The sequence below is a fragment of the Buteo buteo genome, chromosome 4, assembly GCF_964188355.1.
Source record: "Buteo buteo chromosome 4, bButBut1.hap1.1, whole genome shotgun sequence".
Lineage (NCBI taxonomy): Eukaryota > Metazoa > Chordata > Aves > Accipitriformes > Accipitridae > Buteo > Buteo buteo.
Window position 1 is genome coordinate 12,070,944 of NC_134174.1, and position 144,179 is coordinate 12,215,122.

At 39.2% G+C, this 144,179-nt stretch overlaps 1 protein-coding gene and 1 long non-coding RNA gene across 3 annotated transcripts; one reads left to right on the plus strand and one right to left on the minus strand.

Annotated features, from left to right (window-relative positions):
• Positions 1-50,540: 50,540 nt before the first annotated feature.
• GNAI1 (G protein subunit alpha i1) lies at positions 50,541-87,742 on the minus strand. 2 transcript variants are annotated; one of them, XM_075024751.1, is made up of 9 exons: positions 87,231-87,742; positions 67,098-67,140; positions 66,875-67,016; positions 62,018-62,175; positions 60,079-60,207; positions 53,475-53,604; positions 52,107-52,260; positions 51,002-51,205; positions 50,541-50,889 (listed from the first exon to the last, which is right to left on the minus strand). In XM_075024751.1, exons 1-8 carry the CDS (start codon positions 87,346-87,348, stop codon positions 51,015-51,017), a joined length of 1,065 nt encoding a protein of 354 aa, XP_074880852.1. In that variant the 5' UTR covers positions 87,349-87,742; the 3' UTR covers positions 50,541-50,889; positions 51,002-51,014. The 2 variants fall into 2 exon arrangements, with proteins under 2 accessions (XP_074880852.1, XP_074880851.1); XM_075024750.1 differs by having other exon boundaries at positions 50,541-51,205.
• A 499-nt stretch (positions 87,743-88,241) lies between these two features.
• On the plus strand, positions 88,242-95,579 carry LOC142030534 (uncharacterized). The gene is made up of 4 exons (XR_012650204.1): positions 88,242-91,011; positions 91,119-91,183; positions 91,261-91,327; positions 93,750-95,579. It is a non-coding gene; the product is annotated as an uncharacterized LOC142030534 (long non-coding RNA).
• Positions 95,580-144,179: the final 48,600 nt, after the last annotated feature.

A 144,179-nucleotide genomic window follows, 5' to 3' on the forward strand; every position in this document is an offset into this window, starting at 1 on the left:
TCTGAATTAGTAGATATTTAGGTAGGCCTGAGGTTCACGAATAAGAAGTTGCAGATAGAATGAATGAGCTTATGAAAAGATAAAGTGTAATTTCTCCATTTCATATCATTGCAGTTCCTTTCCTGTGGGTACTCAGATGGCTGTGATTTTTGTACATACTGTTGTTTGAGAAGGCAGTTTTGCTCATACAACTATGAATAATAGCGTTTTAAAAATCTGTTCATTCAGAGAGCATATGCTGTCCAGATACTTTGTCTATGACTCATGAAGAGTACTAAGGACACAACTGAAGATTCCAAGTTAAATACAGAAAAGGTAGAAAGTGACAGAAATAAGGTAAAGACCCAAAGAACCTTAATTCAACTTCTGTATGTGTATGCAATATTAGATAATCTTAAAGATATAATCCTATGGTATTTTTTTACACAGACGTTCCAGATACTCACATTACAAGAGCTCAGAATGCCCTTGTTTTGCTTTATCATAAATTCATTTCTGCTTAGTGGCAATTTTTTCTTTTGCAGGTCAGATTCTTGGTATTTCTGAAATACATTTGCAGAAAACCATACGGAGCAATCCAGAATAATCTGCTGAAGAATTCGTGTCCTCACTTTATAAGTGCCAATGCCCATTTGTCACAACAGTCCCCCAGCTAACCCTGTCTCCCATGGGTTGGCAGAGGTGGACCCGCAGCATCTGCACAGCGTTCAAGAATGAAGGCACAAAACCTTCTCCCTGGCCGCAGCGGGACGGGGGCCAGGCCGGAGCTCCGTGCTTTGGGAGCCCCAGGAGCCAGCACGCAGGACCAGATCTCGCCTGCTTTCTGTAAAGAGTGGGCAAGCTGTTCCTTTTGAGCTTCGGTCACAGGAAGGAGAGTTTTAAACATTTCTTCACGGTATGTAAACAGTGGAACAGAAGCAGTTCTCCACAGCAGAACATGTGATTTCAGTTCAGCGTGAAACTAAATAACTGATTTCCAAAATAACACATCCACTAAGGCTTTTTGATACCAACTAAGGTAATTTTTTACTTGCACGCAGTTAGGATATAAATCCTAGGCCATACAAATGTTTAAAAGTGCTGTCAGCCCAAGGGAGGGCTAGCAAAAGTCTGCTTGGTGACAAGAGATAGACCTTAATCTTCTCAATTTATTTTATAGCTGCCGTTGAAATGTGTAAGACTTTGTTCAGATGCAATAAATGGAAAGCTACAATGCAGGCTTCTGCCATGGTTTCTGAAGATTTACAACAAATGAATCTTTTGCCAAAGGTAATTCTTCTAGAAAAAACCTGGCAGTTTAATGGAGAAAAAAATGATAGACTGCTTATTTTTTATGCTTCAAGAGGTCAAATTTCTGCTGTCATTTGTGTATGTGGGTTGGGGGTGTAGGCAGTTAGTTCTCAGTACCTCCTATTTTATTCATATATGAGATATATAACAAAAAGGGGAAATTTAAGCACTGTGTATTGTATGACTAGTTCAGGAAGAACTTACATTATAAATTATTTTCTTAAAAGAAATTCATTCCTATTTCCATTGTCCACATGAGATGATCTCTGTGCTGAAATAAGGCCAAAACCTGTCCCTTTCCCCTTCCTTTCAGCAAAGCCTGGTGTCAGTTTTACAGCAGAGAAAACGGAGAGAGAAAAGTTAAATGGTTTGCCCAAGGTCACATAAAAGAACTGGTAATGGAATCAGAAATTGAACGCACATTGGCTGATTCCCTGAGAGTTTTAGGTACAAATGTGTCCATTTTTCCTACATTTTACTTTTTCCTCCTCTTTTGTGTCTGACATTTCAGGCAGCTTATTTCTACGGCCTTTCTTTGTTAAACCTCAGAAGATTTACGGAGCCACAATAACAGGACGCACATCATATCAAATATCTGCCAGGTACGAAATAATAGCTGTGCTCACACAGAGCCCAGAGTTAGGCAAGAATAAATGAGCACTATGTCCAATGATTAGCTATTTTCTGTTATTTGATATAACGTATAGTTCAGCTATGTGGCTGATGGCTAATGGCTAACCAAGCCTCAAAACTTTAAATACAATGAATGACAACACAACTTCTTTTTTTTTTTTTTCAGAATCTTTAGTATTTATTAGGGTGGGCTTTTCCCCTCTTGTGGCTTTTCAGCAGACAATCAGCTAACTGGGTTTGTTAGAAGCAGCCAGTCTGAAACAGTTCACGAGCTGCTAAGGATAAAGGAACTGGAAAAGCTCTTAGCTACATGAGGCAAGAAAAAAGATCTCATTTTTAATCTTCTCTTTCTAACCCAGCACGACAGGTAGCACGACAGTGACAGTCTCACTGACCCAGGTGTACAAATGAACGTGACAGCAGAACTCGCTTGTAATTCAGCACGGCAATTAAGGATGCACTTGGCAGCTTTGCTGAATTGGGACTGTTTAGCTGAGGTATTTAAAGTCCTTTGGAGGTGGGCTGCCCAAATTGCCCTGCCTGTTATCAGTGAATGCAATGAACGGGAAAGGGTGAGGTGCATTGGGTGCTCAGCGGGCAGATGCCCCGTGTTGCCCGGTCCAGAGTGGGATGGTCTTCAGCGTGAGACCCCGTCTGAGGACTTGCTGCACCCAGCAGAGAGCGTCTGGCCTCCCAACCTCAGTGGCACGTAGTGGGGGTTCGGAGCCTGATCAGAAGCTCTGCCAAAGCAGGACTCCTGGCAGCTCTCATAGGATTCATAAACTCTGTAGCTTTCCTCAGCCAAAGAGGATCTGGGCACCGTAGGTTTAGTAGGTCTAGTCTAGAAATACAAAACAAAAGCCTCAAAACCAGCATTGAAAACTCATGTGGTATAGGACCGGTTCTGGAGTTATCTTCTGTGCTTTTGATTTGCTCCTTAAAATGAAAAATCCATAATACCAACTAAATGAAGCATTACTTTAGACATTTGTAGGTGTATCACTTTCAACATGCTTAATAAAATAAAGTCTGCTGCACAGACCAAACATTTTTTACAGTTGTTTCAGCATATTATATTCCACCTTGGCATAGCAGGTTTCCCTGAAGACAGAGGTTGGTTTTAGTACTTTGTCTCCACGGGGCAGTGCTACTTTGACTTGTTATTTATGTATAATTACAGTTTGCCTGAATTAGACTGTAATTACAGCCTAAAACCCAGAACTTTGCATCCATTTCAACTTTCTGGAAGTTTTTATTGTTAAGTTTTAGTTTCTCATTTTTTAGGTTCATTTACTCTGTGTAGAAAACCAGATGAACCTTTCTGAAGCTATGTGTGTGATTTAGGTTGTAATGGAAAAATGTCTCAGCTTTATCAGAAGTTTTTCTCAGATCTTACAACAAAACATGGCAAGCTGATTTCTTTGCTGAATTCTTTCCCTCTCTTTTTAAAACATAAATTGTCTTGACTTATTCTAATACAGACAGACAAAGACCTTGTACTTTATATAGGGTGCTTCATCCTTGCAATCTTGGAGCACTTAATAAATAGATAGGAGACGTCAAAAAAGGAAAAGAGTGCTCAAGGGCAGAAGCATCACACCATGGCTCTTATTAAGGTAGTAAACCATCCTTTACTTAAAGTGACCATCCCCTATATCTTTTATTTGTTAATAGGGTTATTGCCTCCTCCAATTTACTTCAGATGTCGTGGGAGCACGAGGAGGGATGAATCAATCAGTAAATCCTTTGCACAGCAGAAGAAAATGGTTTGACTTGACTAATCTGCTTTTCACTATAGAATTCCACCTTGAGAGTCTTTTAACAAAAAAATAACCAGAAACTTCTCTTTCCCCACTAAAAAATGCCACCATCACTCAGCCAAAGTCTACTCTGAGTGGTTTACATTCAAAACGTGCTTTACTGAATAACTCCTCTGCCGAAAAACAAACTCCTTTCATTAAGAGGCATGGTACTCTGCTGTTCACCAGCACACACCCATTAATACAGCTGCAAAGAAATCCTCAAAGATAAGATAATGGAGGAGTGTTGATATGCACTTCGTAATTACCCTCATTGGAACATGATCTAATTTGCAGCATCAGCATCTTCTATTCCTACAAAGCTTCACTGGTTGTTCAGTATCCACGGGTAACTAACACTGTTGCCCATCAAAAATCGACCTATCGAAATCAATATAAAATCTGCTTTTTAAATAAACCACGCTCTTTCTGTTTAAAAAGTGACTGCTTTCCATAAAACTTAAAACCAAATAAGAGGCGGTACTCTTAAAATTCAGAAGTGCTCGTGTGGTGCTTTGTGAGAATGGCAGTTTGGACCGCTCGTCTTTCTGGTGCCAGCAGGGTCAGACCTCTCCTGGTGCAGAAGAGCAGGATGCCAGGAGCTGGAAGCGTTCTGGAAAGGGTTTCATCTCTTATACAAAGCATAGTCATGGGCTGCCTCTAACTCTCAGAGTACCACATGGAATTTTCTAATCAAAGTTTTCCACTTTTTGATCACAATGTTTCGTTACGGCTGCAAGGTCAGTATTCTGTGGAGTTCTCTTTCCTCTCTAGTCACATTTTTTACGGTCAAAAGCAAAGGAAATGGTAGATGGAACTAACCCGAATGTGCTGCTCTTTATCTTCTGTGCTGAATAATTTTATCAGGATCATCAAATTTCCGTGAAACCTGTGTTTATGCTTGCTGTGCTGATATTAACAAAAACACCGCCCACAGACGGACGCGTGGGTAGAGAAAGGAGGTTTCTGACCTGCACGCAGACATTGCTTAGCTCAGAGCAGTGATGTTCTTACTGAGAGCTGATCTCAACCTCTGCCAGATGCGTCATGTACGAGGAGGCCTTCCATGGCTGCTTCTGGGCTGCTCTGGAGGACGGATGCTCTGGCAGGAGAGAGATTTCCACCTCCATTTCAGGGAGCTTTGTGCTCAGCAGCTCCTTTCCGAAGCAGGGGTTGCGGAGCAGCTGCATGTCTCAGGATGGTCGTCCTCATTGTGCCAGATTTACTCTGCTTGCTCGGCCGTGGGACACTTCAAGCCACTTTTTTTTTTTTTTTCCTTGAAAATCATCTAACCGCAAATGTTAAGAAAAGAGGTTTTTAAGTAGTCTGAGCAAATTTACCCTCAAGCCACTGACCTAGCAAGAAAATAAATATTTGTGGCCACGTCTGAAAAATGCGTGACAGTCTCATAATCTGGTTGCCAAGCCTGGATGGCAGCTTTTCAGTGCCTGGCCCCTTTGCTGCCTGTGCTAGCAGCTGATGAGGGTTGTCTCAGAGCAAATATTTGAGGCTTGGCAAGAAAACGCTGCTTTCCCTTCGCTTCCTGGATGGCATGTTTGCTCTGAATGAGTTCTTGGAGCGTCAGGGTAGTACGCAAACATCTTGGGATAAGATCTCATCCAGGATGCAGGATCCAGCAACTACTTCCCTGGGTGGTTAAGAAAGTGGCTGGGTTTTTTTCTGCTAGACAAGTTTATCTAGCTGGTATATCTGGTTACTAATTCTATTGTGAAGATAAACAGAACTGCAGGATATTCTCGTAACTATTAAGTGAGGAACTCAAATATACAAGATAAGATAACAAAGTGAAGGAAAGACAAGGTAAGAATTATAGCAAGGACACAATACTGGGTTTTATTAACAGCAATCTCAATTTAAAAAAAAAAAACAAACAAAAACAAACAAACCATGTGTGGTCCCAAACTCTAAACAGGGGCACTTATCAAAGGCTGTGCAAGGAATCTCGAGTTTATACCAGAGCAATTCAGTTAACAGTCATCAGTGAAATCTAATCAATAACTGCCTTCTGAGTAATGAAGGTTAATGACCTGGTCCACCAACTGCACAGGGTCTAATGTAGCACTATAAGGTTTGGCAAGGGCTGTTGTTCCGTTTGTTGCTTTTTTTAATAACCCCTATAACTTATATATGATGAATATAATTATCTACTCTACTGCATCAAAAGATGTGTCATGATTTACACTGAGGAATTAAACTTAATGAGATTTGCCAGTGGAAAACCTGAACCATCTTTTTAGCACAGTAGAACACATAACTATTTCAATAGTAACACTTGCTATCATCTGCTGCAGGATAGTTTATTCACACACACTTCAGCAATATGAGTGCTAAAAATCACTAGGTGGAAATATAAGATTTGTAAAGAAAATTTGAAAGGTAAGAAAGTTCAAACCCAGGTGGAGGCACTGTCTTGCAAACATCACATTTTCTTAGAGGCCTATTTACAGACCTTACCCCTGGGTGGCACGAAGCAGCTTAGACCCGCTAACAGAAACGGAGCTGCACAAACGGATTTAGGGGAGAAAGGAGAGGTATTGTTCTTTTACTAATAAGAGAACGTCCTGACTAAAACTACCAACTCAGACTTCTGAATTCCACTATACTTTTAAATAAGGGCCTATTTGTTCTGTTGGGGACCCCAGGCTGGGGGTCTCGGGGGGTCTGTGCAGCAGGGTGCTGCCGAGGGCGCCGGCGCAGCTCGGTTGCGCGCCCGGAGAGCTGCAGCGCAGGTATTGCGCCCGAGCCCCGTCTGGCAGCAGGGCTACGAGGACCAGCAGGGCTGACGCCCGGCTCCAGGGCCAGCTGGGGCACGGGAACCCGGGGATGTTTTCCAGGGATGTGACACAGACAGACCCCAACTGCGAAAACTGCCACTGTTTTCAGTTGCCTTGGCTAACCTGTCCTTACAAGGCTGTTACACGCGTTAACAACTTTGCCATCTATATTACCCAAATCGACGAAAGTATCGTAGGGGTCTTACCATGCTGATGGTCTGTTTTCTCATTTCAGGATACAATTAAATTTAGCGCGTGGGACTTAATCACCACAACTCAGCAACTTCAACCTAAATGTGAAAAAGTACCAATGAAGCTCTCAGGTTGGTTAAGACGAAGCTGAAAGCGTTAGGCTTCGGCTCCATCCTGCTCATCTAATCCAAGCAATGATTCCACTCAGATCTGTGGTTCAGTTCAGGAGAAGGAGAAAAAGGAGCTGTGTCTGAAACCCTGCTGGGATGGAGGAGTGTGGGGTTGCAAGTGCTGGAGGTTTGCTTCTAGGGCCTCACTGGAGCAATTGTCTTTTAACACTATATTTCATCACCATCTTCACTTGATATTTGAGGTCTGACCAATACTGAACCCTTCTATTTTACTCAGCAGAGTTAAACTTAACAGGGTGAATTCTAACAGGCCCATTAAAAATAGGAAAAAAAGCAGAACTTGGAAGTCTCATGACCTTAAACCAAATAATCTTATGACATTCAATGCGCCTAGAAAGAATAGTTTGCGGAAACATGTGATTAGGGATAGAACAAAACGAGGAAGAATGGAAAGGAAGAAAGAGAGAGGCGAGCGAGCAGAGAGGCAGAAATTTATTCAGGCGCAGTGGGGAACCCAGACATCAGGACACCTGGGCTGGGACGTGGAGTCTGTGTCCTGCCTGCCTCATTCAGAGGGAAAAATCCCATAACAAAAGAAAGCTTTCCCACCAAACACTAATTAGAAAACATCCTCATATTTCATATAAGTTTGGTCTTTGTTTTCTACAAAGTAAGTTCACTATCAGTAATCTTAAAATGGGGGAAAAAAAGAACAAGGGTTTTTGCTTGTAAAAGTTTCATGGTTTTAATCCAGAGAATTTTATCTTTTTGGCATTTGTGTTAACTATACTGAGTTGAGTTAACTAAGCTAAGAGATGTGAGGGCAACACTCATGTTGAACCACTGCATGTGCTACCATGTGCGAACCAGCAGATTCTGCATTATTTCAGTTAAATTAGCTCTGTTAATTGCAAGGATTCACCTTCCTCAAACAAATTTAGCTCGGAACACTGCCCAGCTTTCAGGCTGTAATTAAGAGCAGGAGCAGCAGGTCTGTGATTTCTAGTTTCACTATAAACAATTTCAGTAATGCCATTTTGAAACAGAAGACAAAGCTACAAAATGTTCTTAATGTGTCATTGCCGGTTTTACTGCTGTCACTCACTGTGGTCTGTGCAGAAAATAACCAAAATTATACTTCTTGGTATCCATGAAAATGATATATATTTCTTCATAACCACAAAAATTGTTTAACATCCAGTGCCTAATTTTATATTTATTCTCTTGTGTTTACTGTAAGTTGTGAAGACCCCTCCCTTCTATAAAGGAAATAATGTTTTTTGCACATAAATCACTAAGTTTGATGCTGATATTGGTTCTTACCCAGCTAACGTCTTCTAAATTTTATAACCCTCCTTTACCTTGCTGCAATGTTTTCTGTTTGTGCTTTCAATAAGGTGAAAGATGTTTCATGTAGGGAATTCATTCCTAGCGAGGTAGGTTTTTCAAGGGACTGATGTAGAGAAACAAACCTCCCAGGCTCAATGCTGACCTTTGGGCTTGCAGCTGTGGAGCCTTGAATTTATCTACTAACAGATGAGGAAAGCAAAGAATTTGAAAGGAAAGCTTTTATTTTCTGTGATGGGGATTCTTGCAAGCGATTGAAGCACTGAGACAATTCCTTGTAAACTGGTACAGCCTTACCGGCAACAAGCATGATATGAACTCAACTCAAGGTAGGCGTGTTATTATTGCTGTGATTTTTAATACTCTGCTAAGCTACCAATGGGCAAAGAGGAAAACCCCATCACAGTGATCTAACAAAATACTAAAATAATCTAAAGCAGAAGCTGAAGGTAGATAAGGAAAGTACAGCATTTTTTCCTGCAGTGCGACTGAGCGCAGCCGGGAGCTTTGGCACGTGCCAGCCACCGCGGGCAGCTGAAGGGCAGCGAGTGCCGAAAGCACCAGGACCGCCACCTCGATGGCTTACAGGCTATGCCGGCCAAAAGGTCCCCAGGCTTTGCTGCAGAAAGTGTCTGTATGTAATTGCTTGAAGAATACATACTGTAAATTCAGTTTCTAAGCACACAGTATGTGAAGCTTTCCTTGAAGCACTGATTATTACTCATAATTCCCATGCAAATCAAGTGTAACATGGAGCCTCTGTTTCCAGTAATACCCATTTAATCATGCCTACCTTTTCCATTTGGCCCATTACACAGCTTTTATTCTTTAGCTGCATAAACTGGGGTAGAAATTTGTTTTCTAAAAGACCTTTTTTCTAAAAAAAGGGTTTGAAGCTTTTTGCAGTTAGTCAGTCCATGATTTTGCTTGTGCTTAAAATCTGACAAGTAGCTTTCCTCCCTGCATTGTTATTTATCTTTGCTTTTGAGGAGACTGACAAGTATATACTGATGGCAGACCTACTTTTAAAAAGCTAAATTATTCCTTTCTTTCCTGTTTCATTTTTTTAAAATTTTGGGAAATCATCTGTCATTCAAAGTTGTTAGAAATGAAACATTCTATCTGAAATTATTTTAGCCTGCTGGTTTAAGAAGAAGATCAAGAAATTAGCTGTATGTAATGAATAAAGGGTATGACCGAAGTCTATTAGGATGAAGTCAGTCTAGGCCAAGTCACTGTCAAAGTGACTTGTAGGCAAGTCTTGGGATTTAAGGCCTGAGTTTTGAAGTCTGTCCATTCAGTTTAATCAATGAAAATTCACTGAAATATGTTGGAGGGGCGGCAATGGAAAGTCTGGCCCATGACTTCTGGATATGTAATTAAAATGAACAACTAGCAGCCAAGAGTAAGGGTTCTGTTGGTACATCTACACTGCCTGGCTGTATGACTGTCAACGCTGCAAAACCTTGACTGAAGGACCACAGGTAACAAGGTTGAAAAAATATTATAGTGACCAGGAAAGGAGGAGGAAGGCAGAGGTAGAAAGCAGGATAATCAAATGTTGCAGAACATTGCTCAGTCATGAGCTCATAGCAATGACCTTTTTCCTGACAGAGAGGAGTAAAGGTTAAGCATCAGCCGTGCCTCAGCCAGCATGGGCTGTTCGGTGTGATGCAGTTGCTAAGCTCTCCACAATAGACATCCAAACATATGCATTTAGAAAGCAACGTGAATCATCCTGGAGTAATGATAACTGCAGAGACATAAGGAATAAAACAAACAGTCAAAACTCAGTGAGGCACTCTTAAACTTCGTTTGGGGGAAAAAAAAAAAAAGTCCACCCTCACGTCTCTAAAAATAGTCACAGAAAAGTACTGCTTCAGATACAGAGAAACACTTGGCTTCCTCAGGCCTGCACAAGAGGATGCCTGCTGACAAAAATCACTCAGGCTGTGAGAGGACAGATACATTCAACTTTGTACATGAAGAATTTCATGGTTGCATTTGTAAAGCTCGTAGCTACTGCAAGCTCTGAAGTCACGCTTTCATCCAGTGGAGCTGGATGGCATCATTTACAGTCCAGGGGAAAAGAGACAGAGAAAACATCTCTCTTTTCACAATGCCTTTTATGTTCAAGCCAGTCTGTGGCTTGAGCTAAATCTGCTGTGAATATTTTGTAGGTTTTTTTCTGGTAAGACAAGCTGGTCTGTGAGAGACCTTGCTGATCAAGAAAACAATACGCTGTTATCTCCCAGCGAGAGTTCAATCAGCTCAGAAATTCACAGCTGGCTTAAAAGGAGGGACATATAAGCAGGAGGTAAAGTTCAGTGCAGCAAAGTGTATTAAGAGGTGAACGGGATGGGATGAAACATAATAGATGAATGAATGACACAGGGAGTTGGAATCTGGTCTGCTAATCACAGCCAAAGCCAGACACCCTGCAGGAGCCAGGGAGGCCAGCTCAGTCCTGCTGTTGGGTTTCACGTTTGTTGTGTGGTGTAGAATCCGCTCCCTGGAAACACTGAAATTCAGGACGTTCTCCAGTCAAGGGGCCTTGGGATTAATGGGTTTGGCCAGGTTTCTCCAGAGTAACTGATATATAAGAAGAGGATGCAAATGGCAAGCCATTTCCATCCCGCTCCCTTACCTGGGTTATCGTGCTGAACAGGAGCTGTTAGAAGCTGTGGAAGTCCTACAGGAAAGCTGAGAAAAAGCCATATCCTATAGCAGAAAGGAAGATGCATTCATAATTTTTGCCACCTTCCTCTCCAGAGAAGCTGGGTGGAACCACAGCCTTCTAAGGTCTAACAAAGGAAAGGTATGGAGGAAAGGTCTTTGAAAAGTGATTTTAAGTAATATCATTAAAAATGCATCTGTTGAAACCAGGGTGCAACATCTGTGGTGAATTTATTTTGCTGAATTTGCCCAATAGGATAATCCTAGTCAAGATAAAACTTCTGAGATGAGTGCCTGAGAATATTTACTTTTTTTTCCCCCAGGGAAAAAAATTAATAGAGTCCTGTAAACCTGTGAAAAATTTACTTTATCAGTAGCTCATCAGGAAAGGAGTAGAGCAGAAAAGTGAAAAGCAAAATGAAAGAAGATGTCAGGCTTTTAGCCCAGATGACCTAGTACTCCTATTAAGTAGTTTCAGTACTGCTCTCGAGGAGTGCCATCCATGGAAGAGGAATTATTACTTCCTTGGCTAAATACAATAGTATAATGAGCATTTTACAGATTAAAGAGAAAGGATCAGAATAAAACACAGAGTTCAGATGTTAGACATGCATTTTTAGGGCTGTGCAGCAGGATGGTGACATTCAGCACTATTCTCTGAGGACATAGACCTCAGAGAAAACAAATAAGTGCATTGAAATGAGTTTGAAGGATGCTAACGGCAGAACTATTTGTTTGTTTGCATACCAAAGTCCAAGGATTTAATCTAATAGTTCCTGCAGGTGGTGTGTAGATCCTGAAGGCATGAGAAAAGACATAAGAGCTGTGGCTCTAAATATAAACAACCCATGCAGATTCAACCTTTCTGCTCACGAGAAAAATTACGGAAAAGTTCCCAAATCCTGAAACTGGTTATAGTGTTTGGGACCATTCTGTCAAACTTGGTGCTGTTTTTATGATTTTATTAGAGTGGAAATACTAACAGAATCACTCAGGATGCCTATGTTTGTGTAAAAAAAGTGCCGCCCTTCATTTCACTTCTCTTAATCATGAGCCTGCACACTGATGAGGCATTAAGCATAGAAAGGCAATTGCACATTCATTCACTACAGCTAAGGAAGCTGGGAATGGTGGCACTCCTATATCCTCAGCAAAAAATGGGCATCTACCCACTTTTGAAAATGTTTGAATTCTGGTGTTTCCTGTACCCAGCTAAATATTTTCATGAAACTTGTGGGAACACCTGAGACACCCACGTTCCTGTTGAATTTGGTTAAAACCAGCAGATCAAAAAATATTTGGGAGAAAGGAAAGGGGGAAAGGCAGATCATACAAACTGAATCATCACACAACATCTACTACTCCAAAAAACTGGTCAAAAAATATAAATCCAGAGTCTTAGTCCTCACCACAAAGCCATTCAGTGTTGACTGCCCTGCTTTCCACTGCCCATTAATACTAAGAACAGGATTTACAATCCTAAGGGGGATTCTTAACATTTCCTAAACTTTGCTACATCTGTCTTCCCCTGTAATGCTGTTTTCCTCAGCTTTCTAACACTTTTTAAATGCTTCCTAATTCCACAGAGCCACTACTGAATAATCCCTCCACTGCTATGCATGGTCTGCTTAGCATCAAGTGGGAAAAAAACAGAATAAGATAAGCAAAGGGAAAAAAGTGAGAAAAGAAAGGAAAATGAGAATGGAAAAAAAGACCGATAAAGGAGAATGGGGTGAAGGTGTGGACAGATGGATTACAGTATTTGGACTGTGTCAGAACTGTCTTAGGCTGTCAGGAAAAAAAAAAAAGATAAAGTTTTCAAGTAATTTCTAAGTATGTGCCCCTGTGAAAGCTGAGAATCAATATGAAAATTCTTAGTGCTTTGTGACTTAGGTCTTGAGTGCTTATTCCTCCTCCAGAGCAACTTCTAGTAGACCATGAGTAAGTGATATACTTCTGTTAAATAAATAGATATTGTGTACCTCTTATTTCTTTGAGAAGTAATAGCAGAAAGTAAGGAGATCAAATGGCTGGGATGCAGACAGAGCAGCTTGGGTTCAAGAGGCAGAACAGAGACTGAATGTCTGGAAATCTCTTTTGGATTGTTGGTTTGCTTACTTTATTAGAGATGTTCTGTGAATTTTTAGCAATTCTTTAGGGACATTGGTTTTAATTGAGATGTTTATAGAATTAAAGAAAACAATACTTTCTACATGTAAAATCTAATTCTATTATAAAATGAGCAAAAGAACATGGTCACATCTCTATTGAACTGCACTGGAGTGTTCTATGTGCAAATTCTCCAGGTTTTCAGAACATGAGATGAAATTCAAAGCAAAGTCTTAGAATGGCCAAGAACCTTGGGTTCTGTTTAGGGTTATCCAACTACACCCCAACTTTAAACCATTAAACCTATCATTCTCCTTTTTATTTTTTTTTCATCTATGTGTCTATATGACCAAAACTGATCTGGCTAAAAATTAACCTAATCAAAAGTAAACTGCAATATACTGAATGCAGGAACCTTGGTACTGTGATAAAGGATTGAGTAAGGAGAGTGTATGGAAGTTGTGGCCAACCTCTAAATGAAACTGAAATCAACTTCGTATGGATTAACTGACAGTGCAGCTAAACCTTCGGGTTATCTATCTACTTCCATCTCGAAACACACAGCCTAACAGCCGAAGCTTGTGCTTTCTCTTTCATAAGCTCCACGTCTTAGCCTCAACTGTCACGTCTAATGGGGAGGAATTGATGATGTTCATTCATATGGTCTGAGGGATCCTATCAGCAAAGAGAGTGATGGATCTGTGCCTACTTTAAAGCCTGATCTCACCTTGTGACTGACATAATTATCCTCTAAACTGAGGTCATCTTAACCCTCTTTGCACATAAGCTTTTAAATGCCATGGACCTGGAACAGCCAAAAAAGGGAAATCAGCTCAGCTTTTAGCATATTTCAGACTAAGAAATATATACATATTTCAATAAGGAATATTCTGTCTACAAAAATGCAATTTTAAGATTTAAGGACAGGTCCAAATAAATAAAAACAGCACACTGAAAATCATCTTTGTGTAACACCACCTCTCAAGTTTCTACATTTTACCATCCCCAGCAATGAAATGTGCACTCAGTTGTTGCAACAAGTACACAGTGAGCTAGCCAGAGACACTGGCATCTTAGAAATATTAAGGTTACCTATCAACAAAGCAGAAGTTGATGGGAAATACATGTTTCATAGATACCAACAACAGTATCTTTGTTCTCTCCTGTGAGAAATATCTCGACTGAAAGAATATGTTTGCAGGTTTGCATTAGTATAACTCTAGTGACTGTGGAAATGCGCAAGTGGCTATTTGGTACCATGCAGAAGGTTTGCTCCTCAGGATAGATGCTGGAGCATCACTAGTGTATCTGGGGCCAGGGGGGGAGTGGGAAGGAGAAGGAGCCTTTAGAGCCCACTTGGTCAATGCTGTAGATTTTTTCCTCACTGTAGGAACCAGGAAAAGAATGAGGTGCCCATCTAGAATCTAAATATGATCTTGAGTATAATTTTCACTGAAAACTGTATCATATTCCAACAGCTACGTATCTTTAACCAACAATAATATAGTATACTCAAGGCAACTCATGGATCTATAACAGTTTATGTCTGGTAAAACATTAACTTTTAAGTTTCAGACCTCATTCTTGTGGATATCTACGTATCACTGTGACACTGCATTCTCAAACATTAATTATTCTGGTCTTGTCATTTTTATAGCACATGCACCAATTATTTACACATTTTACATGTTGGTTGCACAGTGGAGGCTAGAGATTTTGTAGAGGAGAATAGAGACACCTTTCTTTGATTTTTTTTTTCTGTATTTAAATAGTGAAATATATAAATGCAAAAAGAATTGAGTCCTACTCCAGCTTCCAACTGCAAACATTAAACTCATTGCATTGTTTCTCTTTACTCAGAATTTGGTTTATATGTACTGGTTTATTTTTCCAGGCCTATTTTAAAAAAGAAAAAAATAGCTGAACCGTGATGAAAACTGGGAAGTTTGTTGGCATTGAGAACTGCTGTTTACCAAGAAGAATAACTATGGGCCTCATGGGACTTCAAAACCAGTCAGCTACATTACAGAAAAGAAGGTCCCATGCAAATATTTCCCATATAGGAATCTCTTCAGAAGCAAATTAGAATCAACGCAAAGCTTTGAGATTTCCTCCTCTTTTAACTGTGGGATCGGAGTTTGTCATGAAGCATTAACACTAAGCAGGGAATAATGAAGCAGCCTGGTTCCTGCAGGGTCAGGGAGGGTTCACCCCAGCCAGTGGTTTCAGCTGGTGTCACCCCCATCCCGGAGGAAGAAGGAGCTGCCCGTGAAGACAGTCACTTTGGAAAAAAAATCTGGAATTGCACTAAATGCAGGCAATTCCTGTTACATGTACCAAGTGCCTCACCACATGTAGCATGAGCAGTGTGATGATGGTCTAGTTACTGCATCATTTGTTGCTTTTAATTAACATGCTTGTATTTTTTACCAGCATGGGAGGAAGAAAAGAGAGCAGGAAAGGGCAAGAATCTGCAAATGGCAACCTCAGTTTTATTTGCCAGCATCTTCCTGATTTGGTTTGATGGCTTTGGCTTTGTGCCACGTGTTGGCCAACTGTCAGGGCTTTGGACATCCACTGAAACAGAAATTTAGATGGTAATTGTGATTAATGTGAAAATGTATCTAGCTAACAATGATACAGGCCAGACCCTGCAGCCATGACTGTTCTATGTAAAAATTGCCTGTAACACTGGCAGAAATCCTAAATAAAGAGTCAGGTTTTACCATCCTGAAATCAATGGGACAGAAGTGATGCATTTTTGGAACAATAAAATAGAAAAAGTTGGGGGGGAGGGGAAACACAACAACAAATAATTCCCTAATATCTTTGCGGCCATTAATGAATGATCGATAGCAGATGTGCTGATACTCACATCATTAAATAGGTTCCAGAAGTTAGTGAGAACACAGATTACTTCAGTTAGTAAATAATTGCTGAGCTGTGGTGCACCATGTTTCCTCCCTTTAACTTCTACTCATTTCAAGTACCTTGTTTTAAAATCAATATACAGCAATCTGTTTCATGTTTCACCGTGCTTGTGATACTTGTTTACTGCTATTGAGTTACTTAATGCTCCTAATTCTGTCCTTGATGCCACTGTGTAAATGATCCCTGCCTAGCAACACTAAAAATGTGACATAAAGCCATAAAAATAATGAAGCCTGGATGACTTTAGTTTATTATTAGAGGACGGTTGGTTGTTGGGAGGGGTTCCCTCCCTCAGAGCAAGAAACACGAGTGGCGTGGAGGAGTGTAACGGCAGCAGATCCTGCAGTGTGGCGTCTGCTCCGAGGTGCCGTAGGTGAGCTCCATCTTAGCATCGTGTTCGTGCTGCTGTGAACACACATAAATGTCCCGTACGGTCTCCAGCTTAGGCACCCTTCTGTTCACACCAGAAACTTTTAGCTCCTAATACAAAACCTTGTGAGTCAAGCTGCAGAACCTCAGTGTGCTCAGTGTCCAGTGGCACTAACAGTTTTCAAGAGAAAGAAACCCAGAAACACCATCCCTGTTTGCTGCACAGAAGCCAATAGCTCAGTGGCAGTGCTGCTAGTTGATTATAAATATTGGAAGTTGAAGATGTTTTCTGGAGGCAAACATATTTTGAGGGCTTTTAGGCCTACATTCATTTCCAAATTCAGGATAAAAGAAACAGGACTGGTGTAGCGATTAATTATTTAAGTTGATCGTACATGAAATTTCTCATCAGGTTATTTTTGAACATAAATGTAACAGTTTTAAAAGTCTGATTTACAAAAAAAAGGTTCAATAATGTCTAGTTCAGAAAGCTTACCTTATTTTACATTTATACTGAATGTAAAATTCAGATATCGAACATAGTAATTTTTTTATATTCCACTTATTCACAAGCGCTTTTAAATTAGCATTAAAAATAAATTATCCATTTCCATTTTGCTTCCCAACAACCACCTGAAGATGACACATAGGGTGAAAGGAACTTCTCAATAATTACCAAATAATTTATGACCAAATAAATTTGTAGACAGCACCAATTTAATAACCAACCAAGAGGTGACAGTACAGAAAGATTTGTGGAGGTAACCTCATACATGAGAGTGGCCAATGACATATTAAATTAAAGATGTCTCTCTTATGGAAGCCAACTAAAAGCCTAAGAAAAGGATTTATTAACTCATTTGTCATTAAACCCAGCATTTTCTTAATATGCTAGAATTACTGGAAAGTTCATAAAGCCCAACATGAAAGGGGTCAAAGTATTCCAGTCTTGTAAGCGAGGTTACAGCCATCCTCCTCTTTTTGCAGACAGATGCCCTAAGAATTACATTTCCTATGATCCCTTCTGCTGTCTCAGCCTTACAAACACTTATAAATTACAGCAAAAATACTATTGAAATGACTGCAGAATTTATCACCAGCGCAACAGCAGTATTTGTCATTACAAGAAGACAGACATATACATTCCCAAATTGTGAGTAACTTGGGAATACGAGCAGTCTGACACAGCTTCCATTACAGTGACTGGCAACAGCTTTCATAACTAACTACATGGGGGAAAAAAATAAGCTGTCTGATGAGCTGATATAGTATTTGACAATATTTCTATTTTTAGGTTGACATAAAAATGTCAGTAAAGTTCAAGGACAAAGTGATCTTGCTATAGAAGACCATAACTCTTACTGATCTTGATAAGAGTTGTGTTGGCTTACACTAAAATTCAGACTGGCATAAACTGTGCATTTCCAGATTTCTCCTTTGTAAAATTATTGCATATTTCATTATCTCAGCATATGCATTATTGCTATAATTTTTATTGAAACCTATTATCCTACAGTAGATCCTTATTTGCAAAAATGGACAATTGATTTGAGCGAGTGTGTTTGTACATGTGATGGTCTTTAGGTCTGCCCCATGGAACAAATAGAAGCACCGTCTGGAAATGCCCTTGACAGATGCCTGGCCCCTTTTTTTTTAGCATTTCCAGGAACTGCCTTGAAGTAAGATGATCAGCTTGTGCACATCCCTATTTGAAACTTTCTTTCTCTCATACTTTAGGAAGGCTGGATAGCCATAGGGTCACAGAGGTGGGAATTTGAAGTGCTGGATGTGGTTGGAAGCCCTGAAGAAAGCAGAGGGCACGGTTCGAGGAGAGGAATTGAGGAATTGCTGCTGTGCTGCCTCCGGATGGTGCATTTTGAGTCTGACACCTCGGAGGGTGAGCTTCTGTGAGGGTACGATCCCTTCCTTGTCAGTCTGAAACTCATGCATTGTAGCGTGACCTAAAGCCAACTGGAACTAGAGACTTTAAAGTAGGTCCATTTTTGAAATGTAAGGGCATATCATACAATTTTAACCAAATTTCCTTTGTTTCATATATAAACAACAGCTGCTAAACAAACAGAGCCTTCTAAGAACTATTTGTTTCCAAGTCCCTCAGTTTAGAATTAATTTTTCTGGGAAATAGTTATAATGTCACAGCCAATACATTTTTGCCCCATGATACTCATTTTGCAAAATGAAAACCAACAGTTACAGCTTTAAGAGGCAATGAGCACAGCAACTACTTAACAATTTGTTCTTGGCAGGATCTGACCATGTCCCAATACCCTACAGACTAATGTTTTTATAAAGGAAAAATGCAGTATTCAGCAGGGAAAGAGATTATTGCTGGCTGGAGTGCAAAGCAGAACATTGCCTCCTCTGTTCACTTCTAGCACAGTATCTCTCCTCGAAACTGGCTACCCCACCTCCTCAAGAAACCTGCGTCGCAGGCACCCCTTCGAACAGCAGCTAGCCCAGTCGCTATCTTGGAAAACACCTTGTGGGAGGGATTTACCTGCAAACTATATTACAGGCGCTCTGTGCAGGACAGAGGAGGATGCACATCTTCGCCTTCTATCAGCTCAGCTCCCTCAACTATTACTTCAGGACTTTGACCCTTTCCACGTGCTGGATGTCAGAGCCAAAGCAAGCATGTATGAGTAAGGTTTTCACGCTCTGCCAAATCCGACGATGTTCTTTTCTCCATGGGAAGAATGATAGCAATTCACAGAACAGACAAATGAAGGGACTTAATAAGGCAAACCCTGGATGTGGTCCCACGTGTCTGTGCTGCTGGACAGTCCGTGTCAGTGGCTTTCCAACGTGCCTCCTCCCCAGCTGGGTCACCGCTCCGGCGGCGAGGCCCGATGCAAATCCCATTACGTGTCAGGAGGATGTATGAAGGGTGAGGGACTCCGTCTCTGCACTGAAGCAGGGGGAATGCCAGAAATTCATCAGGTCTGCTCCGCCGCAGTGCAGTGCAGGCTGTGGACCACAAGCAGTCCTCTTATAACTTTGCAGATTACCTTGATCCAGGGTCATAGTGTGGGATCCGTTATTCAAGATAGTAAGCAATAAAATAGTAGGTTAAAAAAAAAAAGAAAAAAAAAAAATCTCATTCCACATATAGTACCGTACAGCATCACCTTCTGCTGCAGTGCTGCCCCGGCAGATAATGTTGAGCCTACGGCTCCGTCTGGGGAAATTAAATCAATTTATTCATCAATACACAGTGGGTTTTTTGTCAAAGGTTAAGAATTTGTTACAAATTTTTCATTAGTTCACATTTATACAGAGAGAAAGAGGAAAAGATCCTTTTCCAGCTGTACTTCAACTACATAGAAACTAAAGACATTTTAATATGTTTCTGGATTTATTTACACTTTAAACTTCACCCAGAATGACGTTTCCATGACCCTGCTGCTTCAGCCGTCCCTAGACTGATGCACCACAGAACACTAACCCCTGCGATGGAAATGCTAGTTTCATGGAGATGAACCAAAGCAGCGTTAGCCCTCTGTTGATCAGATAACCAAAGAGAAGTATTTTGAGGCAGAGTTATGTAGATGGATAAAGTGCCAAGTAGGGAATACACAGAAAGATCTGGAAGTGTTTAGATTAGGACAGATTGACTTTGTCTGCAGGATAGGGTAAAGTAATTACAGCCGAGGTTTTAAATCTGTTCACACCAAGTAGGGTATTTACTGTTGTTCACAGGAAAATCAAATTGGACCTTGGACACGCTGACGGTAAGAGCGACAAGGGACAGGTATGTCTGTGAGCTGCCCATTTAACATACAGAGACTTGCCACATCAGTATCAAAACTGCCTTTTCTTTCAAACTATGGGGTTGTCTCTGCTTAATATGCTTGATATTGATAAAACGGTTACCACTCATACACACTTGAAATACCTACAGGAACGGCATCAGGAATAAAATCCACCAAGAATACAGCTAAGGCTAGTTAACCGTGAAGGTTATTGCCCTCTCAGAGTGAGAAATATCTGACAGTAGCTTCAAAAGAATTTTCTTTTTTTTCTTTTTTTTAATATTAAACATGAACACAGCAGTACCAAAACTATGTTAAATGGAAATCACTTTAAAAACAGCAGCACTCCTATTTTTAAACAGGGATTTATGAGACCTTTGTCTATGCTGTGCAAGAAAGGACTGTTAGGATGGCAAGGCTGGATTTTCAACAGCCTTCAGGCTACAGTCCATGCTGCAGTTTGTGTCCATCGTACCTAGAGGAATTAATAATGAAGCAGAGGGCCGCGGTTGCCCTTAGGCATTCCAGGAAATGTGTTCCGGAGCAGCATTTGCATTGAAGCTCTCAATATATTTTGGACGTACTTCATTTTTATGGTCCATGCCAGAGTGCCAGCAATGCCTCTTCTTACTTCATTTTGGGGCAGTCATTCCCTATGAAAGGTGTCAGCAAGGCATAATTCTGCATAGCAGAATGGTGTCTTTTCTAGGGCCACCTAGATCTTCTCTGATTTCTGACATTTTCCACTTTTAATAATGCCAGAAATTCCCTAAAAGACTTAGTTAAAGGGTTTTTGATTTTTCTGGTTCTACAGAGATATTAAAACCCCCATGGCCCTTGCAAAGAATAAGGGAAGATCTGTGCATATCTCTGGTAATGCCACTGAAATCAGTGAAGTTGACCTGTGTTTGTAGACCATGTGTTCCTTTTGTTTTATAGTATTGCTAATTAAAAACCCTTGGCTAAACTTAATGAATCTCTTTCTTAATTCTAGAAATAAAAGACTTAACTGACTCAGGAAGAAATATCATGAAGAATCCTATTTTACAATAGAATCTGTACTGCTTCTTTAATAAGCAAATTTATTGCAGTTCATGGTTTTCATTTCCTCACAAAAACCCCAGCAGAACAGATCTTCTCAATCAAATGCATTATTGGCCCTGCTCCACCTTCCCATTAACTGTGAATCATAAGCTAGCACTGAAAAATAAACTTGATTTACTTTAAGTAGAAAGGGAACAGAAAATAAAAGTAGCTGAAATATTTCAGGTGCTGAAAAAGAAGGCTGCAAAATTGAATTTTAATCCCAAGTAAGTGATCTGGAGCACAGCTAGTGCATGTTTCTAAATACTATGGTGCTTGCTGTGCAAAGCCTTTCTGCTTCTAGTTTAATGCATGTGACAGCTTCGCTGATGGGCCCTCCTAGGTCTCTAATGCTGTGCTTTGGATTTAACGCTCCAGTTTGAAGAAAAATGCCTTCCCTTAAGAGTGTTAATTATAAGGCTCTCGAGAGTTAATTGATTACAACCTCCCATTCTTCATTATCTAAGGCATTACACCTGTAGCTCTAACTGCAGTGTTTATGACTATCCAACAAGTAGCCGCCTGTCCCAAACTCCAGGCAAGCTCTGCCTCTACCAAAAAGGACGAATGTAATGCACTCTAAAACTACCACGAGCAGACAGCTGCCAACCCCTCAATGAGCTGAGGACAAACAGAGCCTGAAGGACAGCAAAGTCCAGCTCGTGGAGAGGAAGGAGGCAAGTTGAAGGGTGCAGCCTTTGAAAGGCGACAGCCAGCCGGGCACACTCACTTCCCTACCAGCGGGGTTAAAGCTGTGATGAAAGGCACCAGGGCATAAGGAAAAGATGAAAACAAGTTTACGCAACATATTCTGGGTGGACGCAGCATGCAACATGCTGAAAAATAGCTTTTTACTAATGAAAATTGAAGAGACATATCTAACAAACCCCTCTGAGGTGCTGGGTGTATCAGCTTGGCCGTGGCACAGGCGTGAAATTTGGTCGAGGGACTTTTTCCATGAAGGAGTGCAGACAACACACTCCCCCTATATAAAGTGTAAATGTAACTTAAAAGATTGCCTCCCTCCCTTTGCTCTACTGACACTGCTACAGCCACTGGACATGCCAGCATAGTAACCATACGGAAACAGGAGAGAAATTAATCTTCCTGAGCCACTTAACGAACATATGCTCGGACAGATAGGCTTCATTTAGGGCTTTGAAGTCCTCAAATGAACACCCAAATCAAAGACAGCTAGTGCAGGCAGAGGAGCAGAAGGGTATTGACTCAGACAAACAGTGCTTGATAAGCAGGGAGCTGAATGCTGCAGCAGCTGTGTTTCAAAATGGGTTTTATCAAAATGTTATAAAATCGGATTCACCCCTGCGCAGGCAGTGCAGGATTACACAAGAGACACACATACTTTTGGGATTAGCTGTTTGAATTAACACAGAGTTTGCTACTTTTGATAAGACCCAATATATGCAGGAAGCAGAAACGATAACATCTCTTGCATCCTCACGAGTTTTAGTAAAGCCTACTGAAGTCAACTGAAAAGAAAGGGGGAGCAAGGTACCTCCGTGACATTTCCCATCCCACAAACTTCAGCTTGCCTCAGCTCTGGCAGAGCTAGCAAAACATGGGCAATAACAACACAGTCTGAACCACTGGGAATTTCCGTGGTTTTCTGGTTCTTACTATTTTGGTCATCCTGTGGCTGTTTTCATGCATCCTTAAAGGTAACATGGAGGTGAAGTCCTGATTACCACTAGCCAACCTTTCATTGACTCAAAAAGGGACAAGTTCCAACCTGAGACAGAAAAACGAGAAAGGTATGAAGGAAAAAGACTTAAATGTAGCAGATAAAAGGGAGAATAATCATGTCCTAATTTTAAGTTGCAGCTTTTGCCACTCCCACTACTCCTGCTTCCTCCCAGTGTTTGTTGAGCAATGCAACTAAACCATACATTTAATTTTATAAAAGTCCCTTCCTTCTGCAGATAGAGTGGCAACTTCTCTATGCAAATTAAGAGCGAACAATTTAAAAGGTACTTTAGCTGGTATTTGTAATAGGAATGTTCATAGGGAAGAAGTAACACAATTTTAAAGGAAGAAATGAGTAACTTGTGGTAGCCTGAGGGCAGGAGGAACTGACATGATGTTATTGCACACTTTATGCCCATGCAATATTAATGCAATTGCCATGACAACTGTGACATCCTCTGAAATTATACACCTTTACAATTATGGAACATCTTCTGAAGGAAAAACACATCTGCAGCTAGCAGGAAGGCTGCTGTAATCTAAAATCTATCTCCTGTTTTTGTAAGTATTCACACATTTCTTCAACAACTTTTTCTTCTAAAGGCTATCATGATATATTAGTTTCTAATTTGTGTCTGACCTAAGCTTAACCATGGCTGTCTTCTTTTTTTCCATAGTGAAAACCAAATATATGCTTGACAGTTTTTGTTTGAAGGCGACTAGTCATACAAGAAAAAATGAAAAACCTGCACAAAGCAGCTGACCCAAGTCTTATGAAAATTTAAAGGTTCAACATGTCAAAACCAGTCATGGCTACATCCACCAGCCACCTTGCTTAATTAGGAGCTAAGGCAGGATGCATCATTTACATTTCTATAGTGTTAGTACAATGTTTTCAGTGAACAAATAACCTGAATCACATTGGGATAATATGGAAAACTATATAATCTGGGGGCCTGAATAGCAGCCATAAAGTAATTGCTCAGTAAAGTAATATAAAGGCCACCAGACACCGTGTCATGAGAACGTTATCCTTTTCGTAATGTATTCAGAAAAATCAAAATGACATAAGCAGGCTTTAGTAACGATGTCTCACTTCTAGCAAAATGCCTCATGTGGATGACATACACTGCAGTCCTCTTCTTTTTATAGTCTCATTACAATTCCTTTCAAATTGAAACCAGGCTATGGTTCAACTGCCCGTTCTTCCACTCATTTCCATATGAAGTGAAAGCACCCAGTGCCTCAGGTTTATTAGAAAGAAAATGAAGACTCATTAAATAAGAAATAGTGAAGACAAAGTGCTAGGTGTCCTGCCCCCGGCAGAAACTGGGGCGGAGGTTCAAGGTAGCAGCTACTCACTTTGATTGCCCTGTGACTGAGGGAGGACGCACTGGATGGTGTCGGAGGGATATCAGACTCGCTCTGTGCAGCTGCTGAAAGTTCTCATCCAACAAAAATACCTTAAAAGGATTTAAGAGCTTCAATGTCCCTGTTTATCTTCATAAAAAGCTGTAGATACAGAAGAAAATAAGACAAAGAGAGGACTCCTTGATCCATTAACATCAGGTTCAAAAGTCCAAATCCTATCACTGGGTGAGAGACTGGCTTTAGACCTTTCTCTAGTATCTATCTTCACCATGTCCTGGTTGGACACACTCATGGATCTTCAACTTTATTCCCACCTGTTTAGTCTTATAAACGACTCCAGCTTAAACACAGCATATTCAGAATTTACACTGAAATACACTGATGTCAGTCATAAGATATCCACTCTAACACATCGGCAGAATAAACCTGCGCTGGTTTGTCTTCCTTACAGTCCGAGCAGACGGTGGGAGCACGACTCTGGCGGTCGGGGATGCTCTGCCTCCAGAGCCATCTCCAGGCAGAGGAGGAGCAGGGTGCTCTGGTGCCAGCAAGAAGAAGGGTGGCTGGTCCTGACCGAAGCGGTCAGCAGTTAGAAAGCTAGGACACTGATCTCAGTCATGGACACAGCTACTAATAAAAACTATCCAGCATCTCGTTGTTTTACCCAGCTGAAATATTGGCTCCATCATGTGACTGTCTTGTGAACAAAGTTAAAACCATATGAGACAGGCTCTGTGCAACTATGTGACCCCTGTTAGGGGAATATAGAAAATGCTGCCTTTCAATTAATTCCTACTGTCATCGGGCTTATAGCAGATGCGAAATTGGCCCAGTGACACAAGTTCTTGAACATAACTTAAGTCTTTTTCTGACAGTGGCTGACTAATGCAATATGGGGTAAGAGACGCTAAGGAGAGAGAGGGAGTCTTGGAGAGAGACACTATACTGCTCAAACCTCTATATGCTTTGCCACAGTAAGAATAGCACCATAGCATGGGTGATCAAATATGGTCTAAATATAAAGATAGACAACAGTCTTACACTTTCTGATTAAAAAAACCCTGTAAACCAAGCATAACTAAGAAATGTAGAACAGACCAAATGCTTTTTGCTACAACCCTCCCCACCAAAGATTATTTAAAAAAAAACCCAAACCCCAAAAACCACTGAATGTCAAAGCAAACTAAATCTGAAAATCCTTAGTACACATTTTATCCTACACTTTGTTAAATTTTATACATGTGTGTATGCTAAAAGAACCCAGAGAGATTGTATAATGTCTTTCTTCAGAAAATACTACAGTCAGTCAAACATCAGACTTACACAAAGCTCAGTTCCAGTGACACCGTGATTTTATTTATGACATTAACTTCTGTGATTTTGATGGCAGGAATCATTGAGCGAACCACTGTAATAAATATTAGACCATTATTTCATGGCTGTTTCTTGGATATACATTTACGTACCTTCACTAAAATGAAACCACTTCTGAAGCAGAGGAGAACAACCAGGGAAGGTACTTTTAGGGCAAATTTCAGCCAAACCTGTTCAAGCTGGTAGGATCATCTAAGGTGAACATTGCTAAATCTTTACCTCGGTATGGAGCAGATCAGGCTACAGCCCCATCTGAAGGGCTGAGAGATCGTAGCAGCCAACCCCTAACTCACCGCTTCCCAGCAGAGCTCAAACCCCGCTCCTGCAAACCTGACAAACACCAGGCTTCAGTCACGACATCATGCCTCTCCAACTTACAATCCACCCCGGAACTTTTATTATTATCATTATTTGGATTATCACAACACCAAGAAACACCATGAGGAACACTACTTTGAAAACATACAAGATGCACCATAACCTTGAATACAGCCTCAGCACAAAGCAAGGATCAAGAGATTACACAGACACTGGTGTAAAAGAGCAGTGAAACAATATCGGTCAGCACGCCTAGCAAGGATCCCAGCCCACCAGTGGGCTAACTATTATGAATTAAGCCAATGGAACTGTGCTGATTTAGTGAGAAAACATCCTGTCGAGTTTGTATTATACTTAACTGCTGCTTCATATTTAATTATAAAAATCTTAAAGCAACACAAAAGCCTACAGCAACGAAGTCGGCGCCTGCTGTGCACCAGCTGTCTGCAGTGACAGAGCATGATGGATAGCCCCAGCCTTTGGGGGGTCTAAGGACTAAAGCAGTCTCTCAGCAACCAAAAATACTGGCTTCTTCATGCGTTACAATCTTTGTTGCAAGAGTACTTTCCCACTGTGCCCAGTTCCATCATTGGGAAATAATTATTGTCATTGGGACTCATCCTGGTCTCATTTACTTTGGTGGGAGGAAAAACACCATGAGAAAGCAATTATGGGGCTGGAATTTTAATCCCAACGCATCTTTTGGGAAGACTGAAGCACAAACCCCCCTGATCTTTCCAGCGTTGCCCGTTGGATGGGCAGAGCCTGGTACCCCAGCCCAGGGGTTTGCTCTGTCACGGATCCAACGGGGGCGCGTACAAGGGCCAGGTGGTGCAGAGCCCCACTCCCCGGAGCCCAGGCAGTGCTGCGACGTGCGCGTCATGTTCTCGCAACACAGATGCTGAGGAAGCAAACGCATACAGCAAGCAGAAATCCTTCCTTTCAGAAAAAAAAAAAAAAAAAGTACGACAACAACCTGGTGCACAAGCAAGAGCTCACGGTTGGTTGGGGAGAGAGGTTTCTTTGAGGACTCAGATTCACCCCTGGATTTCTGTTTCAGGAGCACAGAAAAAAATCTGGAATGCTATTTTTGTCTCCTGGACAAATTCAGTGAGTCTATTTCAGCAAATTACTGTCATTAAACGCATCTGAAAACAGCTGTAAGTAGGGGAAAAAAACAAAGATAGTCATACACAGAACCACGCTTGCTATGGCAAGACTAATTAATATTTTAGAGGAAGTTCGAAGAAACTTATAATAATGCTAAATTATGAAATAACCAAGTCAGAAGAGATTTTTCTTTCTGCCTTCCGCTGCTGAAGATGAATTCCTGAAACATAAGTCCAAAAGGATGTTCCCTCCCCTCTTCAGTCCCCACCCCCTCCTCAAAAAACGAGGAAAAAAACCCCCAGGCTTCAAGTTTTCTGCACAGAAAGAGACTGAAGGAGGTGAAATTAATAGAAGGGGGTCCAACACAGAATATCACTCATAACTTGTCCATTTTATTTCCAGCCTCCCCTTCAGCTGTTTATCACTTTTTCCATCTGTTTCAAGAGAGGCTCTCTATGATTTTGGAAAATCAGACGTGCTAAAATCATGCTAAAAATATTTCAATTGCAAAATATGATGCTTCATAAAATACCAGAAGGCCAGAAATAATTCACAGGGAAGCTTTCAAAATGCTTCAAGAACACTTTTATATAAAATTGCATGCTGAATCATAAAAAGCCTAGGAAAGAGAGGACTCCCCAAAGACATTTAAAGCTAACTGAAACTTTTTGTACATTAACATTTAGAAATTTGGAGGAAAAGGAGGAAAAACATCAAAGACATTTTAAAATATGCTTTCCTAATACATAGAGGTCCCTGAGTGGATGTTCACATATCCAGTTCATAACTTTTATTTATAAATTTTCAGACAAAAGCGAGAAATTTCACGTAGGTTTTTAAGGAACCTGTAACACTTGCTACCAGAGCAAACACTATAATAACGGGACGTTAGTGCATCACCACTTGTCTGCAGAGCCAGGTAAGATGACTCTGTGCTACTCCAATGCCATAAAAAGTAAAAAGTAAAGCATAAAAAGTAAAGCATATTAACTGAAAACACCTTGAAAGTTGACTTTGCATTTACCCTTGACTGGGAGTGCACACGTGGTTAATCCCATAGGTCAGCTGACAGTGGTAACTTATGTTAGCTAAGCTGCTCCGCTGACTCCATGTGGACATGTGAAAGGCCAGTTTCTATTCTACCTCAGCCAACATCTTGACTCATTGTTATTTTGCAAATATACCCAGTACTTCGGTTCCCGACTAATTCACTAAATCATAATCTCTCTATACGCTTTAGCATGTTAATTCCTTCATGCCTTTGGAGCTGCATTTTTCACCTGAAATGAAGACTGAGATCCAGAAGCAGATTTTAGCTATCAACAGTCGCACGTATTTTGCAGCGTCCTTTCACAAAGCCAGGAAGACGTCTAGTGTTCCTCATCCTGAAGCAGGGCTGTAAGGCAATATTACAAATGATCTTGTAAAACACACTTCAGTGTGCTATGTTTAAAACGCTCCAGATACAGCTTTGATAGATAGTGCAAAACCAAGAAAATCATGTGCCAAGAAAGATTTCTGGCAGGCAAGAAACCAACAGCCATTAAGCCCACTATAGACTGTATTATTTTCAATCATTTATTCATGACTTAGTGACAATACCTTCTCCACTGCCTTTCTTTCACTGCACATTGTTTTAAATAACAACACATAGACAATATTGTACTGCAAGACTCAATATGATAACAGATTTTCAGCCAAATTCTTGGCTTACAGGACCCAATAAATATGCAATTATTTAATGTAACAAGACCAAATTACCTGGCTGAGCACCATGATTCTCCATGTATTCAAAAGACCCACAACGACGAGCATAAAGTTTAAACTTTTAATTTTAATCCCTTGCTACAATATACACCAGTAATTCTGCACAGTTGTATATATCTCCCCAGGAAGCAAGCTGTCAGCATCATGACCGCATTTCAATAGTGTTTCTGAGGTCAAATTGGTTTGAACCAATGAAAACATAACAACTCACTAGCCTTCACTACCTGCCACTTGCGCGTTAGCATCACGGAATGACTTTTTCCTTTCAGCCTCCCTAGTTGGGAAACTCCAAACTTCCCACTTCAAACTTCCTACGTGCAGCCTCTAAATAGTTATTACAATGCCAAGCAAATGCGTGGTGCCAAGAGACTTCTCAGTGTTTGTTTCTGATAACTCTACTGCTGTCCATGCTGTTATTCAGCTAGAGCAGCCGCGCTAGGCTTCTGTAATTCATAATAAATCTTAACAATAACAGGATTGTCTGTGGATAATCATCTGTGAGAACTGCTGACAGAGTGGCAGGAGAAAAGACTCTCCATTATGTTAAATCCAGCTTGGAGGAGCCCCAGAGGAGGGGGAAGTGCAGACTCATGGCCCTGGAAGGCTTTCAAAGCACCCTACCACGCTCCAGGCAACATCCTCCCTCAACTTTCCAAGGGTCTGACATGCCCAGTTAGGGCCACCCAACAGGTCCAAAGGCAGCCTGTTGTCCTCTTACAGCAGCTCTGTTTGTTGGAGACTCTCTACATAATAAAAAGCCCAGAATGGCAGAGAGGGTTGGATTCCACCCCCTAGTCCACCAGAGTCTCCCTTCCACAAACCAGAGGACGAGGGCAGAAAATATTTCCTCTGGAACGTCACCCACATCATGGAGATGGCTTGGGTTATCACAAGAGCCTGCATTGTCCCAGCAGCGTCAAGAGGAACAGCATGGTTAGATCTACAGCACAACCTTTGTTGCTTGTAACTCTCCCACTCTTCTTCAGTGCCATTTCTCTAACTTCCAGCAAAGCAAGCAGCTCCATACTCTACACTATGGCTTTGAAGAATTTTTAAAATAGAAGTTGTTCTACAGGTATGTGGAGTACTCAAAGCAGAAAGGAAGTCTGTCACGAAGAATTACAGCAGATAACAAAAAAAGAGAGCTCAATTTCCTTAGTTTCATTCATTGGTGCAGTTGTGCCATTTTGCTTCTGCCGCATGTTTGTTGTTGCTGTGAAATAGAATATTGATCAGAGAAAGTAGAAAGAAGGCATTCACAAAAGCCTGAAATGTCAAAATTGGTAAGTATGCCAATTTTAGGAAATGTCTGATCTAGAATACTCCAAAGAGCACTTGATCTTTGCTTTTTCCCTCCCTCACCTACAGACATAAGCAACTGCAAATCTAGGTTTGAAGAAACAAGTGATCCATTGCACAAAGAAAAAGATGTTAACTTTAGAAGTCGTTTTATGTCTCTTATTGCTGATTGCCAGGCATGGTAAATATTTGCCTAGAGTATTTACTTTGTTAAAGTATAGGTCCATATTCATTAACATACCCTACCTGCTTTATACTACCCCAAAGATGAAAAGCAGCCATAATCTCTGCTGAAAAAAAACTAATTATGCTTGCTTGGTATGGACAGAATAAAATAAACCAGCAAGAATATACCAGTCAGCGTAGACATAAAAATCTGTCCCCACTGGTAATAGACAATTTGCCTTCCTAAAATGTTAAGCTTTAAATGGAAAATGTGTCTCTTGGCTACTGACGTAATTTCCATCTTCCACATAACATTGAGATATGTCTTAAAAATGGCATATTCTGATAGTAGTTCATGTTTTTCAAAGGTTACTTACATCACATTTCCAAATTTGTGGATGGTTGAGCTTAAACACCAGGGGAACGATTCTTGTAATGGCTTTGTCTGTTCAGTGTCTATTTCTCTCTACTTCCTGAAGGAAATCAAATCATGAAGAATATTTAAGTCCCTAGTCACATATGTGAATGTTTCATAACTGACTTCTGTATTTATTTTCCTAAAAGAAAAAGAATTCATCACCTCTGAATTACTCTGTTTATAAAGTGTTACATCCAAAGCATACAAAAATCAATTCAAGCCATCTGAATAACATTAGTAGGCTTACCATCAGGCCTTAAAGTTATTTATTGGAGAACAAAGGTATCCCTGCGTGCCTGGGATTTTAGATTGAAAGCCATTGAACTTCTCTGTTATGAATAATTTAATGATTTGAGCATTACTTGTTGTACTTTCAACTCCAGATACATGTCAAAGAGGTCTTGGAAGGCCATCTCCTCATTTTATCCTCACCTCTCTTACTGTTACACATTGCATCCCAAAGAGACTGTCAAGTATATATACAGCAAACCGAGGTAATACATGTAAAATCTGTATGTTATGCAGCTGTTTTCTTACAGCTTGTAGCACTTTGCCTGAGCTGTTAATGGAACTGTCTCTCTACTAGCTCAGCCAGATCAAAAAGCATCAGTAGGTACAAGAGCTGTCTACTGGTTGTCTTCCCCTCTCTGGTAGATCATCTCTGTTTTCTCAGGAAATAGAAGATGAAAAGTTCTCAAAACTCTGATTTTATATACACATCTTTAAAAAAAAAAGTAACGCCTCATAGATCTCAGTCATAATTAGCAATGCAATTTTGAGGTTGTTTAGCCAGAATCCCCCTTTACTGAAAGTCTTGCAACATTTTATAAGGTCTTGGGTCTTTTTGTTACTCTCGAGATGCAAAAAAATCGTACTATTCCTCTCCCAACAGATAAGTGGTTTCATATTGCTTTCAAGGCAGTGTTGTCTTAGGAAAGAAACAGAAGACCACCAGCTTGCATTTTTCAAGCAACAGAAATATGTTGTTGGGAACCCTTCTTGCTAGACTTTCGCTGTGATGACTAGTTACATGATTTAGTCATGCAATATCCCCCTTTGGACTCATCTGAAAACAGCAAGATAATATTTTGAGGACAGAATTATAAGCAAATCTACCTGAAAGTAGTAAGGATGCCTGGCAGTGAAGAGCATTTGTATTTACATCACCTTTGAATGTAGCTGAAAGTATTATGCTGCAAAGAGTGTAGAAAGTTTCCAACTCACTTGGAATATTTTTCGCTTTGGGATTATTGGATCCCAAATATTGAGTCAGTCTCAGTAACTTAACTGAAAGCACCCTGTGTTAACAGCATGTGCAACTCAGATCTATCAGCATAAAGGGACCTTCACTGGATACTTGTTATTCCACTGTTTAAGACTTGAACACTGGAACCCTGGGAAATTCTTCATCTCTTCATTCTTGCAGTTTCTAAAAGAGTAAATGTTCATTTGCTTTTGACACTCAGAGTCAATGTAGCTTATTAAACAAGATGAATAGAGTTGGCATCAGACATCCAGAAACTCTTGAGTCCTAGTGTTAGGCAGAACAAAGTCAGAGTTTCACTGCCTACTTTTTTTCCAAGCCAGAAAGGAAATAATATTACATATAATGACAGCTGACCATATTCAACATGACAGGACAGTCATAACTTCATGAACTGCACAAGTATCCAAAACACGAAATACAGATGTAAGCCTTCCTAAAGAGGGGAACTTCAGGTTTTGGCTTTTTGCTCTGCAAATTTGCCATAATCTACAGGATTTTTGTCTTTTGAGTAGGACAGTGACGACCCTTAATGTTTGAACATATTATTTTGCCTATGGACGTTGGATTCGCCCTATGTGGTAGGTACCTATGACACCTATGTGAATGGTATGGGATGCATTGAAACAGAATTCTGAAAGCAGAACAATCTTTCTGATATTAACAGTAGGCTGATGTGTTGCCCCAGTGACTCTTTTCACTCTCTTCTCCTTCAGTTTTCCACTCATACGAAGGCAATAATCGTATTGACTTCTTTTAATAAAGCACTTTGAATGAATATTTTCATATCTATAAATTCTGTAACACTGCACTATGAATAATTTTTGTAATATAAGAATTTTAACAGGTATTTCTTTATAAGGAATTTAAGGATGCCATTCATATGAATCTTGATGAAATGTTTGCACTAAGGTAAAACACTTCACAGAAGTGTTAAAAAGCACAAAGCAAAAGGTGGCTGAAAATTATTATTGCAATGAGGACAATCCCTCCTCTTAGTGCCAAAGTACACATGAACATCAAACTCTTCAAACACTAACAAAAATTTCTATCACTTGAAAAAAGGAAGCAAGAAAAACCATGGGATTCTTCAGCACTGAAATTTAATCACTTCTGTGGTTACACTTCTGTTAGGAGTCTAGCATGCAGCCATTAACACATTTAAAGAGACCTAACCACCCCGCCTCGGGGAAAACAAACAAAAAAACAGCAAAAGTAAGAAAACTCACTGAAATTTGGAATAAAGGTTATAATTGCAAATCTTTCTCCTAACATAAAAATAACATTGGCTGTTAAAGTAACCACTTTAAATAGGCTCATGGGTTACAAGTTTCACTTGAAACCAATACATTTAGCTTGAGCCAAGGCACTTCAAAAGACAAAGTTTTCATCTGCTAAAACCATTATCATTGTTCTCTAAAAAATAGGAGAGTACTTCTAATTGAACAGACCCTGCACTTCCTTTATTGGGACAATAGAGTAATTTTTCTTCTTCTTTCTGTTATTGTTTGTTAGTTTTTGCTATTTTTAAGCAATAAATAAGAATTTTGACAGCCCAAATTAAATGCTAACTTGAGTCACTCACTTTATCAGGTGATTTCATCCCCTACTGGAGAAATGAAGAGAATAAGGACCCGCAAAACCATAGTTTTTTTCGCTGTATTGGCATAAGGAACACAACGTTAAATACATGAGTTTTATCATTGGCTTTATTGCTTAAGGAAAAAGTGTATATGAATATACATACAACAGGTGCCCCAGAACGACCCTGCCTTCCTATTCTGAACTGCAGATTGGCTCAGACAGAGAGCTAACCACAGATCATGGCATTCAAGCAGGATTGTGGAACAAAGAAAATTACTACTTCTGTTCTCAGGACCTAAACCTTGTTTTAGAAAGGTGACATCATTACCAAGCACTAGTAAACTGAAATAAGACTGAGCTGATTTCCTGTCACTTTGCGTACCTCCCTTAAAGATGCATTTTATAGTCTGTATTCACAGCCTTGCAGGAAAAGGATGCTTATTTTTAGCAACATCCTTGAATGTTTCTACCAGTAAGCAGATCTATAATCAAACAGTACAACTGCTAAATCTCACTGATCCAACTGTTTTTTTGTTACTGAAGAACAAAGTTAAATAGACTACAACAGTGGATTTATATAATGCAACCAAGCACCAAAGAACGGAAAGAACAATATAATCATTTTATGTTCATATTTTATTACCATTTTAATTTTTTTAAATGTAAAACAGAAATAAAAATTGAGGTCACAGCTTATTTTTCCAAACAGAATTATTCACATCTACAGTTATAAAAGCATTATGAAGTTCAGATCATGCAACCGAGTCCTGTGGTAGAGATACAGACCAGCTTCAGAAGACTGGACTTCAGAAACCTCCAGCAGCAGGCCTGCCCTTTTCCTCTTCGTCCCATGCCAACAGCATCTGTTCTGCCACATCATCTGCCATAAAATTCCTGACAGGAATTCTGTGGTATTTCACTGGGTTTTAATCCACCCCAGTCAGTTCCAAAACATTTCCTGAATCAAGACAAGGACAGAAGTTGCAGATCCTCAGGTTTGCTATTCTTTGGCATCTCAGAGCACTAGAATCCACAACTCCATGGTAGCTTTCCTTGGATTTGGGAAATCTTAAGTATTCGATATTCTATAACTGCATGGACTCGCTACCCTCGAGGGCACTAAGGCCATAGGGAGAGAAGCCATTAAATACCACATCATTACCCATCCTTCTGCCTCAATCATAAAGAATTCACCGCCAGATCCTTAATGGTAAGACCAAATGCAGAAACTTAGCCCAGCTGTATTGGTTTGCTTTGATTGTACTTGCTTGGGGCAGGAGGAGGTGCCAACACAGGCTGCGTGCTGGAGACATACGGTATGGTTCGAAAGCAAGTAGCTGTTGGCACCTAGGAGATGGACATCACAAAATGCATATCATCCAGTACAGAAGAAGCTCTGATTGCTATTCCACTCCCATTTTCCCCATCCTTCACATTCCACCTTCTTCCACAACACCACTCCAAGCTCCTAAGGCTGCTGACCTGTATTAGGACAGCCTGTCCATAGTACAAGTCCCAAATGTTTACTTCCTCAGGAGAAGGAACATCAGGAGATTTTATTACAGTGCCCACTCCAGGCATTTCTCCACCAGGAAGAACAGCAGATCACATAGTCTCAGATCTGGCTGAGAAGCAGCAAGATCAAGAGCTACTTCCAGCAGTATAGGATGTCTCCCCAAAAGACGATGTGGCTATTGTGATTAATGGTGGAGCAAGTCCTTGCAACAGCGCAAAGGAATCAGTCCAATCCCTCCAGAGCAGACACCAAGGAAAAAACAGGTGTCAACACCTTCCCACAGCAGATCCAGACCAACACTCCCATCCCAACTGCTGTTTCCCACAGTTACAGGTTCTCATCTCTAGGTTACCACCAAAACAGATCGTCCAGACTGAGCACAGGGCACTGGCATCCATTCCCTCTCCACACTGAAGGATGTTTCGCAGTAGTAAGTCATGTCAGTAAAGGCCCTTCTCCAAGAAGTCTTTTTTTTGGTATGATCAAACTGAAGGTTCTTACTAATATCTGTTTTTGAGGTCCCAATAAGCTAAGTACACACACAGGCAACAATGCATGTCTTCAGACTAAAACAATGCCTCACCACAAAAGCATCTGAGAATTTAGCCTCACCTGTTTCCAGGCTGGTGCATACAATTCAGCATGGCTCACCCAGCAGCAGGTTGATCATCAAACCATTGCAAACAAGAGAAGAAGGAACAACAGAAAAACAGATTGCATCATGGGCTGCATTCAGAGGAAGGTCACGGATACCAAGAAAAGAGCATGTTTTGGTCATGTTTTCTAATCTGAGCCTCCAACCCCAGAAGACCCCATGGCAAGATACTTCTCTGGCCCCAGAGGAAGAGCAGGTGTCCAGGAAACAGCTGCCCCGGCAGAGACCAAGTAGGGCTGCCACCACGACAGTTGGCAATCTCTTCCCAGTCTCCTTGCCACACACAGGCTGGCTGGATCCTTACCAAAACTGTAAAAATAAATCTTAAAAAACTGTTTGTTTGTGTTTTGCTGAGAGCCTCTTCTGCTCCTACTCCTCTCCCAAACAGCAAGTTTTTTGCCAAGAAGGCAGCCCACATAGAAGGGCTGATGCAGAAATCGAGGCTGCTAGACAGGAGAGGTATTATGGAGGAACTCTTTAATCTCCATAGATAGAAGGCTGGCAGGAGTAAGGAGGAATGCCCAGAAGCCTGTAGAGGTTTGGTGGTGGCTAAAGAGCAGCTTTCCAGGCCTGTAGAACAGGGGTGACCTTTATGAAGAATAAATGGTCTGAATAAAAAGCAACACACTGCTTATGCCTTGTATTCTATAAGTGTCCTTATAAGCACCCTATACACTACAGGATATTTTGTGCATACAGCATGCTTTCACTAACAGAGAAAAGATTGGTGCATTAGGCAGGGAGACAGAAACAATACAGATGAGCGCAATGTCTCGTTGTGCTAGAAGCGAGGCAGGGACGTTTGGAGAAAGGCAGCCTCGGGCAGGGCTGAGCCTGCTGACCCCTACCAAACAATTTACTGGGGTAAACCACAGCTCTCTGCTCCCTACACAGTGATTTCAAGCACTTTGCACTGCTGGCAGAAAGGCTGTCCCACAGCATCCTCCTCCTGAGTGAGATGACAGAAAGCACACAGCATGTCAACACTGAGGAGTCAGGACCCTCTCAAAGCAAGTGCATGAGCCTCTTGGTTTCCTGGTAGAGCTGAATGGTAACGAAGAGCACGGATTCACACGCTAGTACCCTGGAGGATGAAGTTTTCTTTGAGGAGAAGAAATGCATCTTCAGTGGAAAATGGCTGAGGTATAAAAGCTAATTTGTGACGCAAGCTGTTGCTGCAGAGACTCACAGCAATGATCTTCCACAATGGTTCACAGGGCCTGTAAAGTGACAGAATGATAATTATTAGTTAACACAATCGCAATTGTATTATAAAAGCTGCATACAGGGATGTGTACTCCTTTTCAATTGTTATCCCTGATAACACCACCAGTACTGATTAACTCAGGTAAGTAACCATTATGGACCAAACTACACTGAAAGTGAAAGATGGCATCACAAGCTTAGGCCACAAGCAGACAGTGGTCTGTCTTTGAATCGATTCCTCACTGACCAGGGCAAGTGAAGGATTTCCAAGATCCAGAGGGCAACGGCAATGCTCTCTTCCAGAGGAATGAGTTCCCAGGAGACCGTATGCTCCTTCAGCAGAAATAAGAGCACTGAGCATGGTAACTGTAGACAGGTTGCTACCTGCTTCTACACCAGGGATACACAGTGGCTGAGCATCTGTGCATAGGCTCTGATATAGAGTAAATAGCATAAAGCGTGTCTACATTAGATTTAGTTTTGATCAGGAATGTGCTTCCAAAGCAAATTTCCCAGTCATCATCACCAGTTCCCACTGTGGGCAAGTCCTGCAACATCTGGACCAGGAGTGTACCTACCACCTTCCAGCTGCTAAGGAGCACTTGGTCCAAAAGAGCAGATTAGAACTGGGTTAGAGCAAAATCCCCTGAAACACAGAGAGCTTGGGTGCTGCTTCCTTAGCAAAAGGCACTTCAACAAATCTCCTTCTCATGGTCTGCACTGTCTTGCTAACAGGTACAGCCAAGGTGAGAGTGAAACAAGTGGTCCATGAGCACAGGTAACAGCAGAGCCACATTGTAGGAAAAGCAACAGTTTGTGCTGCAGTTGAACCATGGTACAGCCCAGGCAAGCCACTGCAGAGCACAGCAAAACAGAACAGTATGGTCACAAGCCAGTCTGCAACGCTTGGAAGGACTTAAATGCACTCCCTGATAATGCCTATTAAAGTTAGCATAGACAAAACTTTCCTCAGCTTCCTTCTATATTCAAGGTGTGTTTGTGGTGTTCTGTTTTTCTTTAATGGATATAAAAAGCAAATCAGGCTGGAACAGGTCTGGCAATTTCAGTTTCAGCTACAAACTGGTTTTAGTATCAGTTTTTATGAATCCTTGAAAAGAGGTTCAGTTTTACTTTAATAGGATTGCTGACAGATCATATTGTAAACAGTGTTAGTACATAAGATTTACTATCTTACAAATGGGTTTGAGAAACACACAAAATGTGAAGAGAAGATATGGACTATATTTCCAAGAAGTTAATCCTGCTCTTAAGTCAGCTATTTTTTATGGCAGAGAAAACCATGATAAAACAGACTAATCTAAGATAAGGTTCAGGTAAACATGCTTTCTAAACAGACATAAACATAACTTTACCAAGAAAAAGGCTATATACCTAATTTCTAAAGTAGTGTTTTATCCTGTCTCTTTGGAGAGTTTAGACTACTTTTCTAACCTATGCCTTCAAAGAAAGGCTCAGTACCTTTCCAGGCCATAAGGGTAATTAAGTACTAAATAAATTTTCTGTATTACATTGCTGCAGCCCAGAGAACCAGATCTCAGAAACGGCTGAGGGATAATAGTGCAATTTTGGAGGCATCCTAAAGAGTAAGGCTGAATGTGATTATCTCATATTTACTTGTTCTGCCACAGACTTCACGTGCAACTTAGAGCAAGAAATTTACTATAATGAATTAGGTATGCTAGGAAATGGTCTTTGAGTGGTTCTACTAAGTCAGTTTTGGCCTTTGTTTTCCCATAATAGAGTAATACACCATGTCATTTCCATTAGTGGAAAAGAACTTCTAGCTTGTTCTTACAGAAAATATCTTAAAACACAAGACAGCACATTACAACTTGCAAAGGGTCTGTTTTACATGTACAAGAACCATCCTTGCCTGTACTGAACAAGGTATTGTTTATATACTTGTACACAATAAATAAAAAGCAATTGAACTCAGAATAAAAGTGGGATTTTAAAGTATATAGTAGAACTAAATAGGTTTCATTAAAACATAGTATTAATACAGGAAGTCTTGTTGCAAGTTATTATACGATACTCTTGTTTATGACAGAATTTGGATCCAATTGCATCAGACTAAACAGAGACCATCTTAGATGCCTGCCAGATACCAAATGTCTTGCTAAGTACCACTACTAAACCATTATGCATTCAGACAACATCCATTAAAAGCACTGCCATGTTAGAGGGCGATTGTTCACCTGCCTTACTAGCCTGCATGGGGCTTTGTGGTCATCCCAGGTAAGTCAGCATTATGTTAGCCGGTCATCCTCTAACCTTAGTGGAAGCAGAATTCAGTTGCGTGGGACAGACAACGTTGAACAGAAAACTCCCGTCTATGTTGGCAGCAAAGCAATGAGCAGCACTATCAGGTACATTTTTCTGTTCTATTCTAGTACCAGTAACTTTTGCTAGTGTCTTGAGAGAAATTCCCTACCTCTGATGCTGCTTTTTGACAAATGAAGTGTGGTAAGTGTTCTGATGTTTGTGGGGTTTTTTTCTAAAGAGGATTCATATCCCTCTCAAGACCAGGCTAATCTCTCAAGCTTATTTACTGCAGTAAAATCCTACCTGAGCAGTAAATCACGATGTCATCTGCACATGCTGCAGACTCCTTTGGCTGCAGTTCACTTTGTGGAATGACTTCTTACATGTCCCGATTAACTGTGGGGAATTGAATCTTAGCCATGTCTTACTTCCACGAAATGCTATTCCAGATAGTTCACCTCAAATGATCATCTATGGAAACAAAGCCAAAAGGACTTTGCATTCTTGATTACAGCGGGTAATTAGTCTCAGAAATAAGGCAACTTCCAATTCAGGATGAGTTTGTTCACTCTAAATGGGAAACATTTAGAAAGTCTTGGTTTGGCAGTCCTCTAAATCCTCTTGTACCATCACTGCTTCATCCCTAATTCAGAGTGGTTTCATACTGCCTTGCATCAGACTGTCCAGCTGTGATCACCCCACTAAAACAGCAGCCAGTCAGTTCTCTTTTTCCACCAGCAGGCTAACAGTGACCGAAACCTGCACTTTTAAGAAGTACCAACCCTAATAAAGACACACATGATATAGTTGATAGTCATGCACAAAGCACTTACAAACACAACACAGCAAGTGCTCAGAAACACATGCCTAAACCTTCTTTGATCATACATACAGCGTAGAGTTCAGGAGTTGCATGGAAGACAGCCAGAGGCTGAGTGTATGCCCAGATGATCATCATATGGAGACTTACAGAAGAGAGATCTACCCGTAAGGATTATATATTGCTTTAAAAGAGCTTATTCTTTATCTTTCCATGTTGTGCAGATCTGATAGCCTCTTTCCATCTGCTTCCTCTCCAGAACATTAAAAATAGCATTCACAACAGAGACGTTAGTCTTATTTTTCAGCTATAACAAATCCCACAGCCACTGGCATCCCCAGCTGCTTCCTCTTCCCCAAGATCCATTCACTGCCTTTCCTGTTACCTCCCTCTGCTAATAAAAAATCCCCCTAAATCAATGCACTACTTGGCAAGTGCATTTATTGTAGCCATAGAGGGGGAAAAAACCCCTGTAAATAAGTAGAAAGGTACGCTGGCTCACAGCTTCCCAAAGTCTGTTTCATGAGCCGTGGTGAATGAGTGGTTTGGACAGCTTTAAGAATCGCCATCAAAGGTATTGACAAAAGTGATTTAATAGGAATTTATAAAAGCGTCACTTCACAAAGTTCGATGGCAAGGTTCATTCTGTTACTTTCAAAAATTCCCCTGGAATTCAGTGAAATATTCACATCAAATGTCTCGGCACTTTCTGAATGGGCGAAGGGTTAAGCCTCAAGGAGGGAAGGATATCAGCCCTGGTCCCATCGTCAACTTTCAGCGATGGTCCTCCGATTTTCACAAACTGGAGAGTTTGTGAGCTCTGAGAGGCGTCCCCCTCAGAGGGAGATGCTGGTTGCAGGCTGCTGTGGTCCAGGAGAGCTCAAAGGGCCTCACTTAGGACCAATGCTTATAGGTTTGTGAGATGACTGGCTTTAGTCATCAGCAAATTACTGGAATTCCAGTAGCACTGGTACCATTTTCACATGAGCTACAATTCAGATAAGGGAGGGCCCCAAGGATGGCAGGGATCAACAAAAACCAGATAAGGGATGCTCCAAGGCTGTCAGGAGATGACTAATACTCCTGCTTCCATATCACCGCCTCCGCCAGGCAACAAGAGTCCCTGGTACAGTCAGTGCTGCTCCCCCCCTTAGCCGTGCAGGAGTTCCTGGTACGGACAAGGGACACTTAACCGTCCAACTCATGACACAAATGCTTAAGGCCTAACGGGAGTTCCTGAGATCATAGGGCGGCCCAGGAGGCGGAATGCACCACCACATGAGCTAATGGCCCAATTAGGCTACAGAGAGATTTCAGGCAGCCTACACTAAAAAGTAATTTGAAAAAGCACTCAAACGTTCAAGTGGAGTCCGAAAACAGAAAAAGAAAACATGCATAACATCTCTAAACTGTGGAGGAAACATTTAATCATTGTGTTCCACAATAATTATTGTATCACCAAGACTAAGTACCTGTGGGGTTTTCTTCCTCAATACCTTTAGCATAGCTGTAGTGCTACAGAACATGGAAAAGAGAGCAACAACAAAGAATGAAAAAACCCAAACCTTTAAATTCGACCCATAAAATATTTAAACCCATAATAGGGCAATGAGAATAGAGCTGTAGAAGGATGGTTATTTGAGGCATTTTCCATATATTGCATAAGATCATAGCTCTGGAAGAGAGGTAGAGTTGTGATGGAACACTTTGCAACAAAGACAGCATGAAATTTTTTCAAAGCATTACAAACTACCACGGCTGCAAAACTAACCACCTGCCTCTTGAGCTAAAGAGCCTCCAATGAGCAGCAGCCAGCCAAGATCTAAACCAAAGATCCATTGAGCAAAACTATTCAAATACCACACAGAAGTATTGAGTTCTGTCATTTGGCTCTTACTCCTCCATTATCTACAGTCTTTGGCATTAGAAGCAAATTCATCTCTGTGACTCAAAATACTTTTTGATTATGCTGTTTCATGATTATCATGCCCCACAGCATGCCCTCCGTGTTGTTTGACGGCAATAAAAAAAAACCAACAAAAAACAGATTTTAAAGATTAATACATACAGGATGGTAAATGATGGTAGCTTCTCACCATACGTCTCATGTCATCTATCTTTCAAAGGATTTAGTGCAGAGAGGCAGAATGCAGCACCACTGGGCACCTACTTAGAATACAAATGAAGAGCTGTGCTGATACGATAGCCAAGTACCTTATTTTGGTATAATGAAATTCTATAAACATCAATTTGCTGTGCTTAAAGTACAGAAGCCTGTATAGACCTGTTAACGCCACTGTTTTGCCTTCCAGAACACAGCTTATAATAAATATCTGCCCTAAACATCCAGCTTATATTTCCTGGGCCACCTAAGAACACAGAAGTCCCCTAAGGAGTTAAGTAGTCAAAGACCAATGGCTCCAGGGCAGAATTTTGGTTGACAAAGAGGCAAAGAAATGCTTTAGCAGCAGCCTTTAGTCAAAATCACATCAGGGAGGGACAAATACCTTGCAAGGAAGCTGCATGCCTTCATTCAGAAATTTAAAGTGTTCTGCTGTCCAGTTAAACTCCTGCAGTCATGTTTCATTGATGGCCTTTCTTCAATATGCTAACTGAATTCTTCCAGAATGAACACAGTATTCTGATTTTTGTCTATCTTTCCCTGGTCTAATAACATCATGACTTAAAAGGAAGTCGTCTATTAATGATGGATGACCAGAAAAAGCATGGAGGCAGAAAGAGGTTTTGGTATTTCAGCCTATGATAATGTATTTTTCTGCCTTTCAATCTGCATTTTTTTTTAAAAAAGTGTATTAAATTGTTTAGTAATCTGCAAACCTCTCAAGTAGTAGTTAAGTTTTGGGAATGGAAAATTTTGAAGCTTGTTGAGATGATTCAAACATTTTTCAGTAAAACACTCATTTCGTATTCTTTCCCCATCCATCCTACCAAAAGGAAAATTAAAAAAAATAAAAGGCTTTCCACTTTTAAACCCTTTTCACTTATAAATAGCTTTGCAATTCAAGATACACAAGGAGAAATAGAAACTGATGCAGTAAGGAATTGTAAGAATGCATGGACTAAAACCCATGCATTGTACAGAAAGTCTCAGCAGGTTGAATCCATCCAGCTCCACAAAGAAACAGCTAAAGGACAACTAGATCAGTCTTAAGTGAGCTCTAAGTTTTTCCTGTTTGCTGGTCATTCAAAAAATAATTGATAAATTAATTTCAAACTGAATTAGACATTGTAAACTATTATAAACATGATGGTATGTGCAAAAAAGGTCTACAAGGATGATTTTGTTACCATTCAAAGGCAAAGAGGAGGGACATGGCTCACACAGCATAATACAGCTGGCGAGGGTACTCCTTCAGGATCCAGGCAAATGAGTTCAGCATCTGCTTTGGTTCAGAGCAAGGATCTGAGTAAAGGTCTAACTCTGAGATCTTCTATTGAGCTTATTTATTTTGTACAAGATACACACATTTGTTGCAAAAGAATGAATGATTAGGATTGGTAACTGCGATACATACAGATTCTAGCCCTTGCAGAAATGAGAAGTCAGTATTATGTAAAGTGAAATCAATTTAACAGGACAATGTGAAAATAACTATTTCGGAGTATTTACTAGCCCACTCATCAAGGTACTTTTCTCTGATTTGAGCAGGGCAAATGTATTTCCAGAATCAGACTGAGTTCGAACCTTAGCATCCCAGTTGCCAGCTGAATAAATAGCCTTGCAACTGGAATACGGAAAATACTATTAGTGCCATCATCCTCTTAGTTCTGCATATAATATGACAATGAGAAGTGCTATCTCCAATAACCTGGCATAGATCTACTTCATAAATGAGTTTCTGAAATGCTGACATAACGTGATTATGTGTCTAAGTGTTATTGGAAGAATGCAAGCCTTGGTTACCTAATATGCAATTTTAATTTTGCAAATTATTTCCTTAGTGATCATGTCTTCCTTACTTCTTAGATGTACAAGTTTCATTGTGTTTTAAATAAACTGAACTACATTGCATTTGTCAAAGGCTAAGAAAACATACTCATTACCACATACCAGCTGATAGGCGATCACTTGACAAACTGTTTGAACTCACTTGAGATGCAGAACATTAAAGCGAGGCAAATTATCCCATTTCTAACAGAACTGCTCATCGCTTTCTGAAGTCCTTTTGAAAGTGATGAAAGAGCTAACTCCTTTTACAGCTTTCACTTAAAGTCAGTTTACGTAAACAACCCTCCTACAGCAGTCATCACAGTTTGGCCTCAAAGGACCTTAACACTTGTACTCTGGTAGTTTAGGGTCCTATATCATTGATATTACTATAGTAATTCTTTCCTTGTCGTCAAGGATGTAAACCGTCAATGTACTGGATTAAAAACACTAGAGCTATCAGGAAGCGCTATCAGTTCTTTGCCGCAGTTCCATGGAAAATAAAAATGCTTCATTCTTTCTCTCTTACAGCCTATGGAAGCACTGTATTTCAGCACTGGTCTCAGGAAGGCTCACACAGAGTGCTTTAAGTGCTCTATTAATCTTCCTTTCACAGATTTACTGGGGAAAAAAAAAAATGAAGTGAAATGAATCTCTGCACTTTAATATTTAAAAGACTATAAAACTCATTTAACAGCCTCAGGATTTATCTTTTAGAACATCTTTGAGACTCTACACTAAAAATTCTGGTTTCAAAGAAAAAACTCATTCAAGACTAGCAAACTTACTCTGCAGCTATATTAGCATTTTATTTTTTCTGGCATGGCTTTTAACTAGAGAAAGAGAGATCTTCAAGGGCTGAGAATCTAGATAGGACAAGATTTTTTAAGATTAAGCGTACAATATACTTTCTTCTAGCAGCACCCAAATACATCATCTCTTCTTGTAAAATTGTATTAAACCCTGAGAGCATTCAAATACAAACTTAACAGACATTAGAAGAGCAGCCAGCTCCCTCCCCCTCCATCTCTATTCACTGCTCTGGTCTCTCCTCTCCAGGAGAGTCAGCGTGCCTCTTACCTATTTCTTTTTGCCGAGTAGCTCACAACCCCTGTCCTCAATATTTGTAAAATCAGGCTGCCTGGGCCTTTAATATGCAAACATCTAACAGCCTCACCTGGGAAAGAGGTAGGTAGCTGAGCAACTGCATGTACCTCACTCTACCTCCTGAGAATTAGAGCTCCAGACAACAAAAACATACAAGAACATACCAAAAACCAGCTTTATGCCAAATCACTCTCCCAAAGTCGCTTTCTTCAAGTGTTGGACACAGCTGTGAAGTTCATCATGGAGTATCTTTAAAGCTTTCCCAGAACATCAGTCGCATATGCCTGACTGACTACAAACATCTTGAAAGTGTTCTTTTTGTCTCAGATTATATAGTTTATGACTTTCTTCCATGCCTTAAATAAAGTCAGAAGGCCAAAGACTGAGAATTTTATAAATTAAGTTATAAGTAGAAAAACAAGGCAAACTAATGACATTTAAGCCAAACCAACATAACTTGGCTATGAAAGATACTATAAGCAACTTCAGAATTTGATCAAATGTACTCATCTCCATGTGCAATATCTAACAAATTAGACCTTTTTTTATAATAACATTTCTAGAAGTATGGAGGATTAAAACCATATTTTCATTAAAGATTAAAAATAGTAGAAAGATTGTCATTAGAAACTGGATGTGAAGAACTATCCTTGCTGACTTAGAGGTATCTTAAGACATAATATACAGGACCAAAATCACATCCTGAACACATGTTCAAATATGTTTGGTACAATTAAGTCACTGAATATAATTTGGATATGCCTTTTCTGGTTGTTGTTGTTCAGTTTTATTTCTAAATTATGCAGTTGGTAACTTCTGATTTTTATTTATTTTAATATATCCACCAATAATTATTATTAAAGAAATATAAGTTTTGGCAATTTACACCAGGTGAAAGTTAATACTATTCTCATTGGAAAATTATCTTTGTTTTAATAAGAAAGTTCTCAATGAAAGTTAGACAAAGTATTTTAAGTTTGTGATTAATGGAATCAAAACAGAAATAGCTGCATCTTTGTTTTAATCTACCAAAAAAATCCTGGCACACAGGATAAGTATTAGACTTTTTCCACCAAAACTATGTAACATTCTCAGGATGACTTAGTTTCATAGAATTTTTAGAATAGATTTCATGGGGTTTTTTTATCACTTCATAAGAGTATCACTACATTGGAACAGAGGAAAAGTGAGAATTTGTGACTATACCTCAGCATATTTTTTTCAGAGTAAGACATTATGGTTCCTGAGGTAAATTATCACATCTTTGAATTTACGTGCAAAACTGATGGATTATTCATTTGTTTTAGTTTAGATAACTGCTATTGTATACTGACAAATGGCCAAACCCTTCTGGAAGTATCTTGGTGTCTATTTGAAATGTGTCTCCCACTCAGCCATGTGCATTCTGATTTTGTAGAAACAAGGACACTTACTTGTAAGAGGTATTTGAGATGTGTTCTGTGTCATACTGTAAGGACTTCTGATCAGACTGTGTATCACTCTGGAATTATAAGCTACATAACTGAAAAGCTTTACCTGCTCAAGTTCCTAGTTTCCCAGACTTTTCTTCATGCGTTTCAGTATAAACACACGCAGTTTTAAGTACACTTTATTTATTCTCTAATCAGTCTGCATATTCTTACATTACTGTAATAGTAATAATCTTACATTACATACAGACATCTGTATGTTCTTTATCCGCAAAAGAAATTAAAGATCAGCATATTCCACAGGATTCAAGGTACCTATTCCTTAGAGGTCTACACAATAGCACAACCTGTGAGTGGGAAAGCACAGTGACACCACCTCTTCCCAAACTCTTCTATTAGTGGAAGGACGGAAAAAGAGGGACAATAAAGAAATTAACCAGAAACAGCTAGTTCTGTGAAGCAGCAGTGACTTCCATTGACAATATATTTGGTCTTAAACATCTTTTGTTCCACTGCAGTTAAAGCCAGTCAAATTTCAGATAGCACATTCTGATCAGTACATTCTTGCATATATTTATCTTTCTTCTCTAACAGCTGCTCTGAAATTCCTTTCAGAATTGAAGCATTACACTACAGAAATATAGTTCTACTACAGAACTGTATTTCTACACTGTGGGCTAAACTCCCTTCTTAAAATCCAGGAAGCAGCAGGACCAAAAATGGTATAGGATTACACTGTTCCATATGGATCTCAACCCATTGACTGCACTTTAAAAAATAATCTGAATTATGCCTTAGTTCAATCAAATTACTACTAAAATAAAACTGCTCAGTGACCCTGATCGCTGCTGTGTCACACAACAGTCATAAAGCCTTCCCCCTACCACAAAAAAGAAAAACACATGCAGAGCAAACCAACCAGAAACACCTTGTCTGGAACCATAACCAACTGAAAAGCACTGCTCCTAAATATGCTATGGATAAAAAGCTTGATAAATGCATTTTAACTCAGCCATTTTTCGATACAGCATATTTTAATTACTTGGAAATATAACTGATTGAAATTCTGCTCCTAGCTTCCTCTATGTCAAGGCAGCAAAAACTCCAAGCACTGATATAGCTAATGAGTGGCAATTAAGTTACTCTTTCACCAGTCTCATCTTCCTCATTCAAGTGCACTCTCTTACAGGCTATGAATTATTCGAAGATGAGCTGCTTTCAGCCTCTTGTTCCACCTTCTACACTTTTTTCAAAATTAAATAGTCAAGGATTTGAAGTTTACAACCTTGGCATTACTCTTTGACCCACTGCCTCTTAGTTATTAATATGAAATACAACAACTTCAGGAGACATCCAACGTAGTAGAATAGCCAGTATCTTGGTAGGGTTTCCTTTTTGCTTGATTTGGAACAGAAACTTATCCTTTCATTTTCCCCAATTCCAGATGCATACTAGCCATCATGCTGTTCAACATGCTGCAGATAGATCTTTTTTGCTCCCTAAGGTTTTATGTAGAATTTAAATCATGAAGCTGCTAATTGTGTACATGGAAACAAAAATTGCAATCCAGAAAATAATATGCTGTTCCCATGTTATGATGCTGGGCCCTGTTTTAGTTACTAAGTTACTACATTTAACATCAAACTTCCTCCAAATTCAATAGGTAGCATCATGAAGCCAAATACCCAATTTTCCAAACCACACTTCCTCACAGTTAAGCCCCTTAAAAATAACTACATGTTTAATGATGGCTGCATTTTCCTGAGAGACTTCAACGACAGACAACATGCTCACAAGACCACGGGGGCTGGAGAAGCCTCCATAAGGTTACTATTCCCTACATATACTAAATATAGAATATTTGAAAAAATCTGAAGCAATATCTAAGCTAGCAGAGGGAGCTTCCTTGCGTAAGGCTAGAAAAAGCAGTTTGCCTGGATACTTTGCATGAAGAAATTAGATGAATGGAGAACTGGAAAAGAAACAGAGGCTCAGATTGCTGAGGGACAAGACTGTCTTTCTCAGACAGTGGCGGACCTGCAGGATTTCCTCCATTTTCTGCAGTGCTCTGACTGAGAAGCAGCCTCCTGACAGAACAGAGATGGAGTGAAGCCTTATTACAACTGCAGTGAAAACTGTGTGGCTCCCACCACTATTGCACATAAATCCTCTTGTAGCTTTTTCTAGAGCAGTGGCCTAGGCTGACAACTTTCATCTCAAGACAAAGATTGATCAACCAGTACAGAGCATCTATAAGGAAACACACCTGCTGTCCGCTCATCAAGTCAGAAAAGACAACCTTATTTGCCTCGAGCAGCAAGCAAAGTTATGTAAATACTTCAAAAGCGCCAGTTTTGAAATTCTGAAATTCTCCAATTGAAGGTGTTGGGAACAATGGTAAAGGAAGAATATTTAGGAATTAATCAATAATAAATTTATGCTCATTTTCATTTTACTGTTTCTTGCATAAAGTTTTTTAATTTACTCTTGACTTCATATCTTCTCATTTTTACTACCTAGTTATCTCCATAGGATGGATGCAAAAAGATTTCCATCAGCACATTTAATGAAAAACATGTCTTTCAAGCAAGGCACAAAATTTAGATTTATTAATGTAATTTGATTGATCCCAATTTTTGTTTTACATTAAGTACAAAACCCAACTTGAACATAGGTGTAAATACAATTTCCACAAGGTAGTTCAATGAGATTTAAAATCAGTTATGTATCCAGAACCGTAAAGCACAATTAAAAGCAGCCCAGGATATACAGATTGCTTACCATAACTGCTGAAAGAGCTCATAATGTATGAATATATTTAACAACCTCCAGTAATAAGTTATCTCCTTTCTAACCTTTCATTTGAAACACATTTAGCAATTCTGTACCTAACACAGGAAGCATTAAAGAATAAGAAGTACAGATAAGTTTTACTCAAGCTATCTGAGGCCTAAATGAAACACATACACAATCAAAAATTAAATAACAGAACAATGACTTAAATATTTTGGTTGAACTTTAAGAACATAAATGCTAAGATAATATAGAAAAAAAGCAACAGGTTCAAAGACTTATTTACTTCTCTAAGAACTTATGGTGTACTGTAGCTGCCTGAAATATTTTAACAATTATAGAAAATCATATTTCCAAGTTTGGTACGTTTGTATTTTCTAGATGACGTACATTTAAGACAACCATCCATGAACTTATTTACAAATAGAAGCTTATTTATTTTGAAATCTGTATAAAAAAATCAGTTTTGGCACTACCCATAAGGCAATGGATGATATGTACCTAAGATAGCAAATCACATAATGAAAGCATAACCAGAAGAAAATCATATTCTTTAACTTATTTTTTAAAGAAACTGTGATACTTTAATTATAATTAAAGAGGAAATTAAAGAATCAGCATTTGCAAGTCACTAAAGCACCCTATCCAAAATACTAAAGATTCTTTTTATTTCCAACAGGAAATTACTTTAATCTGTGAAGCTACTGTGCCATGTCTTGTGGGAGAACCTGATATTTCTATGGTTATTAAATTATCAAACTAGTTTTATTATCAGAAAATAGCAAGAAGTTTAAGGAGAACATGATTTTACTTCTTAAGTAAGCAGAAAAAATACTACTCTGAAGTCCAGCCTTTCTTAACGATCTATAAAAAAAACCCCAAAGGTGATTTTGCCATTCACTCCGCTGAGTAAAGACCACAGTTTCAAACTTTTTTTTTATTGATATGAATGGTTTTAACAACTTCCTTTTTGCATTTCCATCAACTTCAATGATAGTTGAACCTTAAAATTCAATTTCTCAGTGTTGCCACATTTGCACTGCAAAGACTGCAAGCCCAGATTTCATAAACTGTGGATTTCATTTAAATTTAAAAAATAATTTTTGCATTTATCTTAAATTTATAAAAAGATTGTTTTTCAAAACTTAAGGCAAAAAACAAGTTTTATTGGTTATGTTTCTTTTAAGTCTGAGCAGGTGTACGAGGCTGTTTAAATATCAAAAAAGCTAATGCCATATACAGTATTACCAACAAAAGAAAAAGGCAGCATGCACCCTTAAGATGAAAAGAAAATTTAATTTTACAAGATGTTTAAATAATCCAAAGGCAAAAAGTGTCTGTCTCCTCTAAGAGTATCTTCATAAAACATGGAAATTTTAGAGGACATTGAGTTACTAAAATATTCTGTTCAACGTTTATACAAATACATTACTACAATTATAAGTTTACATACAATCAACTGACATCTCAGTGTTAACTAATTACTTAAATTTACAAGACAAACATAAATAAAGCTGTTAAAACAGGCAAGTACAGTACTGATCTATCATTCAGCACAATGTATTTTGTATTTCTTTCACCTTGAAAAGAATCAGATTAGAATTGTGCGAAGTCGTTCTCCAAACCTAGAAATAAAATAAAAGAGAATTAAGTATATCTATGTAGGTCTTACACAGCATAGGCATATTCCAAATGCCTAAGTCCTGTTTTCAAGCATGTAATTTACCACTTAACAACCTTTTTTCTGTTCTCAGAAGAGGCCACAGTCTTTAAGGTTATTTTTAATAATGACATCAGTTACAGCATCAAAAACAAACTGCACATTTTTTGTGTCTGTGGCACATGTGAAGTGAGTGTAGATTTCTTTCGTGTCTTTTCTCTTGTTCAGATCTTCAAACTGACATTGAATGTAAGCAGCTGCTTCTTCATAAGTGTTTGATCCTAGAAGGAGAAAATTGCTCAGTAAGGAGGTTTCAAACTGAGAAAGAACAAGATGCATACTATATCTTTGAAGGAAGTGGTTCTTTGGAAATAGTTAACCTAAACGTGAAGACGAGTAATTCCACAGCCATTGCTTTAAGATACCATAAATAAATCTTGAAGGAAACCTTTTGGACACATTTTTAAGAATAAAAGCTAAGGACTCAATTCAATTCCAGCTGCAGGAAGAGTCTTGGCATTTACTTCAAGTGAAAGATGGAGTAAGTCATTAATGACCCACCACTGTTCCCTACATTTTGTTTCCTTCATGCAAGTTACTTGCTTTCAATTTTTATGTTTTAAAAAGTTTGGGCTTTTCCCAAACTCAGAGACATTTGGTGTACATATTTCTCCTAAGCTTTTTACCTCCAACGTGCTACTTTCTGTACAAGGAAGTTATACAGTGAAAATGATACAAAAAAAAGCTAAGACTTGTTAAATGAAATCATCCTCTTTTGCTATGTATTTCCTGAGTAAGCCACCTACTTCTAACATGTATGTACACTCCCTGTTCAAATAAACTCTCATGTATCCTCAGGGATTCCTGCTAGTGAAAAAAATTACATCTAAGTACAAAAACAGCAGGAAATCAGAAAAAAGAATGGGCTGAATAAATTAGGCTTAAAGGAGTTGCAGCAGTAACATGTAAATGCTGTCAGTGGACCAGCATTATTTCACCTGGTTAGAAAGATGAATCTGACTTAGCACTATTTTATTTGTGATCTATAAAAACACCACCACCCCCCATCTTAAACTTTCTTTCATTTAAATATTTTAGATACCTAAACTCCTCATGATTTGCACATCAATAATGAGGTAATTTAACCAAAAATTACTTGACACCTGCAACCCCCTCCAATACCTGCATATTCAGGGTAGCAAATAGTGAGAGGACTCCTTTTGATTTTTTCTTCAAAGAGATCTTTCTTGTTCAGGAAGAGAATAATAGAAGTGTCTGTGAACCATTTATTGTTGCAGATACTGTCAAACAATTTCATGCTTTCATGCATCCGATTCTGTAATTGGAAAAAACACCTTGTATTTTAGCAGACTTCAGTAGTAAAATCAGGATACATGTTTTTGATATAGTTACAAGTTAACCAGATAAGTTACAAAACTAAGTTTCTAGCATACAGAATCACATTTTACCACAGGGAAATACAGAGAAGCCAAGACCACCACAAAGAGCACTTTCATGAGTATGGTTTAAGTAACTACTTCCCCCCCCCCCCCCCCCCATTTCCAGGTTTGAGCTGTTTAATATTTTAGAAATTTTTGGTTGTTTGACATTTTGCAGTACAGATATTCTACAAGAGTTGCTGAGTTACCTGAATTTATCTTATACTGATTAGATCTTCTGGAAATTGAAAATTAAATTTTCCATCTAGCTAAGATTCCAGCATAAGAACAAAAAAAAAAAAAGGTACATAGAACTAGAGAATCAAGGGAGCAGGTTTTTTTCCTCTTGCCCTAATTTTTAACATGTAAGTACTTTGGCCAAGCTCCAGTCATTTAAGTAGCAGGATGTTAGCTATGACCTTCTTTGACTATATTTGACTTGATTGGGTTTTTTTAATTTCTCTTTCCTCCCCCAACTGTATTTTATAAGAAGTTGCAGAACGTGAGGAAAAGTACATAAGTTTGTTAATGAGTCTCACACAATAGATAAGCATCCTTTTAGACCACTCAGTAAAAAGCATGCACTCTGTGCATACTGATATGGGAAGGAGTCACACCATGAAAGAGGAGAAAGGAGTGGAGGGTGTTGGAAGGGAGAAGGAAGAAAAAAACTTTCTGCAACTAAGGAAAGAGATCAGAGAAACACATTTAGAAAGAAACAAAAACTGAAGTCTGAGGAAGGAAAGGAAAACACGTGGTAAAGTAGAAACAGATAAGTCAAGCAATTTCTTATCATATACTTCTAACATCCATAAAGAGACTAAAATGTATATTACTGACAATCTAGCCTCATTAGTTTATGCATCCTTTAAAACATGAAAGAGTGTAGCTGAAAAGAATACTTGTCTCATAGTATTCCTTCTGAGAATATGACAAAATACTTTGAAACTTGAAAGCATTAATTCTATCACCATTTCTCTGAGACCTTTTACACAAACCCCATAAATCTTATAAAGCAGTAATAGTCTAAAAGATGTATTTATAGCTTTCTTTTCAAACTTATTTAGTTCTATCCAACAACTATTCCCTTCTCTAGCATTAAGGTACTTGCCATTTCCTCATCTTCAGCCAAGACCAAATCATAATCACTTAATGCCACACAAAAAATAATTGCTGTAACACCCTCAAAACAATGAATCCACTTCTTCCGCTCTGATCTTTGGCCTCCAACATCAAACATTCTGCAAAACAGAAGTGCAAAGCAGAGAATGAACTTTGGAATTTCTAGCTTTCCGAATGTTAACCAATAAAATCTGAAAGTATCAGCTGTGTAAGTCTGATCAAAAAATTTTCAAAAAGGCATTAAAATCTGCAACATTTATTACTATTTAATGTCTCAGTATATGAAAAAAAACCCAATTTTACTAAATCCTGAAAAGCTTTCCTGTACATTTTACAAAAACTAATTATTTACAATACTATATTTCATTAACAAAGTTAACTGTAATCTATAAAAAGTAAAAATAGTTAGCTTTATTACATGTAAACTAGATGAAAGTGTTATTCAACCTTTAGCCCAAATGAATAAAAAGTCTAAAATAATTAAAAGTATTAATCAACAATGTAAGATTCCTTAAGAGCAGAGTGGTATCTGTTTTAATATTTGGAAATAATGCAATACTATGGAAGTTGGATACAAGTAACACTGACTTTATTAGTGTTGTTTTAGTATTCTGAATATAAATATATACAATCTAACTTTTACTTTTTCAAATTTAATCTGGAATCTCCAAATCCTGGCAGGTTTCAGCTCCTCTCTCTCCTAAACCAAACTGCAACTTGATCTATTTTTCAATTGTCCATGTTTAAATGGGATTTTTTTTTAAGAGATGCTAATATTATTTTCAAAATTCTCTTAAAAGACAAAATAAGCATTACATAATAAGAAACAATTTTCCTCTCTAATAAATGCATTTTTTGAAAATGCAGTTAACTGGGAAAACTGAGCTATAAAGATGAGTCTTGTTTCTTTGGAATTCTTAGCCTAGCAGAAATAGAGCAATAGGAAAAGACCACATTCCAGAACTTAACAGCAGATGATCAACAAATTAGCATGATATGAATGAATTTGCTTTTCTCTGCTATCTAAATGCTTTAAATGGCCATTTACTATTACAGGCTACAGCCACTCTGAAAGACAGAACTTTCATTAGGCTTCATTAAGAACTTCAAGTATTTTGCAAGCCAAATAAATAGCATCCCGATACAATGAACAGTAAATCATGGTGTGGGGGGACAGGACCAACACCAAAAAAAACCCCACAAAAACCCACCCCAGACGGAGTGGTATCCTGAAATTAAGTGACAGATACATCATAGGATCTTCTCAGAGAAAACCCAGACTTTTTTTCCACCTGTCTCTTTCCTATCACAGAAAAAGAATACTGTTGTCTCAAATTTTTGCCATGACTTATGGCTTCAAAACAATGCACGTGTCACGTATTACTTTCCTCACTATGTTAGTCAATATTCTATCATGCACAAATTTAGTTTTTCCTCCTACTTACAAGCAAATGCAATTATTCCTTTTAAAAGAGGCCTGACTTGTCTTCAGGGGTTTTCACAAATAATTTTAAATTTTTCTACATTGTCACAAAAAAAGAGCTTAGAATTCTGTAGATATATAAATGTTCAAATGGGAGTAGGAAGAGAGAAGAGAAAGAACAGAGGACAGACCAGTTCTTACATCACCATCCTCTTTGCTCTAAGTAGCAGAATGGCCAGCTCTACCATGAAAGCCTTATTTGGGTAAAAATGTCATACAAAACGGAAGAGAAATCCAGACTGGAACAACAATTGTTAAGATGCATAGTTAAAATTCTTGTAAAGGTATTCCAGCATGGGCTAAAATAATTCAGAATTATATTAGTAATAAGGCTATCACACTGAGGGCTTTTGATAGACAGTAGGGCATATAGGGTTGAACAACAACAAATCTCATCCTTTATAGACTAGAACAGAATAAAAGACAGGAATTAACTCAGAAACTTAACAACAAAATTGCTCCTTTTATTTTTTTGTGGACACCAGCTTCTAAGGAACATGAGAAATTAAATGCTTTATACTGATGGCAGTACTGTAATATCAAACTGCATGGGTCTCACCTAGTTCAATAATATCTTATGACACTGCTCAATGCAAAAATATTATTAATAAGATGGTAACTGAGAGGTACTAGAAAACATGGCACAACTTCCTGTATTAATAAAAAACTGTAGTAAAAAGTATTCTTTCAAAGAATAGCAAAAATATGTAAAGAAAATAGGTCTGCACAAGAGGCATTGTATAGTTTTGGCTTGTTCAGACTATGTTGCTAGCATGTATCCTGGGAAGGGAGGGAAAATGCAGAAGACAGACAACTTCTAGAACATAGAAGAAATGTAATTTCCAGTCTGTACTCGCAGATACTGATTTTAGCCAGAAACGTTTGGTTCAGTTCAGAATAGCCTCTCTGCCAGTGGTGTATTTCACCAATGATGCTTGTCTCTTTTGGGGGTTGTCTTTCTAACTGTGCACCTAAACTCCCAGTTCTTTATGCAAACCATCTTTTTGCACTTATCTTTGAAATTTTTATATACTAAAATCTAGTACTGGATGAAGTTTTGGCATCACAGTTTCACAGTGAACACCTCAACAGCAAGTAATAAGAACCTGATGGATTGTTTTATGTAATGAAGCTTCTTCTCCATATGGTATCTGTACAGAGAAATACAGGCATACAGAAAAAAACAAACAAACAAAAAATTACTTGGCACACAAAATTCTTAAAAAAAGATAAGGCTGCAAGTATCTTTAAGAAAAATCAGCCATTCTGAACAAAGTGGTCTTAAAGTTCACAAGCTTTCCATCTGCCCTGTTAGAAGTCATACTGAGACCTGTTAGGTCACAGTCCCAAAAGACTGAAACACTCATAGAAGCTGCTTAATCTGCAGATAAATTTTAAAAAGTTTTATAAGAATGATTTACAGATTCAACCTTCCAATATGGGAGACTAACCTGGTTTTGGCTGGGATAGAGTTAGTTTTCTCTCTAGTGGCTGGTATAGTGTTATGTCTTGGATTTAGTATGAGAAGAATGTTGATAACATACTGATGTTTTCAGTTGTTGCTAAGTAGTGTTTATACTAAGTCAAAGATTTTTTCAACTTCTCATGCCCAGCCAGCAAGAAGGCTGGAGGGGCACCAGAAGTTGGGAGGGGACACATCCAGGGCAGCTCACCCAAACTGGCCAAAGGGGTATTCCATACCATGTGACATCATGCCCAGTATGTAAACTGGGGGGAACTGGCCGGGGGGGGGGGTGGGGGGGTGGGGGGGGTGGGAACTGCTCTGGAACTAGCTGGGCATCAGTCAGTGAGTGGTGAGCAATTGCATTGTGCATCACTTGTTTTGTATATTCCAATCCTTTTGTTATTATTCTTGTCATTTTATTATTGTTATTATTATCATTACTAGTTTCTTCCTTTCTGTTCTATTAAACTGTTCTTATCTCAACCCGTTTTACCTTTTTCCTTCCGATTCTCTGCCCCATCCCACTGGGTGGGAAGGGGGAAGCGAGTGAATGGCTGCGTGGTGCTTAGTTGCTGGCTGGGGTTAAACCATGACAGAGGGTGTGCACACAGGGTTGTGTGCAAGCCCATCTTCTAAGCACTTGCCTCAGGTGCTAAAATTCATAGCACCATCCATGGTTTGTCTACTCAGAAGAACCGTATTTTGTTTATGAAAGGTAAGTCAGAGTCTACAATGAACTAAAAAGAAATACAAGGCAATGCTGAAAGAATTGAAGTTTGTAACAGCTGAATCTACCTCCCTTATCTAAAGAATGAAGGAATTAGAGAAATGCTTTAATGACTTTCCATTATTTTAAGAAAACAGACTTCTCCAATGAGATTACAAGGTGACTATGCCACATTAAGACAACTTACTTCATTGAACTAAAAGTAAAGCATTAAAGACACTTCTCCAGTCACCACTCTACTAAGCTGTGTTACTTAGATATATTAAATGGGTAGCTTTCTGAATAGTTTATCTGCAATTGTGCAAATTTAAGGACTTATGCAGAGTGCTTTCATTAGCACAATATGTTTCTGAAAGCTAGCGTTGCCAGATGTGCTATGTTCTGCTTCTTTCAGACTATATAAACAAAGAACGCTATTCCAGTACCCATACAAAATGTGATATGGGCCAAAAGGACACCAGATATTTATTATGATTGCTTTCACTTCTTTTTTAAGGTTACACAAGTTGTTCATTTCAGTCCCCAGCCTTGCGAAAGACTCTAAATTTGACAAATATTTTTTTTGAGGCAGGGTGTTTACAAAAGTATGATACATATATGGGAAGTCTCACATATTACATACTTATTAAAACAGACCTGGATTTTTTATTAGCCCCCTTTCCTGTTTTCTCTGGACTGTAAGATTGCAGAGGGGCAGGTAGATTAAAAAAACCTACCAATTTAATGTTAGTGTACTCTATGACTAGGTAGACTGCACTTGAAGGGATTTAATTACAGTTATTTTTAGAAATCTTCAAGTGACCTGAGTTACTACATTCTTATTAAAAAAAACCACAGTAATAATAAGTAGAGAAGGGAACAAATTAGAAGAAAAACAAAGACCCTTCACTTTCTGATCAAAAACTGTCAGAAACATCATAATCTCTGAAGAGGTCTTCTACTTGGGTATACTATTGTGCAAGTGACAATGCTTGTTGCCCATTTAATGTTGTACGATGGAATAATACCATCTTAAAAACATTTTAAAGATTACTCCTGTTAGAATTTAAAAATGAAAAAAAGATTCCTTAAAAATGTTCTTTACCTTCAGAATATCACCCTATATAAATGCAAGTCAGCTACCTACTCCTACTTAGTTCTCAAATAATTAGTGATGGCTGTACCCATAGGAAGATATTTTGTACTTGTATACCTTAATAACTTAAATTTTAGTCATTACTTCTGTCAATTGTATAATTTTTTTAATTTTTTTTTTTATAATTTTGTACTAAGACCTGAATTTCCATAAGAATTTGTTAAATTATCAGAACATTTCTACAAAATAAGGTGTTCTTTGAAGACAAAAGTAGTAAATCATCAGAGACTCAACTTCTGAAACAGTCTATAGAAACAAGATGAAGAGGACTTGCTATTTGCATTTTAGATTGAATCAATAATCAAAGCTATGCTAAGCACTTTATAGAGAAGGCTGAAATGAGGCTCAACCTCAAAGAATCTAAACACACTGCAAAACAGGAAAGATAATGAAAAAAAATTGAAGTACCCAATATTGCACAGCTAGTCATGTTCATGTAGCCTCATCTTGGTATAATCAAGCCTTTTATGCCTTTAGTTCACCATAAAGGTTCTTTTCAACGTTATGTAAGAATGTACTTCTTCAAGCCCTTCCAATAACTCATTAAGCCTATCTCCTAAGGAACCTAAAAATTAAACACCTGTTCTACAGGTGTTTAAATATACAACATTAGAGCTAAATACTTCCAAAGGCCTGTCAAAGTTACACATTTCACAGAAGTGTAATCATATGGTCCTTGTAACAGTCCTTTTAATCAGTACAGGCTGGAAGTAGCTACCTGCATACAAATTCATTGAGAGTGTAGAAGAATTTAAATCCATCTACAATAGGGAACTGAACAAAAAACATTAGAAAGGGAGTGAGAAAATGCATAGCTCCTCAGAATACTGAAGGCCTCTCTTGAGGCTTGGCTAAGGACTATTCTCCTTAGGTTTGCAAGAGATTCATTCCCATTTACCAGCTATTATTTTATGGATGAATACGAATTTTGTATACTTAAATCCTAAAACAAGGAAACGAAATATATTTCCACAGTACAGATGGCCCTGAAGCATCCATATTACAGTACTTGCTATGCATTTATATGAAAAAAAAATATTTTCCATGAAGATACTAAACAAGTATATCGTATAGACATGCTGACAACAATCTCTGCACAATCTAAATGCAGATGCAATGTGAGTTTTACTGAGCTTTCTTCTCATTCTTCCTGATCAGTAGGAGGTAGAATATTATTACATTTATACTATCCTATGCTTTCATCATGAATGTCTTCAGACATATAACGTTCAGCGTATTAACATTATCTCGTAAATCCTGCACCACAGGAAATGTAAGTCACATTCTTTCATCACTAAATAAAGCGTGAATAAATGTCGTACCTTAAAGTACGACGCATAATTGAATTCAGTTTTTCATGAAAATTGATTTACTCTTTCATACAACACCAGCAAACTTTTATAAGCCTCCAGCTCTCTAACTAAATTTAAAGGGAAGAATCTGATAGAAGAACAGCTATTTAACATGGCAGAAAATGGAATACTTTGAGATTTAACTTACATATAAAATATCTTTACAAAAAGCTTCCAATAAACCCAAAGCATTTATTACTTAATATCTGCATATTTATTCTGAGTTATTACAGGAGTTCCAACAATCCCACATCCCTTCAGAAAACTAAGCCAAGCATGAGGAATATTTTTCATGAAAAAGGGGGGAGGGGGGAGTGCCAAATCAAAGTTGTCATTAGACAAATTTGTTAAATTACATCATTGAAAGTTCACCTTCTAGAACTTTACAGAAACCATAACAGAGAGATGCACACACAGCATGATTTACATACTTGAAATGAAGATCTTTGAAAGTAAAGTGAGTTTCCACTATTCCTGTAGTTTTCACTCTAGTCCTGAGAACATCCTGTTGCGTTGGAATGTAGCTGGTTTGTGCTATCCTGTCCAAGTCATTCAAGTAACTGAAGGTAAAAATAAATACTGCTTTCAGTTATTCATAAAACAGTAGCAAGACAATCACAAAAATTTACAAAAGAAGTTCTAGGTCTATTCTTTATATTGTGCTTGACTTATTTTATAAAATAGCTTTCTCTGAGAAGACGAAAACCAAGACACATTATTCCCCTCAATTTTCCAAGTTTTTTTGAAATAAGCTTTACAGAGACACAAAGATATTTCAACCTAGAAGAAAAAAAACTTATGCAATTGACTCCACTACAAAGAATTCTTCTTTTGAAATCCCCAAATGCAAACATGGTTCCACATACACCAATGTTATTAGCACTAACTAGAAGAACACCTTCATCTTTGTAACCTACTGAACTACAAATTACTTTGAGCTATAACCAAGGCCCCAAATTACCCTGGATTTGATAATAGGTATGAAAAGAACAACTCAGTGTTTTGGTCAGAATTAATGAGTTTAAGAAAATGCTTGATACATAACAATTAACTTTATATTAAGATTTCTAACTGCACACATATTTTACAATAGTATAATTTCATTGCCAGAATTCTTGCAATGCAGGCCAAGAAGCCCAGCATTTCTAAAAACCATACAAATCTTATTTGTGCTTTTCCCATAGTAAATAGGGAAAGCATTATGTTCTTTTTTTAGTGTAACCAGAAGTAAGCAATTTTAAGGATACAATTGTATGGCTAGAAGAACAGTTTTCTTATGAAACTGGAGGCAGAGGTATCTAAAAGAACAAAATAGAACAGAGGAGGCTACCAGAGGAAAGCAAGTGATCCTTCAAATTAAGTGCTCCATTTTGAAGAAAGTTTATACAAGTGCTGTCTCTCAAGTCAAGAGATCTGTCACCCTGAGCTCGACTTGTTGCCACCTACTCTCAGTACCCTTAGAACAACTTCAGCAAATATGTAACAATCATGCTGGAAGTATCAGTGTTCTTTTGATACAATTTCATCACATTTCTATTCATTCAGCATGCCTATAATTACATTACTCCAGCTGTCGTCTTCTCACAGTTACCTTACCCGCATGTTGTTTATTTGTATAACAGTTGCTCTGAAGAAGTACCTTATTTTAATGAAAGTGAAAACCACCCTCAAACACTACCAATTAATTGAGAATGACAGAGCTTTAAAGTATTGCCCTATAAGGCCAGTATCACTGCTATGCCATTCTTTACCATGTTACCTCTCCCATGATGGACTCTTTTCTATGACTGACTTCCATTACTTCCTGCCATCACATCTTATTTCTCACACCCTTGATTCCTTACTATTTTATTTTCTTAATGAAGTACCCTAGCATAGAAGGCATATCCTGATTGTTACCTTTGCTCAACACATTTCTAACAGAGACCGCTAATTAAGAAAGAAAATGCAGCAATGCTGAATCATAAGAGAAACTCTATTATGAACATGAAAGTAGTATCCTTAGTAATACAGATCCACATCACGTAATCAAGTTTCCTAGACATGTTCAGATACTGAACAGATACTTGAGTCATGTTTTTTTAATAAAAATGCTATTAAAGCACCTTAAAGCATTTTTTGTCTTCCTCAAGAGGAAGAAACAACTGGTCAGAACATGACTCCAATTCATAACTATACCACACCTCTTCCTTTCCAACCTTGAAGCCTAGAGCTGGAGCATTTTGACCCAAGGAGACAATATCTTTGTCCAGATACTTCTAAATTTTCCATCTACATAGGAGCAGAATTCCTCTTTTAAAAGATGAGACTTCCCTTATATTCTTTTAGCTACTACTTACAAGACAATCTTGTTTGTCACACAGTACTTACTAGGCAGCAGAGTCATTAAGCTGGTATTCTCTAGATCTGTTGAAACAAGCTTGAACTCCACTGTCTTTCCACAGTCTCTTGATAACTCCAGCAAGCTCTGCAGTCATAAATCCTTCTTCTGCTGCTCCAGCTAACACAAAGAGTTGACGAGCATCATCCTTGAGGATGTAAACAGAAAGTGGAGACACAAACATTGAGAAATACAACAGAGGAATTAGCACCTAAGAACTATATTCAGCACATAAGTTACTTTCTTAACCTGGTAAACACGAATGTAACCAAACAAAAAAGTGTGAAGAAAAGCAATTGGATTTAGTGTTCTGCACAAGATATTAATTCCCACATTTTTCAATAACAGAAGAACAGTAAACCAAATTTCTCATTAGCTGATGAAACTTCTGGTCTGTTTATAACTTGAACTAAGCTTCTAAACAGAAGCAGTAACATATTTTGTACTCAAGTCTCAAGTTAACCTTATTTGGTTATCAAAAACCACAAACTGAATAGAATGGTTACAATGCATACGAGAACCTTCAGAAATGCAGATGCATATTGATTGACTGAAGAAAAACACATTAATCACTTAAGCTTCAAAAAGCATTTTTGTTTGAAAGTGACAAATTATCATTTCTTCCCAAATCATGCATCAGGAAATAGAAAAATACTTTCCAGATAAATCAGTTACAAATATCCATTACCTTAATTATTCTACAGAGACCAAGTTTTCTTGGTAATGCGATATCAAGCAAACATTAAGATTTTTAAGAGAGCCAATGCTAGATTTTAAGACTATATATAATGACTGCCTTTGAGAGTGAGCCTAATGGAGTACAGGATGTTGGTCCACCAGTCTCCTTTAACAGAATTTGACCAGCTGGCTACCTTCATCCAATTTTGACTGAGGAAAGAAACCTAAAAATGTTAGACCTGTAAGGCATTGGAAAAAGCAGATAGCAGCTGGGTAGAGGAAAGAGATCCACATTAGTACTCTCCTGTGGGTAGCTGCTTGACCTTGGTTATTAGCTATACGTGATCTAATGCCATGGTATGTCAGCGAGAAAAATCAGCATACTTGTGGCTTGTAACTGCTACCCACAGTGTGTACTGTTTGTCTAATAATTAAAAGAAAGAGAACAGATTATACTGGACAGGAGGAAGGAGAAAAGAGAGACTTAGGCATCTCAGCTGGGAACTGAAAGTATTTCAAGAAAGAGAAGGATTAAAAAAAGCAACATATAAAGTTATTCTCACAAAACAGTAAATGAAGATACAGATGCAAATCTGTAGAAAAATCCAGATCTGTCACCTTTGCTGTTCAAACAATAAGCTGTGAAAAAAAATCAAGGTCAGGATACGCACAGAAAGTAGTGATTGTTCTAAAGATATTGTCCTCTGTAGACTTAAATAATCAAAGATTAGGACAGCTAACAGAAAAATTGTTTACAGATGGATTGAGTAATACTGATATTCACAGCTTGAAAACAAAAAGCGTGCAAGTTCAGTCAACTCAAGGCAAGCTTGAAGAGATTTATATATATCTATATGTATACATATGTAGTTATACATATGAACAACAGGTATCTGATAGGTAGTTCAAAAAGACTTTTGTAAGCTAGAGTAGTGACAAATCTAAAAAAGAACATTTATCAAACAAATTAACAGAATGCTGACTACTGTACATGCACAGGACAAAGTGTGAACAACTAATAAAAATTCAATGGACTGCACTAATAATTACATAAAAAACCCAGAGCAGTAAAGATCAAAGGGTTGAATAGTCAGATCTCACAGACTGTAGTTTAAGCTATATGCCTGCATAAAAGAAATCTGAATGACAATTCTGGTCTTGAATATTGTTTGTGTATGCAAATGCCAAGGACCTACAACTCATAAAAGCAGCAGATCTTGAAGAGCAGCCAAGACACATGGTGTAAACAGCTTAGAAACTAACCATCAATTCTGTCATGAATGATTACACCATTTTATACCTAACATATTCTGACTTTCAAACAAACAAAATTTACTCTGTTTCAAATAGCTCTAATCTCTGCATGGTCTAAAATGAGGGGGAGGGGGAAAGGGAGGTGGAACAAGAGAATCAATTTCAGCTTTTTAAAAGCCTAAACGTTAAAACAAAAAGTGATCTCTGTTTCCCCCATACTTCCTTTTCTAAGGACAGCAAGTACTACAGACACCCCAAGTGAGGTAGTATGCAATGATCAAGTCCTATTTTCATTATTAACCAATGCTAGATACTTTCCTTTACTTATACTGGAATGGGGCAGCTTCCTCTCTAGGTGTCACTATTTTTATACCAGATTTCATAAATGAGATAATGTAAAGAAACTAATTTAACCATCTCTCTAGTTAATTACAGTAAATCTCACATTCAGAAAGTGGTCCATAGTCCTTTAAAGCACATTCACTAAATGTCTCTCGAAACACAGTTTCTACTTTAGTACTGAAACGTCCTGTAGGACAAAGAAAGATACACCAGTCTTGAGACTGACCATTACTGAGGCTGCTGGCACAATCTGTGCTCCCTTGATTCAAGAGCTTTAAAAAAGAAAACATTCAACTCACTGCTTTACCATTAGTCTTGTGACAGAAGTAAGAGTATATGATTTTCCAAACAAACTTATCCCATTTAGAGTAAAACCCTCAGAAATTCCCCTCAGAAATTTAAGGAAAAGAGTCTGAATGCAACAGTTTTTATCAGGAGTTACAATTTTGAGCTTTTTTTTTTCTGTAAAATGACAAAATTAAAATGAAATAAATAAAATTTAAAAAGCTATATTGTAATAAGCAAGGAGCAAACACACTTTTTTTTTAAGTGAGACTGATGTATAACACAAGCTCTGAATTCCTTTCTTCATTTCTGACTTCACAATTGGCAAAAATCTAGTACTGACATTCCATAGCAGTGCTGCTCTGAAAAAAAGAATCTGGACCACCAAGACCTGTCTAAGTGCAAAGGGATGGACAGTTGTATTAAGATTACCCCTGACAAAAGTTTGCCTCATCATTTATATAGCTCTCGGAAGTCAAGAAACTCAGATGACTTCAAATTGATATCATATATAAAACAGCCCTCAAAATCTTCTTGTTAGTCATTTTATCTGCTAACACCTAAATTTACTCCTCCTCCGTTTTCTCTTACTATGTATTTAGTAACATGAGTCTACCATCTGCCTCTTTCCAACATTAACTGCCAGACTCCAGAGAGGACTCCACTGCACATATACTGAACTAACATGCGGTAAGATACTGTTGCTGCCCTGGAAAACTTTGGTCTTAAGGGAAGACAACAGCAAACATAAGAACAAATGTAGAGAGGAATAATCAATGAAAACAAAGCTTTTACTAGTTATGTTTACAATTGAAGAGGTTTCAGGTAGAATTAACATATGTACATAAAATAACGATTATCAAAGAGCAAAATGAAAATCAACTAATAATTCACAACTGCCAATCAGATTTAGACTTCAGATACAACTTTATGACCCACTTTACATGATCTTATGAATGTTTGTCTTCCTTATGACAATCATATATAATGCATTTCACAAGGTCAATGAAGGTATACTCTCTAATATTTATAAATTGCTTTTTAAGCAATCAGATCTTAAACACAAGACTGTCATGAATGAAGAATTTACATACTGTTTCTTATTTTTTAAAACCCTCCTCTCCTGCCAAACTGTAATTCAACCTTAACATGACAGAAAGAACTTAACCATAACAAAATATCCCCCTGACTACCTTAAAAACTTATTTTGATACATGAACAGCAAAAAAAATTTCCTCCATCTTTCCTGCAAGACAGACATAATATGGCTAGTTCCTGCTTCAGAAACTGTACTCATGAGCATTCCATATTCTGACATTGATTTCTATGGAAAGAAAATAAAAGCACACATCCCGAACTAAGTTTCAATCCTATTCAGACTAACAACTTTGGGGATCAATTTCAGCACTGCAATTGAAAACAAAGCAAAAACACTTAAGCTAAGCATTTTACAGAGAGATTCAGGGCATCTAACCTCCTGACCAGATACAGATGTAATCAGGGTCACCACAGGTAAGAGTATAAGGTTAGGACTGGAGAAACAATAAGGCAAAAGAATCAATTCTGCAGACCAGCTTCAATAGGTGGAATGGCAAATAGACCCATCAGGGGTTTGTATGCGAGACATTAGATGAAATGAGATGGAAAAGGTGTGGAAAAGCTTAGAAAAAGGTCTCCTATTTCTTGGGAAAAATCCTTAATCCATGTGGTATCATGAAAAAATGGGATACCAGCAACAGGGCTATGGCCATGTCTCTGCTTTGAGTAAAATAAAGTCCTCCACACTGGAAATCAGTATGAAATAGGATCAAGCTCAGAGGCTGGAAATGTTTTAGGCACCACTGTGCCTATGATCTAATAGAGAAGTGCAGACAGTAGCTAGATGCCTACCTATTTAAGCTGTGTTTTTTAAGGAACACAAAGATGTCTAACTTAAATGACTTCTAGAATATAACAGCCCACAAGTCCATACAAATAAAAAGACATGACTGCATAGTTTAATGCTTTTCAAAAACTCCCTAAGACTCAGATGTTTGGCACTCCAAATTTAGATAGAAATTGGAGAATTGTATCTAAATCAAATAGTTGTTATGAATCAACCCAGTGCTGATTGCTCTGTAGGTCACTTTGCCATGTAACAACCAGTGCCATTTAGTTTTCAATCAACCTTTTTATCCTACAAAGAGTTTTGGATATCAAGAGGGTTTTTTCAGGAAATAATAACAGACAAAAATTGAAAATGAATGGATATTTCAGCTGTATATCTGTGTGTGTACTTCAATACTCACAGCCCTGGTTGGATCACCAAAGTCTATCTTCAACCTCCCCATTGCTCTAATGATAGCAATAATGGACTGAATGGTGTTACTGTAGACAACAGCTTTGTACTGTTTACATTCTTCTTCTGAATAACCAGCTTCATGGATAATCCTACAGAAGGAAAAAAAAAAATAAATTCTCTATTCAAAGAAACACAAGAATTTCTCTATCGTAGTATTAAACCATACTTACTTCATTTGTTTGACAATTGTGCTTTTCCCTGATTCGCCAGCTCCTGAAAAATAAATGTGTAAATATTCATTAGAGTAGACTTTTATTAATCTTTGAAACTACATTTAGTTTCTACACTTCAAATACCTAACCAGTATAAAAACCTTCAATAGTTAAAAATACATTTGTTACAAACTGATTTTTAGTATCAAAATACAAGTGTCTTGAGCTGGAATTTTCAAAATCAAGACATTTTAAGAACAAATCATTCAGCTCTAAAAAGTCTTTGCTTTTCTTTTTACAGAAGTGAGCATAATCTTTACACAGTCTGCTGGTGTTTCTAATGCAAACAGATGATCAGTTGTTCAACTTCAAAGGGGTCTTAAGTTCAATTCCTCTAACTGCCTTTTGATCAACATCTAACCTAAAACCTCCTTTATAAGTTCTTCACACCGTATTAATGGTTTTCAGTGTTGCAAATGAACATCTTCAAACTCTTCAAGGTTCTAGCCCTTGTAACAATTTTTTGCCCTTTGCAAGAATAAACTAACACTAACATAGTCAGACTACTTGTTGGATTGCATGAAGTTTGCCAGACATGCTGACACCATTCTCAGTGCTCAACAAGTTAAAAAAAAAAAAACAAACCAACAAAAAACCAAAACCCACACAACATTAAAATACAAAGCTTACAAAAACAATTTGTATGTCTGTCGGCAAGACAGGGGAAAAAAAATTACAGTTTTTGCTGTCTCAATAACCTTAATTTACTTTACCTCCACTTTCTTAGGCTGCTTACTTCTCTGAAAAAATTATGGAACTCTTACAGTTGTGACCTAATCCCTTTAAACAGCATGCTCCCAGTTTGTCTCTGACTGGCGCTGAATTATTGCTCTTACAATTCCTCTTTCTCAATATGGTTTTGCAGAAGTGAGTATAACCTTCACACGGTCTACAGGTGTTTCTAATGCAAACAGATCACCTGTTGTCCAATTCCAATACAACCAAAGAAAACTCTCTTCTTTAGAGGTCACTGTCACCACAGGAAGCCACTGATAAAAACTGTATTTATTCATCTTCAAAAAAGGGCAAGAAGGGGGATCTGAGGCATTATGAGACAGTCAGCCTCACCCTGATCCTCAGACTAACTATATAGCAAATACTCCTGGAAGTCATTTCCAGGCATATGAATGAAAAGAAGGTGACTGGGAATTGCCATCAGGGACTTACAAAATGCAAACTGTGCCTAAATTGATAACTTTTCATGAGGAAACAGCTGGTTTTGGGCATGAAGGACACCAATGGATGTAATAAGGCTTCCAATGCCATCTCCCATAGCATCCTTGTACCAAACTGGATAAATATCAACTTCAGGATGTCTGAAAATCTGCCTAACAGCCAGACTTAAAGGCTTGTGGTCAACAGTTTAAAATCTAACTGGAAGCCAGTTAGAAGAGGCAATCTTCAGCAGATGATACTGGGCTAATACAGTTTAACATCTTCATCAATGACCTGAAAGCCAGGATGGAATGCACTCACATCACATCTGCAAACGACATCAGCCTAGGAGGCCAGGAAGTGGTCACGGTGCTGGAGAACAGAGGTGCTATTCAGAGGGTCCGCAACAAGCTAGAGGACTGAGCTGACAGGAATCTCATGACAGTGAACAGAGACAAGTGTGAAGCCCTGCAAGCAGCACAGAATAACCCATGCAACAACAGAGACTTGGGACTAATGGGTTCGGGAACAACCTTGCAGAAAGCAACTGTGGGAATCAACAACCTGAAGAGTCAGTAGCAGGCCCCTGTGGCAATGAAGGTCAACCACATACCAGGCTGCTGCACTGGGTCTGGCTGGGATGGAAATAACTTTCTTCACAGCAGCCCATATGGTGCTGTGCTTTGGATTTGTGGCTAAACCAGTGCTGATAACACCCTAGCGTTTCTGCTAGTGCTGAAAAGTGCATGCACAGCATCAAGGCTTTTTCTCTTTTCCACCCTGACCCCACCCCTAGTAAGTAGGCTGGGGGTGGACAAGACACTGAGAAGGGACATAGCCAGGACAACTGACCCAAGTTGACCAAAGGGACATTCCATACCACATGATGCTATGTTCAGCAGTAAAAGCTCATGGAAGGAAGAAGGAAAGGTGGACATTTGTGGTTAAGTTGCTTGTCTTAACCTTTGTTTGTCATAATCTTGGGAAGGATGGTTATGGTGAAGGGCCTAAAGAACAAGTTTTATGAGGAGCAGCTGAGGAAACTGGGTTTGTTTACCTGGAGAAAAGGAGGCTGAGGGGAGACCTTATCACTCTCTACAAGTACCTGAAAAGAGGTTGTAGCAAGGTGGGTGCCAGTCTCTTCTCCCAGGTAACAAGCAATAGGACAAGAGGAAATGTCCTCAAATTGCACCAGGGGAGGTTTAGATTGGATACAAGGAAAAAATTGTTGACTGAAAAGTGTTGTCAAGCATTGGAACAGGCTGCCTGGGGAATTGGTTGAGTTATCATCCCTGACGGTATTTAAAAGATGTGTAGATGTGGCACTTAGGGACATGGTTTGATGGTGGACTTGGCAGTGTTAGGTTAACAGTTGGACTCAATGATCTTAAGGGCCTTTTCCAACCTAAATGATTCTGTGATTCTTCCCACACAATGATTATGTACGCTGAGGCCCTGCCTTCCAGGAATTGGCCAAACATCTGCCTCCCAATGGAAAGCAGGGAATTAATTCTTCTTTTTGCTTTGCTTGTGTGTGCAACCTTTTGCTTTCCCTGTTAACATGTCATTATCTTGATCTACAAGTCTTCTCACCTTCCTTCTACTTTCCTCTTTATCCCGAGGGAGAGGAGAGTGATCAAGCAGCTGTGAGAGTGTTTGGCTTGACCCCGGCCAACAGCTACCATGGCTGCACTGGCAAAACTGCAGTCACAAAGTCAAAAGAACCTGCTATTCCCCAGCAGTCAGCATTCATGATGCTGTCTCCAAGTACTGCGTTCTGTTTCCATCCTCAGCACCCAATAACTGAGATAATGATAAATGAGACAAAAAAAAAAAAAAAAAAAAGAGGGTCACTTAATTGATTAGGGGGCTGGTGCACATGGCATACAAAGAAAAGCTACACAGAATTGGGCTTTTTAATCCTGGAAAGACTACCAGTGTGCAGGGGCGGGAGGGTTGTGGGGGTGGGGGTGGCAGTGAGGTGGGGTGTGTGTCTAATTGCTATCCTCTCCATAAAACCCACCTAAAGATAGCTGAAGACAGAAGCAAACTTCTCAGAGGTACCCAACAAAAAGATGTGAGGCAATCAAGAAGCTGCAGTACAGACAGTTTCAGAGAGATATAAAGGGCGGAAGGGAACTTATCCCCATGGAATAGGTTAAGCACTGGAACTAATTGCACATAGAGGAAGTAGAAACTCAGCCTTGAAAATCTTCAAGATTCAACTGGACAAGGCTCTGAGCAACCTTCTCTATTTTGATGTTAGCCTGGCTTTGAGCCAAGGGCTGAGCTAGATGACCTCTAGAGGTTTCTTCCAACTTAAAATATTATTTGATGTTAGTCTAACAGTATATTTCTACACTTTGACTACTGTATAGCAATGCCTTTGGGATTTTTCTCCTGTTAAACCAAATATGTAGCTTCATGACAGGCTCAAGCCAATTTAAGACTGGCTGCCAAAAGTTGTCCCACCTCCTCCCCAGCATTGCTGCTGATGTGGCTAGACTTCCCTTCCTCCAACACACAGCAGAATGAGTGTTAACTGCAACAGGCGCTAGTGTCCTGCAGAATTAAGTAGCCAAGGAATAGAGCAGGCCTGTCAACATCAATCTAAGATTGCTTAATGCCATCTTTAGCTAATGTCCAAGTAAAAGACTTATTTTTTTATAAACCTTGAAGTTTCTTTAGAGTACCAATAGTTCTCAGACTCTGAGCTGCCATGGAAGTTCAGCATAAGTATATTAATATAAACAGAAAACAGAGACACCAGTACAAAAGTCATTTGTTATTGTGACACCTGATGCATTTATAAACCAAATTAACACTTAAACTATAAATACCTAATTATGCACTTAAGCACAAACAGGTGACAAAAGTTTAAAGATTAGCTTTATTAATAAAATTTCTATAATTTGCTTTGCATTAATATTTTTCTTCAAACAATCTGAAGAAAGTATAAACCCCTGCATTCAACAGCAATTTTGAGGATATTAAGAAATATTACTATAGCATTTAACTTACATAACCTTGTGAAATGCTCTTTCTGTCAAATATTCACCACATTTGACTAACCAAGTAGGTCAGTGTCAGGGCTAGTCACAGTATCAAAATTTAATTATTTTGTAATACACTTTCTACTCAGTTTTTCCTGAGTCAGATATGCAAGTTTCTATATGGTGTTAGAATTCACATGTATCGAATACCTAGAATTCTCATAAAAGCCTTCTCAGTAACATAACCATAAACACTCATAATACATACGAAAAAAAAATTAAGTCATCATTTATTACAGAGTACCTAACACCAACAGTGAGTTCCTGGAACATGCATTCCTCTCTTCTATTTAATGTAAAATAGAAACAGTTGTATTTGGTTTGCATTTTTTCTTTAACTGCATGTTAAAATGCCTGCAGCTTGCCTAATAATCTTTGCAAAGTATGTAAGGAAGTTACACCTTACTGTCCCATAATGAACGGAGATTCATTGGTTTTGCACTCCTGAATGCAGAGCTCAGCCAGGTTTTCTGATGGATGCATTTTTAAAATTTCCTCCTTTATCTCAGTGTGTATAAGTTGTCCACACAACAAAATGAGAAGTAACTCTGTTTTAGAAAGTTTTAGACAGGAGCAAGCAGTATTAAATATTTCATGTGACAGCTGCATATAAAATGTCAGAGCTAGCTATACTGTCACAACCAAACCCTACCCAGATTTAGACAGACTTGATTGTATGTTCCTCAATTATCTAGTAAAGGATGCTATTTATTGCCTGCTAAAGCGTGATACTTGATTTCCGCTTCACTACTGCCAATAATTTGAACAGTCTTATTGGCTCAGTTACTATTTACGTAAGCATAAAAAATAGTAATAAAAAGACATGATGGTTCTGCTCAAACTAGAAAAACAGCAGTGTATCAGTTCCGAATTTGAGAGACTCGTAAGCATTTTTTGTCTGCTTAGTTTTAAATGAAAGTCTAAGCTAACTGCTTGGTCATCACTTTGACAAAAGAAAGTTTTAAAAACTGATGAGTATTTTCATCTCCCTTGCACACTTTGTGTCCTTCATGCACTACTCGCATTAAAAAAAAAAAAGAGGGCAATACATGCTATGAAAATCCAATTTAAAGCACAGAATTTAAAAACTTTTATTCAGTAGGAATATAACTTCAAAGTCTAATACTCTTATTACACCTGCTTGCCAAAAAGCAGGTAGATCCTTATGCTTCATTATGTAGATTGACAAAGTGTGGTAGCAAAGCATGTCCAACTTAATCAGCACAATTTAACACAGGAAACAGAAGAACCACATTTTCCCCCACAGATTCTACTATAATCTGAACAGTTTTCTGCCTTCAAAGTTTAGTAATCAGGCTCTACCTTCACACGTCAATACTTCCACAGCTAGTATTGGTGCTATCCAAAGCAGTCATTTACCTGGATCCAGCATGAGTTGTGATAGCACTTGGTGAATTCATACCTAGCACATAAACCCAGGCCTATACTAGCCCTATCATACCATCCATGGCACAGTCAATCTGAAGCTCAGCTAAATAAGAGGGGCTAAATTTGTATTATAATTTTTCTTTTCAACTTTGGAAATAGAGCAAAAAAATCAAAGCATCTTCATGCTCAAAAAAACAACCAAAAAGACATTTAACAGATAAACCACACATATAGTACTCTGAAGGAACAGAGTAGGGCTAGCAAAGCTCAAATAAATTTAAGAAACAGCTGAAGCAATATTTTATTCTCCAAACTGCTATTTGGCCAGTTACACAAGAACTTACTGAAAAATAATAAGACAGACTCATTTGGACTCAATGATCTAAGGTCTTTTCCAACCTAAATTATTCTATGATTCTATGACTCACTACTATGAAATTGTAGCAAACACCATTTTAGACAGATTTAATATTCTTTTACTTTCCAAATGGAGCAGCTCTGTATTCAAAAAGAATTGAAATAAGTATTTTATAATTTGATTAAAAATAACAGATCAGCAAAAATGTTACTTTAAACTACTCATAGTGTCTCATGATTTATTATCCCACACACTGCCTACATAGCAAGCATTCCAGAACTACAAATTTCTGGAACAAATGTTTTATGCACCCAAGCACAGAAACTGCTATTTGTGAGTGCTGAGATCTTAATAGTAACATTTGTAACTTGTGAAGCATTTACTAATTGTTTACTGAAGAAACTAATCAAATACCAAAATAAAGAGCAATGCAAACTTCCAAGTTCACAGTATCCCTTTTTGGGGGAAACCAACTGTCAAGTACAACAATTCCTAATAGCACAAATATACTCCTTGCAACACTAACACAGAAAAAATTGTATATATATTTTTTTCTTTTGGGGGGGGGGGGGGGGGCGACGGACACCAACACCTAGATTAAGAGAAGAATTAGATAAAAACTGAAGAGTAGAACAGGGCTGGTTTTGAAGCACCAACTGAGTTGCACAAAGGAACAGAATGCACAAACAAGTAGAATAGTCTTGTACGTTGCCAGAAGAAAGTTCAAGTATGGACAAAAGTAATTAATATAAAACTTTCAATAGATGCTTGTCAGCTTTTCAGACTGTAAAACAGGAGACTTGCACCAGATTAACTTAAACATAGATACATATGTGAAATTTAAAACAAAACACATTGACTCAAATTGTTGGGTTCACCTACTGTAAAGTCCAATCCCCACAACTCTCCTATCCAGTGTTCTGTCAGATGTTAGTATTTCACAGAAGAAGAGGCAAGATAAATGGTGCCTGTTCCTCAGCTGTCACTAATCACAGCACAAACTAAATGCCCAGTGATTTCTACTGTTTCTGCTATAGGGCCAGTAATCTCTTACAAAAGCACATGGCACGCAGATAAATTTGAGAGATTATACTTCCAAGCTATCCCCTCATGACATATTACCAGACATGAGACTTAAATCAGAATTCAAGCTGTTAATCATTGTTACTATATTCAAAATACATCAATGCTAGCACAAGAAACACACAGTGGAAACTTGTTGCTACACATCTACTAGACAGGTTGACCACTAAATTAAACATTCTCTCACACCAGCACCCACACCGCTCTATCTCCCTGCAAAATTTATTTTTTTTGTCTTCTGTTCCCACTCCCCCTTTTTGAAACCACCCAGCAGTTACACTTCTTATCTACCACCATCTTGTATTCTTCTAATTCTGAGACAGCTGCTGCCACTGACAGAGTTTATGTTCCTTTTCCCCTTCCCAACTGTTTTCATATAGTCAACTGAAGGTTGGCAGTACTCATTACTTAAGGGGGCATTAGTCTTTGAATTTCCATAGCTACTGGAATTTGAATGTGCCAGGAAACTTTGAATGAGTTAAGAAGCTGTGTGAATAATACCTGGAAGAAAATATTTCAGTAACTTAGCCATGTAGTAACAGAGTGTGAATCCCAGATTACATCACTGGTTGAAACCACAGGAGTGACAGATTCTAAAATTGTGACACTGACTCAGATAAAAGATCTGATATAATCTCAAGGTTTCAGTACCTGCATGGTGGCTTAGTTCTACAGAAGAAACACCATTTAAACCTGTAAGCCACTGTCACTTTTGTAAATTCCATAACAAATCAAGAATTAATTACAACTAATTACTTCTTTCCTAGGTCTTCAGTATTGCTCTTAGAAGATGTTTGAAATCAGTAGTATACAACAAAATAGTAAATATACTATATATAAAGCATCATTTAAGAAAACTTAATATAAAACATTATCTCAAGAAATGCATATTAACTCACATTAGCATCCAATGCGTCTATTCAGGTCTAGACCTCCAATAAACTGCTTTAAATTTCTTAGATACCTAGGCTATTACTATAGTAAACACATCAGCAAGTGATAAAGACTGTATTAATTAGTTTGGTATTGAAACAACAAAGAAAAAAGTATGGTTTTATATTTAGTATAACCTCTGGAACTCAATGAATTCTAAAAAAATAAAGATTATGGTGAAACGAGCACACACTCCATTTTGTAAACATTAAGGTAAGTTTCATTCACATCTTTTTAAGGTTTTATGAAATCTTTTCGCTTAGAATTTGATGCATGTGATAAGCAGACACCTTAGCAGAAATTTTTTTTGGTGCAATTTTATGTACAACACAAATGCATGCAGCTTTCAAATACAAATTATATCTAGCTCTTCAAAAATGTTCTTATATTTATATTCCTCAACTGTTTCAAATTACTGGCTGTACAGCTACTGCTATATAGTAGGAACCCTTTTATCGTTATATGCATCACTTCTAGCATAACCATATTGTGGACTCATTGTCTTACTATAAAGGAGAACAATACAATCCAAATTGTCATATTTCAGAAGGAAGATGTATCTGTTGAGAATATACAAGAGATGTCTTAAAAAACAATATCATTGCCTTCTAGAGGGACAATGCCATTGCACTTTAAAATCTCTGAAGCATTTTCTTCAATTAAGATATAGGCACAGCTTCCTTTGTGTGAGGTGCCAAACGCAGCAGGACTGTGACAAGCTGAGACTCAAAGGTTTGGAAATAAACCTCTTACTTACGCCAGAAATTAAATAAGGGAATGAATGCACATTTAGAGATGAAAACCACATAGTAATCATGCTTGCTGCCTGACAACTATATGCCACATCACCAGTGGCTAAGAAAGTTTGCGGCTCCAGGTCTAACATGTCAATGCTGACAGCAGCTTGGTAAGATTATCAGTTGACTACTTAAATGTATCAAAGGCCAGCCCCCATACTACTATCCTCTAAAAGACTTGGGAATTTCCTCAAAATCCAAAGTCCAGAAGCTTGTTAGTGTTTCTAATGGAACTTCACTAATAGCAAATAACTGATCTTCTCTTCAAAATGAAGATAAGATTTAAATTTGTTACTTAAAAAAAATCAGTGGTTATCTTCTTCCATACATAGTAGCATGCTCAGAAACAATCACTACATAATTTGAAATCATGGTATGAAAAAAACATGATTAAAGACCTTCTAGAACATGAGTTTGAGTGGATATTGTATATGACCACACTACATGAGATAAATGCTGAGTGCTCCAACAGAAAGAACCACCTCCTTTGCTCTTACAATGTTTACCAAGAAAGTTACTGTCAATTTCTGCCAACAGAGGACAGCATGCCTCAACCAGACCTCCACATATAGATCTAATAAACCTTTAGAAATCCAGAGTGCCCTGACATTTTTCTTGACAGTGTGGTTGGCCTTCATGGCCTTTTACTGTTCACTGAGCTATAAATACAGTGTGGAAAGACGGTAGGTTCAGTGACTGAGATACCAGAGAGAACTTCTGCTACTCAGCAGACTATCATTAATCACAATCAAAGACACTTTACAAAAGATTCCCCACTGCAACACAGGCATACTTTATGCAGGTTATTCTGGTGGAGAGATACAACACAAGAACTTGGAATTCACAGCACATTTTCATCTCAGGTTCTGTTTTATTATCTCCAATTGTGACAGATCTGACTGTCCCTGCTACCTTGTATTACCATGTAACTGTACAAAGAGTTGGGAAAATCAGAAAGGAAAGTGTGTGCATTCCTATCAAAATAGGAAAAATATCTCTCATGTAAATCTCAACTGATTTTATTCAAAGCTCTACTTGTCATGTAACACCAAGGTATTATTATAAATGGGTACTGTCAAAGTTTAGTATAACTGCATTTGCCCTGGTATAAAAGTTAGCCCATTATTGTAAAAGAAGTGCAATAAACTTCAGTTCACATAAATGCTCAGTCTTCATCCACACCTAAGTGTTTTTTTATCTTGTAGCTCAGGGACTAAGATCCACAAAAATAAGGAGAATAAGCATATTAACAGTTGACCTAAATTCACTACAAAAAGGTCTCCACCTCCACCAAAAAAATTGTAAGGACTTACTAAATTCACTACAAAAAGGTCTCCACCTCCACCAAAAAAATTGTAAGGACTTACACAGTGACACAGATTAAAATGTTAAATGAAAAGATCTAGCTATCCAGACTGATCTTTTTCAAAAGCAAATGTTTTCAGAACACTTACTTGTATTTGAACCAGGAAAGAAAATTCATGTGTATACTTAACCATATTCTTTCGTTACACGCACATGCATTTTCCACACAAAGCTACCTAAAGGTAGATTATTATTTGTAGTTAACAGTACTAAAACAAAAATCTGAGTTTTTTTGTTGTTGTTCAAACACTTTGTATTTAACTGGTCTCAAATTAAACTCAGAAAGCTTTGAAGCATATAAAAATTTCAACCCATTCAAACAGGCAGTTGCACCCAATAGGCCCAGAAGGAAGGACTAAGATAGATACCTACGTAAATAGCAGCTTGTTAGGCTTCAAACAAGTATGTTGTCAAAGCCCAATCCAATCTAACCCCAAAAGCTCCTATGTTCCAGAACAGCAGACAGAGAAAATAACCTAAGTAGTCTCTCACCTAGGAATTAAATGAGAACCTTTGCTAGCAAACACTGAGGCACTAAAGCATATTAGAAAGAATCCCTGTCAATGTCTTTAAGAGGTTTAGAAAGCATATAATGGTTTTGCTAAGAGTTTACCGGATTTATTAAGGATCAGTAACTGAATCTGCATACAGCTGAGAAATCCACTTTCAAAACGCTTCAAGAAATATTTAATGCATCAAGAATACAGACAACACTTAAATGAGACTTAGCAGCTTATTTTCAGTCCATCCTTGTACAGTAGTATATCACTGGTAGATTCTGAAATCAACGAGCACTCAAAGTAACATTTGATTAAATAAAATCTATAAATATTCAAGACAATTGTCTTGTTTAGTCCAAATTTTGTTATTGCCAGACATTTATCTCCAGTCATAGCAAATTTTAGAATTGAATTCCAATACTACATTCCCACTGTTTAATATTAGTACAACTTTACTGTTTTAACTGGAGATTAATGTCTCCATTCTCCTCTCTACTGTTTGGACACTGAGCTGGCAGTTACACGTCTTATCCACTACCATCTTGCGTTCTTCACAAAGTGCTAGGCAGAAGAGTATTCTTCCTAGTCAAGCCTACGACCTGTAAGTTAGGATAGCATAAGGAAACATAGGTCAGAAAGACACTCCTTGGACTTGGAATGAAGACAAACTCCTACCTCCATTTTCCAATAAAGTGCCATAATCAACACACTCCTTGAGAAAGACTGGCACCATCTCCTATTCCAGCAATGAAGTTTTAAAATAAGTGGGTTTTGAATAGAGTTTAACATGTCTACCAACTGGACCTTGCAGCTGAACACAATTTCACCTTATTCCTAATCCAATACTACAGTAAACTGTGACATAGAAATGCAGAAATTGAAAGAATCCTATTCTGTACCCATATTCCCCTCCACGCACTGCTATGCATTTCCAGTACTCCATTTGCATAAAGTGTGTATCTCTGTTCCTCATCATGCTTTTATTCAGGTCCTCACCAGACCATTATGAAATACCAGTCAAATTGACCACTCTACCAGCAAACTAAGTCCAAACAGGACAGCCAATTTGCTATTATTAAACCAGCACAAAATGGAATTAAGCATTTAAAAGTGCCAGTGAGAGGGCAAAACCATTCAGCCAGATGCTGTAAGAGCACTCTCCTTTTTAGCAACACAGAGCTTCTAGAATGGCTCAACTGCTTATTAGACAACATGCACTGCTTATTTCCAGCATTCCGATATGGATTTAGAAAGTAGGCAAGACCATCTTGAGTTTTACTGAAAATTATCAGCCCCCCCCCGATTCAGAACCTCCTTACAATCATGATGGGTAACAACTCATATTATGAGCCAAAGAACTACAACAGCTTCATCCATGTAAAAATCCAACATATAGTTGTATGCAAGAAATTATTTTATCAACTTTGCAAAGGGAAAATGGGATACAGGCAGCCATTTGATTTCCATAGTATTTTCATTTCAAGAAACAGACCATATTAAATTCTGGAAGATATTAAGAACTATAAACCTGCTTCACAGCTTCAACAGGAATTTTCATTACAGTACATTGATTTCCTCTTTAAAAGCAATCTGTTTAGAGCAATTATTGTAAAGACTTCTGTCCATTCTGGTTGCCTAGATACTGTTATATTTCACTAAAGATTTAATCAGGTACCTTTTCTAAGTATATTATGCACTTCAAATGCAATACCACATTTCTAAGAAGCATATATGAAAAAGTAATGAGGTACAATTTATTTCATAAATTGAAGTACTGTATATTCGAATGGTGTTGATTTCTTTAAATAAGCAGCTTTACAAAAAGTATTTTCTAATTTCGATATCAATTTATATAGGTACATATAATATTGCAGTTTACATGCATCTCTAAATATAAATACATAGCGTCCATATTAACATATATGTCAACACCACTACTTGATTTATTAAGTTGATACTCAAACATACATGAAATTGTGTTATTCAGAGCTTCAATGACCTTTCAATTACCAAAGGCAGGAAAGCAATTTATTTGCCTATTGTACGTTTAAAAACAAATCTCTTATTTAAAGAATTGGTTCTTAAATGCTCTATGTCAATTACCCCCATCAGTTGAGATCCTGAAAGAATGGTATCAAGAGAAATTTTTAAAAATTACACAGAAATATGGTTTTCAAGGAAGGGGCTAGCCATCAATTAAACCAAAATGAAACAGAAAGTCAAAATTTGACCTGAACAGATAATATACTTTCAAATCAAGGAATAATGCATATGGGTATCTGTGACACCAGGTGATTTTTAGGCCATTTTGCTGTGACAGCATAAACAGATACATGATACTTTACCTACTGTTACTTATTCAAACCATAGATAATTCCAGAGATTTTGTAGCTGGCTCCACAGCTTTGCAAATTCCAAGGGCAAAGCCATGATGAGGGGAAACACCTACCAAATCCCCAACTCTTACCACTTCTTAAAGCTACACCATGAAAGGGTTATGAACAGTCACAAACATGGGTAATTAGTCTATGACATCATATCATTCCTTCATTTCCCACCCTGATTCTCATTAAGAAACCTTAGTTTGTCTTGTCGACTCCTACTTAATGGACAAGGAAAACAAAATATGTTTAGCATTAAGAAGAGATGAGTTCAAATCTTTTATTGCAAAAGCATACATTCCCAGTATATAAAAGCATCTCAGCAAAAAGTTTATTTTTGTCTTAATCATCTAATAAATTTCAGTGTCTTTATTATCCTTCTGCTCAGAAAAGTCACTAAGTTGTGCCACTTCAAAAACTCTTCATTTTTCTGAATAGTGCACTTAAAACTTCTTGCTCTCACAAGTTCAAAGTTCTGATTTTTCCAACTGCTCTCTATATACCTTACCAACTTAAATATTGTTTGGATACAGAATCTCTCAGGTGAAGCCAAGTAAGTTCCATTTACAGGATAACAAAACTGTAATTTACATACACAAAGCCTGAGGTAACAGTAGGACACCGAGCAAATGAGGGCAATAAATAGAACAGCTGACCTCAGTAAAACTGGACAATGACTAAGACTCAACCTCAGAATAGCAAGTTTTCATCAATACAGGTTCACCTATACATATCTTGGAAAAAACTTTTAATAGCTAATTATCAAGTCAGTTCAGATCTTTATTTCAGCGTTTCCATGGCAGAAAAACTTCACACTTAACAGCACATCTTAAATACCTCTTTTTCTACTTCCAATTTTCTACCTTGACATTTGCCAGATAGCGATTACAGGAAACGCTGCAGACATCCATCAAGCTCAGCAGCAAAACTGACTTCAGAATTTCATGCCCTCTGAAGCCAGACTCATGGCTTGGTTTCAAAATATGTAGCCATACTTTAGGATGTGCCAACTACTCAATTCTTCCTTCTCAGAGGACCAAAACAACTACAGGGTAAAATGTGGCAGCAAAAGAACAATCCACTTTGCAATATGATTATATAAATCAGCACAGCCTAACTATAGCACAAAGCCCAAGTTCAAGTTGTGCCAACACAACTATGCAAGGAGCTATATTGCAAACTTCAGTTCTGAAGTGAATTAAAAATAACTTCACAAAAGGAGGTTAGCTTAAATGCATGATCATTTCAGTAATATAATCTATAGGACTGAAGTAAACTGTCATATCAGCACAATGATGATACAATACTGTGCTGCCACAAAAAGTAGCAAGAAACTGATTAAGTCAGTGTATTACAGAACTTATGTGTAGACCTGAGGCACCACTGATGCTGGGAGTGAATGGCTTACCAAAAAGTACCTTACCAGAGCTTTTTTGGTCTCTAATTCAGGAGGGGGAAAAAAAACCAAAACAAAACAAAGCAGCATTACATTGTTTTTAAAACACAACTTCAAGGAAAATCTTTTTTTAAGCTTAAAATGTTTTCTAACTCTTAAAATAAAATATAAGAAAAAAACCTTAATGCCTGATGCCAAAGATAAGTTAAAGTAATTTTTACATACCCTTAACTACACTTTGTAATCAAGAGATAAAAAAGCAAAGTCACTATTACCGGTATCATGACATGGTACAAAATGCACAGTTTCTCTTTAGCCCATTCTAAAACAACATGTACTGAAGTAAATTTTCTCCTAAGAATGTTAAAGAATAAAAATCATGATATAAACATAAATGGTGATTTTAGAAAGAAACTTCCAAAAGGAAGATTTAAAATAATAATGCAACAGATGACCTGAAATCACTACAGATAACTTGTAGTGAAGAAGTCTATACACACATTAAAGACCAATATTATGATGTAAATTATTAAACCAACATTCAAATATAAAGATACAAGCATAAAAGAACCCAAACTGCAATTATACAATCACAACCATAACTGAATGGCTGTGTTTTCTGTACATCCATGAGCCTCCTTTCACAAAAGCAAGGGGGATTATTACACTATGGGAATCTAGCAATTTTGACTTTGTTCTTTTAAAGTATTGTTATATTTAGTACAAAGGCTTGAGGATTTAATTTACTTAACTATACAGTCGGATATAAAAGTCCACATAAATAACCTCCTGATTGCCAAAGTCCAACTTAAAATGCAAGAGAGCTCCTAGTTCAGAATTCCTGCTAAATCTAAGCAGACAGGCAGAAAGTCAGGGCTGGTGGTGGGAAGGGAGCAGAGGCAGACAGACAAGACCAACAAGCAAAAAAAAATCCAATCAAACCCACCCAAACATTAAACACTTCTTTTAGGTATCACAAAACAGCTTTTAAATAATTGGTGAGCTTTGTAAACATCTATACAGTTGTCTTTAAAGGTGATACAGGAAATGGTTTGTCAGAAATGTTTTAGACTAGGCTGGCATAACTTACAAAGATGAGGTCAACATCTCTGAAACATGCAATACTTGTTTGTGAGAACAAGGCTTTTTTGACAGCTCCCATAAGTTCAGGCTTCTAAAGTCATTTTTATTTGCAAATGTGGAGAAAGACAGTACTCTAGAGGAAAGGCAAGAGAAGTAATGGTACAAACAGCATATATATCTTTTTTTTTAGTCCAATGTGCAGTCAGGTCTGGAGGAAGTCAGGTATTTCCAAGGACTGCAAGGATCATGCTGTTGAACAGATGAATGTGCAGTGGGAGTCAGTTGACTGAGCAGACAGAAAGATGCAGGTCTGTAACAAAAGAAAAGCAAGGAGAAATAGATGCCCAAGATGTGAAGATTTAGAATAACAACTGAATAGAATTGTTCTAGTTACTGCCTTAAGGAACAGGAAGAACTGCAATGAAAAAGATTAAGAGCAGTACTCTGTCTTAAATTAAAAAGCAGGAATCTTCAAGATCACAACATGCCAATGTTCCAGTATGAATCACAAGGATCTATTCAGGAATAGAAAAGTAGTTCTGTTGGTCATGAGTATAAAGGTATCCACTGAACTTAAATCCACAAATGTGATTATCTAGAAAAAAGACGGATAATTACAGTTGTCAAATATATGGTCTGTGGCCTCCCGGATCCCAGGATCCACTCCTAAAGGATGTTTAGGACCTATCTATTGCCTTTTTCATTCAAGACACCAAGAACTTGAACACTGAATTTGCTATATTAGGTGAAGAATGTGATAATTCACAACACAAAGTGCTAATAATCCTATAAACTCATGCTGCCGGTTTGAATGTATTCATAAAACCTGATGAGTTAACCTCATACCAGAAGGTTTTCTACTAAATGAGGTACTGCCTGTTCTCCTGCAGTTGGCATAAATTCAGTCTTATGTGCTTTAGCTAATTCAACAGAAATATACTTGCAAATCCACACCTGATCTGGATCACATGTATATTAATGCAGCACACAGATCAGTCACACAGAACAACCGTCTCCTAAGATGAGTAGAATTACCTTCATTCTGCAAGCATTACTGGAATTTTTATTTGTTGAACACTAAAAGTTAAAATGAGGAACCATGGAAGAGAAAAACAACTTGGGTCTACTACTTTCTCTACTTGGAAGCCAGCCAAAATATACATTGCTTTTCAGAAAGCTCACTCACACTAAATATATGAGCTTATCTACAAGAAACAACAACAAAAATACAATAAAACAAAATACTACTTCAAACAATTAGGAAAAAGAAGTTTGGGAACTATCAACTTGACATGAATATTGAAGTGCTTAAGGAAAAACACTTTTGTATGTTGAATTTTTAGTGTGGACAATATACTAGATTGCACTTATATTTTTTGTTGAGTTCCCATGAAATTTAAGTATTTGTCACACATTGAAAATAGTTTTAAATTAGAGAAGCTCATTTATTTAATGATTTTAAAAAAAGTAAAAGCAGCAAATTCCATGTATAAACAAGCATTTTCCATTTGCCTTACAAACTATATGCTCAAATTCAGCTTACTTCTACTAATGAGGATGGCGCTCAGAAATTTTCCAGAAAAGGTTCTCCTGCTGTTGGGATAGCACATTGAAGTGCATAGAATTACAAGGTTAAAATATTGTTATACATGGCTAATGTTCAGAATCCCATATTTTTATTCCAAATGACCTGCAGTCAAATTTGTACAAAATGATGAACCAGTTTACAGGTATGACAAAAGAATTTAGATAATCCAGGCCAATAGTATTTTGCATAGCTTAAATATGCCTGCTTCTTCTTAGAGAGAGAACAACAAAATATAAAAATAACTGATCAGTGATATTGTTCACAAAGTCATTGTTTAGGTACAGCAATGTCACATCTATCTCTTTTAATTAAATCACTGCAATTTCCTGTTTTAGAAAAACCTCTTGAAAAGCATGTAATGGAATAAATTAAATTTAAAGGCTAGAAATAGACTGATTTTATAAACACATCTTCCCTCAGTTGAGCATTCTAACTCAAGATTCAGCAGGATTCTCTAATCACCACACAAAAACAGTTTTTATAGATGCTGGAATAAATCTGTCTTACTGGGTCAACAGGTATACAGCTACACGCTCTTTTTCTACATAAGCAAGGTATTTTAGATGCTTCTCGCACATTGTATTTTCCTGGCAACAGACCACAATTTGTACTTTTCCTTTTATTTCAGTATCTTTTTAACAGAACAAGCCCATAAATAGATGTAGGAGTACAACCGAGTAGATGATAAACTATGACATATGGCCTGAACAAGCAATTGGGAAAGTGAGCACTGAGAAGAAAGTGACTCTAGTGGAAGTAACTTTAAATAGTTTTGCCATCAGATAAAGTATTCACATAACATTTAAGACAATCTGACATACTTGCAAGGAACAGTAACAGAAAAACTTTCATTCCAAGACATGTGAAATAAACAAATGCATCCATGGGTGTATATACAAAACCTCATTCCGAGTTCAATAAACATTTAGGTAATTTTTGTTTAAATGATGATTCAAACAATGGTCCTAAAAGAAGTTGTTAGCCAGCTAGTTTTCACAGCTCTCTAACAGGGGAGGGGGAAGTACTAAACCCACCAAGCTACTGCTTAGAACGCTATGAGAAAACACATTTGAACATTTGTTCCATATCCTAAGGTTTCATGAGATTCCAGCAGATAAATGTACATTCCTCAAAAGCTTTTCTGTATTAGAAACACAGAATTTATAAAATTCAAAAATAAAAGCTCATAACATAGGACTTTATACATAAGAGCATTAAACAACTGAAAATAGCAACAAAATTCGTTCTCAAATTCAATGCATCTTTCTATAGATGTGGACTTTATCCATATCCACAGAATATGATGAAAGATACGAAGATGGCTACCAAAACTACACATACTAAAAGTTCCATACAAACCAGCAAAATACTGAAAAAATGATTTTAAATGCCTTGCCAGAAAACACATAAAGCATTACTTTGCCACATTTGAAAAAGACAATAACATCTTCTGCAGTACTGCTACTGATCACATACAGGAAAACCTTTCCATGCAACAATCTGAGGATTCCAAAGGCATACAGGACTAGGCACAGTACCAATCAAAAGCCTAACGCTTTCTGGAAAACGAATCAAAAAGAAAAGCTTTAATTGTTTCTCTCACAAGAAAAATTTTAAATCTATAAACACATTTTAGGACATTTGCTTTTCCCATACTAGGTTTATTTCATCTCTTCATCTACACATGCAAGTGCTTCAGTTTCCTGTACCTTTCTGGAGCTATTTTAGAATTTAGCAACAGAAAGAAGTTATTTAAGAGGTCTACTACTACCATGTTCGTACTGAATAGAGCCCTGTAGATGAACAGTGTAGCAAAACCAATGTCTAGGGGAGTAACAAATTGGTCAGTCATTTAAAAAGTTTGCCTGAAACTATAGCTCTGGGAGGGGAAGGGCAGCACGAGGAAAGCTGCAACTCAACAGCTTTTTAACTCCCGATTAGAAGGATCCAGTCTGGTTTAGCTAGGTGGCATACACTGCAAAACTCCTTCTCCCTACAACATTAATACAACGCAAATCTTGCGGCATTCAGCTGTCTGCAAGTTGCACAGTAATTTTAGTCCTGCACAAAGGTATTTCTAATTAAAACCCTTGCTTCCTTTTTTCTTGTATAGTAATTTTTAAAAATAATCTTACTTATCTTTACACAAAAGCATATCACTTAAAACATACAAAAAAGCTAGTTTCAAGTACTTGCGAGCAAACCTCAAGAACACATGATAGCATACTCTGTGAGTCACTATATTATATATTTAGAACCTCCATCAAGGTTGTACTTCCCGCTGTAAGATTTCAGCAACCTAAGCAACTTCCACAAAAATGAAACAATGCAGGAAGTTAAATGGTAGTTTGCCTTGTGTTCCTTCGATGCTTTCTGCACTTTATTCTTATAGCAACAGTTTAGGAGATGTTCAGGTCTACAAGAAACATTAAGAGCAAACATCCTGCAACCTAAAATTTCCTTCCTCTGAGCAGAGGTACGCAGAATCCACGTCAAAAGTTCGAGATCTTATCCCCTTCGTATAGAACTTAGGGTCCACCCTAAACAAAGGCCCCGGGACAAACTACGCCGCGCCGTTTCCGCAGAACAACCCTGCCTCTAGCCCCGAAAGAAGCCGAGGCGCTCACCTGCGTTAACAGGCTGCCGTGCCTCCCCTCACCCCGAAAACTTCTGAGGGGCCACGAGCACGCACCCCACTACGGCAGAGCGGCGTTGCCTCTGCCACGTTACCTGAGGAAAAGCATCCCAGCGCCCAACCACCCTCCCCGCCCGAGACGCGGGGCCCTCTCTCAGCCATCCCCGGGTGCCGCAAGAGCTGCGAGCCGGCTCGGCGGGCACCCGCCCCGCCCTCGCTGCACGGGGGCCCTTATTACCTCAGGGCTGGGAGGCGAGGGGGCACCTCGCCTCAGGGAAGCTCCCGCCTCAGGGAAAGCTCTTCCCTCAGGGCTTCTGGAAGGCGGGAGGGGGGGAAATTACTTCAGGTGGACCCTTACCTCACGGGAGCCCTTACCTAGGAGGAGCAGCTTGACCTCCCTGGCCGCCTTCTCGCCATCCTCTCGCAGGTTCCTGTCGATCATCTTGCTCCTCTCCACCGCTGCCTTGTCCTCGGCGCTCAGCGTGCAGCCCATTTTGGGAAAGGGGCTGTGGTACCGCGCCGGCAGAAGAGAAGCAAGGGAGCGGCGGGGTTTCGCGCCCGGGGCCGCCGGAGAGGCGCTGAGGAGGGAGGGGGAGCGAGTGCCTCCCCGCTCTCTTTCTCCTTCCCCCCCTCCCTCACCTGAAACGCAACGGCGGCGTAGGCACCACACGCCGCGTTCACCTCACACGCAAGCAAGCGGCGAGGAAGAGAACGGGGCGGGGGCGGCGAGGGGAGGCTTGCCCGAAGCCGTCCCCAGGGGAAGGCGGAGAGGGAAAGAAGGCAGAGGGCCGCCGACGGAGGCCGCGCACCGGGGACCGCTGCCGCCGGCCGAGAAGCTGCCGGTCCCGCCGCCGCGGCCCTGGCGCTCCCGCCCCCCCCCCTCCCTCCCCCGCCCCACCGGAGGCGCTCGGTCGCGCGCCCCGCCCACACGGCGGCGCGGAGGGGGGGCGGGGGGGAGGGAGGAGAGGGGGGCGAGCGCGTGCACGACGGGGAGGGCGGCGCGGCACGGCGCCACTGCGCGTGCGCACGGCATCGGCGGGCCTTGGGGGGGGGGGGGGGCGGGGCGGGCAAGAGAACCAAAGCGTGAATGAGGTTTAAAGCGGGAGGGGGGTGGGGGGTGGCGCAGCTTCCCTCGGCTCGCGCTGCGTCTGTGTGACGACGCCGCGCGCGGGGGCGCGAGCCCCGGACACCTGCCAGTGGCGGAGGGGAAAGCGACCGTTGAGGGCTCGAATTTAAACGGTTTTGTGCGGGAGGTTCCATCCCTCGGTGGGGCGGGGGAGCGCCGGGTGGGGCTGTACCAACGCCCGCAGGGGGCGGCCCCAGAGGGTGAGGGCGCCTGAGGCGTGGCGGGGAGCGGGAGCCGGCGGAGGGCACCGCTCTCCTCAGTCACGGCCCCGCCTGCGGGCCGCCTCGGTCGCCGTCGGATACCGGCGTCCCCGCCTGCCTTGTGCTCCGTTCCCGCCCGTTCGTTGCCGAGATCTGTCGAAGGGCCTGCGGGTCCAGGCCCCGCCGGCGCTGGGGGCTTGTGGGCTGCGGGGCGATCGTCCCCTCAGGAGGGGAAGGGCGGGAGGGGCCCCGCGGCAGCAGCAGCGGGGCTTCCAACTCTCGAGGCTCGCCAGTCAGCAGCGGTTTTCCCCCACGAAAAGAAAGCCACACGGAATGAGCCCACCCCACGGCTCAGAAGTACTCGGTCAAGTTTCTTTTCGCGTGGCTGGCGTACTTTCTCAGAGCTCGAGTGTGGGGCTGTCTGCGTATCCGCATCCTGCCCGTGGGTTGTTTTGTTGCTTGCTTTGTTTTGGTCTCTAAAACAAAACCCCTAAGAAAACTACGTGCAATGTATCCAGCTCTTTCCCCACCATGCACGTGTCGAGCTGTTTGGATTACAAAATAGAGTTCCTGTTACCTTACAATAGGGTCACAGGAAAACTCGGGTTGGAAGGGACCTCAGGAGATAGCCGGTCCAACCTCCTGCTCAAAGCAGGGTCAGCTGAGTTTCTGCGTGACTCTCTATCCACACCGCTCCCCACCACAACTAGTAAGCAGAGTCAGAACAGCCTGCGTGTGAGATGAAACTTGGTGATTCTCAGGAAAAGTTTCAGTCAAAACATTTCATAAGACACAAGAGTCTACAAGGCAAATCTGTTAAATGAAGGTTCGTCTTCCCCGGTGAGACCTTAGGCTTTTTGTTTCTATAGGCTCTTGAGAATTTCTGCCCCCAGAATGAGCTCGAAAAGAGCACAATTTTACAGTACAGGAGGTGTTTTAGCATTAGAGTACAAAGACTTTGTCAGACTCAGCTATTACTATATTCAGTAAGTTAAAAGATTTTTCCTGTAATACTTAATCTTGATGGAGAAGTATCAAATGTTCGATTTTTATTGGATGTGTTGGATTTTCTTCTTTACAGGCGTCTTTGCTGACACTGAATAAACCATAAGTAATGATGTAAAACGAAGTAGGTAATGCTCAATTAAACTGTGACATAAATAATTTTAACATTTTCTGGTTGGTAAGCATGCACTCAACCCTAGCAAAGTATGGTATAAAATCCTTTCTTACAGAAACCCCAAACAACATTAACTCTTAAGACTTCATAAGACCTCTGAGTCATTTTATTTGGCCATGTCCATTGTGCTACTGCTATAGAGAATGGCTGGGCAGCTGAGAGGTGTGACTTGCTTCTCTGCCACCAGCCATTTGCCCTCCTGAGCGGTTCATGTACGCAGTCCGTTTTGTGTCTTCTTGTGCAGACTTCCACACTGGTCCCATGGGATAAGAGTTTTTACAAAACAGTTCACCTCACATATGGGAACCTAGTCTTGTTTTAGGGTTCCTGGTGTCTCCTGTGACAAAGTGGCAGAGGTATTGATATAGACTGCTACTCAGGAAAGAATGGAGTGAGGGGAGAAGAGGATTAATAAGCTTAGGGATAGTTTTCTGGTTTGGAGATAAAGGATAAAGAATGATTTCTGAAATAAACAACACGTGGTTTGGATATTGGCAAACGAAAGTGTGCAGATTAAGGGATAAGAAAGTAGTAAGCAGCGATTATGGTAGATGGAAATATGTGATAATGAGAGAGGTAGATGTTATAAGGATAGAGGTACTACAAATAGGACACCCCAGCTTTGCATGGATTTTGTTTCATTTTATCATGTGCCCAGCACACACGTTTTTATACTTTTGACTAAGAGTGTCTCCAACGGTTCTGTCTGCCCTCTTGCCTTTTTAACATTGTCACTACAGCCATAGGTATAAAGGGTGAAATAGGCCCGAGTTCCTTTTCCTTTTATCACCCTATAGCAGGAAAACAGAATTGTATAGTATCTGCTTTTTTTATACATTTAGCTAGTCCTAATTATGTTATGCTTTACAACAAATAATGTCTTACACGATGTAAAGTTGTAGAACGGTAGAGGCCTGAATCTATATCTGGGGCTAGTATAGATCTGTACATGATGTCTTAAAGTATTTTCTTATAATCTGAAATATTCTACCGCATAGTAAAAGAAACTATAGTTAAATAGTTAAATATAGTCTGTATTTGGGCAGTACATCATCTATCAGTTTTATTCCAAAATGTCAGGAATGTATTTGGTCTAATGCATTGATTAGAGTTGCTTCCAGCAGTATGGTTATATGAAGGAGTATATTTCATCTCTATAGTTAGAATTACACAGCTTTTCCCTTTATCTGACAAGTTGGGAGATTGCTTAGAAGCTCTGTGTGTGTTTTGTGGCCTCGTTCCTGAGAGAGGATTATTTCAAGAGATTTTGTTGTTTTGCTTGCTTTAACAACAAATAGCTGTTCTTTGGTATGACCTCCTTTCGAGTCCCCATCACCTGCTCTTGGGCTCATTTTTCTGTAAGATTATCTTTAGCTGCTACTGCATGGGCTTAATAGATAGAGTTTCTCGTGTGTGGTATGGAATATACAATGTTTTGTGGGGATAATGATTAGCCTTCAGCCTTCTGTTTTGCTGTTTTTCAGATTTTAATTTAAATTATCTGATTCAACCACCTTATTTGCTCTCATCTTTAACCAGACACAGTACGCAAAATTATATATGAGAAATTGAATACAACTGTTATGAAAGAAATAGAGGAAAGTGGGCAAGAATTTGAATTTCTATCTCTGGAAAACTGAATAAACCAAGGTAAAATACTTTCTGAATAAAGCATGTAACTATATGCATAATTATAACTCAATGGCTAAACCAAAATAAAATTTTATCAAATTTATTTACTTTCTTTTTGTGCTAAGAAAACAAAATGTTCCCAAGATTCAGTGCAAGGTATCTTCTTCCATACTACCGCTTCAGTTTTAAGGTATGTGTATTGCAGTTTTGCCTTTAGCCAGCTTCTTGACTTTTTTTACAGTTCTAGTAACCCCCATTTTTTTCCAGATTAACTAGGCGCCTCCCATGTGATGCTGTGGTTCCATGTGGCACCATATCTAAATCATTAGCAACGGTAAGAAGCTGTATTACACTATTTGAAATTTAAACAGATGAAAAAATGGTAAACAGTCATCAAAGCAAATACAAATCTACTGTATGAATTAAATGTCAAATGCCCCTCTGCCCCATTGCTGAGTCTCCTGGCAGAATACATGCAGTTCACCTTCAAGGACCTTCTGCATAAATGACGCTGATTCTCCTCTGGCGTTAGTGTGATTAATTAATAGATAGTGGATACTTTAGATGTTAATTAGCTATGATAACGTTCCTGTTCAGCGATGTCACTAATAACAGGGCAGACTTCAGGTGTCACATGCAACACCTCTGTGTTGCAACACCTTTCTGACTAAGAGATTTTGTATGCTTAATTCAAAATGAGATTTTTCTTGGAACCACAAAACAAGTTCAGTTTTAAAATTTCCTAACACCATAGCTGAACAATACTGAATTGATTAAGCTGTAACTTGGTAGCATACTAACACCTATAGTTCTTGTTAATATGGATGCAAGTAATTATTGTCAGTGCCTTGGGAGATTCCAAGGTGTATATTGTGCGAGGATGGTGCTGTTGGGAGGGAGGAGGGGCGTATGCCATGTAGGGCAGTGAGTACTCTGCAGGACCTAGTACTCACTGCTGCCCTGAAATACACAGTGAGGATTCTGTTAATTTTAATGAAGGCAGTGCTAATTACACTAATGGGGGAGGAGAATCAGCTTTGTGTATGCACACAGTGTAATCCAGAGGTTCTGGAAGGTGGACTGCCTATGTTTTGCTAGGAGAAGGCTCAGCAATGGGGCAGAGGGGAGTTTGACATTTAATTCCTATTATGTTAACTTTTCCAGAAGATCAGGTTTCCAACAAGTTGTGTGAGTCTGTAAGTTGATAATTTCATTGTTCAAAACACTGTAGATAAGTCTTCTACTAGAATATCATAGACCCAGGAGCAAATGTTCAGCAAGGCAGAATTCTTTTTGTGCAGTCTGCATGTTTTTGAAAGATTATCTTCTTAGATTTAATTCTGAATAGTTACGTCAAAACAAGCTACATAATCTGCTGTCCATTCTAACCCTGAGTTGCAAAGGAACTAATCATGATATGGACTTCATAGTATAAATAAACAAAAGAACTCATTGAAAAATTGAGCATGTTATTAATAAAGATTATATTAATTTGTAGAGAGAGAGACACACACACAGAGATACACATTTGTTTCCATAGTGCTAAGAGGCCAGCACAAAATCGTGTAGAACTTCAGACCATAATGTCTTTAGTATGTATACCCATAGCAAAAATGAATTGTACATAAAATAAATCGCAAAAAAATCAGGTAAACATGTAATATTATGAAATACAAGCCTCTTTGGCGTGTGGTCCAGGCAGTTATATTATTCTTTGTTTCTTTGTAGGTATGGATAAATTTAAATTCTTTCACAGTAAGCGTGAAACAGCACTGTGAACCACTAAGTGTTGTGTTTGTAAATGTCATTGCATATGAGTAAAAATTAGATACATAAATATGTATATTCATGTGCAGTTGTCACATCAGCAAAAACTATAGAGTGGATATCGTTCTATTTGTGTAAAGCTTTAGTAAATCTTATTTGTAGTGACTGTTTCAATTTTGAATTGTAGGACATAAACATCAGTGTATATGCAAAAATATCCATCAGTGTAATGTTTACTCTTAATGATGCTAGGTCATCATAAATCGGTGTCTTTTTAAATGAATTTAAGATAAACATCTTTATTCAAGATCCGTAAAAGTATAGTGAGTGAAACAACTACGTAAGATGTTATACTAAAAAGATATTCAGGAAAACTACTGCAGGAATGTTCCATTTTTCTCTCACATAAGCACAGAGTAACTATAAGAAAATATAACAACTTTTTGACTGTCATATCTAGTGTCTTCACATGTACTCTGAAAGGCAGCTCTTATGGGTAGGTACCTTGAATAGTCTGTTTTCTTTTACTGCATAGTGAATAGAATAGATTCTATAATGTATTAGTACAAGGTTTTAACTCCTAGTTATAAATATACTACAAATCCAGCAACCATTTTGCTGACAAAGCATATCAGCAAACCAAAGAATAGGACTGATTACTTACAGAGATTCAGAGACTTTTTCCATAATTACAAATTTTAAATAAATTGCAGGTAAAGTCTATTGATTGAATGGAGTAGATTATGACCATGTTATCCAATAAATATTATTTGTTTTCTTGCAAATGAAAGGTACATGATATTTACATGTAAATGAAAAATATTTTTTTAATAAGTGGTCCTTTTTATTTCTGCAAACATTTATGTGTGGGTTATGGTAGTAGTCTTCCCATTTCAGAATGTTGAATAACTGTGAGTACTGATCAATAAATACCAAGTAAAATAACTTTGAAATATATATCAAAGTGGGTTTGTCTTTCTCTTCCCCAGACATGACGACATAAAGTCTAATACTAGAACTTGGGATTCTATTACTATGACTCTATGGGATTCTTTTGATTACAAAAGATGGAGAAGAAACAAAGTTGTAAAATTGTGTCCTTTCAGTGATTATTACGGAGCAGCAACATGAAGCAGGTCTGAAAGAAGGCCTTTGCCATGGTTTTATGTTTACATGTATGCTGAATCTTCAAAATGTTCCTTTTCGTTCTCAGTCATACAAGGTCCCAGATTCAATCCAGAGTTATACTTACCTCTGTGCTTGCATTTACTCTTAGCTTGTAATTAGCTTTGAATTCTGCTGCTTCATTTTGTGTGCCCTAAAGCTTGTCTTTTTTTTCTTAGCTACACCAGTTGATATAAATAAAACAACAAGCCTTTGTTTTAAGCAGTTTACTAGAAGCAACAAAGTTCATGGTTCAAACCCTGGGTACACTGAAGTCAATGGAAATGTTACCATTACTATTACTTTACTGTTACTGTACTTAAGTATAGCCAGAATTTCTCTTTTGGAACTGCTCAAGTGCTGCAAGTTATACATGTGTTTAAGTAAATGAATTCCCGATCTACAGCCAGGGTGCTCAGCAGCTTTCAGAATTCTTACGTAGTTAGACAGATTATGCTGACAATTACTGTGTTGCAAAAACAATGTTTTTATTTGGGTAAATGAAGTCATTATAACTTTTGTCTAAAATCTGATCCTAAATGATTTGGGAGGAAAGATATACTCATAGTTTAGGCCTTGAAATCGTAATATCTAAGTTAATTTCCATCTCCATTCAAAATGTTGTTTTTCTGTGGACTGAATAATTTTCTCATTTAAGTTTCTCTTTAAATTGCCTAAAAAAAGCAGAACACTTCCTGTCATCACAGAGATGTGGATGAATATGCAGAATATTCTCTAATGCGGTGGCAAGATGGGTTGTATTTTGTTGGTTTATATGAAATGAATAATTACTCAGAGCAAAACAGATATTAGTCTCATTACAGGAAATGGCGGTTTCTAATGCTTCTTCCTTTATCTTCCGAACAGGAACAAGTAAACCCAGCACATAGTTGGTTATATTTCAGTGCTCCTTTGTTTGCCTTGGCATTTGCTTCACTTCTATATAAATTAGTCCAAGTTGCCTGGGTGATGTTATCCATTCTGTTGTTTGTTTACATGTTCAATGTCCTTAAAGCTTGTAGTAATAATGGGCTGCTACTTTTTTTCAAGTAGACTAATTCACTTTTCTCAATATCTGTGCAGAATACAGAAAATCAATAGTTACAAAGTTATTAATTTTTAATTATCGTTGTGAATTGAATACCATTGTGGTGTTTAGCTGAATAATACATTATGTCTAATGGTGCCTAGTATTATAAATTACATTTTGAATATAATCTTCCCTTTGAAAGCTAAGAAGTTTTGCCTTGGAGTATCCTGTTGATCTGTTTAAATCTCACCAAAAAAAAATAATCACATGTACCAGAGAAGAATTCTGATGGAAGATTTTTTGTCCTTGAATAAAGTTTGTAGAATCAATTGTGTTAACAGAATAAAATCAAGTAACACAAACTTTTTTAATAAAAATACAGTGTTGAAACAGGCATAAAATCTATTTGTAAAATAACAAAAAAATATTTTCAGTAATATTTTGTCTTAAAAATGTTATGGCTAGCAATAGAAATAATATATTATTATTACTAGAGATTACTAATACCAAATCCCAGATCCACTGTAAGGAACGAAGAACGCTGTCATCAATATCCATAAGACTTGGTTGTAACTTTGGATTACACAGTGTTGAAGAAAGCGGTAAAAGAATCTATAAATAAAAACCTTGCTTAACAAAATAATTTCTTCTCCTCTCCAGTATGCAAAAATAATTTTTCCTTGTCCATCACAAGATCATCTGACTGAATAATCTGGCAAACTATTCTATGCAGTTTATTCTGTCGAGTTTTGGCTGGTGTATCTAGGCTTTATTCCCAAGAAAGTAGAAGTTGCTTTCAGCTTCTCTCATGAGAGGCATTTGGAAGATCCAGATATTTCCCTAACTGAAGCAGAACTATAAAACTGAGTTGTGAGCCTTTGCTGCAAGAATTTGAGGAACCCAGATTAAGAAAACTATGTATTGATAAAACTGTCTAAGGGAACAAAAACAGGAAATGTTTTTAGATGAGAAAGAGCTATCAGGAATTTAAACAGGAAAGACTCAGTGCTGTTTGTTACTGCAGAATGCTAATGCTCTGTGCAGAATGACCGCTGCCCAAATGATTAGAGCTTTAACAGAAACTCAGTCCAAGGTCAGGCAATCCAGGTCAGCAGTGCAAAGCGGTCCACAGGGTACTTCGCTGGTTAAAAAAAGATGAAAATGGAACTAGAGACAAGGGAGTCAGATGCCCAACTATCGCCTAAATTAGTAGGACCAAGTTGCAAACAAGAATTATGATCAGAAAAAGATCTAGGGCACTCTGAAGAAAGCAAAGTATTACAGCTAGGGTCAGAGAAGTCCGATGTAAGCTGTGAAGTCCAGACAAGCAGTGAGCTCCAGCTGGAGCAGAGCGATACTGTATAGATACAGTAATCAGGAGCTGATCATGAATGGAGGTACAAGCAAGTAAGGTGCCTGGCACACAGAATGGGTTTCTGTCCATTATCTGCAGGACAGAAAGCCTTGAAAAAAAGGAAGATGTGGCAGTGGTTTAAATGCCATCATGACAGTGTGCTTTATGGTGTGACTAAAGAGCTCACTTCCCACGGGTGTGGCAAGGCAGGTAGACTATGGACAGGCACTTGTTGGGCGGACAGGCTCCCAGTGCTGCTTATCACTGGAAAACTCAGAGGCTTACAGGGCTCCCTGCTCATTGAAACTGGTCAGTTGAGAAACCATTACGATTCTTAGCAGCACCTTTGCTGATGGATAAGTATTATTATGTCATTGAATAGCTGCAGTTCACAAGTTTCACTTCCTGAGGCTCACAGCACTCCCTCTGTCTCCCATGGGTGGGCTGGGCTGGAGCCTGAGGCTCTGGTTTCAGCACAGACCTGCAAGCAATGGGCAGTTTTCCCCCAGAATGGTGTCTTAGGCTGAAAACAGAGAGGTAGTGAGCAAAACAGTTTGGAATGCACAAACTGCATTTTTACAAAAACAAAACAACCAAAGAAAAAACCAAACCACAAAAACCCCCGAAGACCTTATAACATTCTCATAAGTTCTAAACTGACCCATTTGGTAGGTTTCCTTCATCTTAAATAAGCCTTCTCTCTCACTAATCTATGCTTCCTTTGCATATTGGAGCAAAGTAAGAGTAAGTCCCATCACAACCCTTGTTTTTGCTAGGCAAAGTTGGCATGAGTTTGGCCTATATTGTGCTTTTTCTTTTCCAGAGATATTCTGAAGTATGTTTAAGTCATGTATAAACAGTAGGTTTCTGCAATGAGTTTCTGCTCCTATAAACCCAGATCTGTTGTTATTATATTACTTATTAAAAAGTAGCAATGAGATGATACATATAGAAATATTATAAAAAAAATAATATGATACTAACATTGAAATAGTGCACCAAGATATCGCCTGCTGCAGTAGGCTGGTCAGCCTGAGTCAAAATAACAGAAAACAGATATACAATTCAATTCCTTACAAATCAAAAGGTAGGAATAAAATAAATTCCAATCAATAGTTTACTGAATTTTATTTTCCAAAAATAAATATTTTTTTTTTTATAAAAACCTGTAAGGTGTTTGATTAAGTATTCCATGACATTCAGATTGAAAATGCAGCAATATGCTTTATCCATGATTTAGACCATAGAGAGATTTGAGAGGAGTGAGCTGGCAGATTTTTAAAATATATATAAAATTTTGTATCGTTACATAGATATGTGTTTTTGTCGTTTGTGACATTTATGTAAATATTATGTCTAGATTTTCATCAATGGATGACATTTGTAGAAGGGCCTGTAGAAAACAGGACTCATTTCTGTTCTATTCAACACTGTGCTTGATAACTTTGAATTAATTATCATACCATATCTGATAAAACTTGCATATGACACACGCTAACAAAACGTTAAGTAATGATGAGGCTAAGGCAGTTATACAGAGTGACCCAGAATGATGGTAATGCTGGACCCTGGGGGGAAAAAAGATGTTTATACAGCTAAACAAAGAATAAGTGTATGAAGAGGTAAAATTGCCTCTTCTTGAAGTTTTAATGAGACCAATATTGAAATACTACTTACAGAGCTAGTGTGGATGCACCAAAAAAAGGAAGTTGAAAATCTTCAGTCAATGTATAAATCGTCATAAAAATGCCCAGGGAGAATTCTCTAATAAAAAGGATGAGGAGCGTGAGCAGCCACAGAGGGAGTTGGCTGCACCATGTCTCACAGCGGCTTGGACCGTCTCTTCAGAAGGTACGGACACCCGTGTTTCACCAAGACGAAGGCGTGGGTTCAGAGCCGTTGCCTCATGCCAGGCAATGCACTGAGGAGACCGTTGAAACTTTCTTTCTTAAATGACAAGTACTTAATTTAAGGGTCAGTGATAGATGGAAAACCAAACTAGATAATCTATACTTCCTTAATGTCAGCATACCTATGACAAAATAATTTAGGAATGAACTGTAGCAAATTCTTCTAATTACACATTACGAACTGCCTCAGCGTGATCTTGCGAAGGATCCCACAAGTGAAGCTGATTCTCGAAACAGCATGATTGTCCCTTAGTTAAACTAAAGATGTGTGACTTGCCACAGATAGCTGTGATACAGTATTCTGTAATTGGAATAAAAGGAACCTTTTAATTCATTAGAAAATGTGGTAGAGATACCTGGCAACTTTCATGTTCCTTTGAACTACTTTTTAGCTCATTGCCAGCCTAACGGCTGCTTGGCCTTACAGTTATAGTTCAAAGCCTGATTTATGTTACTGATTAAAAATCACCTAAAAGCCGTTGGAAAAGAGAAGTATGGGCACATAAGAATGCAGTACAGGTCTACCTGCCAGGTTTACCAAGCCTTTTACTGGCTGCTGAATTTTGATTCTTACTAAAGTTTCGGATCTTGGTGACTGGCAGAAAAGAGAAGCTGGTGTTGGCATTAAAAAATCACCTTTGTAGTTATATTATTGTGCTGAGTAGTCTGACTCTCCAGTCTCTCATCTGATATCTAAACAGGATACTTTATGTAATTGATAAATATGACAATGAGAACTGGGGAGAGAACAGATAGTGCTTTCCAGTTATGACATCGTGGGCAAACATGTGATGCAAATATGTGACTTGACCATGGAGATTACAGACACAAAGGACACTCTGACCAGCACTGATAGGGAGTTGATTTTACACGGAATGCCCACACTGTGCAGCAGTCAGGAGCACGGCAATTTCTGAGCTACCAGGGCCATGCAAGAAAAACACTTGGCATTACTGTGCTTCAAGGAGAGCTTATAAGGTCAGGAGTACTGCAGTACCTTGCCTAAACCGCAGAATTGGCTCCCCAGCTCCTCTGGCTTCTGCGCACAGTTTGAAAGTGTCTGTGTGACCCAGACACCCTCTACTACTGTCCGCAGTACAAAACAGTAATGAACGTTCATAGCTTGCTATGCTCTATTTAAGGCCATAATAAGATAGCAAACCAGCCAGATTTCAGGGATGAGGAACCATAAAGGTATCATAGAAACATGGCAGTTTTCTCAGGAATAGGTGTTGCAGTACTGACTTGGCCACACTAGCCTATCCTATCCAAATATAAATGTTATTTTTCATACCAAGCTTTTTCATTTTAACTTCCCCTTTATGTATGTATATATATTGTTTATTCACAAGCATGTTACAGCTTCTAGTGGGTTGAAGCAGGCGGTGGGGTATCTCTCTATTCATACATTTCTGCTCTTTAATAGGATCTATTCAGAGCAAGACAAAAGCCTGATTGAATGCTGGGAGAAATTTTGTGTCATAGAGTCATTTAAATGTGAACTAGGACATTCTCTGGACAATTACATAAAAATGGCAAGTGACCCACTGTACAATAGTTGCTTTCAAAATGATTCAAGGCCAAGACAGGCTTTTGACAATTACATAATGCAGATGGATCATGATTGGCCGACACAGAAATGCTCGGCATTGTGCAAAATGAGAATCACATTTAACGAAGTTGAAACCAAAAAAAAAGACAGACAAAAAAACTTTCATTTTCAGTATGCTGATCAATTTTCTAATTAATAGTATTCAAATTTAGAAGTATTTATTGGTAGTCAGAAAGCTGAATACTAATAGGAAGATTGAAAAAGGCTGAAATAAGAAATCTGGGAAGTCTTCAAACTTGGACACATCTGTTTGCAAAAACATCAGTAATATATTGTAAGTGGTTTATGAAACTACAGATTACTGATCATATATGGTATTGATCTATATGGAATACATATTTTTTTATTTAGGAATATTTTACTATGCTTCTAAAATAGCTGTAGACAAATTTACTTACAAAACTGAATTCCAGAATTTACAAATCCAAATAATTTAGCTCACTGCTAGCATCCTGCCGCCTCTGCTTTCCTTCCTGCTTTTTCCACTGCAAAAAATGTTGCTTAGTACTTTGTGTTAATGCTTATTTGTTCTTTCTTCTGCCTAAACAGTAATTTCACAGAAAAATATAAAAAATATACCTGAAAAAATACACTTGCATCGATAATGACCACATTGCAGCAGTGTGAATTTTGTCTTCTCTCAATGGTAATAAGGTCTTAAACTACATGGAATTGTGGCATTTCAGTGTACTTAATTTATACTGTAAAAGCCAAAGGCTTTACAAACAGATATATGTGCATATAAAAAATAAAGTACACTAAAAAGCTTTATAGATATATGATTTTATATATATAAATCTGCTGCAGGAGAGCTATAGCACAAGCTTCTTTGCTATCTCTACCATTATTTTTTCACTGTAGCCTGAAGAGAAATCTGTTGATACTAAGGATAATTTATGGTCTTCCTTTGCATTCTCTCATTCGCTTGCAGGATGAGACCAAGAATGTTAATTACTGACATACAGAAATTGTAATATCATTTCAAATTAATTATCTTTTTGTGGTATCCCTTCTTTCAGAATAGCTGGCCCCAATATTCCCCAGTAAATATTCCAAAATACTCTAATGGACAATCATGTAAAAACAAATCAATGAGGAAACTTTTTTGTAAGTGAGGCTAGTAAGTGTTTTGTTTATAGAAACTGGTGTTGCAAATATTAGTATCTTGATTTTGTGTGACTAAAGACAATATTTTATTATTCACTCTGATTTTTTTTTCCTCCTTAAACCTTCCTATATCCACAAAAATACTTTATAGTAGTGAAGAAGTGAATTATAAGTTGCATTAAAACAAGATTTCCATATCTGTCCTTAGGTTGCTTTTAATATGTATAAACTGAATTACAGTGGTGAATTTTATCAAGAAGCAGTTTTTTTATGCTAAATCATAAAAAAAGGCCTCTATTACTTGTCATGCAGTCTTTTCTGCTTCAAGGCTAGCTAGTTTTGGTAACTACTTCTTTTTGTCAAGATGTATGCTGTCCATCTGTGGAGCTAGTATATAAAAGGCTGAATCTGAGAAAAGTGAAAATTAAATTTTATTTAAAACAATACTGAACATTGAACAAGTGTTGTTTAATAAGAAATGTTTTTATAACTTAAGTTGTCAATAAGTGCCTGTTACCAACATGATTGTCCTGAATTTGATACTAATTAATCTCTTGAGGCTGTTTTTTGTCAGAGCTTTTTTTCCAATTCCTAGTTAGGTAGGGAATTATCCCAAAATACTTCCGTCTCTTAATGCAGTAAACATGTAGAGATTTAAGCTTTAATTCTTCCTTGGAGCCTTCCTTACTATTAAACCTATTAAATAACAGCAAAGATAAACCATAATTTGATCTTCTTGTTAAAAGTGGCTTGTTTCCAAACCCTCTTTCTGCTCTTCCAAGCTAATTTCCTCCTCATGGGCTCTTGTGTGGATAGACTGCTGGGGAAGCAACATAAGTAAGTAGAGATACATCTTTTTGCAGAACTCTGGTACGTGGTCCTTAACTGAACCAGTGCATCATCTCTGCATACCAGTGTAGAATTATGGAATAACAGGTCCTTGGTAGTAGGAAATATGTTCATTATGAAAGTAGTATTGAATCAGTTCATTGCCAAAAACACATAAAGAAGTGATAAAGCAGTCAAGCACTGGTTGACAACGAATAGTCAAGAACCTGACAGGTTAATCATTCCTTCTTTAATTTTGTTTAATATACTCATTGATTAATAAGGACCTTGCCAACTATAATATACCAAAATCTCATAAAATTTGCTAGAAATTGTGTAAGAATAAACTGAAAGATACAGAGAGGAAAGCAAGGTTTCCTTCAAACTGTAGTACTTTTCAACAGAAAGGATATAAATATCTTACTTAGACCCTTAACTTGATCCCACTGAATTTATAATGAATATTTAAAGAATAGCAGTGAACTTCAGATAATGCTCTTGCTGCACACAGAGTATCTAATGATAGTGGACTTTATTTACCTCAAGGCAAAGCAAAAGTGCAAGCCTACAAATAGTTAATCCTTTTCATTTAGTTTGGGTGAATGAACCTGTGTAGACTTTGAGAAATAAGTATAGTGTTTAATAACACAGTACCCTTTGCTGTGTTTTTCAAAAGTAAGTCTTACAATGCTGGCCAAACTTCACTTTGGGTCATTAGCCTCCATTTAAATTTCCCCTGTGGTTCTTCCTAGTTGGAAAATGTTATACTTCACTGACCTTTTGGGGGACATAGATTCCTTTCTCTCTCTCTCTCTCTCTCTCTCTCTCTCTCAAATTATATATAAGCCTGTCTGCCCCTACTGTCATGTTTCTACATAATGTTTAATTAAGGCTCCTGCTAGACACCAAACTATCCAAGGCATAGCCTAAAGCTCGCTGTGTTCTAAAGAACCATCCGCACTTAATTCACTCTATAAATAAAAATACAAAATACATTACTATGTTTCAGCTGCTATCTAGCAATGTTGCAATCAGTGGTAAATGTGTACATTACTCAGCTTAGTTCTTTGTAATAAACTCTAAATGTAGGGTGCCATTTTTGTTAGTACACAAAGACTGAACATGGAAGCAGAAACTTGGATGAAGCAGAAACAACATCCAGTCCCTTGGATGACGTTCTTAACATACACATACAAAAATGTATTCTTTCTCATAAGTATGGGATTAGTTGTGAATGATTCAAGGAAAAAGATGTATACTAACTGTTGTTGGCAGTGGAGAGAAAGCGATCTTTCTTGATATTAACAATATCACTTTGTTGTAAAAAAGCCAAAATGATAGAAAAGATATGGCAAAGGTTTGTGGAAGAGAGTCCTATTCACCTGTTATCTTGGGATTTTAACCAAGTGGTTTCCCCCCACATTATGGGAAGAATAATTTGCAAAGATCTCTTAAGACTTGTAGTGTAAATGTAAAATTGCATGAGAAAAGCAACCTGACAAGAAGAACACAGTATTATTAAGTTCATATCGTTAATGATTATAAAATGTGAGCAAAGCCAATGTTAAAATAAGCCAAGTTAAATGAAAATTTGCAAATGGTTGATGAAACATGAATATGGAAAAAATAATGCACACAGTGATGGTATCCAAAAGTGTCAGAAATGCCATATCCCCTGCTGTTTGTACTCCTGAAAGCATTCAAATGACACCTTGCATCTAAAATCACAATTACCAAGCCTCTTCTTTTGCTTCTGTGCTGAGGAGAAGAGAGGGATTGCTATGGAGACAATATATAGCTAATAGCTGGAGGGTAGGTGGAATAAATTCAACAAATAAACAGTCACAGCTGAAAAGAAGGAATGAGGGATGACAACCAAGTCTGACGAAAAGCTCCTGATTTTATACTGAAACTGAAAAGGATGTAGAAATCAAATACTGTCACTAAAAACTGATAAAGCCATTGAATCAATCAGGGAAAAACATCAGGAAATAAGGTACTGTTCAAAATGAGAAGCTAACAGACAATCATAGGACTTTTTACTAAACTCTAGGGCTGTTTCTATGGCTTTGAACTGGTCATTTATATTATTGCACTCTCTGAGCATCAGATTAGTATGAAATCCCTCTAGGTTTCCAGTCTGGGCATTGTGTGAACACTTGCCCTATCTATTTAGCCAGTTGATTTCTTCCTGTGCTCTTAAAAACAGCAAAAAGCTGGGCTGGTATGACGAGCCAACTCCAAGGGATACAATCAAACAATCTTACAAATCACCTGCTGATTTTAAAAAGCAATTGTATGTCTGAGAAAGGTCATTAAATAATGCATAGTATGGCAGGTGACATAGAGTTACATTAATGGAAACACTTAACACTGTTACCATGGTTAGTGTGAAGAATATGCCCAAAAGGGGCCGGTGCTGTTGACTGCCACTATTGATTCCAGAAAACCTCATTAGCTCTGCTTCTCAACAAGTTATGAAATACTGGAGAAATGCCTGTCATTGTTCTTCTGTCGATTAGAATCAAATATAACAAAAGTATAATCTGGTTTTTGTTACCGTATCTCTGTTTTGTATATAGCTCCTGCCCACAGTATATTATTTACTATTGAGCAACAGAAATATTTTAATGGTGGGAAAGGAAAACTCTGACTGCAATCATTACCTTCCAGTAGTCTTTCTGTGTACCCGGTCTGGCTTCCCATCTTTCATCGCAGAGCCAGATCATAAATACTTTTCCTTTAGAGGCTTTTCCCTTTTCAATCAGATGGTTTTTAATTATTAACTTGTGTAGTTTTATACTGCCTTTCCTCAAATTCACGACCTGGTTCTGATTCTGCCACGGGCCATGTCTCATGTCCCAGGAAAGGAAGAGGGTCTTTTTGGTAGAGGTGGGGAGGAGGAGGAGGATGGAAAGGCTGAAAGGTTGTTGAGGTTTTTTTGCTAAAGCCTCAAATTCTACATATCTCTTCTGTCCCAGTTGTTCATCCAGACTGTAACTGATCAGCATGACAACTTTGTTAATTTTTGGTGTTATTTGCAAGAAATTAGCTTTGTCCTTTTTATTAGCGTACAGCCTGTGTTTTCCAAGTTCGAGTTCCTCATTACTCTTCTGTAAAATAACACATATCTTTTAATAATTTGCAAATACAACTGACAAAGCTATGGTTAGAAGATTGCATTCAGCTCATTTTTCTCCCTGCTGTCGCCTAGTATCCTTCTAATCAAACGTGGCTGGCAGTGAACTGTAGCAGTTGAGAAGCTGACATACATTAACTTTTGCTCCTCCTATTGCAGATGCAATAACGTACTGCAAAGAAAATATAGTGACTCCTGAGGGCAATAATGTGCTGGCATGACTAGATCCAATGAATACAATTCACCAGAGAAATTTGTGAGCTATTCACTTTAATTGCTGTCATAATTGGTGGAAGAGAGCAAGTGAGTGTGCTAGCTTATGAAGAAAGAAATAGGAGGGATCATAACGGAGAAGCCTGGACTCTTAGTGCTAACATGTCTTCGCTTTAATGCAAAAAGTATCAAGAGGAGCTATATTATTCAAAGTTTCTTTTACAGCATATTGACATGTAGCAGATGTGAACATGCATTGTAGAATTCTGTATATAGAGAAATATAAAGAATCCCCAGATTTTCCCAGGACAATAAAAGCTAGATGTGCACAGTTCAGTGAACCCTGATGTGCAACAGGACTACCACTATTTTCTGACTGCCACATATCTATCTCAGCCTACTTTCCATCTTTCTGACCACTACTCCTAGGTGGCCCACTAGACGTTGCAGCAGCACATGGCTAGTGCTGAGTTACTCGACCTGGTCTTGGTACCGCAGGAGTCCAGAGACGGCGCCGTCCAGCTGGCAGTGTGTTAACCTTCTCTCCACCTGGGGTGGGTTTACAGTGCATGCTGGCATCTGTGCTGCCACAGTGGTTAAACGTAGATCAGCTACATCCAAACTGTGCTGCCATTGCTAATTCAGATTTTTTTTCTTCTCATTTTAGCTATCTAGAAATTAGGTATCTAATCGAAGCAATTTATCTAGTTACCTCCATATAAGCAATGGGATAGATAGAAGCTTCTGAAGGACAATTTGTCTCCTATTGTATTCAGCCATTTGGGGATTAGATGAGTCACCCCTTAGATTTATCAGTCCCTCTACACTGATTACAAAAGAAACCTCTATAACTAGCCTAGATTACGCCACTTTTCAGATGATAAAAGCTTGGAGACAGGAATCCCACCTAACCTGAGTGATGGGGAAATTGGTTGAAAAACTACTTCAGTGAGGGAAGCTGAAATACAGGACTGCATAGAAGCTAAGAAGTAAAACAATAGAAGTGGTGAAAGAATAGGTCTATATGTCATCGTAGTAAAGTATTGTAAATGAGTTTGCAGTATAGTGAGGCTTTGTTGCGAAATGCCATACTATACCCTAGAAGTGGAGACATTACCCTGTGTAGTGAAATTCTTCCGTTTTCCACTGAAATAAAACCCTCAAAATTAACTAATGTCACAGTATTTTGTAGTTTTGTTTATATGCACTGGTAATGTTTTAAAATATTTTAATGGCATCAAGCTATGGATGCCAATGTCTAGGCACAAATAACTCTGTGAGCAAATTATCAACTGTACAAATAAACAGAATTCCACTGGTCTAAATACAGCAATACTGATTTATGCCAACTGTGATTTTGAAGCTATGTATTTTGATGGAAAGCTTTGAGAAAACTAATTCCATAATATAAAAAGTGTAAAGAGAAATCTGAAAACAGAAATAATTCACTTCATTGAACTGTCCGAGATGAAACACAGTTGCATCTTTTCTTCCTTTGTGCATTCTTATTTATAGTACACAGTAAACTATCGAATGGAAACAACTGGCATATTGTGTAGCTTCTAACAGTGGCTGACACTAGTTCAAATAGATGATCTTGACAGCATGCCCAAAGAAATGTTTCAGCTTTACAGTCTAGAAAATGTCGTGTTTCTTCTGTGAACTAAGTGCTTACATACATCATATATAGATACGGTTTTTACATTAAGAACATAGTCTTTATTTCGTTGTGGCTGCATTGTTCAAGCTTGTGACCCCACAGGGAGGAAAAGGAGTTCTCGGAGAAATGAATGGAGTGCTGTTTGAACCTCACTGCTCATCTGAAATAGCATGAAAACTATTAATACAGCTGGAGTGGCTGACTCAATCCCATGTTTTCATCTCTAAGAATGGTATTAGCTGCCAGGGCTTAGTGCAGGAGGCATGATTAAATTCTGAGACTTCCCGGATGAGGCTGTGTGAATGCTCTAGGTCTGCACCAGAACTGTGGCAATGCACAGGCTGCAGCTGCAGGGTGGCCAGGGATCAGGCTTTTGGGTTTTGTATGAATGCATGTGAATGCATAGGGCTGTGATTTCAGGGAGTATCAACTCCACAAGCAAACTGTGGAAATAAAATAAATGATGTATCAGACTGTGGATGTTTTAAAGTTTGTGTCAGATTTGTATGTTTGTACCAAAAGTGTGAGAGGCACCTAGTCCGGAATGCTGCCAACAGTAGAATGGAAAATTCAAGCCTGCTAGACTTTCCTTTCTCATGCATTATACTTAGAAGTGATTGACTTCCTCTATAAATGTAAAATAGTTTGGTCAAATGAATCATGTTTGGCAAGCTCTATAAAAAACCTCATTTGCTCAAAGCAATTCTAATTAGTACAGAAGTATGTGAATAGATCAAATTCTTCCAATAGTTTTCATCCCAAGTATCTGAGTTAACATTTTTTCTTTTGATAATTGTCCCCTTCAGTCACAGGGATGAGGAATCCAAACATGGCATTGTAAGAGGCTGCAGCCCAAACACCTTCACAAAAACTATGTGGACAAGGTGTGGCCTGAAAGGTGTGTTGGGTTTACAGTAAACTGACATGATGACCAAAAGGTTCTGCATGTGACCTTGCTGTTCAGGACAAGCTGACAGCTGCCATAGCTTGTGTTTTCTGTCAGTCTTGTAAGAAATGCTGTGCCTGCGATACATCTAAGTATAAATTTGACTTATTTAAAATGAATAAATACTAAGTCCTGTTGGAATGCTCACTCCAAAATAACTATGAAATGGTGCAATATCACATATTCTGACATTTCAGTTCTTGAAAGCATTCAACTGTTAATAAAACACTAAGGAACAATATTTTGTCTTCACATGCAGTGTTACATTAGCTCTATGCATTTGGTTATAAACATGAGTATATCTATTAAAATGATTCATTGTGATAATTTAAACTATGAATCACTTTCAGACAGCATGGGAAGTCTGTACGAGCTGATGTGCTATTAGAAGGGCAACCAAGTTGTCCACTACTGTGCCGAAGTGTGACGCATTCTGGCACACACGAAATGCAGTACAGCCTAAGGGGAAGAATATAGGCTGCTGTGAACTAGTTATTCCTGGGTCTCAGCTCCACTGCTTACTGTGACTTCAGGATTCTTTCTTATTCTCTCTGACCAGCCCTGTACTAATTGGTTTTGCTCAAAACTGCCTATGGTTGCTGTCAGCCTGACAGCTCCGGTTTTGGCAGCAAGAGTTGGAACCTTATCACCTCCGAGGCTCCTGTGACTACTGGCAGCTAAATCCTACCTGGGTTCTGTAGACCTGCTCTGACAGATGGCTAAAACTCAGACAACTTCTACAAAAATCACCTAGTGATAACCACGATGCATTATATCAGACAGTGAAGTGCCCAGAGTATTTCACAACCACTGTTTTCTGTTATTAGCGTAATTTCAATGTAATTCCAGTGTAATGCACATATGTTCTGCGGTGCCAAGAGGTCAGCTGATGTTAGCTCAGGTGCTAAATAAGAAAGAAACCTTCATTTTCAGTCTCCAGCCTTTGTAAAGATATGGTCTGATTGGGATTAGAAGAAACAGAAAACTATCAGGCTAAGTCATAAGGTAGTGAATATTATTTTTAGGAAGGCCAGTATTTTATTTCATTTACATTTATATATTCCAGACTTTTTTTAAAAAATAATCTTTTATTCAGTATGCCCACTCAAGGGAGAACAGACTCTCCATTAGCATGTCCTAATTAAGAGGGTTTTCTACTAGATTACAAATGTGACTTTTTAGCCTAATTATGTACAATAATATTGACTGATTTAGCTCTGCATCTGTCAGTGCAGTCTTTACTGCACCCTCATTCCCTTGATTTTCTGTAATGTGAGTACTCCATAAATAACATCAGTTCCTCTATTCCTGGGACACAGCCTGCCTGGGGCTAGTTAAGTTTTATCAACGTTTCGGTTGTTTTCCAGTTTGTTTCTCAGAAACATACTGGCAGAAATATACTGGCAAGTGTGGCAGATATGCTGCAAATAATTTACCTACCATGCCACAGTCATGTAAACTCTCTTTGTCTTCTTCAAAATAATTTTGGGTGTATATTGAATATGAACCATGAACTCTGTAACGTTGCTTGTATTTCTGCAGAAATGATGTGCATTTATCAAACCAGAAACTGAATGTTACTCATCTGTGTCCTGTCCTCTGGCTTTTCTTCACAAGAAGACCAAACATGGGTCTTGCTTCTCTTCTGTATAAATGTATATTTAAGCTTTGGAATTAAATCCAGAAATATAAGGAAAAAAAAAAACCAAACCAGAAGAAAATTGTTAAGTGTTACCTTTGGATTCATTAATGTTTTGTACAAAATGGTCTGTGAATGAGGCTTTACCTCAAATTAAAATGGGGACAGTGTATTATACCTGCTGGTCAGTAACAGAACGTACAGCCTCAGTCCAATATACAGTCCCCAGTCCAAAACAGCAACTATTTTCTGTTGTAAATAGAAAGTGAATTTCCCCCTGAAGACTGTAATTATAGAATCAAATATTAATTAAAAAGTTTATTACAAGAGATTCACAATATAAACCAAAGGCACAGATGTCAGCCAACAATATAATTATGATATCTTGGTGAGAATTTGTAAAATTACAATCTTTCAGTAACGAATTTGAATCAGTAGGTACAGAAGAAGTATTTACAGGGCTTTTTTATTTCCATTTTCCAACCAGTTTGCCTTGATTTCCTATTCCTGATTTTCACCATTTACACTTGTCCATCCATTAATGACCTAATTTCATGACTTCATGAGCTACACGTGGGATGTGACGCTGGGTGTGTGTACATAGGAAGTCACTGGGTAGGCTGCAGTGCAGAGCTGAGGGTGTTTCTTGTGGGATGCCCATTGGGACCACAGCATATCTAAAGCACACCCTTCATTTTATTTCCTCGTTTCAGCACACTGTGTTGATTTGACAGCGTACGGCAGAATGGAAATCATTTAGACAAGATGTCAGAGGGTTTTTACTGTCTGAGACTGAAGTTGCCTTTGGGACTGGGCCTGGATAGTACCAGCTGCCGCGTGCCTGGCATCTCACCGACAGGCAGGGAACGTCCCGCAGACTGGAGCAAACTCAAATCTTGCTGTTTTCTTTAAATATTAACTTCCTGGGGAATGAAAAAGGGTTCAGAGGCAAAGAAAGCTGTGCTTGGCCTCTTTTTGATTTGCGACAGTTTTAGTACAGTTTTCCCTTTGCGGGTCATTCTGCAGTCTACAGGTCTCTTAAATCCTGGTATTTCTTTAGAAAGCCAGGTGCTCTGCAGCTAAGGCAGGTTTATAAGGGCAAATTTAGCTTGTGGAACACATAAAGGTGTGATTCAAGACCAATACAGACTGAGAAGAAGAAAACAGACAGATGTGAAGTGGGCAAGCTGTAAAGGACTAGGTGGGAACATATTAGTGTTGGCTGGACAAAAGGCTGCAGAGAAAAAGTTATTCCATTGTCACAGCAACTAAAAGCCAAGAAGAAAGAGTAATAAGCAGCGGTAAGTCCTGTGGCCTTAACAGTATTCAAGGATGTCCCATAATGCCTTTTTTCATTTGCTTTTCGGATTAGATATTAACTGCAGTTGTTTTATCACTGTCCTGCACTGCAGCGTTTGCACTGTTTGCACGTTACAGGCCTGTTTCTGTAGGGTGCTGGACGCTTCAGAGCCTGCGGAGGTGAGGCTGCTCAGCAGCCCAAAGCACCGCGTCCCACCCCAGTTCGTAGAGGAAATCTGCATTATCTATCTGGTAGTACCAAAACGTTTTGTATTTTGTTTCACTACATCTTTAAAACGTTACCTAGGCTCTACCTATGAACGTAATCTGACTCTTCTCTCCATCTCACCTGTTTCATACTTACGTACTTCTACTGAGGTTAAAGTGGTTCCTATTTTATGCTGGGCAAGATGAGACAAAATGTAAGAAAGTTGTGTAGTCTGCAAGCCTATGGCTGTGAGTGATTAGCTGTCTCATCAAGCTTGTTATGTCAGATGGAAATAAAGCTGGAGATAGAGCATGCAAATGAGCAGGTATTGGCTACTGACTGCTGCCAAAGACTAGCTACGCAGTAAGAGAAATCCTATCAGTAACAGTGTGAAGTAAGGCTACACACCGACGGTGTTTTTCCAGCAAATGGAAACACACTGCAACATTACAATGCACTATTTATTTCTAACCATCCCTGTTTTGGCAAGCAAGGTTTCTGAAAAGAGCGTCAGGGAACCTGGATCCTGGTGGTATTACATCGAAAACACCATTTTGCCACCTAGTGGTGGACTCTGGCTTTGTGCTTCATATGTTTTTACTTCTCAGACTTGCTGTGCTGTGAACTGTACATTGTTCAGGCAGACAATTCTTCCTAGAAAGCATATAGTAATTTTCTAGAAAAGTCGCTACGTGTTCAGTGTAAACTGAAAGTTAGTTGGGAAGAACTAGCCAACTCATTTATTTTAAGTATTGCCAGGTTTGGAAAGTTTCTGAGTGTTCAAGATTTGTATTATTTTGTTAAAGACCAAAATAATTAGTCTTTTAGCCCTGTTGAAGGTTTTATTTACACAGCATTTTCCAAAGTTTTACTCTGTTAAGACTTTCAGAGTAGATAGGGGACTTCACGCTGTCATATAGCAAAGCAGAATCCCCTACCACACATAGCTTTTTGAGACTCACTGGGCTGCAGGAACAAGGCCGTAGGTGCTTTGGTGCATTGATGCATTGCATCTAATTTTGAGGGAGATAAGGAGCTGCTATACAGCCCAGTGATAAACCCTTCTGAAATAACAGCATCTCTAAAAGAAGGCCTTGCAAAACCATGCAGTAAGTGTGGGATTTTGTGCATGGAGACACTCCCATCTGGGATATATTTAGTTGTAACAAAGCTGTCTTTTGTCTAGCATCTCAGAAACAACTGTGTTTTGTCCATAAGCCAAAGAATGAAACCAAGAAAAAAATGAAGGTGTACTATTTTAGTCTATGTAGTTTTATTTTGATGTTTTCTGCTTGTGGGGTTGCATAGAAGGAACACATTTCCCGAGTGGTTTGCCAAACATTTTTTTCATTTAAATCTCTGAAATATATGCCAAAACTCCAGTGACCTTTCCTCTTACTATAATGGCTCTTGTCTTACTGGAGAGGGCTAGCTAAGTATTGCTGGTGAAATTATACCTTCCCAAGTACAGTATGGTGCTGGCTAAAAAAGGAACCATATGGAAAGGAAAACCATTCAAGACCTAAGATGTTAAGATTCAAGACACAAATTAGGTGCACTTCTTCCCAAGAAAATGGCCTGTTTCTAGGTTTTCTCAGTCACTGGCACCACGGTGTGAACTGATGAGAAGTCAGAAAGTATCATGTAAAGACTGTAGCAGTGACAGTCTCAACCTGTGCAATGTTGCATTAAGTCAGCTGGGGAGTGGCTAAGGGCACCCTTAGCAAAGGTGAACTCAGATGTGTTGGGGACATCTGGTGAGCGAGGACAGTCTGGTGAGCGAGGACAGAACTACACACAAACATTCAGTCCTTATTTCTGTTTGCCTGGTTATTAATTCACAGCATGGCTTCATTGTGCATATTCCTTTAAAGACAGACTGACTAGGGTTTCCAAAGGAAAGCAAACGAATTATCAACTCCCATAAAAATCCATCTAAAGTGGCAAAGCTTTCTCCAAAAGACTAAGATAAAATTCAGAGAGCAAGAGGACATAGTACAGAATTGGATGTGAACTGACACAGGCTACACTAAATTTTATCAAGTTCCCGAATACATTTCGAAGTAAAATATCAAAAAGATCCTCAGAAAACTATTTAACTCATGCTGAGAAATACGAATCCTGAAGAGAATTTATTGTTCAACTTTTCCTATGTCTCCTCTGTCCCAAAGATTAAGGAATTGCGTTTATAAATAAAGCTGAAGTTAGACCCGGCTTTATTCATAGCAGACCTCATACAAAAATACTTATTTATTTCATTGATGTTTTAACTTTGGTAAGATTAATGCAGATTTGTAGAAGTTCCCAATAAGGATGTTTACTCTATGTTTCTTCAAATGAATTATTTTATGACACCTGTAAACTGTTAAACAATGGTTTCTTCTTTGTACATATGTCAAAACATATACCAATCGACCAGTGAGTTTTACTGTGGATTTGAGTCAGGTTGTCATGGTACAGAAAACTGAAACCATGACCCTTATTTCTGTCAGCTTCACCTCTTTGGTAAACACATGGTATTTGGTTTGGCTGACTGAACTGAGATACATCTGAGCTGACTGTAATGATCCATCTGTGCAAGTTGTTTTTCAACAAATTTTAGGATCATAGGATAATTCAGGTGGGAATAGACCTCAGGAAGTCTCTAGTTTAACCTCCCACTCCAAGCAGGGTCAGCTGTGGGGTCAGACCATGACGCTCAGGGCTTTGTCCAGTCAGGTCTTGAAACCCTCCCAGAATGGACATTGAAACAACCTCTTTGTGCAACCCCTGCTACTGCTTGATGGTCCTCCCCGACTCTTTGACTGAGCACAGACACCAGGGAGACCTTGTCAGTGAAGACTGAGGCAGAGAAAGCACCGAGTACTTCAGCCTTACCCACGTCTGCTGTCACTAAGTCACCTTCCCATTCAGCGATGGTCCCACATTTCCCTAGTTTGGCCTTGTACTATTAATGTAGCAGAAGGACCTCTTCCTTGTTCCCCTTGATGTCCCTTGCAAGTCTCAATTCCAGCTGAGCTTTGGCACCTCCCTTAACCATGGGTTGTTATTTCCATCCCTCATAATTTCTAGCTTAAAGCTCACCTCACCAGGTTGGCCAGCCTGCTGGCAAACACTCTCACCCTACATTGCCAGGTAGATCCCATCTCTCCCTAGCAGTCCTCAATCCTCAAAAAGGATCCAGTGTTTTTAAAAGCCAAATCTCTGTTGATGACATCGGTTGCACAAGTAGGTATTGGTTTGCAGAACCATCTGCTCCTTCACATGCATTTCCCTTCACCAGCAAGACCAAGGGAACACCACTTGGGCCCCCATGCCCCTTACCCTCATACCTGGAGCCACATAGTCACTCCTGACTGCCTGTTAATAATATATGCAATCTATTTAATTGCTGAAATTAGATGCTTCTATTTGAAATATAACTTGAGTCTAAGATTTTCTTAAATATACAATTATTAAAATTTCAAGACTTTAAATCATTTTCTATTCTCTATCCAAATTTGATCAAACATTGAACCTTGGAAAATCAATTACTTAGAAGTAGATACAGTCATAGAAATCCTTTGAACCTAGATCACTACATTCATCTTGCATCACTAGTATTTCTTGATAAATTTCTTTTTGTTGTGAATCTTATAGATAGGGATAGTATTTCAGCTAACCCTGCAGACTACAGGCTGGAAAAGTCTATATATCTCTAGATACCTATAGACTTTCCCAGTGATTTGTTTGTAGAATGCTGTCTCTTGATTTTGGTCTCACAAAGGAGAGAAAACTGACTGTCCTTTTCATAAGAAATGACCTTTCTGTAGCTGAAATATCTCTTCTTTCAAGAATCTAGGAAAAAATTGTGTGCTGTGGTTAAGACTGTTCAAAAGGGAAATTAAAAGTTTCCATTGTAGCTCACATCTTTTGTTGGATCTTGAACCTCAAGTTGCATGCAACGCAAAGTAGTTCTCAAAGAAATCCTGAACTCCTCCTGACTTAACACTTCATGTTTTCTGTCTTAAAATACAGTTTCCAGTGGGAATAATTTGTTACAAATTAATTCTATGATTTCACAAAACCTCTGCAGTGCCATTTAGTAGTGTCTTGGCTTCCCATTAACTACACTAGTGAGTGGGATTTTTTACAGCAGTATTTGTTCTCAGTATTTTAACTCTTTTGTCTAATTACCTCTGCTGTTAAAATGGCCACATTGTCAAGTCTAGCAAAAATTTCACAAACATTCATTGTCTGCACAAGTGGAATGAAATCTCAGCTATAAAATCCCAGTTGATTATACAGCCTTGAATGAAACATTATACTTATTTTGCATTATTACTACAATTTTCCTTCATGTTCTGTTCCAAAATATACAGAGCAGCTTTTTTTTGTTTGTTCGGTATTTATACAGAAAATTTGATATGAATTCCAAGTTATGAAATGAACATTTATCTCTGTAGGTTGTAAGTTTAGAAAACCATATGGCAAAAAGTTAGCAAATCAACAAAGGGTGTCTTAGCAGAGAACAAAATATGCATACTTCTGTAAAATATTAATTTCATATAGTATATGGGGGATATGAGAGATATAAGGTACAAGGAATAAAAAAAAGAGTGTTTTGCATCTACAACTTCATCACTTCATGCAAAAATACATACTGATCCAGCCAGTGATAACAGGTGAATGAAGTCCCTAATTTTTCCCTGGTAAATCTCTGCCTATGTAAGGCTACAAGCAGATTTCACAATAAATTGATAATTATACTCATGATTAGGAAACAGTCTGAATTGTGTAAAAGTATAGAATGGTGCTCTCTACCCAGAAAGAGGAGAAAAGTTTAGCTATGACTCTGTGTATATGACACCTATAAATGTAATCAAAGACGTGTGCATCTTGCCTGCCCCCTCTGCAAGCACACACAACAAATGCAGTGATGGGGGAACAAAATTCAGCCCCAGTCACTTTTTCTTACACCGAGATCATCTGTTTATCTAAAATGAAACAAAATTGGTGCTGTGTGATCTCCAGAAGAGCAGTAACCAACTGGGCCTATCTCAGTCCTGTCTGGATGGAGGAGATGAGAAATTCTTGGATGGAGAGAGAAAGGATTAGTGAGAGAAACAACCTGCCCGATTGTGAGAAGACTTAGAGAAGCCTATACAAGCAAGCAGGAGAAGTTTGCTTTCCCTTCAGGACAGAAAGGACCATGCTTGCTTCAGGAGCAACTTCTACCTCACCCCCAGCTAGCAGGACCCCAGTAGCAATTCCGTTTTTACAACGTGAATAAAATCTAACTTTAAAGAACTACCGTATCCCCGAAGTTCAGCAATAATAATGTCCTCTTGTTTCAGGTGAGGGACTCCTGAGGTAGTTGGTGGTAAGCTATAGCTTCCCTCGTAGACCCACTGTGCTCAGGTATCAAGTCCTGGGGCTCAGTGTGCCCCCCTCGCCCCCCTCCATCCCCAGCCCCCCAGGAGCTGCCCTGGAGCCCGCACCCTCCAACCCCTGCGTAACGCTGGGCCGCTCCCTCGGACACAGCTCGTGCTTAGGCTTTCCGTGTCTCGGCTCTCTCAGCTCTATGGCACGGTGATCTAATTAAAGTGGATGTCTTCCCTTGTAGTGAAGTAGGAAGGTAAAAAAGATGCTCTAGGCCTGCTTATTAGTTTCTTCCATTAATCACCCTCTATCTCTGCTGTATGTTGCCACTCTGGACTTCAGTCTTTCTTAAGCTCTGATTATCCTTCTTTTTTCTTATTTTAGGCCTCAGTCATCAAGCTCACAATTCTGGTAAGAGTAGTAGTTTTAAAGAATTGGTTTTAGTTTAAAAAGCAGTTTTACAGCAGGATTGCTTTCTTTTAATGGCCATCTTTCTAACAGCCAGCAACCTTGGAAGAAGTTGCCTTTGCCCTCTGTGCTTTAAAAGGAACAATTTTTCATGAGTAGAATTGCCTATGAATTCTTAATATGCAAGCTTTATGAAAAGCCAACTTAAAATGCTGAGCAGCAGAGAACACTAAGAACGACTGGATTATGCTGCATAAGGAAAAGCAGTCAGAAGACCAAGAATTTATTTGGGCATTAAAAGTCTTAAGCTGTGACAAAGTTTGACATTATATGGCCTGTTCATCCTCTGTACCACGCTTTTCCAAACATCACATCTGCAGTTCCCAATTCACTCTGCAATTAACCAGAGGCAGCACAGCATTGCTATAAATAGGCAAAGCAGAAAATGTTTGGGATCTAGCAGCTCCTTTTGAGTGAGAAAGCACCAAGCCCAAGCTGCAGCTATAATCTTGGCACTCTGTGTTAGTGTACAGTAAATCCGACTTCCCAGAAGGAAAAAGAAACCCCAAATCTCCTCATCCACCAGTTTTCAAGTAGGCACCTGTAGCAGGGACGTATCTTTAAGCCCTCACACTGTCTCCTGCTTGCTCGTATCAGAGAGAAGTGAGCTGAGCCCTGCAGCTGGGATTGTTACAGTGCCTCTGAGCTCTGCCTTACCTAAATAATGGCCATATAGATGATGAAGTAAACCAGGATCACTAGACACATATTTAAAAACTCTCCACACTTACTTGCTTGTAAGCCCACCCCCCTTTTTATAAACTAATAAACAATTTAATAGAAATTCTAGCTCAGAAGAAATGTGTATTTACTAATGTTTGTCTTAAGTGTTTGTGTATACATGCAGAACTATCAGCTTATGTGGCATTACTTTCCTTACTCATTCAATCCTCACAGCTTTGAAATCCCACTGCAAAACAAGAATAAGAACATTTTGGAGATCTGTTGAGTTATGGGGAAAAAAACCCAAAACACCAGAGCAGGCAAGTTGGTAATTTCTGAAACACTTTACAATCTCTTTTTTTTGTGTGTGTGGTTTGTATTTGTTTTTAAATGAACTTGTTGGGGGAAAAAAGAAAAAAAAAAAAAAGAAAAAAAACCAACCTCTGGTTAGAGGAATGAGGTGCAACATGGGAAGTTCAGTTGTATCAATTTGTTTTGGGGAGATAGAAAAAAGGGAAGTCTGGAAGTTCAACTGAGTTCCTCCTTAATTGCAGAGTACAAATCTTACTATAAAAGATGAACTATTTATATTGCCATGTATACATATAATATGTATATAACAACTCTTTATGTTAAACTCACAGGCATTTCATGGAAAACCACTCATCTGATATAAGAGTTTCATGGATCCCCGGCTCTGAAGGACCTTGATCACTCAAAATAGCCCTTTCCCTTTAGTACAATACATGAATAAAATCCAGGTTTTTTTTTTTATTTGCCAAACTGATCACAATTGCCCCCCCCCATTGAAATACTGATTTTATAGGTTACATAGGTATTCAGACATTAGAAGTATCAGGGAGGCATTATTTTGTCTGAAGAAAAGCTCTTCAGAAGTGATAACTGTGCTTAAAAGTGAGTGTAGAAATAGGCCTGAATAAGTTTTTTTATTTCATGCAAAAAATGGGTGCTGTTGGAAGAGTTATCTCAAGAGAGAACCATACTAAGACAGGAAACATCCAATAAGCTTTTAACACCCTTTGTATTTTATGAGATTTAGTTTGAGGCTGAGCCATAAAGTATCAGTCTTTTGGGACTTACCCTCTTTCTTTTGTTTAGTTTAGCAACAGTTGTATTTGGAAGCAGAATATTTTTCTCTCCTGTTGTCCTTTAGTGACAGCTGTAAGTATTTCTTTGGAAAGGCATATAAATATGGGTATCTTTCTGAAATTGCAGAATAAAAGGAAACCAGAAACTGGGGACCCCTCATTCAGAGCAAGGGAGGAAAGGGGGCAATGAATCACTCTTTCCTGGCACTCTGTAGCTATCTGTCCAGCCCTGGGGTAGACAGCATGTATCTGTGTTTCACATTGTCTGGATACTTCCAAAGTAGCCTCAAAAAATTGCAGAAGGTTTCTTTTTGCCTTCTGTCCTCAGCTGCACACAGTCCTCACCAGCTATCACCGATAATCTGTCTCAAAATTTGTCAAACAGATGTCAGAAGAGAGCATTTCCCTGTATTATTTGCAAAAGGAGACTACTTCCAAATAAAATACAAGGCAGCTGCACCACAACATCAAAGCAGCTTCCTCAGACTAGTCTGAGTATTTGAATTGAAACTTGCTGTGATGTATTTGGAGCCCAGCTTTGCTCGCTCATTTGTTTTTTTCTGTTACGTGCCGTTATCTCAGCTCTGGGTTGTGGAACTGCCAAAGAAATGGGTAGATTGACCAGGCAATTGGGCTCTACACACCACTGTGGTACTAAAAAGCCTGCAAATGGCAGAGTCCTCCAGCTTCGTGGCATCCTGGCACTGTCTTATAGCCCTTAACACAGTACTGCATCTCTGGATAATTTTGATTTGTGGACCCATATTTCTACCCTGATAAATTAAAACTGTCTCCTTGCTATTCACGTGGGATACAACAGTATTGACATAGTTACTCTGTCTACACTGCACTGGAATGCGCAGATGAGATTTTGGGTTTTCAAGTACCTTAGAATATTTGTTCAACAGTGCAAACATTAACAATCTTTATGAAGTTCTGCCTCGTGATCAATTGCAGAATGTCATAGCCGACTCAGAAATGCAGGGCTGTAATGGCATGTTGTAAAACAGACAAAATCCCACCCATCAGCTTGTTCGCATATTTAGAGAATACTGATCCTAAATCATTTTAATTACAATTGAGATAACAAGGTGGATGTCTAAAGGAGTATTTTCTGTGAAAATACACTCCAGATTAAATTTAGGACTCAGTAAGCTCCAAATGAAATCCTTAAACTCAGAATTGTTAAGCTTAAGATCAATAAACATTTGAAGTCTTTAAGGTATGTGTGATTCTTGCCTCTGAAAGTCTGAAAAAACGTGTTACTCAGAGGGTTAGAGGCGTGGTTAGGATTAGCTGTTGAAAACTTTTTTGTAAAATAAAGATATGAATGCAGGCTGACACTGAATAAATCCACTGTGCGTGCATTGAAACCAATCTGCAACAGATCCAATATTGTTGTTGTTTATCTTCACCGCTGTGGGCTCTGCTCTGTATGCTCTGCTGTGCACTTCAGACCCCTCCCAATAGCACTGCAAGCAATCAGGCTAACATATGCCAAGCATGACTGGAGTTTCTCAGCCAGGAACCCCATTGTGAAAGAAAGACAGGCATCGTACATGGACATAAATAAAACAGCATAGCTGTGCTAAAAATCTTGCAGTAAGGAATCATTGAAAAATTCAGTTAAATTCCCTGTAGTCAGCACGAGGTTCCACTTTGCTGCAGTATCTTCTGAGCCTTAAGGTCTGAGCACTTCTCCTGAAATTGGCCATTCCTTCCTACCTCCGTGCTTTCCCCTCTCTGCTGCTGACACAGATGGGCCATGGTGATCTGGTTTACAGAAGGGGTTCGGGTTAAAACTAACCTGGGTTTTTTTGACAGTTCCAACCCTGGCAGTTTCTCATCTGGCCCAAAAACATAAGCTGGAGCGGAGAGGGAAAAGGAAGTGGAAGGACAGAGACAAATTGCTGGTAGTTCAGGAAAGGCTGGAGTACCTCTTCCTGCAGCAGTGTTTGCTCATGGAAATGCAAAAGCAACTACCTGTGTTGGCTCTTTGTAGGCAAGGAAGAGAGATGGACACTTCCAGAAAGTGGTTTTAAGATTCCTTAACAAAAGTTATCTACTAATACTGGTCAACTTTGAAAATGCCTATCCCTCTGCACTGACTAAAGAAAAATAATGGGGAACTAATTTAGAATATACAGCTAATTTATAGACTTCTGAAGTAGGTGAGAGAAACCTCCCCACACTAGTGTTAACAGGGGTGCTTTGATTTCTCTGTACTATATGCTCACAAAATTCACCCATGATCATTTGTGTAGGGGTTAAGGACAAGTCCCATTTCTTTTCCTGTCATGTGTGTCACGGCCAGTAGTCAATCTCTAATTCTCTTTGTTGATCTGTAAAACAAGGATTCACATTTGAGAAATTATTTCTACATCTATTTCATTTGTTTTTCATCTATTTTTCTGTGTTATTACTACATTTTGTTCTTTGAAATCTTGATAATTTATTTTGTGAATGGTTGTTGCAAGGACAAAGAGGAAAAGTAGCTTAAAACCACATCTTTGTGCTGCTTTTAAGCCCCTGTAATTCATCTGTGGAGTTTCCTGCCTACAAAACTTGATAAACTGCCTCAATCCTTGGATAATATGCAGTTCCATTAAACAAATGGTACATTACATAAATGATACCCAGCAAGCTCAAGCATGACTTGTACTTTCTCATTTCCAAATTCTGAAGAGTGAATCACCAGAGCAGGCTTGTCGCCTAAACAGCATCTCTCTTACATCACTATCTGGATGGACGTCCCACATGTGAGGGGATGTCTCTGCTCAGCACCTGAGACCTGAACCCTGACTGGTGACCCCGAGGTCCTCAGCATGTTTCCTCTGGGCAAACCTCATCTCTAAGGTAGCTACAGCTGAGCTTGCCTGGTCTCTCTAGAACCAATGCAGAGAAATGGACACTTCTGGCTGTGATTCAGCTCAGCTCAGAGCAGTTACTTGAAACAGGTCAACAAATTCCTGCCTCTACCTTCCTTCTGGGGAGCATAAATTTCTCTCCATTGACTATAAAGGGAAATAGGAGTTACCTCCTGGTGACCCTCCCTTAATTAGCTCCCTCCAGACACAGATTCCTTTCAGGACCGTATGTAAGAAGATCTGTATAAATTTGTTTAAACTGGCTCTCAGCATAGGGCTTGTTGTCCACAGGTTACAACATGAAGGATTTATCTTTCATGAGCCATATAATAAAATGAATTTTGTGAACTGCCAAAGCTATTCATCAAACACCAGCGGTTATCAGATCCTGAGAGCTACTTTAAGAAACACTGGGGAGATTAACTCCACAACACCTTCGACTGATGTCTCCAGCCATGGACATCAAGTAAGTAACATGGCTTCTCACTACAGGCAGCAGGATGAGTAGGTTGGAATACAAACCCAGGGTCCTTTTTGCTGTTCCTGCTGGCAAGCATCCCCTCTGATAAAGCAGGGAATGACAAATCAACATACCAGTTGCTAGAGAGCTGGAAATAAACATTGCTTCTTAGACTTCTGGCTGAATTAGGAAATGAAAAATTTCTTGAGCCACTTTCAGATCCTGAAAACAACTTAAAACATCCTTTTACAAATCAGCCTCCTAAATGCTTTCAAAATTTACCATCAGAAACAATTGCAAAATCTGCAAAAATATTTAGTTGACCTATTATAATCTTACAAAATTGAACTGAGTTGTTTTTACAAGTGTTATTTTAACAATTTTTGAAAAATGTACAATAGAATCTTGTTTTAGACCTTTTGGTTTAGTTTGTCTCAAGAATATTTGTTTCTGATTAAACTTACTAAATATATATTAGCATTTTGGTTTTTCATATTTTACAAAACCATTTCCGTCTTTAAAATACTGCAATCACTTTTCACAAAAGAATCATAAAAATAATTAAAATGCAGAGCCTACTTCCAGTTACAAACACTGACTGTTATGAGATGACATCAGAGACACTGACAGGGCATTGATTGTGCCCTATTGCTATTCTCTATTAAAAAAAGAGCAACAAATAAAAAAAGCTTCTCTAATTTATACTATGTGTGGTTATGGGCTGCTGTGTATTCAGACTTCCAGTTGTTGCCACTAGATAGCAGTGTATGTCTTCTGAGTTTAAAATACATATTACCCAGCTAACCTATAGATCTCACTTCTTATGTACTGGTATATACTTAAATTTCTCCTGAAGGGTGATGCAGGATTTGTGGAAAGAGCTATAGAATAACATATGCTAAATATACAAAGTGGTATTAGCTGCTATTTGCTAATTTTTGTTGAAAATTATGAGCTGCAAAATAGAAAGGATGAAAAAGGTGTAGACCTTGTAATGTTCCACTTACTTATGCAGACTCACAGAAAATCGATTGGTTAAAACAGAGTTCCTCTGATTTATATTAGTATAGTGGAAGGAAAATGTGTCCCACAGTTTATGAATTCCTGACCCTCCTAAGAAAGTAGAATGCAAAAGAATGTACCTATGACAGGTTGAAGGGAGAGCAAGGTTGTCTATACTCGCCTGCAGTATTTATTGCTATATTCCTTTGACAAAGGTACTGCTGTGGTCAGCACTGTGGTAGTCAATGGATGTAAGAGGGTTGTGCTTAAAAATAAGTCACCGTCCGTCCATTACAACATGTTGAATAACCTGATTTAATTGACTTCAGCAGTTCACTCTCTCTATTCTTAGAAGTATTTTGAAGTAAATCTTTCCCTGTTTAATGCATATGGAAGTTAAAAATGCAGTCAGCTAAGAGGTGACTCAGGTCCGCTTTCCCACTGAAATAAAATTGAAGTGCTTGTTAATGCAAAATTAAGAGGCTCCGCCGTCCAGAGCTTTGCTCAAACAAGTTATCACTCTGATGTGAAGTGGGCTGTGATTCAAAGATTGCACATTTCTGATGAACACCATCAAAAAAAAAACAACTGCAGAAAAAATTAATGCCAACATCGTTAAAAGGAGACATTGCTGAACAGATGGGCAAGCTTCTGACAGGAGGACTTTAGAAACTAGCATCAGTGACTTGGCTGCAGGGAGGGAGAGAGAGGGAGAAAGGAGGATAAAGGAGAAGAAAATAAGATAAACAGATGCCCAAACTTCAGCAGAATGCTAGCCAACTCAAAGCAGCAAATAAAACTGCCCTCTTTATTACTTTAGAGAAAAAACATGAAGTTTATTATTAGGTGCCTCCCTTTGTTGGTGTACTCGGGAGTTCAAAGAACTTGAATAAATTTAAATATTTTGATATGAGGGTAAATATAAATATTTTGGGATTTTTCATTTTGTGTTCATTGGGGTTTTGGGGTGTTTGGTGGGCCAAGGTGATGTTCTTCAAGGAATCATAAGCCTGAAGCCAAGGCATGACTCTGGATTGACTGGATCTGCTGTAAGGCTATTCTTTTAAACATAGAAGAATCACAAAATGTACAATGAAAAGCTTTTCAATGTTAGAGAGAGACTGAGCAAAAGAACCAGCGCTGCCACTGGTCTTGTCCTTCCTGGGATAAATGGCATCCTGCAAGGGCAGAACTGTAGCCTTTTCCTTCTATTGCCTTAAGTTTTCCAAGGATTCTTCTGGGGAAAGCCATTTATTCCTTTCCAGGGATTTTCTACAGCTCTTCTTTGCCATGAACCATATAAACATTGTATTCCCCCCCCCAGTTGTCCATGAGATCAGCTGGAGGAGGCACCTGGGTGCAGAACCTGCAGCCACCACTATGGAAGGAAACCTTCCCCCTTGAGCAGTGAAACACAGGGAAACCACAAGTAGCGGTTGAAATCCATATTTCTAAAAGTTGCATTGAGAATTTGGCTAAGGCACTGTGCAATACAAATGGGAATTTATGCTTTGTGTCCAGATCCCCTTAATTTCTCATCGTTTCAGAATAAGAAGAGTCCACTGCAGTCAAATTTTCATTTTTGTCTGATGATGACCTAGTGCTTTTGGAATGAGGTTGATATAAGTCAAATGAGAAGCAGGAGCACAGCTTCCACTGCTGACTGCAGTGCTTCTATCCACATCTTAATCATATGCTCTCTGAAATGTTTCTCTTAATTTCCCTTGTGGCCAGCTCTTTTGAAGTTTTAATATGTGACCTGTTGCCATCTACTCGAATAGCTCTTTTTTTCCTATTTTCTCTTTTTCTATGCTCTTTGGAACATTATATTTCTTAGCTCTGTCCCTTTTAATCTCTGGATATATTAATGAAAAGTATTCTTATAAACCTGTGCTTTCATCATACCTATGTTATGCAATGAACCTATATAGTTTATCTAGGTCAGATAATCTACTTAAATAGCATTGAAATAAATGAACAGATAAATGTGAACTTCAGTCAGGTCATCTATTTCATCTCAGAATGCTATGTACTATACTGTATTGTAACTAGAGCTGGTCAAAATGAGTGAAAATTATGTCAGTGACAATTGCTTTCATTTTTCAAGGATTTTGCTTTTTCAGAGGTTTTTATCTTGGGTTGTTTGGGTTTTTTTTAATAGGAAAACAGTATAGGTCTGCATCTATTTTCAAAGGCAAAAGAATTAAGAAAGAAGAAAAAGAAAATAAGTGAGAAAGCACATCTTTCACAATTGTTTCTGAGAATTCAGACTTTCTTGTATCAGCAGAATCAATCACTTATAGCAGCAGAGGATCTATGGGGTAGTATTGAGCTATTTTGGTTCTGTATAACTGAAATTAGTTGAGCAGAGATTCACACTAGCCACTTAACTGAAGCCAAACACAAAAGCACTGAAGTCACTTCAAAAAGAGAGGGAAGAAAGGAAGAAAGAAGAGAAGTTTATATTTATATTGCTGTGAAACTGGAGATGGGGACTGTCTTGTTTCCACTTAGAAAGCCTCACCTTAATAACCTTGTCTTATCGACCAACAGATCTTTAACATAATAACAACAGCCCAGAGGTACTGGGAAAAGAAGGTCAATGTGTGCCTTCTTATTCCAGTCTGAATATATTGATGGGATTATTTTATACAGCCACCCAACTAAATAGGCAGCAAAGTGGCCTTTGGCTATGAAAATGGTAAAATGAAATCTGGGAAGGCTCCATACGCACTGGAAAGCCATGCAGCTTCCAGTCAGCCCAATAAACTGAGTCTGAAACTGCATTCTAGTTATACACAATTAAACAAATTAGTAAAAAATAATAACTATAGGTATATACCTGGTATTGCTGAAAAGACACTTTCAGACAAACCTGAAAGTTCATAATTCCAGGGCAAATCTTAACCACTGCACTCTGGGGATTGTTTATGTTGACACCGATCATAAGAAGTCAAATCGTATATAAACTCAAACCACTCCATACAATTTAAAATACATTAATGAGGTTTGGAAGACATAAGGAACACTACGTAGTTTATGGATTGCTATGTTTTCATCCACCTCCTTGACCAAATTTTCCCGGAAGCCTCCATTGCCCTGCTTGTGAGAGAGCTACTGAGAACTGACGTCTCTGTGTGCTTTTACCTGAGCCCTGCTCAAATGAAGCGTGCTGGATCCATAGCACTATGGTAGCAGCTTGTTTTGGGGAAGGAATGAGGAGTGTTTGCCCCTTGCCTGCCTTTAATACCGCCTTTTGCAGCACTCAGATTCACATGTGGTAAAAAATTGTCGTGGCTGCGAGGCCAGATAAATGCTCATAGGTGTTATCAAGGTCAGTGGACCAGTCCTTGCTAATACAGAGACATTTAATGTGTTGACAGTGGTGTTTGTGGTATCTCTAAGCAATAGCCAGCTCTACAAGAGGCAAAGGAAATTTCCCCTCCTGGAATTGATATTTTCTTGGGAGAGCAGCACAAGTCTGGTTTGAATCAGAGCTTTAGGATGTTTCTAGCCTTGTAGCAAAAGCCTTCTATAAAAGTCAGATCTTGAAGCACTTAGTTAGAAATAGATGGGTACGTCAGGCTGTGCTCTGTGAAGCCAGGAGGGAAATGGGGCAGGAAGATTGGTAAGGAACTGGAAGTTACGCTTCATATTTCCTCATGCTCTCTTCTTCCTGGTAAAGGAACTGAATTGGTAGTGCTATGATAATAAAATTAATTTGCATCATCTGAACTTTCTCCAGTTATTTAATAGATTACTCAATAAAAGAACGAATCTGACCATGGTATGAGGTACTTAATAGGCCAGTAATTAACTGATATCCAAGCAACCAGAAGCTGGAACAAATCAGAATAGTGAAATAAAAACTCACACACAAAAAGGAGGAGATAATTTTCATTTGCAGGCTCAGAATATACATTTCTTTTATTTCTTCAAAGTAAGGCACACATTTTAGGTTTGGAAACATTATCTTTTTAGAAGTGATTGAGGTTCTTCTTTCTTTCTCATCTTCTTCTCTCTACTCCTGACCCTCTCCACTGCCCACCTAGAGAGGGAGATAGGTGGTGGGGAGAGAGAAAGGTCACAGAGGGGAAGAAATAAACAATTATTATTCATTTTCACATTTCATCAAAACAGCAAATGCTTTTTTTTTTTAAGGTTATTATTTTTTTCACGGTTTCCTAGTATAAAGAGCCCAAACTAAGCATGTATTGAGTCTGGCTGGAATCTTCTTTTGTTACAAGATGGGGTTTTGTCCTTTTTTTATTACATGTCAGCTTTATAAATATAGTGTTTATGGCTTTAGTACAATGTTATTAAATAGCCATGTCTTATTGGCTGTTATGAATTTCTGTGTGAAAAGTAAATGAGGCTGGAATATTAAGTCTAATAACATTATTTATCACTGATCTTGATAAACTGTTCTGATAAAAATTCTAGTCACTTTAATTCATTGAGGACTAAGATAACCAGTTCATTATAATGAATTACAAAATAAATCAAACCATAGCTCTCTCTCAAAAAATACCCCAAATTTTATCTTTTCACCACATCATTAGCAGTTTCAGCTGATATCTTCAAGAAGCAAGTTAGTATTGACTGGCTCACAAGGCCAAAGATCGTAACAGTATTTTATGCTTTTTACTAAAACGGTTGGAGAAAGTCTGATGAAATTTTTTCATAAAGGAATTGCTTGGTCAAAACAGAATTTGTAAGTTCTCATATTCCAATTTCAACATAAAAGGTTTTCTTCTCCAAAACAAAAGGCCACTCCAGAGAAGGCTAGAAGAAAAGTAAGCAAGAGCAAAAAAGCTAAAGCTAGCCAGGGAGGTGGTGCACACAAAAGCAACTGAAGATGCGAGAGAGACCCAGCTCTGGCTTTGGGCACGTAGCACTGAGTGGGTACGTGCAGCTGCGCACGTGGGAGCAGGGCAGTAGCAATCTGGTCTGTCCAGTGGAAGCTGGAAAGCGATTCAGCTTGCCCTGAGATTGACATCAGGGACTCTGCTCAGTTGCCCAAACTTATGTGTCTAATACCACAGGGGACAGCTTTGAGTATGAGAATAATCGAGATGTGTGTGTCCCGCAGGCAGGATACCCTAGGGGTCTGTGTGGGGGCTGGCTGACCAAGTCCTCACAGCCATCCCTGTTAATGGCTGTCAGCATCTTCAGAAGGGAAGATTTTACACTAGCTGTATAGAGAAGCACGGTAAGGCTCAGAACAACGAAACTGTAAGAGCTCTACAGGTGAAAACTAGTAGTGCTGGGCCTAGAGCCCAAGGAAGCAGCTCTGCCGACACACAGTATAAATTTACTTGGTGATTTCAGCAACCCCATCTACAACAGTACATCAAAGCACAGCAGGAGCAACCAGTCTAGTCTAACCTTATCTAAGCATGAATAACATTCCCAAGGATGCTTGTTGCTCAGAATTACTGATTTGTGAAAGTTCTTCCCTCTCACACATACACAAGATTTGGTGTATATATACCAGATTTGAGAATTTAGTAAACAAGTTTTGAAAGTCCAAGTTATCTACATCCCAAGGAACTTGTGAAGATTTGTAGTGTAAGCTCTGCTAAAATTCTTTCACCTTTTACTTTAGGAAGGTATGGAAATAAGAAAGAGAGAGGAGGTGCTATAAAAACATTAACAATGTATGCTAGAGTATATTAGTAAATGCTTCAGTACACTGCCAGCATGTTCAGAAACAATGAAGCTCGGGTGCCCTGGAGAGGACATGAGCCTTGCTCTCGTCCATGCTTCATTTCACAAAAGGAGATAAATGCTCTTGCCACACTATAAAATATGTTCTGGTACTCCATCAACAAGATCATTCACAACCGTAAGTTGTCTCCCAAATTTTAAAAAAAATGAACCTAATCCACTGCAGAAAAGAAGTTGCAAATGGCTTTCTTTCATTACATTGATGGGAGAATAAGGAAGAGGCGGTCTTCATAAAATGAAGAATCTGCGAATAAAAAGACTCAGGTCAGCTCTGTTTTAGGATTACATCTAGAGGAGGCTGCTGACGTCATTGATTTTATTTTTAGCTACTAACACATTTGTTTCAACTACAGAAGCTGCTCCTCAAAAGAACTTTGAGAACAAACATTCTTATTCATTGCTTTCTTTTTAAAAATAAAACGAGAAAGCCTTGAAGATTAAGCTACTTATCAACACTTCCAGGGCTACGTTCTCCTTTTTTGCTTGGCCCGTCTAGCTGGAGCTTCAAAATCAATTAACTAAAAGGTCTTCATCACCTCTGGAATTCCATTCATTCACATCGGTAATTACAGAAGGTCTCCATGAAGCAGTGGTTTCTCAAAGAGTTAATTGAAATGCAGGAACAGCTTAATACTGATTCAGCAGACTTAGCTCTAAACTTCAAAGGAATTGTGATTTACCATTTGGTTCTTTATTTGTCTATTTAAATTAATCATGTTGCTCAAAGGCAAGGGAAATGAAATGTCGGAGCCCTCAGAGTCATTCCAGCATAAATGTTAAGATACATTAGTCCTGTGAGATACAAATTCTGAATTTATAGTTTATTTTTATTTCTTTTATAAAATATTTATTTCGCAAAATAGTTATTTCTCTCTGCTGGCAAACATAGAATTTGCCCCCCAAAGCTCTGAACTGTACACCATATCTAGGTTTATTAATCTTAAATACACTAACATAAGAAAACACCCCCAGGGCCTGGTTGAAGTTTTACAAAGGTAATACAAAGCTTATCAGATCTGTGGTTTACTTACTCTCTAGATGGAGTAGGCTGCCCAGCAATCCCAGCACAATTCACGACTTCAAATAGATACCTACTACTTCTTTAGACATCCTGACGTTTGGCAGCACTTTATCTCAACACACACGAAATGAATCTGTGTAACACCTGCACTGTGCACTTGCATTTGGATCCCCAGGCGTGCAAAGACATAAGGCCAGAAAGGAGAATTTAAGGGACGCCACCGGGTTTATGCCCACGCATGCTGTCTCCATTCTCCTTCTGAAAGAGTAAGTGACGGTAAGGTGGGGCTACGCAGAGACCTTATCCAGCTTCCTAGCTCTTCCTGACAAGGCAAGTGTAAGATCAAAGCTGTGAATTCCTGGGCAACCTGGGCTCGTCCTCCAGCACTCACCCGCAGCCGGGGCACGTGGGGTTAGCCGATAGCCTTCCAGCGCGGGGACGGACTACTGACTGTCACTAGCTAGGTATCCTCCTCCTGAGAAAAGAGAGCACTTTCTCTATTTGTGGCGTCCCAAAATGACCCGTGCAAACTTGCTCGCACAGACATGGTTTCCCTGGTGTGCTGGCATGGTGAAAGGTATTTACGTCCATATCCAGAAGCCACCCAGGGAGGTTCTCAGCAAAGGAGGTACACCAGGAAACGATGACTGTTTGTGGTGGCCAGTCTCCCACCTCTGCAGAGACCTCTGCCAGGTTCTCACAGCCTCTCCTTGACGCTTGTGCGTGGTTCCAGTCTGGCTTCAGCTGTTGCTTCACTGTGGTCAGCAGAGTGGCTGAATCCTCCACGAGAGCCTCTGCAGCTTTCCTCTCCATCCACAGCATCCTGGCTTACTGCAGGCAGCAGGGGTAGGCTCCATGGATGACACCGTTGCTGGGCAGAGGCTGGACTTCAGCAGAGACCATCTGCAGCTACAAAACTCAGCTCCCTCTGACTCTTAGTGATTTCTGATCATCAGTAATGCTTCATGCTATGGACTACTTCACTCCCTTCGCCCCATATCTCATGCTTCTCAGTGGCTGTTTGCCCAGGTCTGGCCATTGGTAAGTCCCTCTGTGTCTGCATAAATCTATTTCTGTGAGCTACTTATAGAATAACTGCTGCTGCTTCAGAGCCAGACATGGCTCTGCTTCCTTCTCTTCTCTGACACTGCTCCAGAGGGTCTACTGCTAGGGAAGATCCTCATGCTACTTATCCTGCACCATCATAGACAAAAAAATCTCTTCCACTGTGTCTGCCTGGCACTGTCTGAGCAATAAGAGATTGTTGTCAGCCAGTCAGCAAGGGACATCTCAGCCACATGTAGACACCTATCACATGTCTCTGTTACGATGCCATCTAACATGTGCTGTGAGTCACTTGCTCCTTCCTTGCGATACCTTTGAAGGCTGATGGGCAACTGTGCCCTCTCTGGCACCATGCCTGCAATGGGAGGGGAGGAGCTGGAGAGGATGGGGTCTGGCCAGCACCACCATTACGCTGAAAATCTGTAGCTCGGTGCCAGAAGGACTTGGCAGTGACGTGCCTGCCCTCTGAGCTGGCACAGCCCTCCAGTCACCCCCACAGCTGACCTTCCTGCTGGTGATGGCACGTGGTGGAAGAGGAGAAGTACAGGTGGATCTAAAAGGCCTTGGGGAGGTCAAATAAACCCAGCCTTCCTCACGCCTGGCTCCAGGGAAAGGCAGGAGACACACATCTAATTCCTAACTGTATGCTGTCCTGTGGAAGGGCAGGAACGTGGTGTCAGCCGCTGTGCTTGGCACAGAGCCACGCAGAGCGGCTTGTGAGGTGGGCTGTGCCTCGGCCATCACCTCTAATGGGCAGTGGGATACTGGCAGCGCACACGGGGGTGGTGTGCTTCCCCCAAAATGGCGTTTCCCTGATGGCAGAGTTCGAATTCCTTCTTGCAAAAGTTGCCCTGTTAGTGAAGGAATCTATCGGTATTGGCCCTGATTCTTCCCTCGCGTGCTGCAGAGCCGTGTGTCCTTTTCAGGGCACCTGCCCCATTCTGCCAAGGAGATGCTTTCCCTTACCCCGGGTGTGGGTGTCTGCGGATCAGCGAGTCGTGTGCAGTATATGCTTGCTGCACTGCTAAGGAAGACTTTGGCATTATTCCTGCCTGCTATCCTCTGAAATGATGGGAGAATTGAGAGAATTTACTAGCTGCGTATGCCTCCTCTCCTGTGTCTCCTCTAGCCTGCTCCATCCCATACCACACCACAGTGACTCCCTTGCCTGGTTGGGTGAGCCAGGGTGTCTTTCCACAAAAAGCATGGACCACCCTGGCAATTGCGACCAGAAGCTGTGTTGTCCCGTGCAGAAATATGTGCAAACCTACTTCCTCAGGCTGACTATGGGGGCTGGGGCCCCATGTTAGAAGGATTAGAAGCATTAGAATGATACCTCTGATATGACAGGGTGGGAGGAGGATCTACCTCATCTTGCAGAAATGATAGAAGCTGCTCCAACTAAATGGAGTGTCTCTATGTCTTGCTAGGGTCTTTTACAAAATGATTCTCTGTCTCCCAGTAAAGAACGAGCCTTGAAAGACTCACAGGGAAAGCAGAGATGGCATTCCCATGCTTTTCTATGAATTCAGTTTAACTCTTTCGTATGGAAACCCTCAAGAAGGATAGTTGCTTAGCTTTCTTACTTCTTAGCTGCAGTCTTCTCATTACAGCTTTCAGGATGAGCAGAAGTCTGTAATTAGATATTTAACTTGGAGTGAGTGCAAAGTCTGCTGCACCCTTAACATTCTTTGAAGTGAGAAGGGTCAGTTCATAGCACCAGTTCCCTAGTCATCATTTTCATCCTTGTTTTCTGTAAATACAAGTTTAATTACTAGCTCATGATTATTAATCACTGTCATTGCAGGTGTGGTGGGTTGACCCTGGCTGGACTCCAGGTGCCACCAAAGCTGCTCTATCACTCCCCTCCTCAGCTGGGCAGGGGAGAGGAAATGTAATAAAAGGCTCATGGGTCGAGATAAGGACAGGGAGATCATTCATACTGTCACGGACAAAATAGACTTGACTTGAGGAAAAGTAATTTAGTTTATTACCAATCAAATCAGAGTAGGGTAATGAGAAATAAAACCAAATCTTAAAACACCTTCCCCCACCCCTCCCTTCTTCCCAGGCACAACTCCACTCCTGGTTGTCTCTCCCTGCTCCCCCCAGCGGCGCAGGGCGACGGGGAATGTGGGTTGGGGTCAGTTCCTCACACCTTGTCTCTGCCGCTCCTTCCTCCGCAGGGGGAGGAGGACTCTGCACTCCTCCCCTGCTCCGGCGTGGGGTCCTCTCTCCCCGGGCTGCAGGTGCAGATCTGCTCCCCCGTGGACCTCCCTGGGCTGCAGGGGCACAGCCTGCCTCACCGTGGTCTTCCCCACGGGCTGCAGGGGAATCTCTGCTCCAGCGCCTGGAGCATCTCCTCCCCTCCTTCTGCACTGACCTGGGGGTCTGCGGGGCTGTTGCTCTCATGTGTTCTCACTCCTCTCTCTGGCTGCAGTTGCTCAGTTTTTTTTCTCCCCCTCCTTAAATCTGTTCTCCCAGAGGCACTACCAATGTCACTGATGGTCTCACCCTTGGCCAGCGGCGGGTCCGTCTTGGAGCCGGCTGGCATTGGCTCTGTCGGACATGGGGGAAGCTTCCGGCACCTTCTCACAGAAGCCACCCCTATAGCCCACCTGCTACCAAAACCTTGCCATGCAAATCCAATACAGCAGGATAATTCTATTCTGAAAAAAGGCTGTGGTAAAATGGATCCTTTACTCAACAGCACTGCTCTCTGAGACTTTTCACAGAAGTACCTCAATGATTAAGACCAGGATTTTCAAAGTAGCTCCAACCCACTGTTGGACTGAAATGAGACACAAGCACCTAACTCCCTTAGGATTCTTTGAAGATCCCAGCTGGAAATTATTTTTCAGTGTTTTTTTAATTTTCATATCTACTACAGAACCATTATGGCTAAGACCAACTCTTCTTGCCTGTTTTCACTGAGATGCGCTGTTAGCAGACCTATTTTGGACTGGTGATAATTGTGCATTTCTGGAAACCTGGTGGGAGCTATGGAAGTGTGCAGATGTGCTTGCAGGTATGATGTGAAGAGGCAGGGCTGGTAGCTGTCCCTGAGCGCTCTGTGTCTGCTGAGGAACCCTTTCACATTGTGCAGTATGAATAGGAATTAAAGCTAGTTGGCTCTCAGCACATTGTTTACTGCAAAGCTGACTGTAAAAGTGCCACCAGACCATGATATTCTCGGTTTTACCAGGTTACATCATTTTACCAAGGTGTAAAATGCAGCACAGGAGAATTCAGACCCTTTGTTGAAAATTAATGAAGAAAGTTAGGGTATTGGGAGGCATCACTTAATGAACGGTACGTTTATTGCAGTTATCTGAAGCATGCAGTACTAGTTGCAGAGTACTGAAGAAGCATGTCCATGTCATAACCTGGTCTTGAGAAATATGGATCTCTGTTTGAAAGGCCTGCTGGCCACAGCCTTCCTCGTGTTTAAGTGCTACAAATGAGTCATCTCACTCCAAGCATAAGTCCCATCTCTCCTTCCCTGGAATATCTGCTCTGTTTCAGCCTCAGTTCCAGGTCTCCAGTTTACAGATGATTCTAGAGATTTCTTGCCAGAATAAAACTCATGCCACAGATTGTTTGCTTAACTGAGCCGGCTATGGATGTATTTATCAATGGGCATGTACCTGTCTGCTTGAGTGTGTAGATACCCCTCCACCCCATGCACCTGTATCCCTCTTCTAAGTAATCTGTAGTGGTTTTGTGCTGCTTTTTGATTGTTCTCTGGTTTAAGTACATGACTGCTTTTGCTGCAGTTTAAATGCCGCCTATCACAAGCATGTTAGGACTGAAGTGTGTGTATAAATACAATTTTACATGCAGCAAGTCATTAAACTTAAGTAATTTTAGGAGGTTTAGAAAAACTCAAAAGGCATAATTCCTTCCCCGTTTTTCCCTTTTCTCCCATAGAAGAAAACTGGTCTAGGTCAGTGCTGCGGGAATGAAAAAGAGGCATGGCAAAACAGCCAGTGCTGGAGCACAGAGAGCCTGACATGGCACTACAACCCACCACGGGGTCACAGCCTTGTGCTGGGTCCCTGCCCAGAGCCCGACCCTGCCAACACCAGCTTGGCCTCACTCCGTCCTTTCCCAGTTGACCACTGCTCTATGAGGTGGAGTAGTGGGGACATGAGAGAGTTTCCCTCTGTGGCAGCTCTCTACCTGCATGGTCTGGGTGGGAGGACACCCCCCCAAACCAGCCTTGGAGCACCAGCCGTGCCCCAGGTCCTGACATATGGACCATGCTGCAGCTGCTGCTATTTCATATCCCAGTCATAGATACCTGCTCATGTGGCTCTGAATTGTAACAACTTCTTTCTAGTTGGTTTTATTCCCCCCACCCAATATGTTTTTAAAAGGAAAGTACATTTTCTCCTTGTATCTAGAGTATAGTGCGTCTCTATTTACCTGAATTCCACATTGTTAACTTTACTCAGCAAAATTCTATTTTCTGTCTATCATTGCTGGGGAGGAGAGGGAAAGAAAACTGGCTTCAAATAGTAATATGTACAGTTCACCCCATTTTATAAGCAAAACTGTTCACTGGCCTAGATCAGAGCTAAGCCTGGGCAATGCTGGGCATCCAAAGCTGATGAAGCCACTGTGAGGGAAAGGAGTGAAAAGAGCAGCCAGTTCTAAGGACCTCAGTATTTTTTCCAGTAGTTAGACACTCCCAGAGAGCTTAACCTGTGTGTTGAACTTCATAAATTATTCCAGAAGGTCACAGGCACTTTCTTGGCTCATTAAGTATTATCTTTTCCCTGCTTTATTTTTTTCTGAGTGTTTTTGGTCCCACAGACTTAGATTAGACTATGACTCGAGGTCATATAGAAAAAAATACTTACGTATGTAATGAAGGGCTGTAGCACAGACCCTTGGAGCTGCTGTACGGTTCTACCCAAATACGCAATTACTGCAGAGCAGAGGCAGCCCGTGGCTTCCTAAGACATGATATTACAATTGTGAGAAATTGTCAGCATGACTTTAACTCAAGGATTTTTCATGGCACCACTGACCTTTGCTCAAAACCTAAGCAGATGGAGAAGTAACTAAGGTGTATCTAGCCTCAGTGTTGTGAATTAAAGTTACTTTTACTGTAGCTCTATTAGCAAAGATTAATATCAGCAGGATCCCTCCCTTCCTGCATATGTGTGTGGTGGAGGAGTTGACAGTTTTGGCTGTATTAACCTGTCAGCTAAAATAGTTATTATATAATACGGCACATCTGCCTTTGCACTGAACTCTCTTATAAGTGCCTCTGTAAAGCTGAGACAGCCAAATTACCCTATTTAGCTGTATATGTAACAGCCGGAGGCAACTGGGAGGGGAGTTCTGCCATAAAATGTATAATTGCTGGAGGCATGTTTGTCTGTGGTTGATGTAACTTGGAGCATCCCGTTTTATACTTCTCAGAAGGAAGCACCTACCCTGTTCCCAGTCCTCAGTATCAGTGCTAGCACCTCGCCTCTCCTGCTTGCCATGAGATCCGTCATCTGTGCTGTGTTCCCACTTGGGAGCAAGGCTGGTCTGAACTGGATTTCCCAGCTATTGCTTTGAGCACCACCTTTTACTACTGCAACACCTTGTGCTGTAACAGCGGTTGCACAGGAGAGAGTAATATTTTAATTTTATGTTTGATACTCCTACTGCTGTGAGTCTGGGCAGTCCGGGCTGTCTCCCTGACTGTGTGTGATGTTAGTGGTGATGGAAGTCAAACAATTTGGGTGTTCTCTAGAGTGTCTGTGACTAGGAAGTCCTCTACTGGACTATCTCTTTCTAGTCAAAGGTCCAGGTCAGGATGGAGTGAAGCATTTCCTAAGTCATCCAGAAGTGTTTCTAACTGACTATATAAAGTGGATGGCGTCTCGGTTTCCAGACCCAATGTCCTACTGGTGCCTGTTGGATATGTGGAGCTTGGTGCCATAGGCAGGTTTCTGCAGTTAATAGAATTTTTCCTTGCTGGGTTAATTCTGGACATTGGGTCTGAACGATAACCTAGTGGGAGAACACCAGCCAGCTAGAGCAGAAATAGGTCATATATGATGATACATTTGCAGCAGTCACAAAAATCACATAATTGAAGCCCCTCAGGCTGAGGAGACGCTCAAACCCAGCTCTGTTTCTGCTGATTTAGTTCCTTAATTAACGGGCACCCACCATTAGATCAGATTTTTAATGCCAGGCAGTTATAACCGCTTTGTCCTGTCCCAGCAGATGTCCCCTGGTACCGCAGAGCAGGCTCTTCGCAGGATCAGATGGAGCTTAGCTGACCCCTGAGCTTGCCTGCGGCTCATGGCAGGGCTTGCGAGAAATGGGTTCCTGCTGTGCAGGAGAGACCGCGGCCACCCAACCGCGTGCCCGGGCCACGCTGTCCCTGGCGCCGCGGAGGGAGGGAGCAGGGACGGCCTCGGGACCCGGCTAGCCGCTCACGAGGGGCTGCAGGGTCTTGTAACACCCCTCTGAAGCTGTCTGAATTACTCTTGGAAACGACAGATTAACTGCGATACCTACACGTGCCTTCTGGCCCACGGCCGTGTGGAGGTGCGTCCGAGGCGGACAACACGCCGCTCCATCCTGCTGCTTCCCGCAGAGAGGGAAGCTGGTAGCAGGCTTGAGGGAGCACTGCTTTACACCGCACCAGCGCTCTGCCTACCAATTTTGACATAGCCTCAATCTATAAATCCCTTGATCCGTTAAAGCTGGTTTTGTCAGGTCAAAATATGTTTATTTTCCTTTCAGAAGAAGCTTTGCTCACTTAAAGCTGCCCATAGAGCTTTTTCCTCACTTTTTCCTGGTACACAAAGTGTTGCTCCTCCAAGGGGTGAAACAGTGAAACAGTTTCTTCCTATTACAGTAACTTAGAAAGAAGGGGAAAAACAGAGTAAGAGTGAGCTGTCAGCTGGGTGACCCTATCATCTCAATACCTGTCCGTGTTGTGAAGCTAAGGCACAGAGAAATGGTTTTCTTTTGGTGCAGAGAATAGATCAGGTCGGAGGAAGAGGTCTGCTGGCTCTTTACTGGCCTCTTTTGGGAATCTCAGGCTATGAGGAGAAGCCTGTCCTCTTCTCTCTACCTGTCAACACACTTGCCCTATGCAGTAGGGCATCGCTGTGATGAATTTATTTTCAGGAATTATTCCAGAGGCAGGAGGAGGTCTTTGTGTGTCTCCTGCAGCGCAGCCAAGGCTCCTTCCTACGCCCCTGCTCAGTGGTGACCCCTCAGGAGCTGCTCGTCTCTTCCTCTCTGCTGAATTGTTGACAGCTAAAAGATACTCAACACAGTGGACTGTCAAGGACTAAATACAAGATTTTCCAGCTCTGATTGAGTTATTGAAAGCAGTTTTCTCGCTGTAACTGTCTTGGGTTCTGTGTGTGTGTCACATTTGAATATATTATTTCATAGTGTTAATAGATACACTTTGGAGATAGCCGCTCACAACAAATTAATGAGACATTTCAAGACAGAATTCTTAGCAGCTAATTAAATTACCTGCCTAGCTTACTAGCATTAATCACTCCTCTCCCAATATATCTGTGTAAACAGCCAGGTTTTCATGTAAATAAGTGATGTTTGAGATGGCTGATGAACGCTTTTGAATCTCTGTTGTTTGGTGATTCTAACACTTAATACAGGAAAAAAGATAAAATTACTAGAAATCATTCTTGATTACTGCTTCCACAGATTCGTAATACTTTACCAGTTTCTCTAACCATACATCACACAAGGGGACTAGCCTGCTCCCCCATAAAAAAGGAGACATATTGACACTTAACAGTCAAGAATGAGAGCAACTGTAGCTGTCACAGGTATAAGTTTTGGAGACTTTAACAGACTTAAGTTATAATGGAAGTCTTTGTTGGAGATCCATATTTCTCCAACAGTTTATAATAAGGACTGAAAAAAGAAAAAAATACATTTTATAGGTATGTTTTAGATCTAAACAGCAGAGGGCCTAAACAGCATTTATCCTCTAAAAGTATGGTTTGGGGTTTTTTTGATTCTGATCCACTTACTGCTTTCAGGGATGCCCACTCCGCCAGTAGAGGAGGCAAAGTTTTTTAAGATTTTCTATTGTGAAAGAGGCTAGAATAGGAATGCAGAAAACTGGGTTCTTTCTCCAGCCCTCTTTCCAGTTCAGCTGCGTGAGCCACTTTGTCCTTCAGTGCCTCAGCTTCCTCTCGCTGTCTCTTCTCTGTATCATCAGTTGTAAGCTTCATCCATGGCAAATGCTCTTTTACTCCCTATAAGCAGTGAGATACCAGTAAGAATGCAGTAAAATAAGATTATCTTGGTTTACTGCATTGAGCCAAACTGAAAAATTCAAATCAATTTTGGCCAATTGAAATTTTTTCAATTATATTCTGGAGGAGGAACATACCTATTTCTGGATGAATAACGCCTAATTCAATCTCAAACAAATGACTTCATTTTCAAGCATTTGACAAAAGTGCCTGGAAACTTGAAAAAAAAAAAAGGCTACTTACCTCCAGGGTAAGGATGTATTTGGGGTGTCTCCTTTCAGTCTGGAGCATCATGTTTCCAAAGGCTGAAGAAAGTCAAGTTCAAACTCCTTCTCTGCTTGCTTTCAGGTAAGGAATAATTCCCTGTCTTGTAGCCAGTGCTCTAAGCAGCAATAATAAGTTATTCAGCACAGGTGGGTTGTTTCAGCTCTTCCAATAAAGTGCTTCCAGTTTATATGAAAATACTTAAATTTTAGCAAGGAAATGTAGGAGTCCCAGTGATTAGCAGCCCAGTGAATATGGGACAGTACAGACAGATGGAAGAGATAGATTAAAAATTGCAACTGTTACTTTTTTAATGAAATTTTTATTTCTTTTTTTTTATACTTGTGGTATCAAATTTTAAATTGTAGGCTATGATGTTTGTTTCCTGAGATAGGGCACTATGTGGGGGAATTCCGTGAGTAATTTTGCTAGATGTGAAAAGACTAGGCAAGTAAGAGTTATCAAAGTCTTTACAAGGCTTATTTTTTAAGTAATTTTTCATGTTCACAAGCAATTCATAGGGGAAGCATTTATTATAGTTTCTGTTTTTACATTTCCTGTAGACCTAAAGATCCACATCTGAGTTTTCTCCCTGCAGCTGTAATGACACTGAGAGATTCAGCACTGCATACAGCTGATGAAATTGCATTTGCTCCAGCAAATGTAGGAAATTCATATCTTGAAGTCTCAGGAGTAAGGTTGATCTGGTTTTGATCCTGTGTAGTATTGCCAGGTTAAAGAACCAAAATTCAGACAAGCATCACTCCTGGGACTTGATCGCATAGTCCTACTGACAAAGTCTGTTCTGCTGCCTCTTGCTTATTGTGGATCAGCATTAGTGTTATTACAGGCAGAGAGGAAATTCAGCCAAGGATGATAGACTGATTAAATTATTGATTCCCTCTTCATCTGAAATGTGCCATCAATCTCAAATATTTGTTCAATTGCAAGGTTTCCTGCATTTCCATTTTCCAGAAAGCTCCTGCATAAGCAGGATCAAAGATTGTGCTTTCGCATAAATGGTTTCCTTTATGGAACATTGTTTCTAACACATTCCTGTCTCAGAACATTCAGAGCCGTACTTAAATTACTTTACTTTTGTTGGTGGTGTTTTCATTTTGAAGACTCATATGCAAAGTGTTTCTCCTAGGCTTGTGAAATCTGATCCTATTTCTGAATATATTTCTGTGGCTTTCAGAGGTCAATTTATAGCATGCAAAGTTCATGATGAAGTTCTTTAAAAGTACACAAAATTCAAAAAGATTATGCAATCTGTGAATGCAAATCAGAGAGACTCAAATAAACATCAAGGACAGAAAACACGCCAGTAAGCTCACTGCCCTGAAAAACTTCAGCATGCCAGTCTCAGGAGGCACGTGAGAAAAGAGAGGATTTCAGGTAACCCAAAACTGCTGCAGACACAAGACCTGGTAAGGGCTCAGAGGGAGTGCCCACCAGCTTGCCTGTGGTGAGCCCAGCAAGGAAACCCTTTGGCTTTCTTTCTGCTGCTCTTCTTAGGGTTAAGAGCCATTCAGCAGGATACTTTGATAGCAGGCGTTTCCTTCAAGAGAAAATGATGTTTATTCTTTCTTCAAGAGACCAAGTGGAATGGAATCATAGAATCATAGAATGGTTTGGGTTGGAAGGGACCTTAAAGATCATCTAGTTCCACCCCCCCTGCCATGGGCAGGGACACCTTCCACCAGACCAGGTTGCTCCAAGCCCCATCCAACCTGGCCTTGAACACTGCCAGGGATGGGGCAGCCACAACCTCTCTGGGTAACCTCTGCCAGGGCCTCACCACCCTCACAAGGAAGAACTTCTTCCTTACAACTATCTAAATCTACGCTCTGCTAACCTGATATCCACTCGCATGTCCACAATGCCACCAGCAGGACAACCGCAGCCTAGCATCACGCGGCGTCTAAATCTGCCTGCTGGGTGGCTGGGATTATCAAGGCTTTGCTACAAGGGCCCCCTTGGTCACGTAAAATGACATATCAGATATAAGCCAGGCTAATGGAGGGCGCCTAATCCAATTGATCTGTGTTCTGGCTCATACAAAGAAATCAAGGAAGTTGCATTTCATGAAATGAGCTATTTCTAGTACCTACATGTGTTGAATTAGGTATTGCTCTGTTGCAGTGCAGTGTAGCGTAGGCAGATTTGGTCCTTTTGCACCTTGGTTGTTGAGGAGAGGTAGAGGGGAAGAAGAAGGGCACTTGCAGCTCCCACTGCTGTGCCGATGGAGGGGCAGTGACGGCCTTGCACTAACGCAGCCCTTTGTCTCTGGAGACACAAACTGAAAGAAATGGCTTATGCAGCAAACAGACCGATTTTTCTGTGGCAATCAATCAGCCTCATTGGAGTTCTTGGTCTGTGAATGGCCACCAGAATAAGAAGGGATTTTTTCTTCAATTTCCTTAGAATTTCTGTTGGACAAATAACACTTTTTCAAGCGATGACAATAGATGACCAAAACAGAATTTGCAGCTCAGATATTTGAGTGGCTAATGGTTTATACTCAGCTTCCTGGAACTTGCAGGATTCACAAGTATTTCTACTGATAGACTTGCAGATACTTTAGTATAACAAATAACGAACAGGGCATACTTCTGCCAGAACTCTGGCAATTTTTTTCTTTTACTTGTACAACTTTACAAAATATTTTTATACTCCTTGTCCAGCCCTATATTTTACATGGATACTATATGTTTTGTAGCTGATGAAAACATGTAGTTGTAATGGCATATAAAAATACTATTTTGATGTTTAGCTAACTGCCTCTCTATGATTTCTTTTTCAGTGCAATCATCTGAAGTATAATTATGCAGGAAGATCTGATAGATCATATAATTTTAGTTCTACGTGAGCAGCAGGTTTTGGCACACAGTGGGGTATTCCAAGGCCAACGAGAGCTGATCTGTGTATTGCAGGGAGCTGTGCATAATAGTAGTTGTTGCTTTTAGTAAGCTTTAATTGAGTCTGTCAGAGCCCCGTAAGTTTTCAGTATAAATTGAGATTACTGATTTCAGCCTATCATCTTAAAAAAGAAGTTTGCAACTGATGGGTGGATTTCCTCTTCTACCTCTTCCACAGTAAATTGCTGACAAAACTTGCAGCGGTTGGTCTTCCGAAGCAATAAAACACTAAATTTATGTATCATATTTTAAAATAATAAGTCTGCTTACAAAAATTAAAGCTTGCAACATTTTGCAGAAAGTGGACTTTCTGGAAGAAAATGGATGTAAAGAGGAATCTGTTGGGTGTGCTGTCTGCATGCAGTTTGGTTCCCTGCCCAGGAACACTGAAGTGGCCCTGGCAATTTGCCTGCCTGGCTTTCTCCTGAATGCAGCACGGTTAGGCAAAGCTGCTGTCAGAAATATTTGGGCTGATATTACTTTTTTTCAGCTAGAGGACACAATGTGGAGTATCAGACCCCATTTGCACTGATCTTCCAAGAGGGTTGGCTTTGTTTTATAGCTTAAATACTTCTCCTTCCCCTTTTCTGTTTGTTCCTAGAACATTTACAGAGCAAAATCATGCTGCACTCAGATTTTTTTTTCTTAAGATTAACAAGAAATTGCCTTTAAGCATACTCTTGCAAGACAGATTCTGATCTCCCTAGCAGCATTTTGCTGCACCTTTCCCAATATTAATAATTATTTTGCCTCAAATCAGCCTGACCCAAACGTTACACGATATTCCAAATAAGGTTTTCTTAGCATCTTGTACGTTGTCATAAGTGGACTGCTTGTCTTCACTGAAATTGCCTTGTGTGATCCAGCCTGGGTTCACATTTTCCTTTTATATGGCCTTTTTCTCATGTGAGAAACAGTTCCTTAATAATGCTGCCATGAGCTATCTGTTCTGTTTGTGTGTTATTTAATTTCCTTTTATATGATTTCTGTTTGACTAATTGCTATGCCTTTCAAGCACTTTACTGAAATAGAATGAGACCTTAAGTATCACACACTTCACCACAAAAAAACCCTCAGCCAGACACAAAAACTCCATGTACATTCCCTTATTAATGAAAGCAAGATTATTTTTAGCCAAGTTTAACAAGGGTGGGGTAAACTGTAATTAAATTGCTGTAAAATTCCGAGGAATTATGGTGGGATGTAATGTATTATTTGTACTGTCTACTCAGGCTACTTAGACATCTTAATTAAGCTGTGATTCAAAAGACTACAGGAGCTTGATTCGAAAGGCCGTGCTCTATGATGGCAATGAAAACAAATAAGCACTTGTGAGGGGCTGAGTTAGGCGTGCTGGTGCCTCGAGTAGCCTAAACTCCAATCCCCTCTCTGATGCCCACACGGAATGGCGCTGGCTCCCAAATGGGCTCCAAGTTCATCCTTCGTGAAAATCAAAGAAGAATTTTCTACCCTGAGGTACATGAGGGCTTATGAGACAGATGTGGATGCCAATATAATATAAAATAATGTAAATATAAAAGATTTTCAATTATTCCTATACCTTGCTTCCATGAATGCCCTGGTTTCTGTGAGATATTTCTAACTGCTGATGTCCTGTCCACTTGGGCTGATGTCTCTTCAGTGCTGGCTGAAATTGGCTTAAATATTAATATACAAGTACAAAACATGGATAATTTTTTAATAAAGCTTTGCCTTCTGTATTCCTTAAAGACTTGTGGGATGTGATAGTGGTGGTGAAAGACAAAACAGTTAAGATGAAATATTAAATAAATCTCTGAAGATTTTATTTTCACTTTGCTTTGAAATTGACCAGGTGGGAAAACACAATATCTAGTGACTAATAACTTCTCCCATTAATAACCTGTTCACTGTACACTTCAGAAGATCTGTTCACTTTACCCTTTTTAGTGTGTTTTTGCCAAGAAACCTGTTGTCTTCGGCTTACTTCCTAGCAATAAAAGTGAACTGTTTTTTTTTTCACCCTACTCTCAATAAGGTCAATCTCTCTGTTTGCCTGACACAGGTTATAAGTCCTACTACAATCCTTTTGATCATAACACCAGGATTATTGACAAGCTGTCAAAACATGGGTTATCA

Excerpts from the sequence above, each read along its gene's own strand:
- GNAI1 (XM_075024751.1), bottom strand. The coding sequence starts at position 87,348 with ATGGGCTGCACGCTGAGCGCCGAGGACAAGGCAGCGGTGGAGAGGAGC. Across the intron at positions 67,017-67,097 it reads ACAATTGTCAAACAAATGAA|GATTATCCATGAAGCTGGTT; the intron begins GTAAGTATGGTT and ends TTCCTTCTGTAG. Across the intron at positions 51,206-52,106 it reads TTGCTACCCTGAATATGCAG|GATCAAACACTTATGAAGAA; the intron begins GTATTGGAGGGG and ends TTCTCCTTCTAG.